At 43.6% G+C, this 144,179-nt stretch overlaps 3 protein-coding genes across 6 annotated transcripts in view; 2 read left to right on the top strand and 1 right to left on the bottom strand.

Annotated features, from left to right (window-relative positions):
- LOC112257852 (transmembrane protein 211) overlaps positions 1-56,480 on the top strand; it is a 223,637-nt gene extending 167,157 nt beyond the window's left edge. Inside the window, exon 3 of the mRNA XM_024431735.2 lies at positions 53,546-56,480. Within this exon, the coding sequence (XP_024287503.1) occupies positions 53,546-53,772 (227 nt within the window). The 3' untranslated portion in view covers positions 53,773-56,480. The remainder of the gene's footprint in view (positions 1-53,545) is intronic.
- A 100-nt stretch (positions 56,481-56,580) lies between these two features.
- LOC112257851 (spermatogenesis-associated protein 22-like) lies at positions 56,581-61,073 on the bottom strand. 3 transcript variants are annotated; one of them, XM_024431732.2, is made up of 8 exons: positions 60,763-61,073; positions 60,386-60,451; positions 59,273-59,416; positions 58,869-59,055; positions 58,324-58,699; positions 57,807-57,915; positions 57,591-57,688; positions 56,581-57,229 (listed from the first exon to the last, which is right to left on the bottom strand). In XM_024431732.2, the coding sequence occupies exons 2-8, from the start codon at positions 60,423-60,425 to the stop codon at positions 57,038-57,040; spliced, it is 1,146 nt and encodes a 381-aa protein (XP_024287500.1). In that variant the 5' UTR covers positions 60,426-60,451; positions 60,763-61,073; the 3' UTR covers positions 56,581-57,037. The 3 variants fall into 3 exon arrangements, with proteins under 3 accessions (XP_024287500.1, XP_024287501.1, XP_024287502.1); XM_024431733.2 differs by having other exon boundaries at positions 56,581-57,226; XM_024431734.2 differs by lacking the exon at positions 60,386-60,451.
- A 17,629-nt stretch (positions 61,074-78,702) lies between these two features.
- On the top strand, positions 78,703-143,552 carry LOC112257850 (clathrin heavy chain 1). Of its 2 annotated transcripts, XM_042326827.1 has the most exons (31): positions 78,703-79,007; positions 94,647-94,854; positions 95,347-95,349; positions 98,672-98,940; positions 99,108-99,269; positions 99,518-99,631; positions 101,500-101,673; positions 114,202-114,399; positions 114,738-114,938; positions 115,331-115,483; positions 115,594-115,716; positions 116,744-116,881; positions 117,008-117,172; positions 117,399-117,579; positions 119,143-119,306; positions 122,168-122,293; positions 122,495-122,637; positions 122,843-123,077; positions 123,271-123,393; positions 123,644-123,789; positions 124,071-124,254; positions 124,768-124,960; positions 125,184-125,341; positions 127,854-128,126; positions 128,325-128,642; positions 128,851-128,982; positions 129,143-129,253; positions 129,799-129,969; positions 130,316-130,537; positions 140,304-140,379; positions 142,194-143,552. In XM_042326827.1, exons 1-31 carry the CDS (start codon positions 78,966-78,968, stop codon positions 142,328-142,330), a joined length of 5,043 nt encoding a protein of 1,680 aa, XP_042182761.1. In that variant the 5' UTR covers positions 78,703-78,965; the 3' UTR covers positions 142,331-143,552. The 2 variants fall into 2 exon arrangements, with proteins under 2 accessions (XP_042182761.1, XP_042182762.1); XM_042326828.1 differs by lacking the exon at positions 95,347-95,349.
- The last annotated feature ends 627 nt before the right edge of the window (positions 143,553-144,179 follow it).

Below are 144,179 nucleotides of genomic sequence, written 5' to 3'. Positions count from 1 at the left end.
TGTTTCCTCCAGCATCTTCACAAGGTCCTTTGCTGTTGTTCTGGGATTGATTTGCACTTTTCTCACCCAAGTACGTTAATCTCTAGGAGACAGAACGTGTTTCCTTCCTGAGCAGTATAACGGCTGCGTGGTCCCATGGTGTTTATACTTGCGTACTATTATTTGTTCAGATGAACGTGGTACCTTCAGGCGTTTGGAAATTGCTCCCAAGGATGAATCAGACTTGTGGAGGTCTCCAATTTTTTTCTGAGGTCTTGGCTGATTCCTTTTGATTTTCCCATGATGTCAAGCAACGAGGCACTGAGTTTGAAGGTATGCCTTGAAATACATCCACAAGTACACCTCCAATTGACTCAAATGATGTCAATTTGCCTATCAATTTGCCTATCAGATGCTTCTAAAGCCACAACATCATTTTCTGGAATTTTCCAAGCTGTTAATAGGCACAGTCAACTTAGTGTATGTAAACTTCTGACCTACTGGAATTGTGATACAGTGAAATAATCTGTCTGTAAACGAATGTTGGGAAAATGACTTGTGTCATACACAAAGTAGATGTCCTAACCGACTTGCCAAAACTATAGTTTGTTAACAAGAAATTTGTGGAGTGGTTGAAAAAGGAGTTTTAATGACTCCAACCTAAGTGTATGTAAACTTCTGAATTCAACTATATGTCTGAAATTTGTTTTAGAATGGACCATTGTTTTGTTTTAGAATGGACCATTATCATGCATCGTATTAGTGGCGTAGGGGAAAAAATACATGTTATCTATGCACTTACAGTGGGGCAAAAAAGTATTTAGTCAGCCACCAATTGTGCAAGTTCTCCCACTTAAAAAGATGAGAGGCCTGTAATTTTCATCATAGGTGCACTTCAACTATGACAGACAAAATGAGAAAAAAAACAGAAAATCACATTGTAGGATTTTTAATGAATTTATTTGCAAATGATGGTGAAAAATAAGTATTTGGTCACCTACAAACAAGCAAGATTTCTGGCTCTCACAGACCTGTAACTTCTTCTTTAACCTTTTGCGACAAGCAAACCTGTATCCGGGAGCGTAATCATAGCCTCAAACGCATTAGCATAACGCAACGGACATAAATACCCCTAGAAACTTTTCCTATTCATGAAAATCGCAAATTGAATTAAATAAATATATTCAAACACAAGCTTAGCCTTTTGTTAACAACACTGTCATCTCAGATTTTTAAAATATGCGTTACAGCCAACGCTAGACAAGCATTTGTGTAAGTTTATCATGGCATAATGCTATGCTAGGCTCTGCTGGCAGCAGGCAACATTTTCACAAAAATAAGAAAAGCAACCAAATTAAATAATTTACCTTTGAAGAACTTCAGATGCTTTCACTCAGGAGACTCCCAGTTAGATAGCAAATGTTCCTTTTTTCCAAAAATATTATTTTTGTAGGCAAAAAAGCTCCCGTTTCTTCACCATGCTTGGCTGAGAAATCGACCGAAAAATGCTACAACTATAACGCCAAACTTTTTTCAAAATTAGCTACATAATATCGACAGAAACACGGCAAACGTTGTTTAGGATCCATCCTCAAGGTGTTTTTAACAAATATATTCAATAATATATCCGTCGAGGCAGTTGGTTTCTCATAAGAAGCGATTGGAAAAATGGCTACCTCAGTATTTTACGCAATGTTTTCTGCAGGAGACACCATGTGACCACATGCCATATATGGTCCCTTACAGCCATTCTTCAAGGGAAATGCCTAAAAAGACATCACAATGCTGTAGACACCTTGGGGAAAACGTGGAAAACGTAAGCTCATTCGTAGCTCATTCACAGCCATATAAGGAGTCATTGGCATGAGGCGGTTTCAAAAAATGCAGCACTTCCTGATTGGATTTTTATCTGGGTTTCGCCTGTAACATCAGTTCTGTGGCACTCACAGACAATATCTTTGCAGTTTTGGAAACGTCAGAGTGTCTTCTTTCCAAAGCTGTCAATTATATGCATAGTCAAGCATCTTTTCGTGACAAAATATCTTGTTTAAAACGGGAACGTTTTTAATCCAAAAATTAAAATAGCGCCCCCTAAATCCAACTGGTTAAGAGGCTCCTCTGTCCTCCACTCGTTACCTGTATTAATGGCATCTGTTTGAACTTGTTATCAGTATAAAAGACACCTGTCCACAACCTCAAACAGCCACACTCCAAACTCCACTATGGCCAAGACCAAAGAGCTGTCAAAGGACACCAGAAACACAATTGTAGACCTGCACCAGGCTGGGAAGACTGAATCTGCAATAGGTAAGCAGCTTAGTTTGAATAAATCAACTGGGGGAGCAATTATTAGGAAATGGAAGACATACAAGACCACTGATAATCTCCCTCGATCTTTGTTTTTCTGCAAAGGGACCAGGACGACTGATCCGTGTAAAGGAAAGAATGAATGGGGCCATGTATCGTGAGATTTTGAGTGAAAACCTCCTTCCATCAGCAAGGGCATTGAATATGAAACGTGGCTGGGTCTTTCAGCATGACAATGATCCCAAACACACCGCCCGGGCAACGAAGGAGTGGCTTCATAAGAAGCATTTCAAGGTCCTGGAGTGGGCTAGCCAGTCTCCAGATCTCAACCCCATAGAAAATCTTTGGATGGAGTTGAAAGTCCGTGTTGCCCAGCAACAGCCCCAAAACATCACTGCTCTAGGAGAGATCTGCATGGAGGAATGGGCCAAAATACCAGCAACCGTGTGTGAAAACCTTGTGAAGACTTACAGAAAACGTTTGACCTCTGTCATTGCCAACAAAGGGTATACAACAAAGTATTGAGATAAACTTTTGTTATTGACCAAATACTTATTTTCAACCATAATTTGCAAATAAATTCATTACAAATCCTACAATGTGATTTTCTGGATTTTTTTTTCTCATTTTGTCCGTCATAGTTGAAGTGTACCTATGATGAAAATTACAGGCCTCTCTCATCTTTTTAAGTGGGAGAACTTGCACAATTGGTGGCTGACTAAATACTTTTTTGCCCCACTGTAAATAGCGAATGGAGGAAGCTTTTTCCCCGTGGTTAATTTTCATGTCAGCCAGTTAGGCTATACTCCTGTTGTAAAGCGAAGCAATGTGCTTAATATGAGGAAAGTTGATAAATAAATATAGTAGGCCTAGCTTATAGAAAGCTGATGGGATCATCCTCTTTTTTTTAATTGAGCCCATCAAAACTGCATAGCCTATAGAGATGTTGCGCAACATGAGTTGATGGGCCCTCATGAAGTGTTAGATTTGATTTTTGAAAACATTTGCATTGAGAGTGATTAGAGAGACAATGGAGTGCTGAGTACCAGGCAGTTAACAAGTTTGGTAGACTACTAATGACCAGCAGCAGCATCAGAGTATGGAGACTAAACAATCACGTGGAATTTGATTGCAGTCATGACTCGTGGTAATACAGCCACTGTAACACCTCACCCTTTCTCTCTCTCTCTCTCTCTCTCATCTCCATCTCTCTCTCTCTCTCTCTCTCTCTCTCTCTCTCTCTCTAATGATTCAAAGTGACGAGGGGTATTGAAAAATACCTGAATATTGTAAATGCTGTCAAAGTCTCTGTGTCTCAGGGTGATGGTGAGGTATATCACAGGATTAAGGGCCGATCACCTTAGCCTTCACTCCTCATATCTCTGCCTTGTTTCTGTCTCCCATGACCTTGAATGTCATAATATACGTGTGGCTTTTCTCCCTCACAGTTTTTATGTCTTTCCTAACCTTTTAAAAATGTCTGGGCCCATTCCTAAGTCTATAATCTCCATCCATCTTTGTCAGGCCGGCCAACGCACCCAGAAATAAATAATCGTATTTCAGTGGCATTAAACAGCCAATAGCACCTAACATCGGAAGAACCTGGAGTAACCAGGTTAGGAGTGGAGTTGCACATTTATCTGTCAGGCCAGACACCAGATACAGTATGTACTTCCTGGTCTGACTGTGCTCGTCCTGGCTCTGTACAGACACGGAATGGCAGAGTGGGGGTAGAAGTAGGATCTGTTTCATTCAACATTGTGACACACTGGACATTTGCACTAATGTGGTTCTTTACGCCGATATTAAGCCTAAATGAGGAAGGATATGGGGATGTATAACCCCCTAAGACCTTAGATGTGTAGAAGTGTACCTTGTCCCTCAGCTAGCATCATGAATTTTGAGTGAGCTACCTTCCTCTCCTCCCAGATGCAAATATCTATATAAATTTCCCTCACATAGTCTAAGAGTGGTGTTATGAGATTGTGTTGTTTCCCTCAGAGTGTCTGAGTAGAGTGTTACCAGCAGGCTTTTTCCTCTGGGCATATTCTTTTCAGATGTCTATGTTGTTTGTCCTGAAGAAGAGAAACATGTATCAGCTCCCATCGACGTCTCATCCGTCTAACTGTCCCCGTGTCTCTGGCTTAAAGACTGATAAATAAGGCTGAGTATTGTCTCTTGCTGACTATTGTTGTCAGACCTGGCTATTGTGAATGGGAACGGATAAAGCAGCCTATTATATGTTTTCCCCTTTTGTTGTTTTTGTGCTGACTTGTTTGGACAATTTGAGAGATAGAGATGATGGGTGTGTGTACGTGCATGCATGGTTGAGTGCGTGTGTGTAGATCGTGATCGCTAATCATTTGCTACGGGGAAATGAGCCTCCTCATCAATCAAGTGGCCGTTCGTTAAAGGTTACGTCGTCTCCACGGTTACGTCCATCAGACGGAGGGGAATATATTCTGTGAAAGCATTATCCTTCATCATCAGCCAGAGGCGAGCTGACACCATTTTTTGTGGTGGTGGGGGGGCTGATTTGGACTTCCTGTCCTCAGGGATTAAATATATCAAGGAATCGTTTAGATGTCAACCGAAACCAGAGAGAAAGCAAGGCCTGTTCTCAATTCTAAACACCCCCAGAGACTGAAGGCTATACGTGCTGCTGTACGCTGTGTTTAGTGATGATAGCTTACATTAGCTATGTGTTACATTTCCTGTCCTATTGTCATTCATCCACGAGTGAAGTGGACGTATGCATTATTTCATGGTGTTACCATGGTGGCTGTGTCTGTAGAATAATGTTGCTAGAATACATGTTAGGTATTTACATACATAACTGTACTAGCAACTTCTTCAGATGCACAATCGAGAGTATTCTATCGGGCTGTATCACCGCCTGGTAACTGAACTCCGCAGGGATTTCCAGAGGGTTGATATCACCGCCTGGCAACTGGACTCCGCAGGGATTTCCAGAGGGTGGTGCGGTCAGCTCAACGCATCACCGCACACTGCCTACCCTCCAGTACCCTGCCCTGAACCTTAGATACAGTCACTAGCCGTTTACCACCCGGTACTCTACCCTGCACCTTAGAGACTGCTGCCCTATGTACAGTTAGTTACGCTGTTTATACACACTGCATATTTATTGTAACGATGTGCGCTGAGAGTCGGGAAGCAAGTTCAGGGAGTGAGTGTTTTAATAAATAAATGTAACGTATTACAAAACAAGAAACCACAAACAACGCACAGACATGACACCAGAACAGAAACAATAACGCCTGGGGAAGGAACCAAAGGGAGTGACATATATAGGGAAGGTAATCAGGGAGGTGATGGAGTCCAGGCGAGTCTGATGACGCGAAGCTGCGTGTAACGATGGTGACAGGTGTGCGCCATAACGAGCAGCCTGGTGACCTAGAGGCCGCAGAGGGAGCACACGTGACATTTATTTATATAATGGATTTTGCCATAGCTCACCAAGATATGCAGTATTGACTGCTGTACATATCATTCTTAGTACAGTGCCTTCAGAAAGTATTCATACCCCTTGACTTATTCCACATTTAGTTATGTTACAGCCTGAATTGAACATTGATTGAATATAATTTGTTCTGTAAACAATACCCCACAATTACAAAGTGAAAACATGTTGAATTTTTTTTACACATTTATTGAAAATGACACCCCTGAGTCAATACTTTGTAGAAGCACCTTTGACAGCGATTACAGCTGTGCGTCTTTCTGGATAAGTCTCTAAGAGGTTTCCACACCTGGATTGTAGAATATTTGCCCATTATTATTTTTTTAATTCTTCAAGCTCTGTCAAATTGGTTGTTGATCATTACCAGACCATTTTTAGGTCTTGACATAGATTTTCAAGTAGTGTGGCAGACCAGGGGGTTGGGTCAAAACATTTACACAGATCAGACACGGACAGAGTAGGATTAGTTCAGTTTCAAAGGTGTTTATTAAACTAATAATTCAAAAGAAAAGAACAGGTCTCCCCCATGAGACCGTCTCCGGGATCATGTCTTCTGGGCTCCAGGTCTGGGCTCCAGGTCTTGCGAGATCCTGTGGGGATCAAAAACTGAACTCCCTCCTGTTACGTCTGGAACCATCCCCAACGATACGGGAGTCCTTTCTTACTCACCAACCCCAATCAGCCCCAATTAGTCCTGGCCGAGAGCCCGTCGAGACCTGGCACGTCCAGCAGAGGGAGCCATCGCCTTGTGATGTATACTCCATCTGTCAGCAGGCCTCGACGAGTCTCCCCCTGGTGGCTGACCTGCTGTACGCCACCCCCCCTTAGCTCTGTCGGGGAGGGGACTGTCATCAGTGCGCCGTATGTCTCCCTTCTCGATAGGGCATCCGCGTTTCCATGCTTCGCCCTGACTTGTGCACAACAGAAAAGAAAGCGTTGAAGGGACAAGAACCACCTGGTGACCCGATAGTTTGTGTCCCTTCCCCTGGCCATCCAGACCAGGGGAGCATGGTCAGTGACTAGGGTGAAGGGGGTACCTAACAGGTAATACTTGAGTGTCTAGCGCCCACTTCACCGCTAGACACTCTTTCTCAACAGTAGAGTACCTCTTCTCTCTGGGTATCAGCTTTTGGCTGATGTACATGATGGGGTGCTCCTCCCCATCTGGGACAGAACGGCCCCTAGTCCCGTGTCACATGCATCCGTCTGGACCAACATTGGAACCTGGAAATCGGGCGTTACGAGAATCGGATGGGAGCACAGTGCTTCCTTCAGGCGCCTGAACGCTGCTTCTGTCTCGTCTGTCCATTTTGGGAGGCGGGCCCTGGTTAGATCGGGAAGCTCTAGCCGCAACATTGGGGATAAACCAGCTATAGTATCCTGCCAGTCCCAGGAAGGACTTGACCTGTGTCTTGGTGCGTGGAATGGGCCAGTCACGTACCGCGTGAACTTTCCTCTCCTGGGGCTTGACGTTCCCCCGTCTGATAAAATACCCCAGGTATTCCACCTCCTCGAACACTAGTTTGCATTTCTTGGGGTTCACGGTCAACCCGGCTTGTCTGAGCATGTCCAGCACCGTCTGAAGACGCGTCAGGTGCTCTTCCCAACCTTGGCTGTGGGTGATGATATCAGTTGCTGGAATGTGGGCGGGGCTCCGTGTAGACCGAACGGGAGCACCCGGGTACTGATAGGATCCGTCTGGTGTCGAAAACACCGTCTTCACCCAGGAGGAAGCTGCCAATGGTACCTGCCAGTATCCTTTGGTCAGGTCAAGCGTGCTGAGGTACCGGGCCTTTCCCAATCGGTCTGAGTTCATCCACCCTCGGCATGGGGTAGGCGTCGAACAAGTTTATGTCGTTCACACCCCGGAAATCATTACAGAAGCGTAGGCTACCATCCGGTTTGTGCACCAACATGATGGGGCTGCACCATGCACTGTGGGACTCTTCAACGACCCCATCCTCAAGCATAGCCTCCACTTCCTGTTTCCCAGCCTACCATTTCCCCGGGCCGGGTACAGATGTGGTGTTCAATGAGGGTCGTGCGGCCCGGCTTCGTGGAGAACACCGCCGTGTTCTGATCGACGAGCTCCCTGAGCTCTTTCTTCTGGGCTGGCTCGAGGTCCTCATTGCCTTGGACCACCACTGGTATCGTTGGCATCCTGGGTCCTGACCATAACATGGCCAAGGCTGTCCTCTCGTGCCACTTCTTCAACAGGTTCACGTGGTAAATCTGTTGGCGGTTTCCGTCTCTCCAGTTGCTGTACGCGGTAATTTACAGGTTCCAGCTTCTCGATCACCTCGTATGGCTCATGCCATGTTGCCAGAAACTTACTTTCGGCTGTGGGGATTAAGACCAACACCCTGTCTCCCACCTGGAATTCTCGGTGCTGGGCTCCCCAATTATAGACGTTGTGCCTTCTCCATATGTTCCCTCATGACTGACCATATGGCTGTCATCCGCTCCCTCATCGTCTCCACGTGCTCTACCACGCTGCGTAAGGGGGTCGGTTGGGCTTCCCACACCTCCTTGGCGAGGTCCAGTAAGCCGCGTGGCCTCCTCCCGGTAGAGGCGTTCGAAAAGGAAAAACCCAGTGGAGGACTGGGGTACTTCTCGGATTGAGAACATTAGGTGGGGTAGTAGCTGGTCCCAATTCTTCCCGTCCTGCTCGATGACCTTCTGCAGCATTTGTTTGAGCGTTTTACTGAACCACCCGACGAGCCCATCTGTCTGCGGGTGAAAGACGGAGGTCTGGATCTGCTTGATCTGCAGGAGAACACACAAATCTTTCATTTGGCGGGACAGAATCTCATTACCTTGGTCTGGCAGGATCTCGTTCGGGATGCCCACCCGGCTAAAGAGGTGGAACAGCTCCCAGGCGATTCCCTTGGATACCCCTGCCCGTAGGGGAATGGCCTCCGGATACCGGGTGGCATGGTCTACTATTACCAGGATGTACTGGTGTCCTCATGCTGTTTTTACCAGGGGTCCCACAATGTCTATGGCGATGTGTTCAAAGGGCACACCGATGATCGGTAGGGGGACCAGTAGGTTTCGGAAGTGGGCCTTTGGGGCAGTCATTTGACACTCCGGGCAGCTGCGACTGTAGTCTTCCACGGCCCTCCTCATCACGGGCCGGTGGAACCGGGCGCCGATCCATTCCCGGGTCTTCTCCATTCCCAAGTGCGACCCCAACAGGTGGGTTTGGGCTAGCTGAAGAACGGTTCCGATGTACCGTCGGGGCAGCAACAATACCTTTCATTCCCCCTGTTGGCGCGACACCTGATACAAAGGTTATTCTTGATTCGAAAATGGGGGTATCGCCAGTTGCTCACCACCGGAGGTAGCTGTCAAGGTAGCTGTCAATCCACTGCTATCACTTGGGCTGCGGCAGCTTTCAAGTTAGGATCCTCCCACTGGGCCATCCCGAATTGTCCCCTCAGTTGGCCCCCAGTGGGTGTCTCGACTGGCCCCTCGAAATCGAGGAGGCGGAGGCTGGGCTCTTTCTCCTGTGGTTCCCCAGGAGGAGGGTTGGGTTCCGGCACCCCCTCCGACTCCAGACCCGTAGATACAGGTTGGTCAACCTTTTGCTTCCGGGCCGCACAGGCGATGGGTCATGCTCGCTCTCGTCTTCGGCCGGCTCATACTTTCTTCCTTAGCTCGTGCCCCCACAGGGCCGCGAACAGCGGACAATCTCGTCCCCCTAGGAGAGGTACCGGCAACTCTGGTACTGCACCCACCATCATCTGGCAGCTCCCTTGTGGCATCATGATGTTGGCCCATATGGTTGGATACCGCTTTCTGTCCCCGTGAACACAGGAAATGGATACCACGTTTGGTCTCCTGGTTCAGCAGGCTCGTGGTTATAAGGGTAACCATACTTCCAGAGTCTAATAGTGCTTCCGTGTCATGTCCGTCAACCTTCACTTGGACCATGGGTGCAGTTGATTCATGGTGAACCCACAAGGAGGTGACGTAGTTCACTGTGTGACCCACCTCGCCTCCGGGGCTTGCTGATGGCATCGACTCCTCTTGAGCCAGGCAATTCCAGGCAATGTGCCCCCGGGCGCCACACTCAAAACACCTTTGGTCTCAATCTACCTGGGGTCGTTGGTGGCAGGTCGGCCCTACCCCAGCCGTCTCTCCAGGGGTTTGCTGTCCTTTGGCCCTGCCGACTGTCGGTTCGGGGTACACAGCAGTGGGGCTGTCCTTCCGACTCCTCGGACGGATCGCCGACTCGACCTGGCTCCCACTCAGCAGGGCCTGAGTGTTCTGATGCGTCTCTACTGCTTCCAGGAGGCCCTCCAAGGTCTGGGGCACGCATAGACTCGCTGCCCTCTTCATGTCGTGGGGTAGTGCCTGTAGGAAGTGATCCAGGACCCCTTTGTCTAGGATGGAGAGGGTGGATACGTAGGTTAGGAGCCTTCCCCTGGTGACGCGGAGTAGGTCGCTCATCTGGGCTCGGGGGGATGCGCCGGCTACAAACCTCCGGTTGTGGAAGAGTTGAGCCCGATTGGCCAGGCTGTACCCGTAGCAGCTGAGTATCTCGCGTTTGAGTCCCTCGTAGTTAGCCGCCTGTTTATCGTTCAGGTCCCAATACGCCTTTTGGGCATTCCAAGAGAGGAACGGGGCTAGCAGACTGGCCCACTTTTGCATTGGCCATTCTTCCTGTAGTGCTGTCCGTTCAAACGTACAGAGGTAGATTTCGATGTCGTCATCTTCGGTTAGCTTGATTAAAAATTGGTTTGGATGTGATTCAGTAGACGCTCCTCGTAGCTTCCTGATTTACTCAATGAGGCGGCCATTTTGTAGCCGCTGTTCCTCCAGTATTCGTTCCTGAACCGCTTGTTGGGCCCGGATGAACTGAGCTATCAACTCGTCCATGCTGATGCTGCGTAAACGTCAACCCTGATTTGACCATTTTATCAGAATCCCTGCATTCTCCACCAATAGTGGCAGACCAGGGGGTTAGGTCAAAACTTTTACACAGATCAGACATGGACAGAGTAGGATTAGTTCAGTTTCAAAGGTGTTTATTCTAATAATTCAAAAGAAAAGAATAGGTCTCCCCCATGAGACCCTCTCCGGGATCACGTCTTCTGGGCTCCGGGTCTTGCTGCATCCTGTGGGGATCAAAAACTGAACTCCCTCCTGTTACGTCTGGAACCGTCCCCAACGTTACGGGAGTCCTTTCTTCCACGTCTCTCCTGTGTGCTGCCCTTCTGGCAGCTTTATGGGACTCATACAGCTGGTGAGCAATCAGCCCTTGATTACTCACCAACCCCAATCAGCCCCAATTACTCCTGGCCGGAGAGCCCGTCCAGCAGAGGGAGCCATCGCCTTGTGATGTATACTCCGTCTGTCACCATGCTCAATGTGTCTCCCCCTGGTGGCTGACCTGTTGTACGCCACAGAAGATTTAAGTTAAAACTGCAACTCGGCCACTCAGTAACATTCACTGTCTTCTTGGTAAGCAACGTCAGTATATTTTTAGCCTTTTGTTTTAGGTTATTGTCCTGCTGAAAGGTGAATGAATCTCCCAATGTCTGGTGGAAAGTAAAGTGGTACTCAGTAATGTGTTGTATTAGATTTGCACTTGCCCCACACAACCCTTTGTATTAAGGACTAAAAGTTAATTGCTTTGCCACATTTTTTGCAGTATTACTTTGGTGCCTTGTTGCAGACAGGATGCATGTTTTGGAATAATTGTAATCTGTACAGGCTTCCTTCTTTTCACTCTGTCTATTAGTAGTATTGTGGAGTAACTACAATGTTGTTGATCCATCATATTTTTTCTCCTATCACAGCCATTAAACTCTGTAACTGTTTTAAAGTCACCATTGGCCTCATGGGAAAGCCCTGAGCGGTTTCCTTCCTCTTCAACAGCATGCAGGACGCCTGTATGTTTGTAGTGACTGGGGTGTATTTATACACCATCCAAAAGTGTAATTAATAACTTCACCATGCTCAAAGGGATATTCATAGTCTGCTTTCTTTGTGTTTGATATTCACTGCTCAACTGAGGGACCTTACATATAATTGTATGTGTGGGGTACAGAGATGAAGTAGTCATTCAATAATCATGTTAAACATTATTAGAGTGAGTCCATGCAACTTACTATGTGACTTGCACATAAGCACATTTTTACCCCTGAACTTATTTAGGCTTTCCATAATAAAGGGGTTGAATACTTATTGACTCAAGACATACATTTTTTATTCATTTGTAAAAAAAAAACAACAACAAAAAACAATTCCACTTTGTTATTGTGTGTAGCCCGTTGACGAAACATCCTCAATTCAATCTATTTTAAATTCAGACTGTAAAACAACAAAATGACGAACAGTCTCAAGGGGTGTGATTACCTTCTGAAGGCACTGTTTATCTTGTGTACATTCATCTGGTGTGATATACGTATAGATTTAATCTGGATTACTGTTACAGTGCTATTTGGGTTGTTAATTGGATTCCTCAACATTTCTTTCTTTTTTTTCCCTTTTTAAAATTATTTGTGTACTTGTTTGACATTTTACTGCACTGTCAGGAGTCAGTAACATATGCATTTCACTGCACCCACTATAACATTTGCAAAACTGTGTAGACAACCAATAAACTTTGATTTGATTTGGTTTGAATACCAGTTCCTCTTCATGAGATTGATTTTCCATCTTGTTCAATAGGTGAGCCTGAGCGATGCAAACCTTGAATGCATAGTGTGTTCCATAATTCCACATGTCATAACAGTCATAATAAATGGACATCGCCCACAAGCCAGTAGGATACATTTAATTTTATGAGTATGCATTCATAAAAGTCCATATTTAGTATGCCATACTAATAATCTCAGATGCCACATGTCAAGGCTTGACGGGGCTTGGAGACTCTTCCTGTGATAACCCAAAAGCTCTCCTCTCTTCACTTCTCCTCTCCTCTGAATATGGCACTGTTCCTATCACTGATTTCTCCAATTACCTGCTGCACCCCTCTACCTCTCTTATTGGTCCTGTATGGAGGGAGACGGAGAAGAGAGGAGAGAGGAGGAGAAATAGAAATCCATATACATGATTTATACGAGTGTGACTGCGTCATGTGTGCGGTCGGTGGGCTGGAGTTATCTTTTATTTATGAGGGCTTCAACAGCGAAGCGGGCAGATGTTAAGCTATGTGGGGATCTCATCTTGCCAGATCGCTCTCTACTGGCTATAAAGCCAGAGAGAAGGGGGAGGAGAGAATAGGAAAGTAGAGGAGAGGAGAGGAGAGGAGAGGAGAGGAGAGGAGAGGAGAGGAGAGGAGAGGAGAGGAGAGGAGAGGAGAGGAGAGGAGAGGAGAGGAGAGGAGAGGAGAGGAGAGGAGAGGAGAGGAGAGGAGAGGAGAGGAGAGGAGAGGAAGAAATAGGAGAGGGTCTGTGAGAATCTCTATCTGTAATACAAGGGTAGAGACATATTTTTACTTATTTCTTTAATTCACCATTATTTAACCAGGTAGGCCAGTTGAGAGCAAGTTCTCATTTACAACTGCGACCTGGCCACATAAAGCAAAGCAGTGAGACAAAAACAACAACACAGCATTACACATGGAATCAACAAACGTACAGTCAATAACACAATAAAAAAATCTATGTACAGTGTGTGCAAATTAAGTAAGATTAGGGAGGTAAAGCAATAAATAGGCCGTAGAGGCGAAATAATTACAATTTAGCATTAACACTGGAGTGATAAATGTGCAGATGATGATGTGCAAGTAGAAATACTGGGGTGCAAAATAGCAACATAAATAATAACAATATGGGGATGAGGTAGTTGGGTGTGCTATTTACAGATGGGCTGTACAGGTACAGTGATCAGTAAGCTATTCTGACAGATGATGCTAACAGTTAAAGAGGGAGATTTAAGTCTCCAGCTTCAGTGATTTTTGCAATTAGTTCCAGTCATTGACAGCAGAGAACTGGAAAGAAAGGCGGCCAAAGGAGGTGTTGGCTTTGGGAATGACCAGTGAAATATACCTGCTGGAGCGCATGCTACGGGTGGGTGTTGCATTTGGTGACCAGTGAGCGGAGATAAGGTGGGGATTTACCTAGCAAAGACTTACAGATGGCCTGGAGCCAGTGAGCCGAATATGTAGCGAGGGCCAGCCAACGAGAGCATACAGGTCGCAGTGGTGGGTAGTATATGGGGCTTTGGTGACAAAACGGATGGCACTGTGATAGACTAAATCATACATCAAAGTTTATTTGTCACGTGTGCCGAATACACCTTACAATGAAATGCTTACTTACAGGCTCTAACCAATAGTGCAAAAAAAGTGTTAGGTGAACAATCGGTAAGTAAAGAAATATAACAACAGTAAAAAGACAGGCTAGGCCTCCCGGGTGGTGCAGTGGTCTAAGGCACTGCATCACAGTGCTAGCTGTGCCACCAGAGACTCTGGGTTCGCGCCTAGGCTCTGTCGCAGCCGGCCGTGACCGGGAGGTCCGTGGGGCGACGCACAATTGGCCTAGCGTCGTCCGGGTTAGGGAGGGTTTGGCCGGTAGGGATATCCTTGTCTCATCGCGCACCAGCGACTCCTGTGGCGGGCCGGGCGCAGTGCACGCTAACCAATGTCACCAGGTGCACGGTGTTTCCTCCGACACATTGGTGTGGCTGGCTTCCGGGTTGGATGCGCGCTGTGTTAAAAAGCAGTGCAGCTTGGTTGTGTTTCGGAGGATGCATGGCTATTGAGTCTGCCGATAAGAATGCGGTGATTGACAGAGTCGAAAGCCTTGGCCAGGTGATGAAGACGGCTGCACAGTATTGTGTTTTATCGATGGCGGTTATGATACCGTTTAGGACCTTGAGCGTGGCTGAGGTGCACCCATGACCAGTTCAGAAACCAGATTGCATAGCGGAGAAGGTACGGTGGGATTCAAAATTGTCAGTGATCTGTTTGTTTTCTTGACTTTCGAAGATTTTTGAAAGGCAGGGCAGGATAGATATAGGTCTATAACAGTTTGGGTCTAGAGTGTCTCCCCCTTTGAAGAGAGGGATGATCGCTGCAGCTTTCCATTCTTTGGGGATCTCAGATGATACGAAAAAGAGGCTAGTAATAGGGGTTGCAACAATTTCCGCTGATAATTTTAGAAAGAGAGGTTCCAGATTGTACAGCCCAGCTGATTTGTAGGGATCCGGATTTTGCAGCTCTTTCAGAACATCAGCTGTCTGGATTTGGGTGAAGGAGAAGCAGGGGGGGCTTGGGCAAGTTTCTGCGGGGGGTGCAGAGCTGTTGGCCCGGGGTAGGTGTAGCCAGGTGGAAAGCATGGTCAGCCGTAGAGAAATGCTTATTGAAAGGTTGTATCCCTGGAGGCACCAGTTAAGCCAGGTGAGGTGTGGTGGGTGGGATAAAAGCGGCATGTTGGGTGGGGCTGGTGGCTCTACAGTGAAATAAAACAATAATAACTAACCGAAACAGCAGTAGACAAGGCATATTGACATTCGGGAGAGGCATGTGTAGCTGAGTGATCATAGGGTCCAATGAACAGCAATAGGTGAGTCAGGGAGCCGTTCGGTAGTCGCTACTATGCTAGGCGAGCTGGTGACACGGTGATTCAGAAAGCTAGCGGGCCGGGGCTAGCAGATGGGCCTTCGGCGACGTCGCAACGGAAAAGCCTGTTGAAACCACCTCGGACGATTACGTCGGCAGACCACTCATGATGGATCAGCGGGGCTCCGTGTCGGCAGCAAAGGGTCCAGGCCAATTGGCAAAAGAAGTATTGTAGCCCAATAATTAGCTGGTAGACCTATTTGGCTAGCCAGGAGATGGGCCTAACTCGAGGCTAGCTCAAGACTATCTGGTGCTTGCTTCGGGACAGAGGCGTTAGCCAGCAGTAGCCACTCGGTTGCAGCTAGCTAGCTTCCAATGATCCAGTGTAATGGTCCAGAGCTTGCGGCAGGAATCCGGTGATGTGGTAGGGAGAAAGTGGTCCGATATGCTCTGAGTTGATATCGCGCTGTGCAGACTGGCAGGTACTGACCAAGCTGAAGCTGGCTGGTGTCTAAGTTAACTGTGAAGACCGTTAGCAGTGGCTAACTGACTACTAGCTAGTAGCTGGTTAGTTGGCTAGCTTCTGATGGGGGTTCCGGTTCTAAAGTATAAAAATAGCAGATCCGTACCACATTGGGTGAGGCGGGTTGCAGGAAAGTATATTCAGTCCGTAGATGGAAAGTGAGATTAAAATATATATGAGGAAAACGAGGAAAATGACTATTTACGCGGGACAAGACAAACACAAAGTCCGACTGCTATGCCATCTTGAAACAACTATGCTTGAGCTCTGTCTGCTTAGAGTAAAGACTGTTGAGAGAGTGTGGCCGTGGGTTGGGGGGGTTGTTGGCGGAAAGGCTTCTGTTCTATGACGTTTTTATGGTTCATTAAATCGTGAAGAAGAAAATATTCAGTAATTTTCTCAACTCGGCTGTCTTGTTCATCTTGGGAGTGAAAATGCTCTTTGTTTCCTCTTCTGTCAACATCTCATCTAGAGGCGCTAAAGACACATTATGATGGTAATGAACCCCTCTATGTCAACCTCTGGTGATCAGAACCATGCATGACCATGACTTCAAATTTACATGAAATAAATATGAAACACATATTTTATAAAGATGTCATGCTAATGTGATAATATTGCAAATATGAGTATTTACAGAGACCAGGTCACAGGAACCAGGTCAAAGTGCCTCAGTGTGGCTGGTCTGTCTGTCAGCGCCCACATTCCAATACTTCTCTTACACTGGCTTCATCAGAACATGGCAATCTTGTTGATAAATCTCTCTTAGCCCCAGGCTTTAGGGTGGTGTGTATGTGTGTGTGTGTGTGTGTGTGTGTGTGTGTGTGTGTGTGTGTGAGGGAGAGGGCGAGAGTGTTATGGATTGATGTATGTACTGTAACAGGAGGTAAAGGTTATGCCATGACCAGGTCACAGGAACCCCCAGGCATCAAACAGAACCAACATATAGTACATGTTAGTTTAAATGGCAGCTACAGCGCTCTAGGCTTATTTTCATCTTAACAGCCCAATGACATTGGCTGGCATAGCAGCAGAACCACATTTAAAGCCTCATATATCCAGAACTCTCAATGGCCTCTCTCTCTTTCTCTCTCTCTGGCTCTATCTATCCATCCATCTCTCTCTCGCTCCCTGCTTATGGGGTACAGATCCCTTTTAATCCTTGTTGTAAACGCTGGGGATGTATTTTTCATAATCAGCCAGGAGCTGCAACGCTGGCTGATATAACCAATATTACCGTGGTGATTCTCAAAGTCATGACACTCAGCGTTTATTATTTTTACATGGCGAGCTCATTATCTAAATTGAAGCAATTAGTGATATGAGGGCTGTATACTTGACATTTGGCTTCTGAAGCAGACACTTAAAGTAAAGAAGGGTATTAATCTTTCTACTGGCAGGACCTACAGTACATGGAGAGGAATCTCTATCATGATCTACTTTTTAGCCAAATAAAATAAGGAAATAAAAGAAGGAAATGTGATTAGAGTGGTTGGGTTCATAAGGGTGTTTGTAAACTTAGTGCTTACTAAGAGCTCAAATGTGATGAAGGGAGGGAAGATCTTTTTCTATGCAAATAAAAGGCATTCTGACCAGTTTTGTCTCTAATAAGGAAACATCCACGTTGTTGTCAGATAGGCCTTGTGATGAAATACTCAGTTACCTAGTTGTGATGGTGTCCCATCTCGCTGAGATAAGAGTGTCTCTGTGTGTCAGTGAATCTGTGTGTTAGGCTGCGTTGCTACAGTCAGGCAGAAAGACAGGCAATCAGGAAGTCAGCAACACTGCCTAGTATATAGGTCCTGAATGGCAGGAAGCCTGGCCCCAGCGATGTACTATGTCGTACACACTACCCCCTGTAGCACCATATGGTCGGATGCCGTGTAGTTGCCATACCAGGTGGTGATGCAACCGGCCAGGATGCTCTCGATGGTGCAGCTGGAGAACTTTTTGAGAATCTGGGGACCCATGCCAAATCTTTTCAGTCTCCTGGATAAGAATCTGCTAACTTACTAAAATGTAAATGTATCAATTGGGAAGAAGAGATTAAAATAATAACCTGGGTGGACATATCTAGAAACACGTCCTAGATGAGCTATTCTGGAGGGAATACTCTTGGAAAATCCAGTTCAGTTTTCATTAAACCTATAATACAATCATAATACAAGTACAACCGTGACATCATACCAAGTTGCTGGCGTATGTGTGGGCAGAACAGGGCTAACCATACCCACATACTGTCCTATATTCCTGCCCAGTCCTCAATCATTTCTGGACCAAAGTATTGGATGATACATTTGAACGCTGACTTTCTCTAAATCCAGAACATATACTGCTGGGGATAACCCCTCATACACTGGTCCTCCAATCTGATAAGTATCTCTTCTGAATTCTGAGAATAGCAGCACTTAAACAGATTACTAGAAACTGGCTTAAACCAATGGGACCCCAAATAAGCAATTGGAAAGAAACTATTAATGAAATCTATTGTATTGAAATGATAACTCATAGAATAATTTGGTTTCTTATTCTATTTGAGATACGAAAAAGAAGAAAAAAACTGACAATATATTCTGAAATATTTATAGGTCCTAACAGGAGATAGAATTTACATGTTTTAAATGGACAGGTGGATGCGTTTGCGTGCGTGTGTGTGAATGGTTGTGTGTATGTGAGCGTAGGAGTGCAAGTGTGTGTATGCATCTCTCTGTGTGTGTGTGTGTGTGTGTGTGTCTCTGTGTCTCTCTCTCTGTGTGTGTGTGTGTGTGTGTGTGTGTGTGTGTGTGTGTGTGTGCGCGCTTGCGGGTGTGTGCATGTGCTTGCGTGCGTGTGTGCATGTTTGTGCATGTGTGTGTTTTGCACGCAAAGACGGTGAAGATGCGATGCAGATAGGGGAGTCAGGATGCCAACACCATGTATGAGATTTAACTAACATGTACATAAAATAATAACACTTCAGATACATGTCCAAGCCAACACCAAACAAAGGACACCCTGTTTTTGCTTTTTTTATATATTGTTTTATTAGTAGTATTTTGTATTATTATTATTTATTAGGGTCAACAATGACCTGTATCATAGTACAAATTCCAGTATTGTCTTATGGAATGCCGATTGTTGGCCTGTTTAGGTTAATTATATATTTTTTTCAGGTTTGGGGGGGGGGTTAAATGTATTCACTGAGAATACCAAACATTAGGAACACCTTCCTAATATTGAACAACATCAATTCCTCGGGGCATGGACTCTACAAGGTGGCGAAAGCGTTCCACAGGGATGTTGTTCCATGTTGATTCCAATGCTTCAATGCTCACAGTTGTGTCAAGTTGGGTGGTGGACCATTCTTGATACAGCAGTGTTGCAGTTCTTGACACAAATCGGTGCGCCGGGCACCTACTACCCTGTTCAAAGGCACTTCAATCTTTTGTCTTGCTCATTCACCCTCTGAGTGGCACACAAACACAATCCATGTCTCAATTGTCTCTAGGCTTAAAAATCCTTCTTTAACCTGTCTCCTCCCCTTCATCTACACTGACTGAAGTGGATTTAACAGGTGACATCAATAAGGGATCATAGCTTTCATCTGGATTCAGTCTATATCATGGAAAGAGCAGGTGTCCTTAATGTTTTGTTTTCTCAGTGTATATATTTTGTTGTGATTCAGTTGTGATCTTAAACCACTAAATAGAACATGTTTAAACAATAATAATTGATGTAAAGAGGGGGATTGATACACAGATCAACAGAGAAGGACCGTGACAGATGGACGTGGGTGAACTATAGATCAGCAACAAGATGTAACTAAGCCTTGGCCTGTTCCCTTGTGGTTTCTGCCCCTGCCATACAGCTCTGATCACACACAGCAGCAAATCACCCTGCTTGTCCTGTACTCACCATACCATTCCCATTATTATAATATCCCTGGCTTACTATCCCATCCAGGAGCCCAATAGGATCTCCATTTCAGATGGCTAATAATGCAAAGTACCATATCCAAAGGAGAGCAGAGGGAGTGGGAAGGAAAGACTTTAGGTAAAGCCTGTTTAGCGGGGGTGTGTTGTGTGTGTGTGTGTGTGTGTGTGTGTGTGTGTGTGTGTGTGTGTGTGTGTGTGTGTGTGTGTGTGTGTGTGTGTGTGTGTGTGTGTGTGTGTGTGTGTGTGTGTGTGTGTGTGTGTGTGTGTGTGTGTGTGTGTGTGTGTAAGGAGCTTGGACAGATGTAAGATAGGAATAATTCATTGGGAGGTAATGGGATTTCAGCTGGGCTTGTGTTTTATGTGTGTGTGTGTGTGTGTGTGTTGCTGCTGCCTGTTTACCACACCCACCCATCACTTTTGAATTATTAAAGAGCCTTGAATTCCCTATTAATGTAATGCTGCTTTAAAATGGAACAGGCAAACAAAGACTTGGGTTCCCAGACAGATAGATGAAAGAAAGGAGGAGCAGAAAGGAGAGAGGAAAGGGAAGAGGATTGTTTCCCTAGTCACATGGAGCCTTAATTTAATCTCCCACTGTTTGCTCTGAGATTAGACAAGGTCATTTGCATTTGCAGTCTGATTATTTTACATGCTGTTACTAGGCCTACAGAGGGAAGGCAGAAGGAGACGCAGACAAGAGCTATCAAGCTTTAAATGAGAAAAGGTGTTTGTGTATGTGTGTGTGTGTGTCTGTGTCATTGTGTGCGGGCATGTGTGTTTGATAAGTGTCTGTATGAATTTCTGTGTGTCCATGAAATCCCTGTGTAAGCCTGTTGAGTGTACTGTATGTGTGTATACACAGCATATCGGTATGTCTGCATACGTTTCCATCAGAAGTGTATGAGTGTGACAGTGAGCATGCGTGTTCAGAGCAGGGCCATTAAAGGAAAGCTAAGGTGATTCTGGCACACTGTCAATGCTCCTGCCAGTACTCTCAGTACGATTAGCATGCTCCTGCCAGTACTCTCAGTATGATTAGCAAGCTCCTGCCAGTACTCTCAGTATGATTAGCATGCTTTTCCAGTACTCTCAGTATGATTAGCATGCTCCTGCCAGTACTCTGTGTGATTAGCAAGCTCCTGCCAGTACTCTGTGTGATTAGCATGCTCCTGCCAGTACTCTCAGTATGATTATCATGCTTTTCCAGTACTCTGTGTGATTAGCAAGCTCCTGCCAGTACTCTGTGTGATAAGCATGCTCCTACCAGTACTCTGTGTGATTAGCATGCTCCTGCCAGTACTCTCAGTATGATTAGCATGCTCCTGCCAGTACTCTGTGTGATTAGCATGCTCCTGCCAGTACTCTGTGTGATTAGCATGCTCCTGCCAGTACTCTGTGTGATTACCATGCTCCTGCCAGTACTCTGTGTGATTAGCATGATCCTGCCAGTACTCTGTGTGATTAGCATGCTCCTGCCAGTACTCTCAGTGTGATTAGCATGCTCCTGACAGTACTCTCTGTGTGATTAGCATGCTCCTGCCAGTACTCTCTGCGTGATTAGCATGCTCCTGCCAGTACTCTGTGTGATTAGCATGCTCCTGACAGTACTCTGTGTGATTAGCATGCTCCTGACTGTACTCTGTGTGATTAGCATGCTCCTGACAGTACTCTCAGTGTGATTAGCATGCTCCTGACAGTACTCTGTGTGATTAGCATGCTCCTGACAGTACTCTGTGTGATTAGCATGCTCCTGACAGTACTCTGTGTGATTAGCATGCTCCTGACAGTACTCTGTGTGATTTAGCATGCTCCTGACAGTACTCTGTGTGATTAGCATGCTCCTGACAGTACTCTCAGTGTGATTAGCATGCTCCTGCCAGTACTCTCAGTGTGATTAGCATGCTCCTGACAGTACTCTCAGTGTGATTAGCTGGGTGGGTGGAATCGATGGGCCTTGGCTTGCGGGCCAGGCACAGGCACACACACGTAAACACACACCGATCTGCGGGCCAGGTACTTAATAAATCCTTACGGACTGTGGTGAAACGGGACACATACACACATGCAGGAAGACACACACACACACACACACACACACACACACACACACACACACTGAGATGGGACGAGAGCAGGAGAGGGAAGTGTAGAGCGGGCGGAAGAGCTACCTGCCTGACAATGCGTCTCTTCCATAGGGAACATGGCTCCCCACCATTTAAGGCCCCATCGATCAAGGGAGAGTGTGGCATTTTTACTTAAGCAGTGCCGGGCTAATGGACCTGGCTCTTTCCCAGCTATCTAGTGGGCTGGGAGTGGGACTGGAACCCAGGGAAAGGCTCGCTAACAGAGGGAGGGGGGTCTTCATTAGTCCAGGGGTATAGGATGGCACTGCCGACAGGATACAACACCTGGAGCACTACCATTCGGCTCTGGGTTGGAGTGGTGGTTTGGCCCGGGTCGGTGCCAAGGCAGATGGCACAGTGGGTGGTGGGATGGGTGGTGTTGCGAGAAGGCGGTGGTGGCAACGCGCTGGTGAACACTGGCTGTTGCTGGCTCTGCCCTCCCTGTGAGGGTCACGGACAACAAAGTGGCCTGCTCATTTGACACTGTGAGAGTGAGTGAGTGAGTGAGTGAGTGAGTGAGTGAGTGAGTGAGTGAGTGAGTGAGTGAGTGAGTGAGTGGTGGTGAGTGAGTGAGTGAGTGAGTGAGTGAGTGAGTGAGTGAGTGAGTGAGTGAGTGAGTGAGTGAGTGAGTGAGTGAGTGAGTGAGTGAGTGAGTGAGAGATAGGGTTGCAGTGATGGTTTACTGTCTGTTGAAGGCTGGTGATATCAGTCCATTAACAGGATGGTGATGTTCTGTAAGCGGTCAGTCAATGCAGTCGCTGCAGCATGCAGTGTTTTTTGGTGGTGTGCAGATTTACACACCACCAGAGAACACCTATCTCTTTACAGTTAGTTCAGCCATCAGTACTGAAACACATTTGTCTTCTTTTATCCTGCTAACACACACTCAATACAGGACAAATACAGACATCAGCTCAAGCCAAACATCAATGCACACTGAACACACACTCGATATAAGCCAAACACAGACATCAATACACACTAAATCCAGTTGAACTGTGTGTGGGTGTGAGTGATGATGTGACATAGGCTAATGGGTTTGTTGTGTTGTCTTTACTAATCAGCCCGACATGTTCACACATACTCAGTCTCAGCGCTTCAGCGCTCATCATCAACACCCAAAGATCAAGACCAAAATGAGCTGCCGCCTAATATGCAATCATGACATGACAGAGAAAATCACCAATGACACGTTAGCCAATGAAAACAAAACACATTCCCTTTTAGATATGTGCAAGCAATAAATATTCTATTATCTGTAGATCTCTTTAAGAGCGTTGTAATAAAATAAAAAGTATCTGGTTATAAAATGGCCTATGTGGCATCAATATGAGTCAGAAACAGTTATTCTAGTGTCAAATTGACTACAAAGTGTAAATAGGATCATTTTGGTAATAAAGTCAGTCTTGCCTAAAACTGAGATTTTCGGGATTATTCTGAAAAGATGGTTAGTCACGGAATGAAGGGTATGTAACAGTTGTCCTTGGGTTGGGTTTATTTCAGTCCTGCCCACATGCCTACAGCTGGCAGCACCCAATCATCAGTTTGAATCGCAGCTGCACACGAGCCGATTGTAATGCCCAGCACACTGGCCATGATACACTTGGTTTAACTTTGATTATCCCTATGTAGCTAGTTAGGGCCCATCAGTAAATTACACAATGTACATGGGACAATACTTCAAAATGTCAATAGCTCCAAATTTCAATTATAAAAACCTCAAACCAACTATAAATGATACAAATGCATATACACATGTTGAAAGCATTTACAAATATTGAAAACTAAAAGGTGCGCAACATGAAAATATTGTCCCATTTACATTGTGTAATATATTGCCGGTCCTAACCAGCCCCACAACTTTTCCACGGTCTAACTAACTTTGCCACGGTCTCACAATGGCTGACAAAATAAGTTGGCTAGTTAGCCTAGGCTACTTCCAGACAGAAGACCTGCTTAGACTGTTTCAAGTTATCTAGAAGGGTGAGGGACTTTATCTGTGTGCTGTTTTGGCAGACTGAATGTACAAACACTTCCCACAAGCGAACACACAAAAGACAGCCACATCAAAGCATGCCTCCAAGACCCAACGCACTGGCACAAACTGGTTGAATCAACGTTGTTTCAACGAACTTTGTCAACGTATTGTGACGTGGAATCTATATGGAAAAAACATTGGATTTAAAAAAAAGTCCTTAATGTAAAATGTTGTTCTGAGGATGAAATTTCATTTTTTTACGTCATCATGGTAACCAATTTTCAACATAGACAAACCTTCAAATATCAACATTTTGCTTGGATAATTAGATCTGTGCTACGGACTTAGTCTTTAATTTCAGTTTGTCTACAAATGAATACTTTATATGTTGGATTCACATCTCCATCTCAACCAAAAATCTAAATGAAAGAATAGGATGAATCCAGTGGCTCAGATTAAACTATTCAAGCATTAGATACTGTACATCTCCTTTAATGTTGATATTTGGTTGTGTTGTCAACCAAATACAAGTCAATATTACTTTTCTAATAACCTAAATAACTTTAGGCTATTTAGTGTATCTTACAAACTAATGTAACAGTATTTATTCAACCTTAAAATGAGTAACACATCCATGGCCACATTTTGAGGTTACTGTTACTAAATGTAGTCTAATGTAATAATAGAAAGCCTGCATATTCAAGATCGCACGCAAAAGTCCCAGGTCTGTGGAGATCTTCACCATTGCTATAAATATCTGTACATAATCTCAAACAGTTCATCACCTATGTATTTTCAATGTAATCACAACTACAATCCAGGTATTTGGTCATGCTATTAGATTAAGCACCGTGATAACGAATCAAGTTGTATAAATAGAAAATATCTGGATGTGGGTTAACAGAACCACGAGCCACTGCGACACCTCATGATGAGTTCCGTTTTTGTTGTTGCCCCCACCCCCATCAAAGTTGCCCATCCCTGTTTTAGTTGGTTGAAAGCATAGTGAAAACACATTGGGAATTCAACAAACTTCTGGCTGTCTTTTTGAGTGGGTGAATAGAGGTTGAAATCTCATTGAACAATGTCTCAACCAAATATTACCCACATTGAAATGACGTGGTGTGACCAGTGGGAAATCTCGTTCTCAATTGCATTTCCTAATAAGGAAGATGGAAACCGTGGCTAAATGAGTTAGTTCGGCCTCCTTTAAAGACAAATCCCCTCTGTAGAAATGCATATCTGTTGGCTAGCAGAGCAGAGAGAAGGTAGTGACGGCCCATAGCCCATGCTAAGGCTAATTAGCTCACTCATGCCTAGAGCTGTATGACTTTTATCATTGCATGCGACTCAGTATTCTCTGAGTGTCTGCATGAAGGTGAAGAGAATAAACACTTATTCTGCACAAGGTGAAAGTCCCTACTCCTCTCTCCTATAACATGGGTTTGTTAGATGAAACCAGAACCATATAGTACACACTGACATTTGGTGGAGCCATAAGCCACTGAGGCATTTGAGAGACATAGCTGTCATGTGAATACAGCCAGGGCCACCAAGAGTCTTCCCCCAATATGATGGAAACTCCACAAATGCCTCTGTCAGCTTTACTCATCATCCTGGATCTTGTTGTGGGTCATTTAAATACTGTCTGTCAAAATGCCCCGAATTACTGCCCCACATGATGGGGATGGAGGGATGAAGGGGAGAAAATGAACTGGGGGGAGTCAGGAGGAATTCAAACGACGATGGCCCACTGTAGCTTAGTGATAATCTGCTGATAGATTGGCCCCTAGTTAACATATCTCGGGTGTTCGGTGCTGCATTGAGCTATGTTGAATGTTAACCAGCCATTGTTTTGATAAACGCTGCATTATCATGGTAAATCCGCACCGGCCTTCCTGGGCTTTGTTTGTGTGTGCTGGTGATAGCTAGCAGAGCAAGGGAAGAAGATGGGCTGGGTAGTGTGGAGGGTGGGGGAGAGAGGAGGGTGGGGGGGAGAGGAGGGTGGGGGAGTGTGGAGGGTGGGGGAGTGTGGAGGGTGGGAGAGAGAGGAGGGTGGGGGAGTGTGGAGGGTGGGGGAGAGAGAGGAGGGTGGGTGGGGGAGTGAGGAGGGTGGGGGAGTGTGGAGGGTGGGGGAGAGAGGGAGGGTGGGGGAGTGTGGAGGGTGGGGGAGAGAGGAGGGTGGGGGAGTGTGGAGGGTGGGGGAGTGTGGAGGGTGGGGGGAGAGAGGAGGGTGGGGGAGAGAGGAGGGTGGGGGGGAGTGTGGAGGGTGGGGGAGAGAGGAGGGTGGGGGAGAGGGGAGGTCAGGAAAGGTACAGGGATGATTTGCAGTGGAGGAATACATTTGGTGGCAGAGGTGCTGAGGGCTTGATAATGGACATCTGCCATATACATCTTAGTCTTTATTTGCTGTGTACACCGCCACACCTCACCCAGGGTGTCTTCACCACTCCAGAATGCATATAGCAGCTTTTTATGTCCCTGTTTAAGTCTAGGCTTAGATAAAGCTCCTCTCAGACAGGGCTGCCAGTGACCCTAGCACTCCATCTCCTCACTGCTGATGTGTTCATCGCTCTCACCAGTGCTCCTTTAAAGATCGAATCCGCATTAGGGGAAAGAGCGCCACTGTTCGCCCCATCGCCTGTACATATTCTGCGGTCCATCACATGTGCAATGATGTCATAGGGAAGAAACAGTGTTCATTGTTTGCAGTAACTTCTTTGTTGTTGTAATATCCCAAATGGGCGTGGCATTTTCACCAATTAAGGATTCCAGCTCTAAGTGCCAGAAGCTGAGACCATTAATGTGAGGTGTGCAGGTGTGTGTATTGAAGAACATCTGTGCGCTCTGCATGTAAGTGATTATGATTTGATGTCTATGTAGTTATGTTAGTAGTATATGTTTGTCATTGACAGGCATTGTGTGTGTGTGTGTGTGCGCGTGTGTGTGCGTGTGTGTGTGTGTGTGTGTGTCTACTGCAGAAACCTGCAACAGCTCTCAGGGAGATAACAGCTCAATGTAGTCCTGCCTGCCTCTCCCTCCTTCTCCCTCTCTGCTGATAGCTCTTAATAGTGAGTCCCCTGGTAGCTAGCCTCTCTACGCCACACCACTAGCCAGGGCCAGCGAGCGCACAGCTGTCTAAACAAGCAGGGGAAACTAACGATGCATATTGGAGAATTTATGCCAGACCACGGGTCAGATAGATCCAGCCTGGAACATTGACCGCTGGGTAAACGCTTCTTTAGGCTCGCTTCGAGTCTGCTTTTGTCTGTTTGTTCCTTACCGTTACCCTCCTTGTTACCCCCCTAATTCCCCCATCCACCAATCTCACCTCTCTGACCTCATCTCCTTGGCATGGTGTGGGTGTTTTTTTCGCCTTGTGACAAATAGTTCATTTTAGGATGATCCTCAAGGAGAGAGACAATGATAAATGATCAAATCTTGCTGTCTCCCTCCCACACACATGGGAGGGGGACACAAGACACACGCACACACAGACACACCATGAATACTGATGATATAAGATGATTATATGGCAGTCATCTCATCACCAAAACAACATACACTGGAAAAAATGTATTCCACTGTTTTAGAATGTTGTGTTTATGAAAAGAGAGTATGCTTTCAGGCCCTCCCAGGTCATTCCCTGTGCTGTTGTTCCTGAGTGATCCGTCTCCGCTGCCATAAAACTGTGGTTGCAGTGATCAAGGCAGAATCAATGAGAAGGGAATTAAATCAGGACTCAACCCAGCCGAACCACTGTGCTCTCAGGCTGTCAGTGTGTCTGTGATGGATGAAGAGATGGAGGAACACATTAACACACATCACTGTGTTTCATTAAAGACTCAATTTCCCACTGTGAATGGACAGAGGTCAGAGTTCAACGCCAGCCCCCCTGGGTGTTGGTCAGTGGGGGTGGGAGGGGGCATAACTATGTGGGAGCCAGAGAGGTTGTTACTAAGGAGGGGTCAGAGGTTAGAGGTCATCACGCCACACACAGACCAGAGTCTGTGAGAACCACTTGATCAGAGCTGACCTCATGTCAGCAGCTAACAGGTCACAGATCATAGCTTTCATCCATGGCAATGTAACCAAGGAATGAGGCTGTGCTGATTATTTGATTATTTAATAGACCTCAATGGCCTACTTTCTTTCATTGCTCTCTCTTGGTCAGGTCGTTGTTATAAAAGACAATGTGTTCTCATTCTCAATAATACATTTACATCAATGACTTTCCTGGTTAAATAAAGGCAATATATTTCCTTGTTCCCTCTCCTCCCCTTCATTACCACTGATCTGAAAGATGATGGCAGGTGAAAGTCTTATGGTTGAAACCTTTCCATTCACCTATCAGAGATCATGAAGGAAGGGAGACAAGGAGAGGAGACTGTTTCATAGTATTGAAACATAGCGCAGGTCTTTGTTTCAGGGGGGCTCATTAGAGGAATAGGGAATTGTCATGAAAGAGCAGGATATCCTCAAGCCTTGTTAAAAAAATCATTTTATACTCCCCACATCACACCCTCTCTCTCTCTCTTTCATCACACACCTTCTCTCCTTCCACCAAATAGGAAGATTACATTTTCTGGGTTCAACCTCTAACGAAAGGGGAATGATGAGGGGTGGGGAGGAATGGAGGGGGTCTCTTTAATGTTCTGTCTTTGCTGCGAAGGACTAGGTGTCTGTCGCCATGGCAGGTTTCTCATCGACCTGTTTGTCCAATGAGAGGAAGGGGAGAGGGTGGGGGGGTGGAGTCCCTTGAGACGCCATTAGCGTGGGAAGCCCTTAAGAGCTGTCATTAGACCTGTGTCTGTGTGTGTGGGCTTGTGTGTGTGTGTGTGTCACCATGCTCATCAGCACACAGGCCCCCATATGCAGAGGTGAAGGAAGGAGGGAGAGAAGGAGGAGGGGGAGAGTCTCATCAAAGCCATACATTTTCATTTACAGCTGTGGTTAACCAGGAAAGAAGTGGAGAGAGGGAGAGGATGTCTGCAGGCATGATCGCTCTCGGTCTTCAGTAGAGAGTTGAAGCGATTACACCTGTCTGTATTATAATGCGATTGGACTGGGATCAGAGATGTAATGGTCATGAAAACAAAATCCAGGGTGTGTCCAATTTGAGAGACCAGCGAACAGTGGAGCAGGAAGGAGAGACGAGAGGGTGCTAGTACAGCCACTGTATCAGTCTACACATCCTCCTTTATAAATGTACTGTATCTTTAAGAACCTCTTAATCAGAGAATAAAATCTCCCTTTGTTTTCTGTCTCTATGTGAACTGTGTATAAAGACTTCTGAACAATGGCCTTGTTGCAGTCCTTTATCTTACTAAGTCCTTCTGTGTGGAAAATTATACAAGGATGGCCATAAACATGTATGTGCACACACACACGCATACATTCATACATACACGCACACACCAAAGGAGCTGCTTTGTTTGTTTACTCTGTTGGAAATCCAGAACAAAGGGGGATGCTCCTCTCTTGTCAACAGGATGCATAAAGGCAGGCAGAGTGGAGAGTAGGCACTCTGGCACAGACATCAAGGTCTTCAAGCATGTATGTAAAGAGGCTGTTAGAATCCCAGGGGGATTTTAAACTCCTCATCCGGAATGTGACAGAGAAGAAACATAAAATCTTAAAAATTCCCACTTCTGTGGTTTCTATAGCTGTGTGTGTGTATGTATGTATGTGTGTGTGTGTGTGTGTGTGTGTGTGTGTGTGTGTGTGTGTGTGTGTGTGTGTGTGTGTGTGTGTGCGTGCGTGCGCGCGCGTGCGGACTTGTGTGTGTCACCATGCTCATCAGCACACAGGCCACCATATGCAGTGGTGATAAAAGGTGGGAGAGGAGGAGGCGGTAGGGAGAGGCTCATCAAAGACATACATTTTCTTGTGTTCACTAACAGCTGTTAACCAGAGGAGAAGAGGAGAGGAGAGGAGAGTGGGAGACGATTGGAGGATGTCTGCAGGCATGATCTCTCTCTCTTTAGTAAATAGTTGCACCTGTCTGTATTATAATGCACTTTTCGAGGCTGGCAACACACTGAACTATGCATGAGAGTACCAGCTGTTCCGGACAACTGTGTGATCACGCTGTCCGTACGCTGTCCGTAGCCGATGTCAGTAAGTCCTTTAAGTCCAGGTTAACATTCACAAGGACGCAGGGCCAGACAGGTCGCCCTCAGGTGGTGTAGGTTGGCAACAACACATCCGCCACGCTAACCCTCAACACGGGGGCCCCTCAGGTGTGCGTACGTGGTCTGCTCCTGTACTCCTTGTTCACCCAGACTGCGTGGCCATGCACAACTCCAACAAAATCATAAAGTTTGCTGACGACACAATGGTGGTAGGCCTGATCACTGATGACAATCAGACAGCCTACAGGAAGGAGGTTAGAGATGCCGTGTCTGTGACTATCATTAAATGTGTAGACTTATTTTATCAAATCAATTCTCAATGTGTAATAATTATTACGTAATTAAACTTATCATGTAAACTTTAATTCACTAGGTATTCAGGGCACCACGGGAAAATGTTTATAGAGTCTCTATTTCCCAAATCGACTCTTCAGATATTTTCATATCTTATCAAAACAGTCGCTTATTAATTAATTATTATTAGCTCATCAGTTCTCTTTACTGAACATCGCAAACCCTTGGATATCTACACGAACCCTAGCCTAAATGATGAATCAGCAATATACAAATTGGCTTAAGTATTTATTTACTAACTAACGAAATAATCACAGAAATACATAACAAACAAACAGGAGATATTTGGGGTACTACATGATACAAAAAAGTCCCTAGCTGTAAGGAAGTCTGTGTGTAGCTGGTGTATAGGAGTCAGGCGCAGGACAGCAGATATGAATAAATAAATGGATTTTACTCAACATAAATAAATGCAATACAAAAACAGAGCCCACATTAACTTCTTGGCGCACCCATCCCGTTAGAGGGATCATTTTTGTCAATATCCGCTGAATTGCAGAGGGCCAAATTCAAATTAAATTACTAAAAATATTTAATTTTCATGAAATCACAAGTGCAATATAGCAAAACACAGCTAAGTTTGTTGTTAATCCACCTGGCGTGTCAGATTTCAAAAAAGCTTTACAGCTAAAGCAAACCAAGCGTTTATGTAAGGACATCTCTCTCAGCAGACAAAACATTACAAACAGCTTGCAGCAAAGTAGATTGGTCACGAAAGTCAGAAAAGCAATAAAATGAATCGCTTATCTTTGATGATCTTCGGATGTTTGCACTCACGAGACCCCCAGTTACACAATAAATGTTCCTTTTGTTCCATATCATCAAATCAAATGTATTTATATAGCCCTTCGTACATCAGGGGGGCGCCAACCCAGACAGGAAGATCACATCAGTGACTTTTTATATCCAAAATACCTCCATTGGGTTGGGGCGTTTTGTTCAGAAATCCACAGGCTCGAAACATGTCAAATGTTTTTTATAATCAATCCTCAGGTTGTTTTTACAATAAATAATCGATAATATTTCAACCGGACCATAGCTTTTTCAATAGGAGAGAGAGAAAATGTCTGCTCCAAGCTGTTGCACATGCAAAACTCTGCTGGCCCTCAGCCATCCACTGACGCGATGTGATCATTCTCGCTCATTTTTCAGAATAAAAAGCTTGAAACTATGTCTAAAGACTGTTCACACCATGTGGAAGCCATAGGGAAAGGAATCTGGTTGATATCCCTTTAAATGGAGGGAAGGCATGCAATGGAACATGGAGCTTTCAAAATAAGAGGCACTTCCTAGTTGGATTTTCCTCAGGTTTTCGCCTGCAATATCAGTTCTGTTATACTCACAGACAGTATTTTGACAGTTTTGTAAACTTTAGAGTGTTTTATATCGTAATCTGACATATTCTAGCTTCTGGGCCTGAGAAATAGGCAGTTTAATTTGGGTACGTTTTTCATCCAAACATCAAAATACTGCCCCCTACACTCAACGGACCTTCCTACATACAAACAATCACTCACAAAAAAACATGAGGGAACAGAGGGTTAAATAATGAACAAGTAATTGGGGGATTGAAACCAGGTGTGCAAAACAAAGTAACAACAAATAGAAAATGAAAAGTGGATCGGCGATGGCTAGAAGGCCTGTGACGTCGACCGCCGAACACCGCCCAAACAAGGAGAGGGACCGGCGGAAGTTGTGACAGTACACTCCCCCCCTGAGCAGCGCACCGACCTCAGGGACGACCCGGAGGACGAGGTGCATGGCGATCCAGGTGGAGATGGTGGAAGTCCCGCAGCAACAAAGGGTCCAGGACGTCCTCCACCGGCACCCAGCATCTCTCCTCCGGACCGTACCCCTACCACTCCACGTGGTACTGAAGGCCCCTCCCCCATGCCTCGAGTCCTGGGTGGCTCGAACAGCATACGCCGGGGCCCCCTCGATGTCCAGAGGGGCCGGAGGAACCTCCCGCACCTCAGATTCCTGGAGTGGACCAGCCACCACTGGCCTGAGAAGAGACCTCATGGAACGAGGGATTAATACGGTAATCTGGGGGAAGCTGTAATCTGTAGCATACCTCGTTCAGTCTCCTCAGGACTTTGAATGGCCTCACATACCATGGCTCCTCCACTGGTAACTGAGGACCGGGTTTACCTGCTGACTCCATATTGTGGTGCGTGTTTCTGTCAAGAGTCAGTGTGCAGCAGGTAGGACAAAGTCAGGTGCAGGACACAGAACTATGTAACAACGTACTTTACCCGGAAAATCACAAACAAATTCACACAACAGAATGACAACTTAACTAAGAACAAACACGCACAAAACCATGTGGGAACCAGAGGGTTAAATAGGGAATAAATTGTAACGTAATAGAAAACCAGGTGTGGCTAGGAAGCCGGTGACGTCGACCGCAGAACGCCGCCCGAACAAGGAGAGGCACCAACTACGGCGGAAGTCGTGACATCCTGTCCTTCATGAGATCACCAAATGAAACACACTCGTCATGACTGTCCGTTAAGTGTCCACGGACCACTCCCACATTCTCAAAAATATAAATATTGTTTAATTATTCAAACTTTTGATGCCCGAGTGTCTCTCTGTGTTCCACAGTTTACATTCCAATCTCGAACACCACCAAGCATAAGTGCAGCGTATTTTATGACCGATCATAAAACAGCCGACCACCCGCTCTCCCCCTCTACGAGAGAGAGCAAGCTGTACAGCAGACCCACTGTACCCTGATCCTTCAGATCGTCACAGGAGAGGTATGACTGAGACCTGGCAGTGTGGAATACAACCTCTTCCTCAACATCAGCAAGACAACGGAGCTGATCATGGACTACAGGAAACGGAGGACGGAGCACACTCCCATCCACATCGACAGGGCTGTTGTGGAGCAGGTTGAGAGCTTCAAGTTCATTGGTGGCTCATCACAAAGGAACTATCATGGTTCACACATATCAACACAGTCGTGAAGAGAACACGACAACGCCTCTTCCCCCTCAGGAGGCTGAATAGATTCTTCATGGGCCCTCAGATCCTCAAAAAGTTCAACAGCTGCACTATTGAGAGCACCTCGACTGGCTGCATCACTGCTTGGTATGGCAACTGCTTGGCATCTGATCACAAGACGCTACAGAGGGTAGTGCGTATGGCCCAGTACATCACTGGGTCCGAGCTCCCTGCTATCCAGGGCCTATATACCAGACGGTGTCAAACACTCCAGCCACCCAAGTCATAAACTGTTCTCTCTGCTACTACACGGCAAGCGGTACCGATGCATCAAGTCTGGAACCAACAGGACCCTGAACAGCTTCTACTAACCTGAATGGCCGCTCAGCAAGGCAGAAGCCACTGCTCCAAAACCGCCATAAAAAAGCCAGACTATGGTTTGCAACTGCACATGGGGACAAAGATCATACTTTTTGGAGAAATGTCCTCTGGTCTGATGAAACAAAAATAGAACTGTTTGGCCATAATGATGATCATTGTTATGTTTGGAGGAAAAAGGGAGAGGCTTGCAAGCCGAAGAACACCATCTCAACCGTGAAGCACAGGGGTGGCAGCATCATGTTGTGGGGATGCTTTGCTGCAGGAGGGACTGGTTCACTTCACAAAATAGATGGCATCATGAGGTAGGAAAATTATGTGGATATATTGAAGCAACATCTCAAGACATCAGTCAGGAAGTTAAAGCTTGGTCGCAAATGGGTCTTCCAAATGGACAATGACCCCAAGCATACTTCCAAAGTTGTGGCAAGATGGCTTAAGGGACAACAAACTCAATGTATTGGAGTGGCCATCACAAAGCCCTGACCTCAATCCCATAGAACATTTGTGGGCAGAACTGAAAAGCATGTGCGTGCAAGGAGGCCTACAAACCTGACTCAGTTACACCAGCTCTGTCAGGGGGAATGGGCCAGAATTCACCCAACTTATTGTGGAAAGCTTGTGGAAGGCTCCTCGAAACGTTTGACCCAAGTTAAACAATTTAAAGGCAGTCCTACCAAATACTAATTGAGTGTATGTAAACTTCTGACCCACTGGGAATGTGATGAAAGAAATAAAAGCTGAAATAAATCGTTCTCAACTCTTATTCTGGCATTTCACATTCTTAAAATAAAGTGGTGATCCTAACTGACCTAAGACAGGGACTTTATGGTAGGATTAAATGTCAGGAATTGTGAAAAACTGAGTTTAAATGCATTTGGCTAAGGTGTATGTAAACTTCTGACTTCAACTGTATGTCACTCCCTTTGGTTTCTTCCCCAGGCATCATTGTTTCTGTTTCAGTTTCATGTCTGTGTGCTGTTAGTGTTTATTGTTTTGTATTATGTTCTGATTATTTTATGAAAACACTCACTCCCTGAACTTGCTTCCCGACTCTCAGCGCACATCGTTACAGATTGATGCCTCACCTAGCATCAGGGAGTGTTTTTTTTTGTTTCGGTGGGAATGACATCGGCTCCGGGAGCCGCTACAGGCTCTCATGTCTCAGACAGATCGGCAGGCTCCCCTGCCTCCGCCGGTTTGTCAGGCTCTCATGCCTCAGCCGGATCGCCAGGCTCCCCTGCTACAGCCGGATCGTCAGGCTTCCCTGCCTCAGCCGGCGACAGGTTCCCGCGCATCAGCAGGGGTGACGGTCCGCTCCTGATCCCCGGGATCGTCCCTTTGGTTGGCGTCCTGCGGCTGGAGCCGAACACGCTGAGGAGGGTGTACCGTCACATATGCTCTCTCCGGCACTCTAGGTCGCCATGCTCCCGCGTTTCAGCCGGACTAACAGGTTTCCTGAGCCTCAGCAGAGGTGACTGGTCCACTCCTGTGGCTGGAGCCACGTGTCGGGGAGGGGGTACTGTCACGTGTGCTCCCTCTCCGGCCTGTAGGTCACCAGGCTGCTTGTTACGGCGCACACCTGTCACCATCGTTACGCCCACCTTCCGTCATCAGACTCACCTGGACTCCATCACTTCCCTGATTACCTTCCCTATATATGTCACTCCCTTTTGTTCCTTCCCCAGGCATCATTGTTTCTGTTTCAGTTTCATGTCTGTGTGCTGTTAGTGGTTCTTGTTTTGTATTATGTTCCGTTTATTTATTAAAACACTCACTCCCTCAACTTGTTTCCCAACTCTCAATGCACATCGTTACACTGGGACCATAGATGTAGTGGTTAAAAGAGCACAATCCAGGGTGTATCCAATTTAGGAAACCAATTGTAAGGGTATACACTGGTAGAAATGAGAAGCAGGTACAGTGAACATTTTATGTGTGTGAACATTTAATATCAACGGACATGGAACAGGACAGCATCTGGACATGAACACATAACGACATTAATGCAGACACAGGGAACAAACTGGGGATCAGGCAGTTATAGACGGGGCAATCAACAAATGGAAGGAGTCCAGGTAAGTCCAATGAGCGCTGCTGTGTGTAATGATGGTGACAGGTGTGTGTAAGGAAGGGCAGCCTGGTGCCCTTGAGCTCCAGAGAGGGAGAGCTGGAGCAGGCATGACACCAATGAACAGTGGAGCAGGAAGGAGAGAGGAGAGGGTGCTAGTACAGCCACTGTATCAGTCTAAACATCCTCCTTTTATAAATGTACTGTGTCTTTAAGAACCTCTTAATCAGAGAATAAAGTTTCCCTTTGTTTTCTGTCTCTATGTGAACTGTGTGTAAAGACTTCTGAACAATGGCCTTGTTGCAGTCCTTTATCTTACTAAGCCCTTCTGTGTGGAAAATGATACAAGGATGGCCATAAACATGTATGTACATGCACAAGTATACGCACACACACACACACATCAGAGCTGCTTGTTTGTTTACTCTGTTGGAAACCCAGAACAAAAGAGGATGCTCCTCTCTTGTCAGCAGGATGCATGAAGGCAGGCAGAGTGGAGAGTAGGCACTCTGGCACAGACATCAATGTTTTCAAGCACGCACGCACACACATACACACACACACACACTTTTATGTAAAGAGGCTGTTAGAATCCCAGGGGGTTTTAAACTCCTCATCTGGAACGTGACAGAGAAGAAACATAAAATCTCCAAAATTCCCACTTCTGTGGTTTCCATAGCAGTGTGTGTTGGGGTGTGTGTACATGTCTAGTCTGTGTCTGCATGTGCAACTGCCATTATCCGTGTCACACAGGGACAGGGTGAAGCGGCTAAAGTTCATTCCACCCCTGTCTAGGTGACAGATTGAAGGTATTTATTCCCTATAGCCTTTCTATCCTGCCCTGTAGCTCTATGAGACCCAACAGGCTTCCACCAGACACAGACATACAGTACCTCCAGTGTCTGCAGTTAGTGAGTTGAGGGAGATGTTATTTATGTTTGGTCCAGTCTAGCCCCTACTGTTCCATCTTCAGCCCCCCACACACACACATACACACACACACACACCTCTCCCCCCTCAGTAACCCCAGGCCCCCTCCAGACGTGGTGGTGAGGTGTAGGCTGAAGGTAATGGTTTTCATTTCACTTTAATGCCAGTCACCGTGGGTCCCTGCTTCATTACAGCAGCACGGCGGGGCCCCCTGTCTCCTGGAGGAATTCATTACGCTGCCCCCGGCTAGGTCTACACCATGCCTGCTACATAGTTTCACACACATGCAATAAGTTAACACACACATGCAGGCACACACACACTTCTTGGGGCAGACTGATTAATGGGAGCTCACACCTAGTTACTGTGCTCAGGTGCCTCTCCTGATCTTCCTCTTTTGTCTCGTCTGCTGCTGAGAGTAGCCAATAGAAACAGTCGCTTTGTTCTTCACAACATGATACTGGATGGACTATATTACTGGGATTCCTGATGATATAACTGATTCTCAATCCCACCTTTTCTATTGAGCTTTTATTGAGCCAGTGAATAAGACCGAAAATCTATTTGAAAATATCCTTTTTGATTTCAAGGATGTATACTGTATATCATGTCGATGGTGCCAACAGTGAATAGCACTGAAAGTATTCAAAGACAAAGAGGACCCAGATAGTCTACATATAATAATACATTTATTATGATGGCATCCCCCTGGGCAAAAACTAGTTGAATCAACAATGTTTCCACGTCATTTCAACAAAAAATATATATGTGATTGACTTTGCAAAATTGTCATCAACATATGAAAATTTAGTCTTTTTTTCACACATTTAACCTAAATCCAATGACATGGTGACATTTTTTGTTAATTTCACATTGAATTAACGTTAGTCGACAACTCAACCAAATAGAAATCAAAAATAGATGCTGATCTGATGTCTGTGCCCAGGGGGATGTTCAACAGAACAAATTCCACAAGAAAAATACTCAGTGTTTTGGTATAGCCTTCGTCAGGGAGTACAATGAGTCTATTTGAAAACAGTCTCCTTTTTTTAATATCAAGGACGTTCTGTTTACACCAGGAGGTCTATAGTGCAGACCAACACATCCGATGAAACAAAAGCAGACATCTGCATTAGCCCTGTGCCATAACAAATATGCTGCTCACAATATGAACATGTTTCATGTTGAGTGCCTGGCACAGTGAGTTTACCTCACATTGAGATTACCTGTGAAGGCTAGTATGGCTGCCAGGGTATGGCTGAGTACACATGCATGTTTCATGTTGAGTTTACCTACAAAGATCAGTGTGGTGTAGGTTATAGCTGAGTACCACAGTCAGCCGGTGGCATCTTAATCGGGGAGGACAGGTCCATAGTAATGGCTGGAATGGTATCCAACATTTCATTCACTCCATTCCAGCCATTATTATGAGCCGTCCTCCCCTCAGCAGCCTCCAGTGCTGAGTACACATGCATGTTTCCTGAGAGAGAGTTTACCTCACATGCAGCTTAGCTTGAGGAGGGAAGCGATGTGATGTCCTGTTCACATCTGACATATTATTCACACTCCATCCCCCTTGGGGCCACAGGAGGCTTACTAAACCCAGGAGACAACTAGCATGATGGTTCAGTCTCAGGACCCAACCCAGTCCCAAAGACACACTGTCACTGTCACAGTGCACACAGTCTACCTAATGCAGCCAACCAAACACAACACACAGACAAAGGCTCAGGTTTGAACACAAACCAGGACTAACATTGTCACATATGCTCAACTGGGTGAAGTCCAGCATACACTGTAGACCTCTGAGACCAGGATGGTGAATTCCAGAATGTATAGTAGATCTCCAGGGAACAGACTGAGTTAGGGAGGAGAGAAAATGTTCAAATGTACTTATTTATTCCGTCTTATGTACCCTGTATTTTCTCATTGATTTGTGTCCTATGCAAATTCAATCTAGCTAGCAGGCTACATGGGACAGGTGGATTGATTCATTTCAGGTTTGGGTGAACGTTGCTATCAGTAACGTTGAGCTCAACTTTTTTGTATTTAATTTTTTACCTTTATTTTATCAGGGAGTCATACTGAGACCAAGGTCTATTTTACAGATGAGCCCTAAATGACATAAAACACACACATCAATATAAATACTAAAGGCAAGCAGAAAGAAAAACACGGTTGTAAAAAACACACCTTCATCAGTAATGAGGTCCTCAATCATCTTTCTGAATTGGCCCAGAGGCACCAAAACATCATTTAAGAACTTAAGAACATTTTGAAGATTGTTCCACAAGGAAGATGCCAGAAAAGCTGATTTACATAACTCAGTAGAGACCAAAGGTATTTCCAGAGTTATCCATCCCAGAGACCGGGTGTGATAACTCCTATTACTAAAGTTTAGTAATGATGTTAGGTACAGTGGGACTTTTTGTAAAAGGGCTTTATAAATTAAAACATAGCAATGTATTAACCAACGTGACATCAAAGAGGGCCAACCAACTTTCTGGTAGAGAATGCAGTGATGAGGACTGAAATTGTCATCAGTAATGAAGTGCAGTGCACTATGATAAATTGCATATAACAGCTTTAATGAAGTGGCAGCTGCGTTCATGTAAATGATGTCGCTATCGTCTAGGACCGATAGGAACGTCAACTGAATAATCTGCTTTCTGCCTGTGTTTTGTGTGCCACACAAGGCATAAGCATGTCAAGGACAACCAATTTGTCTGACATGTAAATTACTTTGCGACATTAAAACATGGATAGAGATATGGAAATAAAAGTATTTAAGATGATAGATTAGCCGCGGCACAGAGATTCACTGGACACATCTAAGACAGATTTCCATAGACTGCTTCTTTGGAAGTAAGCCTACAGTACTGGCATGTGCATGTTGTGCACTGAACGACTGTAATTCTTTGTCCTTTCTTTGTGTCTTCTATCTATAGGCTATAGTTTAGGTTTTGTTTTCACCTTTCATAGGATGTATGGTTGTTGTCGTGCATGTTTAAAGAGCTGCTTTAGGGGCCGAATGAACAAATAGTTCCTCTGTCCTCTTCTCAGTTCATATAGATATAGTTATATAACCCTATATGAATATTCATATAGACAAGTGAGAGAGTCTACAAGCCCTCTACACCATATCATTCTTATTGTCCTGGAGGCTGACTGGAAGAGATGGTAATGCTATGGTAATCTTTTATCTTTCGTTCTTACTTTCTTCCTTCCTTTCTTCATTTCTCTTTTTCTGTCTTTCTTTCTTTCCCCCTCTTTTCTCCCTCCTTCTTTCTTATTTGTTCATGCGGTACAAGAGGCACTTGTACAAGTCTGATGTGAGTGCGATGGTTGTCTTGACCACACACAGCTGAACTAATAACGGTGATAGCAGAGGGCTATTAGAACATGGTTCTCTGCTCTCTGATTGACCACTGCTGTTGTGCCCCAGATTGCCATGCCCACACTGTAGGTGGGTAGCGATTGTACAGGGCAATTTTTGTAGCCCTTCTAATCTCTTCCCTCTCAAAGTATTTCCATTTGTGCTCTTTCTATCTTTCTCTCTCTTTTCCTCTCTTCCTTTCCCTCTTTCATTCCTCATGTGCTCCCTCTTCCACTTACTCTTCATCCCAAGGTCAACAGGTTTTTCCCCATTTCAGAGAGAGAGCAACAATCCATAGAATCACCTGTGTGATCACCCTTTTTACAAACCCTTTTCATACAGTCTTAGACAGCCATTCTGACCACATTTCCGTTGTCTGAGTAGCCTTTTTGTGCTGACTAAAAACGGCAGGTTACTGGCTGGACGAAAGTTATAAAAATAAATGTTTTGTCTTTTTAATATTTTTAGTGAATAAAAACAACCATCATTCTGCGCTGTCTTATTGAATCTGAATTCTGGCACCCATCCTCTCATCTTCTCTCTCTCTATCTCTCCCCCTCACTCACTCTCTCTCTCTCTCTCTCTCTCTCTCTCCCATCCTCTCATCTTCTCTCTCTCTCTCTCTCTCTCCCCCATCTCTCTCTCTATCTCTCTCTCCCCCTCACTCTCACTCTCTCTCTCTCTCCCTCTCTATCTCTCTCTCTCCCCCTCACTCTCTCTCTCTCCCTATCTCTCTATCTCTCTCTCTCCCCCTCACTCTCTCTCTCTCTCTCCCCCTCACTCTCTCTCCCATCTCTCTCTCCCTCTCTCTCTCTCTCCCTCACTCTCTCTCCCATCTCTCTCTTTTCTCTTTCTCTCTCTCTCTGTCCTTCCTTCTCTCTCTCTCTCCCTCACTCTCTCTCCCATCTCTCTCTCTCTCTCTCTCTCTCTCTCTCTGTCGTTCCTTCTCTCTCTCCCATCTCTCTCTCTCTCTCTCTCTCTGTCATTCCTTCTCTCTCTCTCTCTCTCTCTCTCTCTCTCTCTCTCTCTGTCGTTCCTTCTCTCTCTCTCTCTCTCCCATCTCTCTCTCTCTCTCTCCCATCTCTCTCTCTCTCCCCTCTGTCCCATCTCTCTCTCTCTCTCTCTCCCATCTCTCTCTCATCTCTCTCTCTCTGTCATTCCTTCTCCCATCTCTCTCTCTCTCTCTCTGTCGTTCCTTCTCTCTCTCTCTCCCATCTCTCTCTCTCTGTCATTCCTTCTCTCTCTCTCTCTCTCCCCCTTTCTCTCTCTCTGTTGTTCCTTCTCTCTCTCTCTCTCTCCCATCTCTCTCTCTCTCTCTCTGTCGTTCCTTCTCTCTCTCTCTCCCATCTGTCTCTCTCTCTCTCTCCCATCTCTCTCTCTCTCCCATCTCTCTCTCTCTCTCTCTCTCTCTCTGTCCCATCTCTCTCTCTCTCTCTCCCATCTCTCTCTCTCTCTCTCCCATCTCTCTCTCTCTGTCATTCCTTCTCTCTCTCTCCCATCTCTCTCTCTCTGTCATTCCTTCTCTCGCTCTCTCTCTCTCCCACCTCTCTCTCTCTCTCTGTCATTCCTTGTCTCTCTCTCTCTCTCATCTCTCTCTCTCTGTCGTTCCTTCTCTCTCTCTCTCTCTCTCTCTCTCTCCCATCTCTCTCTCTCTGTGTCGTTCCTTCTCTCCCATTTCTCTCTCTCTCTCTCTCTTCGTCCTTCCTTCTCTCTTCTATTCAGTAGGTTGCATTGTTTTAATCATGTCTGTGGACCCTATTCTTCCTGTAGCTTTGGTTTGTCTGTGTTTATGGTCAGCCACGACCCGCCCTCTTCTTTTCCACTGAAACAAGGTTATTATAGTAAACTACATCTGAAACAAAAACTAATAATGAAAAAACTATTTAGTAAACTGAAATAACATAATTAACAAACCCGTTTGAAAAACTAAAACTATACTGAAACTATTATCTTTGACTCCAAAACTACACTACCGGTCAAAAGTTTTAGAACACCTTCACGTGTGCTCCCTCTCCGGCCTCTAGGTCAGCAAGCTACTTGTTATGGTGCACACCTGTCACCATCGGTACGCGCATAATGACACTCACCTGGACTCCATCATCTCCTTGATTACCTGCCCTATATATGTCACTCCCTTTGGTTCCTTCCCCAGGCGTCATTGTTTCTGTTTCAGTTTAATGTCTGTGTGCTGTTAGTGTTTCTTGTTTTGTATTATGTTTTGTTCATTCATTAAATGTATTCACTCCCTGAACTTGCTTCCCAGCTCACACGTTACCCACCTACTCATTCAAGGTTTTTTCTTTATTTTACTATTTTCTACATTGAAGAATAATAGTGAAGACATCATAATTATGAAATAACACATATGGAATCATGTAGTTACCAAAAAAGTGTTAAACAAATCAAAATCTATTTGATATTTTTCAAATAGCCACCCTTTGCCTTAATGACAGCTTTGCACACTCTTGGCATTCTCTCAACCATCTTCATGAGGTAGTCACCTGGAATGCATTTCCATTAACAGGTATGCCTTGTTAAGTTAATTTGTGGAATTTCCTTCCTTCTTAATGCGTTTGAGCCAATCAGGTGTCTTGTGACAAGGTAGGGGGGTATACAGAAGATAAACCTATTTGGTAAACGACCAAGTCCATGTTATGGCAAGAACAGCTCAAATAAGCAAAGAGAAACAACAGTCCATCATGACTTTAAAACACGAAGGTTAGTCAACATGGAACATTTCAAGAACTTAGGAGTTTCTTCCCACACCGATGTCGCTTTCTCTCCTTGATTTATTTCCCGTCATTTTGGTTGGACTCTGTTGTTTTTTGTCTGTACTGGTATTGACATCTGATTTGGTCCCTCATTGCACATTGACTACGTTTACACCTGCATCATTTCACCAAATGAGTGCCTTTTGCATCCCTTCAATATTTTATGTAGAAATGGTGCCCTATAATATAGACCACATGGAAAATTCTAAACATTTATATGAATAAAGTCTTGCTAAAGTGGCAGAATTTGACGTCCCTCTGTCAACCCTTGCTTTCACTGTAAAACCCTAGTTATTTTTGAAGATGATTATTTGTTCATGTGATTCATGATTCATTTATTTCTGTCCCTCATTGTAATGTCAACTCTGTTACGTGAACTAAACTCTCGTTTTATGGTGAAACTTCATTTTTTTCAAGGAAACATTGAATATCTAATAGTGAAATCATAGAGGAAAATCAGGTGAGTTTATTCTACTTGTTTTGGCCATGTTTTTTATGTTGTATTTCACCTTCATTTAACCAGGTAGGCCAGTTGAGAACAAGTTCTCATTTACAACTGCAACCTGGCCAAGATAAAGCAAAGCAGTGCGACACAAACAACAACAACAACAGAGTTACACATGGAATAAACAAACATACAGTCAATAACACAATAGGAAAAAAAGTCTATATATAGTGTGTGCAAATGAGGTAAGATAAGGGAGGTAAGGCAATAAATAGGCCATCATGGCAAAATAATTACAATTTAGTAATGTTCTGGTGTTTTGTGGTGGAAAACTGTGCGGGTTGAGCGTAACAACAAGTCAATCCTGTTACCCATAGATAGACAATCTAGAAATGTTTGAACAATTACATTTTTTAGTGAATCTTGCATTCAATAGCCACTCCCTGTTGCACACAACAAGCTTCCATTACTTTATTTGGCACTTACTACCTCTTGAGATATGAAAAAGTGTTTTTTATGAAGTTGAACATGTGCTCTTTATGATATAATGTTAAAATGAGGTGAAATCAAACATTTTTATTTTTACGAAGTTACACTTCTGAAAAGGAGCCAAATTGGAATGACCCTCCTTTTTGTCTGGGATCAGAGATTTCCTGCTATTGTTTTTCCTCTACAGAGCCTTGGCCTAAAAACATATTTCTCTCTCTTCCCTTCCCACATTGGAGTCATGACTACTACTTTCACAGCATTGGGAATAATTTACAGGGCGTGTTTTCTATGTGTGTGTGTACATGTGCGTGTGTTCTTGGTTGCGTGAACACCTCCAGCCAAACGTTTCTAGGACATGAGGTTATTCAAGAAGAAGCAAATGCATTCGCACAATTTCCCAGAGGCACACTGTGCTTAATTATCAACAAAGCTTGTGCAGACTGCTGCTACAGCACAGCTCATCACATTAAGATATGGTCCCTCCATGCTGTTTTATACCCATGACCTTCCACTCCTAGCTACAGTCCCATCTGACTACCTGAAATTCACCATAGTTTACCACAACCTATAAGCTAACTTCATTGTTAGCTGCAAGCAATAGAGTTTCATCTTCATACCAGAATATTTATCTCCCTGAGCACATTGAGGTGTGTTTACAGAGGAATAAGAACTCGGGTGATTCTCGCTTGGATCCTTGGGCATATATAAAACACATTTTCCTTTAGACTCACTGTCAATCACTGCAACTGAGATGATATACACATCTCTCCCTTGTCTCTGTCTGTGGCCCTCCAGTAGCACCTAGACATATTCATGGAAGGTACTGTAGATTGGCATATGAGATGTGAACCCTCCTGTCATCTCCACAGTCCCTGTTTAATTCCCTGCATGGTCAGACATGCCTTTAGCTTTAATGTGATGGTGGGCCGTCAGGACCTCTCTCCTCCATCTCCTTCAGACCAGGGGGAGAGGAGAGGTCGTCCATACCTATCACCTGCCTGCCTGGCTGCCTGGAGAAGGAGACGGAAATGGGAATAGGTTCCGCATGCGGGCGATGAAAAGCAATTTCCAAGAGACACCGTATCCCCACTGCCAACCTTTCTGCTTTCATTATAGGGCTTTATGGTAGGAAATTATAGGAAAATGACTTGACTGAAACACACACACACACTGATTTAACAAAAAATCTTAAACTGCAAACGGCTCATAAAGTTTTAAAAATAGATATACACATCTACCCACCGTCAACATCCACTTTGTGCCACAGAACGAACACCAGTCCCACTTCTATTAGAAATAAGAACAGAGACATGCAAACGCGAAGGCAGGATCACCACACCTGTGGTGTTGTGTATCTGCAGCATCTGTTAATCAAAGCAAAGGGAAAGGTAGACAACAGGAAAAATGATCACTAGAACGAAAGAGGTTTGATGTATGGCTATGAGGCTGCAGCTGTAATTAAAGAATATTTCTTGGTATTTCCAGGGCCTACAGCATGTTTCATGTCACTGTGCTTCATAACTGACAAACAACGCTGGCAACACAAATAAATGAGTGGTGTGCTGGCAAATAAAGATTTATTATACATTTGTATATTCTTTAAAAACAAAAATTACACCCCCTCCCAAATATTTGCAAGGGAACAATGCAAGGATACACTTCTCCGACAGAGGAGTAAAAATAACAGTGTGTTTGCCATTGTGAAGAGGAACATTCTTTGTTCAGTTACTGTGACCTTAGCTCTCAGGTATGTAGTTAGGTGAGGTAAGGTTAGGTAAGACATATTGTTCTGTATGTGCGTGACTGTACTGCCCCTAGTCGTTTCAGTGCACAGTACCACACAGATAGAATCCCAATTGGGACAGCAGCCAAACGGAAAGTTCCTTTGGAGAATGAGAGCAGACTCCTGTGGATAGAGACACACAGGATTGCATCCTGTTCCTGGTAGCTGAGTCTCTGTGGATGATATCTGAGCCTGTGTGGTGGCTGGGTTGTTCTAGTCAGGCCTCCTGCTGTGGGCTAGTCTTTGTTAGGACTGGGAGTGTCACAGATATGCTTGTGGGTCATACTGTAGGAGATAAGTGACCCTCGGGACAACATTAGCCCTCATATTCATCTACCATGTTTGCTGCAAGACTGGAATGCAGATATAGGGGTGTAGGGGGACGAGGAGAAGAGGAGTCACTCACAATCCATTTAATCTCCTCTCTCGCCGTCGAAACCATTATCATAGTTATTCTGTCGTCTTGTAACTTGGTACCCCATGTATATAGCCAAGCTATCATTGCTCATTGTGTGTTTATCATTGTGTGTTTTTATTGTATTTATTTATTTATTATAAGGTTTTTTGTTGTATTTTGTGTTGTTGGGAAGGGCCCGTAAGTAAGAATTTCACTATTAGTTTACACCTGTTGTTTACGAAGCATGTGATTTGACTTGTCAAGTGTCAAAGCTCTTCCCTTTGACCTTAGCTTATCCTCAGATTCACACCAGTGTTTCTAACCCAGGGGGAAAACATGATTGTTGAGGTTTGTGTGTTCAGCCATTTCTGACAGTAATCATGGCGGGGCTGTAGCTGTAGTCATTGACAGAGCCAGAGGGAGCAGACAGAACGGACAAATAACAGCAGCCAGCAAGCCAGTCAGGCAGGCCTGGCTAACCAGAGCAGAGGATTAGACAGACCAGGCCAGGGAGGGAGCCATCACATCAATCTCTAATTCAATCACACGGGCAACTTTCCTCAGTGCTAACTGAGTTATGGCAGTCAGCGTTGGGAGGTAATAAAGTTTGATCCAAAGCAGAAGTCTTGGCGATATAATGAATGGCCCTCCAGGTCCCCAGCACCAGCAGCAGGATGGCTTGTAATTAAGTACTCTGATGGTACGTGGAGGAAATACAGGATGACCACCACAGAAATAGAATTACTAGCATGGGTACACTTAACGTGTGTAGGTATACTCAACATGATGCCTGTTCTAGTCATCCATTTCTAGGATGACCACATCATCTTCTGAGACTGGGCCACATTCCACCTCACTACTCACTGATGGAGATCACTGTCATATAACCCTCAGCCCCACAGGGCATTGGACGACTAGACAACTAAAAGGTCATGTATCACAGGCTAATGTTCTCATTCGATGATTCACCAACAGGTGACAACTCTATTTGAATATGCCAAAAGTCTATGTGCTAATACGTTAGTACTCTATACAGAGTGTAAAGTTCATCACATTTTGTTTTAATGGGTGTTGTTTGAGCATGCCATGTTGTTGGATGCTCCACACACACTAACCTACAGTATCAGAGTGCATGCACACAACATCCAACGCTATGGCTGACCCTGTAAATCAACACATATCGCTGCAGCTATCCGGTGTATGTGAAAACAAAACATATTTTGTATTTTATTTTATTGTTTTATGACGTCTGTGGTATCATATACTCTCACTAAAACCTCTCAGTCCCCGTATATAGCCCTCCCTGAGCCTGACCCAGAGAGAGTGAATGGGGACCTCAGTCCACCCTGTGTGATTGGATACCGAGTTACCATGGTGTTACTGTGGTTCCCAGCCGAGAGTTAATGCATTGTCACGCATGGACGCTAACTCATCACACACCTTACTCTGGGGACAGGCCAAGGGCCAACAAGTTCTCTTCAAATACCTTTATAGAAACTTTATATTTTTCTCATTCTCACGGCTGTGTAATTCAGTATCATTTTCTGGCGTGTCTCACTAGTTCATTGACAAACGTGAGCAGTCAAGCGACCAGAGAGAGCAATAAAGTCAAGGCTGAGCTCTCCTCACTTCTCCTCTCCTTCCAACATTTCTTCTCTCCTGTCATATTCTCACTGAACAGTCCAGGGAAAAGAGAGAGGAGAATCAAGGCTGCTCTACTGAGCTTTGCCTGTCTCTCTTCACGTCACATCTCCTCTCTTCTCTTGTCTTTTCCCTTTCTTCTCTTCTGTCTTCTCTTGTCTTTTCTTGTCTTCTCTTGTCTTCTCTTGTCTTCTCTTCTGTCTTGTCTTCTTCTCTTTGCATCTCTTCTCTTCATTTCTCTTTTCTTTGCCTCTTCTCTTCTCTGCTTTCCACCCCCCTACTCTCCATTACTCTCCCTAAATCTGATTGAATACTAAACATACTCCTACAAAAGTAGGATGTTTATTTTAGAGGATTGACTCTGCTAAAGGTTCAGTGATAATCATAGAGCCTAGGCCTCCTGACTTCACGGCTGTCTGTGAAAATTATTGGAGGACAATTATACAAAGTGTTGCTGCATTTGTCAAAAACATGATCTTTTTCAACCATCGCCGGTTGAGGCTGAGTGCCCTTCAAACCATCGGGAGAACATCTCTCTGAATCTCTCTCAGTTGTTCGCCACAAACAATTATCCCAATTGTGTAACATTCTAGGGTTGTTTTTCCAGGATTTCAAACTTCGAGGATAACCGTGTCAGTGGTGTAACCACAGAGGACGTATGAGCTTGAGCATAAAGTCAAACCCATATGTGGAGGAACTCAAAGAATATTCTTAAACAGCATATGTTGCTAAACAGAGAGGCAGGCCTCTATTTTGGCTGGTGATTTACTATCATTAGTATCACATCGGCATTGCTGTTGTTGTATTCAGCCAGACAGGCTGCAGGGTAATTTATAAGTGCGGTTAGACTCTCAGTGCGGTCCTTGCTACAGCACACATGCATGCATGCCCGCACACACAAACACACATACACAGATAAACACAGAGAGCTGATAGAGTGGCAGTGATTCGTGCCTGACTTACCCCAAGGTGTAAAACTATAGCTTTGCTTTCCATTGTGATCCATGTTTGCCGTCTCTGTGTTTGTCCGTCTGTGTGTCTGCGTGTCTGTATGGATGTGGGGTGTCTGTAAATAAGACACATTAGCCCCTGGGTGACCTACAGTATCCTTTTCCCATTGTTTCCTGTCTTTCTCTTCCCCGTTAATTGTTCTCATGCCCTCCCTTCCAGTCCCACCTGATTCCAATCTCCAAGAATGTACATGGCTTGTGTGCACATGAGCGTGAATGGCGCAGGAAGCACAGTAAATGGTGTCTAATAGGAACAGGAAGAAGGAAGGAGATGTGTGTTGAAGTGCTGTGCTGAACTTTTCACTGCCATGCAGCTATTGTGGAGACGGCTCTTTAAACTCCCGTAATTACGTTTTAACAGCTCTTCTTCGTGGCTAACTGCCTTTATTACTGCTGTACCTGCCGCCCAACTGGCCAAGTGTAGCGTCAAAAGTCCTCCTGCCCACTCTTGATGGATACTCATTGTATCTGGGACCAGTTCCGAGGCGCCCATTACCGTTGTTGTTTTAGGATTTAGATAATCCTTGGTGCTTTGCAATTCTATGTGCAGTTTACAGTATGTAAGTCAGCTCAATGGTTGTTTGTGGCCCGTTTTAATGCTACATGATTTACTTTTATGTTATCGTAGCTTGGGTTTTACAGCACTTGCCAAGTTGCCATTGTGGATATTTTGTATTCAGGTGAACTCCACAAACACTCTCAAGTCAAGTCCCAACTCCAGAATAACTGAGTTTGCCCTTTATAATCACATGTCCATTATGTCTCTCTAAACATGTCAATAAAACATGGGACATTCAATATGGCATATGAGATGAGAGCGGGATGCTTTCCCCACTCCCCTGGCCCTGTTGGATGGGAGAATAATGAATGCTGTGAGGTTACCATATGCAGTTTCACTGCATCGCACCATCGTGTAATTTGTTACTGCTCCCTCAGCTTCTATATTCATGAGATTGCATTTACCCATCTGTGTCCATAGTGGGCTGCTACTGCTAATCTCTCAAATTAAGTGTTCACCTTTTACTCAAGGTTGAACCCGAGTCAAATCACTAAATGGTATGTACTGTATATGCATGCATACAGTACATGTAATCCTGAACATCATCAAAACCATCATATACTGTATGTACAGTTAACATCGGACGTTTACATACACCTTAGCCAAATACATTTATACTCAGTTTTTCACAAATCCTGACATTTAATCCTAGTAAAAATTCCCTGTTTTAGGCCAGTTAGGATAACCACTTTATTTTAAGAATGTGAAATGTCAGAATAATAGTAGAGAGAATTATATATTTCAGCTTTTATTTCTTTCATCACATTCCCAGTGGGTCAGAAGTTTACATACACACAATTAGTATTTGGTAGCATTGCCTTTAAATTGTTAACTTCGGTCAAACGTTTTGGCTAGCCTTCCACAAGCTTCCCAAGTTTCACATGCTTCCCAGCTTAGGGGAATTTTGGCCCATTCCTCCCAACAGAGCTGGTGTAACTGAGTCAGGTTTGTAGGCCTCCTTGCTCGCACATGCTTTTTCAGTTCAGCCCACACATTTTCAATAGGATTGAGGTCAGGGCTTTGTGATGGCCACTCCAATACCTTGACTTTGTTGTCCTTAACCCATTTTGCCACAACTTTGGAAGTATGCTTGGGGTCATTGTCCATTTGGAAAACCCATTTGCAACCAAGCTTTAACTTCCTGACTGATGTCTTGAGATGTTGCTTCAATATATCCACATAGTTTTCCTGGCTCGTGATGCCATCTACTTTGTGAAGTGCACCAGTCCCTCCTGCAGCAAAGCACCCCCACAGCATGATTCTGCTTCACGGTTGAGATGGTGTTCTTCGGCTTGCAAGCCTCCCCCTTTTTCCTCCAAACATAACGATGGTCATTATGGCCAAACAGTTCTATTTTTGTTTCATCAGACCAGAGGACATTTCTCCAGAAAGTACGATCTTTGTCCCCATGTGCAGTAGCAAACCTTAGTCTGGCTTTTTTATGGCGTTTTTGGAGCAGTGGCTTCTTCCTTGCTGAGCGGCCATTGAGGTTATGTCGATATAGGACTCGTTTTACTGTGGATATAGATACTTTTGTACCTGTTTCCTCCAGCATCTTCACATGGTCCTTTGCTGTTGTTCTGGGTTAGATTTGCACTTTTCGCACCAAAGTACATTCATCTCTATCATCACGTCTCCTTCCTGAGTGGTATGACGACTGCGTGGACCCAAGGTATTTATTCTTGCGTACTATTGTACAGATGAATATGACACCTTCAGGCATTTGGGAATTGCTCCCAAGGATGAACCAGACTTCTCAATTGTTTTTATGAGGTCTTGGCTGATTTCTTTTGATTTTCCCATGATGTCAAGCAAAGAGGCACTGAGTTACCAGAAGCTTCTAAAGCCATGACATCATTTTCTGGAATTTTCCAAGCTGTTTAAAGGCACAGTCAACTTAGTGTATGTAAACTTCTGACCCAATGGAATTGTGATACAGTGAATTATAAGTGAAATAATCTGTCTGTAAACAATTGTTGGAGAAATTACTTGTGTCATGCACATAGTAGATGTCCTAACCCACTTGCCAAAACTATAGTTTAACAAGAAATTTGTGGAGTGTTTGAAAAACTAGTTTTAATGACTCCAACCTAAACTTCCGACTTCAGCTGTATACCACAGGGGGCTGTTGAGGGGAGGACAGTTCATAATTATAGATGGAACGGAGCATATGGAATGACATCAAATGCATGGAAACGACATGTTTGATGTATTTGATACCATTCCACTTATTCCGCTCCAGCCATTACCACGAGCCCGTCCTCCCCAATTAAGGTGCCACCAACCTCCTGTAATGTGTACTGTACATTTATTATATCACAGACTGACTGTGTATACATGTTTTTAATCATCAATAGGCAACAGAAATCAAAGATAAATGCTTCAGTTTGATCTTCCCAGTAATCCTATAATACATAACACAGTAGCTATAGATCTTCCCAGTCGTCCTACATACAGCAACACAGTAATCTACTCTAGTCTTCAGACTTTATCCAGGTAAAGTGAGTCCAGGGTTGTCAGACTTGTACGTTCTTGATAAGTCTGTTCCCATTAACAGAGCTATGCAGCCTAGAGCGATCATATCGACCTGAGGCACAGTCCTTATCTGATGCAGACAACAATTGCCCCCTCTCCGTATACCTACCCTCAAGGCTTTCGTGCCACTTGTTTCAAAGCTATGTTATGTGGTTTGATTTAATTCCTGCATCGACTATTTGGGGGCCTGGCATGTTTCTTCATTATTTATCCATTTGGGTTTTGGCTGTGTGTGACTGCTGTCATCTCTCTGTTGTGGAGAGGAACGGCGACGGGAAGTGCCTTGAAAAGGAAACCCTGCCTGTGTCTTTGTGCACCTTCCACAAAACCAATGATAGTTTGATAGAGAAGGCCATTAAAGTATCATTAGCCAGGCTGCTTTGAAGAGCCAGGCCCCTGCAGATAAACACAGGGCCATTCTGAGCAGGACAGAGACAGAGCTCTGGGTGGATTGGGGGTTCAGCATCCTCAGTTCTGGGTTGGGGCTCCAGCAGCCACATCCTCAGCATCACTCTAATGGGGTGATTCTGGTACACAGTGCCCTAACTTCCAACACATACAACCTCTCCCCGTTCCCTCTGCTTCTTGTACTTCTTTTTTTGTCACCTATTTCCTTTTTCTCACCCCCTTCTTTCTCTGACTTAGTTTTTCTCCCTATCTCTATCAGCTCCTCTCTCCTCTGTGCCCTTAGCATGACTCTCACCAGTCTCTCCCAGAGGGTTTTCAAACACACATCAAAAAGTTACATCTTATCACTCTCTCTGCATGGAACATGTCATAATATAGAGCTCCCTTCAACCCTTTCCCAAAAATCTTTAACATTGTAGCATAAAACAAATTTGATACTTGACATCCCCATTGCCTTATCTTATAACTTCACTATTACACTATTACACTCTGCTGCTACATTGTCCTTGAAACTCAGAAACTCTGGAATCAATACATGAACAAAAGATGATATGTGTTTAATGTGTTTTATAGACAGACAGATAGACAGCTGTGAATGATAGCTCGTTATCGATAGTACCCTATTATTTCATTGTATCGTAAAAAACAAACAATGACAGTCCAGTTTAATGGAAATATAACCTTAGTATTTCCTCAACATGAGTAAGAGTAGGAATGATGATACTCAGCAATGGATAGCTGCTTCTTGGCAGCGCTGGCTGGCAGACCTAACTCAATTTTGAAAAACTGAGCCACTCTCTCAGCCAGTCGCTACATGGGGCACTAAGGATGTGATACTGTCTGGGAAAGCTGATTGCTGCATATTAAAGTGCCAGGCTCTTTTCTTGTGGTCGTCAGTTTGGCATGAGAAGTGCTAATGGTTTTTGGGAGACATGATTCACTTTGCATTAGCCAGGCCTGTCAATCCAGAGCCATCAGAGCTCCTTTTAAAATTTTTTTTTTTTACATAAAAAGCCTATTTCCTCTCCTCAATCAGTCCTTCCTCCATCACTCCCTGGCTGAGTTGAGACTCAATCTCAATAGTGATTTATTTTTCTATAGGTGCTATTCAGGGTGCAACTGGAGATAGGGCAGACAGTGAAGCTCCTAAATTACATGTTTGACCGTATCTGTGGGCTGTCGGCTCATAATGCAAAACCTCTAGTGCCACCAAGTGGCCAGGGGTCAACATTACCAGGAACACTTGTCAAGCTGAACGCAAAGAGCCGGGATGGAAACTTTTACAGCTGGATCTTTGATTTAGTTCAGTTGGAAGGATGATTGAAATGTAAGGATAACTGAGAGAAGCACATGAGAAGGAGGGATGTAAGATATATTTGTGGGAAGCTGAACAATAGGGGATCTTGTTGTCCAAAGTGCTGTCTAAAGATATTGTATTTGAATGTAACCCTGGTTGTAACCAAAGCCTCTTCCATTTCTCATCTCTCCTCCAGTGTTTATCATGGGATCTGGGCTGCTGGTCTATCCCTTTGGGCTCAACTCCACCTTGGTGAGATCCTTCTGCGGGGACTCAGACATCTATTATGCCGGGGACTGCCAGATTGGCTGGGGATACATGCTGGCCATCGTCAGCGTCATGCTCACACTCTTCCTGCCTTTCTTCGCCAAATACGCCCCAAAGGAGCACCTGTCCCCGACACCCTTGCCCACTCTCTTATAGGGCAACAACTGACCCCACCCTCATCCAGTCAGTCTACTACAATACTCCCTACGTCCGTGTATGATGTCATGGAGATGGAGAAACCCCTGCGTCCACTTCTTCTGTAGGGTGCCATTTTAAAAAGCCCTGCCCACTGATATACAACTAGGCTATACACAACTGTGAATAACATTTATGTACCGTCTTCCTTCAAGCAAAATATATTTCTTTGATCTAATAATTTACCTTATTGTTATGTTCTTTATTTTACTATCAATTTGTGACTTTGCATTTTCTGTTTTTTTTTTCTGGAAAAAATACATGTTTGAAAGAAACACAAGGATTGATAACAACAACCTCTGTTCAGATGGACAGAAGTATACATAAATATTCATCTGTTATACATAGAAAGTTGGTTAAACATTACAGTAACCAGACAGAGGGTGATGGTCAGGACTATAACCATAATGACTCCAGGGTGACATTAATAGTGGGCAATACTGAATAAGTGTAACATTCCAGAATCATCAGAGCTGTTTACAAGAGAAAAGGTGGGACAATAAGGAGAATCTTCAATCGTCAAGGGTGGCATGAGATTAACAGACATTATGAAACATTTCTACAGTTATCAAAGGACATGGACACGCTTCAATCTTCAATGGGTTCATGTGGATATGGCGAACAGTCAAGACAATAGGAGACCCATTTAACATCAAGACAAAGCAAGGATCAGAAAGTTATGACATTGACTCAGACCCATAGATCTCAACACAGTGAGCGCATTCAAAGACTCCATCTAGAGGAGTTTGAGGAAAGGGAATTGTATATAGGTTTGGATCTAGATGCAGTTTGGATCCAGTATTGAACAACACTCTGGCTGTAAGGATGTCATAAGATGGACGTGTAGCACAGTGAAACATTAGCCTGGGGACTCACCATCTGACTTAGCCTACACCTTCAACGTGGTTCTAAAAGGTCAGAGACCATTCACATTTTCAACAAGTCTCAAGCAGTGAACCATTGGACAGTAACAATTCTAGAGAAATTGTTGGACATGTTTTTCAATGGAGGAGATGTACCAAACAATACAGAAGTGTCTGACCTGCCTTCAAGACAAATTAATATAGATAAAGAGGTGTGCATAATAACACAATACTTGTCTGATAGTCAACTTTTAAGGCATGTGAAAAGCATTTGTTACAAATTTGATGTTGGGATGACATGGCATCCTTCTACCAACCTTTCCAGAGTTCCTAGTGTTAATATGGTTGTCTTGTTAGCCCAAGTCATTATTATTGAAGTTTTTACACAACACAATACTAGCGATACACTATAATTCAGGACTACATTAAATCAGGCGAAAGGCAAGAAGATAAGATAGCATTGTCTTGAAATTCTAGACTAGAGTGCAGATAAAGTTGGGGTTAGTTAATAAATAGTAAAACAGCTGATCTAGATTAAAATATATCTGCTCTGACCATACCAACGTGTGCCTTTATAACAAAACCAAGACAAGTTACTTCAATACTACACTCTTAGAAAAATGGGTTCCAAAACAGTTCTTTGGCTGTCCCCATAGGAGAACCCTTTTTGGTTCCAGGTAGAACGCTTTTGGGTTCTACATTGCATTGAACCCAAAAGCGTTCTACCTGGAACCAAAAAGGGGTCTTCAAAGGGTTCTCCTATGGGGACAGCCGAAGAACCCTTTTAGGTTCTAGATAGCATATTTTTTTCTAAGAGTTTATTAATATCAGGTTACTATCTACTTCAACTGTGGATATTGTAGTGTAGAAATGTTCACGTTATTATTTTCCCTGTGTGCTGTACCTTTCTTGTATATGTTTCAAGATGCTTCTTCTGTACATTATAATCTTCTTGAATTTGGAAGAATGTTCTATAGAAGAAAAAAACTGATCTCTTCTTAAAGCTTGAAGGTAATGAGAGAGAGAGCTGTACTTGTGTTGAACTATGCCCCTGACAATTTATTCACAAGAGGAAAATCACTTTAATCACTAAATTAAAAGGTTGTGACATGCAGCTAATGCATTAATTCCTGGCATGCCCATACACCAAGTAGAGTGGCACAACTTGAGAGCAGTACAAATTGAACTTAGCCCGCAGTTATCAGTGTTAAGTTAACACATTATCCAGGTAATATGTAGTGTGGCTAAAAATAATTAACTTCTGAGATAAGCCAATGGATTAGTGTGTTTTTGCCATTACATTTCTCCTAATTGAATCATTTTATTCTTATCATGTTTCATGGACAAATTGTATAATTTCCCTGACTACGCAGCCAATTCCACAAATCGGTGTGCTTTTACATACGTACTGCATTCCAAGGTGTGTGTGTGCATGCGAGCTTAATACTGAGATGAATGTCATTGAAAATTGCCAAAATTACTTAAAAAGAGGAAAAGTCCTGATAAAAAAATTATGTAATTGTGTTGCCATGTTTTGAAAAGAAGACCAAGAAAGAAATGCTGGTATTTGTATTGGACCTCATACTGTGCTTGATACTGGGAATGACTGGGGTTCACTTACTGCACAGGATTTGTACCCCGATATAATGTTGAAACATTGTGTGTCAAGTCTCAGCACTGGTGAAACTGTTTTTGTAGAGTAGAACTAGTTTTTCCATTGTAATATGTTGGTTGTAAATAAACTAATAACTGTATGTTATTGTAGCTCACTTTTCATTCTTAACTGCTCCCCCCCCTTCAAATATATAATTTGACTTATTACATCAACAATGTTTGTTTTATCTGAAACTTCCCTCTTAACAATGTTTGCTGTTCTGTGAATTTTCTTTGTAATTAAAAGTTTAAATGAGGAAGAGAAGGGGGTTTTATTGTGTCCAAAAACAGAATTGCACATATTAAATTTTTTTTATGTGTTAAGTATTATATACACATGAAAAATATGAAATATCCTACCTGTAATCTGATGATATACAGATGCACGTACATATTTAACATTGGGAAATTCATAAACACACAATCTTAATATGTTGCTTGTCACAAACAGATGGCGCCCTTTACAGGCAAGCAGGTGAAACTGTATACACTTGAACTGCCCAGTTCAGAATATTCTTTCAAAAATAAAATAGGGGTATCACATACTACTCATCCCTGGAGAATCTTCAGACATGTCAAGGACCTATATACTGTTTCTAATAGTGGAGAGCACTTGCCATGTAGTGATACTCAAGAACCCATTGGCAAAGACAATTGTTTTGCCTTTGAACAGTTGCTGGAAGCTCCCTTATGTGTTTCTGTGCTGCTGATCAGACTTCACTGAGTGATTTCACCAGGTCCCTCATCTCAGCATCCGAGGCTTTGATAGACTCATGTGCGTTCCTCTGCTCTGAGGGCAGAGCGGCCCTGACAGACACACAGGTGAGGGTGTCCCTGGTGTGGTCGTAGTTCCCCACACAGCGGTGCACCTGGCCTCGGATCAGCCTGGGCAACTCCAGCTCCTCGTGGGGATGGAGCAGAGACGCATTAGACATAAAGGGTATACATCCAGCACAACATGGTAAAGGTAACATAATGGGTATCCACCCTGGAGATACACTACGATTTGAGAAGCCATATCCTCCAGCATTGTTGAAAAACTAACTACTGCTTTATAATGCTGGTGATCAGTAGCAGCTGGTAAGTATCCTGTTGAAATAAGTCACCAAAGTTCTTGATACTGAAAAAAAGTGTGGATTTTTTAGGCCTTAAAAAATGTGCTGAACATGATGTAATTGATTGTTGTCCTCTGATTAACTCTAGACAGCCCTGTAACTGCATGTCTCAATTTCCTATTGAAGAGGAAGTGTTTTTCTGACTCACATTTTCATAGAAGACACACTGCACCACCTCTTTTCCATCTCTCATGAGGAAGTTCTTAGCTCCATGAGACCCGGCGGTGACTGCAGAGTCAAGAGTGGCTGTGGGACGAACATAGAATATAAATTAATAGAATAAAATAACATTACAAAAATTGTGTATAGAGTACCAGTAATAGTAAATACAATGTTAGAAAAGTGACACTTCTTGAGAACTTACCGAAAATCTCAAATAGGTATGGGGCTCTGCCCTTGAAATGGCTCCAGTGTCTAATGCCATCAATGACAGCAGTCAGGATCCTCAGAGAGTTCTCAGTTGCTGGTTTGACCTGGAACACAGATGGCGCCGTCACAATATAAGAGACATTAATACTTTAAAATCACTGATCTAGCATTGAACAACATACATTTTACAAGATAGTATGAAAAGATATTAACAATATTTTTAACTTGATTAAGCATACCTACAATTGGGTTAAATATGAAAATGATATAATTGTTATTTTATGGTAAGTGATCTACAGAAACCTCTTTTTCTACAGCAGGGGTATTCAGCTGTTACCCTACGTGGTAAGGCCTGCTGGTTTTCTGCTCTACCAGATAATTAATTGCACCCACCTGGTGGCCCAGCTCTAAATCAGTTCCTGATTAGAGAGGAACTGGCTTCGAGGTCCAAAGTTGGGTTTGAGGGTCCTACAGTGTTAAACTATAAACTACAATTAGCACAGATTACTTACATGTTGTACCTGAGACTGCAAGGTATTTTGAGTTTGATATGTGTCTCTACTATCTTCCATCAGTTGTTTCTGTGGCCCAGTGTTGGTGGTGGTTATAAACTTCCAGGATGTGTTCTGCTTCGGTGTTCCAGGACCATGACTTGGTCTGCTTGGAGGGGGAGTGGGTTTAGACTGCTGGGAGTAAAGAGGAGGCTCTGGTGGGTTGTCCTGTCTCTGTCTGTAACCTGACTGCTGCTGACCCATCTGAGAGTAGCTGCTTGGGGATACCGGCTTGTTCTGTGTGTTCCCACTGCTGCAAGGGGCATTGTAGTTGCTCTGTCTGGGGTTTGTAGGGGCTCTTGAGTCCTGCCTCACTGGTGGCTGTCCCATCTGCAGACTGGACAGATGCGAAACACTGATATGACAGGTTTGTGTGTTGGAAAATCAACCGTCAAAAAAAGAATCTCTAGTACTATACAGCATATAGACAGTGTTCATCTGCAGGTTAACTTTTTATCTGCACTATAATGACTGCCTCTACAGAGAGACCTATCAATTTTCCCTACCCTGTATTCCCAGTGTTGTATGGGTGTGAAGGTGCAAAGCTTCTCCCCACAGGTACCGGAACAGGTTGACTATTAGGACACTGAAACTGTGGTTGAGACTGCTGGTTGCCTTGTCTGCTGCACTGATTGTGCTGAACAGCAGGTGCAGGACACCTTGGGGCTTGATCTTGGTAATAGCCTGTGTTACCTGAGCAGAGGTAAAAAATGTTGTTACAGCATTGAGATTTTGGCAGCAAAAATGATTTTTCTTTGTGTGTAGTGCCATCTAGTGATCGAGATAGTAGAATCTCACGCTTTTAAAATCCAAGAAAAATTAATAATAAAAGCAAAGTTTATGAATCACAGAACACATCTGATTATTGCTACTACTGAAGTCCATGAGCAGTAGCCTATACTCCTCTTACCTGATGTGTTGATGATGATGGATGAAGCAGAGCTGTGTGTAGGCATGTATTCATTGCCGGAACAGAATTTCTTCTCTGAGGGATTGGATGTCAAAGGCAGCCTACTCCTTTTCTTCTGGTTAAACAGAGGCACAGAGAGGCAGCCTGGAAAGCAAACGATCATGAGACATTTTTCTCATGACAGTTTTGACAATGTTTTGTACAATGTTTTGACAATGCAGCCATCAGTTTATGACATGAATGCAGTCACCACATTCTAATGAATAAAATGTCAACTTGGCCTATTTGCATTGAGCCCTCGATCTTTAAAAAAAAATATATATACTGCTGCTACTCACTGTTGGCACATTGACTCAGTAGTAGTGTTGTTCGGAAAATCTCCCCCCTGCCAGAATTCTCGCCCCCCTCCCCCGCTAATTACTTTTATTTTGTGGCTAGTCAAATACTTTCTGTGGCATACATCAGTGTCAAATACTTTCTGTGGCATACATCAGTGTCAAATACTTTCTGTGGCATACATCAGTGTCAAATACTTTGTGGCATACATCAGTGTCAAATACTTTATGTGGCATACATCAGTGTCAAATACTTTATGTGGCATACATCAGTGTCAAATACTTTCTGTGGCATACATCAGTGTCAAATACTTTCTGTGGCATACATCAGTGTCAAATACTTTATGTGGCATACATCAGTGTCAAATACTTTATGTGGCATACATCAGTGTCAAATACTTTCTGTTGAACTAACTTCGCACTGAAGGGGGGGTTCGCCCAGGGCGTCATACAAGCTAGAACCGCCACATACACTTGAAACAAAGCCAAACCGAAAACTGCAGGCAAAAATGCTTTCTGCTACTAAGTGAAATATAGGCTAAACTGACAACGGAGTGAAGAGCAGAAGTCTTGACTTGCAAGCAAGTCGCAGCAATGAAGAACGCGGGGGGATTCTGTCTGGCTGGCGGGCGGGTTTCGAGACACCCCCGGTATATAACCTTTTCTTAAAACTGCATTGTTGACTTAAGGCTTGTACGTAAGCATTTCACGGTAACGTCTACACTTGTTGTATTCTGCGCAGGTGACATAACGTTACAATTTGATTTGAATTTCAAACCTGCAGTAGGTCTGGCCTGCTGGTTTTCATATCTTTTCATCTTATTCCAGTGTCTTCACTCAGAGTCTAATACATTAATAAAAAATAAAAACATTTTTACTAGTTAGCCTGACACCGCTATCTACAAAGCATCAAAAACAACGTGTTGCTAGCTAGCTGTCGTTATCACTGTGCCCAAATACAGTAGTTACCTAGCTACAGTATAACGTTAGCAAAAAAGTGAAATAGCTATCTGTTTTAGTATCTAGCTAGCTAAATAACAACCAATTCATCAAACAATGTTTAGTTTTCATCAATGCTAGCGAAGTTACATTTAATTAAATCATGTATTCCCAGTGTTTATCTGTGGTTGCTGTTCCAAGTAACTAGCTAAATACCTATTGTAGTGAGCTTGTCAGCCTCTTCCAACCGTCCTAGAATAAAGCAGGGGCCTCCTTTCGCCAGTCAGATTCAATGGGCACGCGCTACTGCCCGCGATTTCCCACTTCTTGGCTAGCTAGAACACTTAGCTGTTATCGAACACTTAGCTGTTCTAGTTAGCTATTAGCTAAGAGAGGGAGGCTGCACTTTATATAAATACAACGTTGTTGTTTTTTTAAACAAATGCACGTTTTTCCAAGTGGACTGAGTAAGTGATTTGGCCTACATACTAATGGCCTCTACACTCTTCTCACATGTTCAGGTACTGGTAACTGGGCTTTAACTGGGCTCTTGTAATGAGTTAGGCATCATCACATATGGGAGAGTGCGTAAATTGAGAGAATTTACATTCAGCGTCACTCTTTATTTTTATTTATTTATTTATTTCACCTTTATTTAACCAGGTAGACTAGTTGAGAACAAGTTCTCATTTGCAACTGCGACCTGGCCAAGATAAAGCAAAGCAGTGTGACACAGACAACAACACAGAGTTACACATGGAGTAAACAATAAACAAGCCAATAACACAATAAACAAGTCAATGACACAGTAGAAAAAAGAAAGTCTATATACAGTGTGCAAAAGACATGAGGAGGAGAAAATAATTACAATTTAGCAGATTAACACTGGAGTGATAAATTAGCAGATGATGATGTGCAAAAGAGCAGAAAAGTAAATACAATAAAAACAGTATGGGGATGGGGTAGGTAGATTGGGTGGGCTATTTACAGATGGACTATGTACAGCTGCAGCGATCGGTTAGCTGCTCAGATAGTTGATGTTTAAAGTTGGCGAGGGAAATAAAAGTCTCCATCTTTTACAGCCCGACTCTGTCAAGGGAAATATAGTATTCTTTCTAACAACGATATCTACATATATTTCAGGATGTTGTATATATCTCGAAAGAATCCGAATGCAAGTAAACGTTCGTTTAAAAAATAAATAAAAATACCCAGACAAGCTATTGGGTAAATTGAGCAACAGGACAGGGTAATTTACACCGCCTACACATTTCTGTACTGAATGAAATATTACCACTATATTTAAAACAAGGTCTATATTTCTTTCCCAAACAATTGTTTTTTTCCCCATTAGTCATTTTAATTATCTTTTAACACAGGTTTAAACACCTAACAAACACTTATTTAAAACGATTTATATTCATACACCTTGTGTACTTTACCCCCTTTTACTCCCCAATCTTTGATCGTGTCTAATCTCTGCCACTCCCCAACTGGCTCGGGAGAGGCAAAGGTGGAGTCATAGGCCAGGCCCTGTTACCTCAGATCCCAGTGACATAATGGCTTGCATTACGCCTGGGAAGAAAACACCTCAATTTGCTCAACTTGCCTTTGGCTCAACTGTTAGCTCAATTTACCCCATGGCTATTGGCTCAAATTACCCCAAGACAAACATTTTGACTATATTAACCCACACAGCTAGACCTGCAAGGACTGACGCTGGAGATGGGAAGTAGATACAGGGAGTCAACATTTATTCAGGAACAGACAGGTAACAAAACAGGAACAGTGTCAGCACGGCTAAACAACGACAAATGACAATTAATGCAGCAGCAGGGAACAGAGACGGGGAGGTAATAAACAGGTGATTGAGTCCAGGTGAGTCTGATAATACGCTGATGCGTGTGACAGGGAAAGGCAGGTGTGCGTAATGATGGATATTACATTTTTGCATCTGAGCTCCTAGAGTGTGCGTCTCTCCTTTATTTTCAAGTGCGTAAAGATGGTGACAGGAGTGCGTAAAGCTGGGGAGCTTGGCGCCTTCGATCGCCAGGGAGAGGGAACGGGAGCAGGCGTGACAGTACCCCCCTCTAGGGGCACCACCCGGCGTCCCACCTGGGCGAGCCTGACGGGTCGGCTGAGGCAGGGGTGCTGGACAAGCCAGGCATGCGTAAACTCCCGATGAACCCGCTGAGGCGTGGAAGCCCGCTGACGAGCCTGCTGGGCGTAAAATCCTGATGATTTGGTTGAAGCCTGCCGTGGGATGGGGCGCCTTCCAAGCCAACCGGGGCAAGAATCTCTCGAGCCAGCTGGGGCGTGACAGCCCGACGAGCTGGCGTAGGTACCCCCAGTTCCATCAGTGGCGGCCCCTGGATCAGACGTCACCACCAATCGGAACACCAGCACTCCACGATGCTTAGTATGATGGCTTCAGCATTCAGTAAGGACCGACGCTGGAAATGAGAAGCATTTATTCAGGAACAGACAGGTAACAAAATAGGAGCAGCATCAGCACGCGGGTAAACAACGACAAACAATAATTAAAGCAGCAGATAGGAACAGAGATGGGGAACTGACAAATATAGGGGAGGTAATAAACAGATTGAGTCCAGGTGAGTCCAATAATACGCTCATGCACGTGACGGGGAAAGATAGGTGTGCGTAATGATGGTGGCAGGTGTGTGTAAAGCTGGGAAGCCTGGTGGCCTTCCAGTGCCAGAGAGGAGGAGCGGGAGCAGGCGTGACACCTCAATATCTGTCATTATTGAAAGAGATTGTGATATCTCACATCTAAAAATAGGGCTACTTAATGTTAGATCCCTCACTTCCAAGGCATTTATAGTCAAAGAACGAATCACTGATCATAATCTTGATATGATTGGCCTGACTGAAACAGGGCTTAAACTTGATGAAATTAATGTGTTAAATGAGGCCTCTCGTCCTGGTTACACTAGTGACCATATCCCCTGTGCCTCACGCAAAGGAGGAGGTGTTGCTAACATTTACAACAGCAAATTTCAATTTTACCACCCCAAAATGACTGCATTTTCGTCTTTTGAGCTTCTGGTCATGAAATCTATGCAGCCTACTCAATCACTTTTTATAGCTACTGTGTCACAAGAAACTAGCCCCCTGGTATACAGAAAATACCCGAGCCCTGAAGCAAGCTTCCAGAAAATTGGAACATAAATGGAGCTCCACCAAACTGGAAGTCTTCCTACTAGCTTGGAAAGAAAGTACAGTGCAATATCAAAGAGCTCTCACTGCTGCTCGATCATCCTATTTTTTTCAATCTAATTGAGGAGAATAAGAACAAGCCAAAATGTATATTTGATAGTGTCGCAAAGCTAACCACAAAGCAGCATTCCCAAGAGAGGATGCCTTTCACTTCAGCAGTGAAGAATTCATGAACGAAAAGGTCATGATCATTAGAAAGCAAACTACGGACTCTTTGAAGACAAATAATGTACATGAAACGCTTCAGTCTGATTTTAACTCTGTCAATCAATCATAACTACAATCATAACTCTGAGACTGCACTTGTGAAGGTGGTAAATTACCTTTTAATGGTGTCAGACCAAGGCCCTGCATCGGTCCTCGTGCTCCAAGACCCTAGTGCTGCTTTTGACACCATCAATCACCACATTCTTTTGGAGAGATTGGAAACCTTGCCTGGTTTAGATCTTATCTGTCCAAAATATATCAGTTCGTCTCTGTGGATGGTTTGTCCTCTTACAAGTTTTGGTGTTCCTCAAGGTTCTGTTTTAGGACCACTATTGTTTTCACTATATATTTAACCTCTTGGTGATGTCATTTGGGAACACAATGTTAACTTTAATTGCTATGTGGACAATACACAGCTGTACATTTCGTTGAAACATGGTGAAGCCCCAAAATTGCTTACCCTGGAAGCCTGTGTTTCAGACATAAAGAAGTAGATGGCGCCACATTCTTTTTATTTTTAAACTTGGACAAAACAGATGCTATTTCTAGGTCCCAAAAAACAAAGATATCTTCTGTTGGATCTGACAATCTTGATGGTTGTGCAGTCGTTTAAAAAAAACCTGTGAAGGACCTCTGCATTACTCTGGAATCTGATCTCTCTTTTGACGAATATATCAATAATATTTCAAGGCTTTTTTCCATCTTTGTAACATAGCAAAAATGTGAAACTTTCTGTTACAAAATGATGCAGAAAAACGAATCCATGCTTTTGTCACTTCTAGATTAGACTACTGCAATGCTCTACTCTCCGGCTACCCGGATAAAGCACTAAATACACTTTAGTTAGTGCTAAACACGGCTGCTAGAATCTTCACTTGAACCCTAAAATGTGATCATAATATTACTCCAGTGCTAGGCACTCTACACTGGCTTCCTGTTAAGGCTAGGGCTGATTTCAAGGTTTTACTGATAACCTACAAAGCGTTTACATGGGCTTGCTCCTACCGCTCTCTCAGATTTTTCCCTGCCATACATACCTACACATATTCTACGGTCACAAGACGCAGGCCTCCTTATTGTCTCCTTATTGTCTAAGCAAACAGCTGGAGGAAGGGCTTTCTCCTAGAGAGCTCCATTTTTATGGAATGGTCTGCCTATCCATGTGAGAGACACAGACTCGGTCCCAACCTTTCAGTCTTTACTGAAGACTCATCTCTTCAGTAAGTCCTATGATTGAGTGTAGTCTGGCTCAGGGGTGTGAAGGTGAACTTAAAGGCACTGGAGCGACAAACTGCCCTTGCTGTCTTTGCCTGGCCAGTTCCCCTCTCTCCACTCTGCCTCTGACTCTATTACGGGTGCTGAGTCACTGTCTTACTAGTGCTCTTCCATGCCGTCCCTTGGAGGGGTGCGTCACTTGAGTGGATTGAGTCACTGGCGTGATCTTCCTGTCCAGTTTGTCGCCCCCTCGGACTCATGGATTGAGTCACTGGCGTGATCTTCCTGTCCAGTTTGTCGCCCCCTCGGACTCATGCGGTGGAGGAGATCTTCATGGGCTACACCCAGCCTTGTCTCAAGGTAGGGGGTTGGTGGTCTGTTGATATCCCTCTAGTGGTGTGTGGGCTGTGCTTTGGCAAAGTGGGTGGGGTTATATCCTGCCTGGTTGGCCCTGTCTGGGGGTATTGTTGGACAGGGCCACAGTGTCTCCCGACCCACTCCCAATATCTATGCTGCAATAGTCTAAGTGCCGGGGGGGCTAGGGTCCATCTGTTATATCTGGTGTTATTCTCCTTTCTTATCCGGTGTCCTGTGTGAATTTAAGTATGCTCCCTCTAATTCTCTTTCTCTCCCTCCCCTCCCAGAGGACCTGAGCCCTAGGGCCATGCCTCAGCACTACCTGGCCTGATGACTCCTTGCTGTCCCCAGTCCAACTGGCCGTGCTGCTGCTCCAGTTTCAACACTTCTGCCTGCGGCTATGGAATGTTCACCGGATGTGCTACCTTGTCCCAGACCTGCTGTTTTCAACTCTCTCTCTCTACAGCACCTGCTCTTTCAACCTCTGGATACCCGGCTATGAAAAGCCAAGTGACATTTACTCCTGATGTACTGACCTGTTGCACCCTCCACAACCACTGTGATTATTATTTGACCTTGCTGGTCATCTATGAGGTCAGTACAAGTGCTTCAAAGCTGGGACCAAGAGTCTGAAAAATAGCTTATATTTTTCAGTCCTTAAAGTCATCCATCATCTCTGCTCCGGTAGTATCAGTCAGCCAGCCAGACCATATAATGGTATCTATGTGCTCCCCATACTGTACTGTCTTCCTATTTAGCTATATGCCTAAGTATACTGCAGAGCTGTTTGATTGAATCATTTTACTAATTCTTCAAAGTAGATAAGGTATACTTTCACAAACTGTCTCGATCCCTCTCGTTGCGGTCTGTGTGCATCTAACCCAATGACTTTATGATCTAGCCTAGCAGGTGTAAAAGTGTATCCTTCCAGAGATCTGTATATAATGTCACGGCCATCAGACTGTTAAACAGCTGCCACTAACACAGAGAGGCTGCTGCCTACATACAGACTTGAAATCATTGGCCACTTTAATAATGCCACTTTAGTAATGTTTACATATCTTGCATTACTCATCCCATATGTATATACTGTATTTTATACCATCTATTGCATCTTGCCTATGCCACTCGGTCATCGCTCACCTCACTCCAAGATGGCGTAGCAGTTTAGACGTCTTTGTCTTGTTGTTTCCCGTGTGTATTTTTATTTTTTTATTTCACCTTTATTTAACCAGGTAGGCTAGTTGAGAACAAGTTCTCATTTACAACTGCGACCTGGCCAAGATAAAGCATAGCAGTGTGAGCAGACAACACAGAGTTACACATGGAGTAAACAATTAACAAGTCAATAACACAGTAGAAAACAAAGGGGGAGTCTATATACAATGTGTGCAAAAGGCATGAGGAGGTAGACGAATAGTTACAATTTTGCAGATTAACACTGGAGTGATAAATGATCAGATGGTCATGTACAGGTAGAGATATTGGTGTGCAAAAGAGCAGAAAAGTAAATAAATAAAAACAGTATGGGGATGAGGTAGGTGAAAATGGGTGGGCTATTTACCAATAGACTATGTACAGCTGCAGCGATCGGTTAGCTGCTCAGATAGCTGATGTTTGAAGTTGGTGAGGGAGATAATAAAAGTCTCCAACTTCAGCGATTTTTGCAATTCGTTCCAGTCACAGGCAGCAGAGTACTGGAACGAAAGGCGGCCAAATGAGGTGTTGGCTTTAGGGATGATCAGTGAGATACACCTGCTGGAGCGCGTGCTACGGATGGGTGTTGCCATCGTGACCAGTGAACTGAGATAAGGCGGAGCTTTACCTAGCATGGACTTGTAGATGACCTGGAGCCAGTGGGTCTGGCGACGAATATGTAGCAAGGGCCAGCCGACTAGAGCATACAAGTCGCAGTGGTGGGTAGTATAAGGTGCTTTAGTGACAAAACGGATGGCACTGTGATATACTGCATCCAGTTTGCTGAGTAGAGTGTTGGAAGCCATTTTGTAGATGACATCGCCGAAGTCGAGGATTGGTAGGATAGTCAGTTTTACTAGGGTAAGCTTGGCGGCGTGAGTGAAGGAGGCTTTGTTGCGGAATAGAAAGCCGACTCTTGATTTGATTTTTGATTGGAGATGTTTGATATGAGTCTGGAAGGAGAGTTTGCAGTCTAGCCAGACACCTAGGTACTTATAGATGTCCACATATTCAAGGTCGGAACCATCCAGGGTGGTGATGCTAGTCGGGCATGCGGGTGCAGGCAGCGATCGGTTGAAAAGCATGCATTTGGTTTTACTAGCGTTTAAGAGCAGTTGGAGGCCACGGAAGGAGTGTTGTATGGCATTGAAGCTTGTTTGGAGGTTAGATAGCACAGTGTCCAATGACGGGCCGAAAGTATATAGAATGGTGTCGTCTGCGTAGAGGTGGATCAGGGAATCGCCCGCAGCAAGAGCAACATCATTGATATACACAGAGAAAAGAGTCGGCCCGAGAATTGAACCCTGTGGCACCCCCATAGAGACTGCCAGAGGACCGGACAGCATGCCCTCCGATTTGACACACTGAACTCTGTCTGCAAAGTAATTGGTGAACCAGGCAAGGCAGTCATCCGAAAACCGAGGCTACTGAGTCTGCCGATGAGAATATGGTGATTGACAGAGTCGAAAGCCTTGGCAAGGTCGATGAAGACGGCTGCACAGTACTGTCTTTTATCGATGGCGGTTATGATATCGTTTAGTACCTTGAGTGTGGCTGAGGTGCACCTGTGACCGGCTCGGAAGCCAGATTGCACAGCGGAGAAGGTACGGTGGGATTCGAGATGGTCAGTGACCTGTTTGTTGACTTGGCTTTCGAAGACCTTAGATAGGCAGGGCAGGATGGATATAGGTCTGTAACAGTTTGGGTCCAGGGTGTCTCCCCCTTTGAAGAGGGGGATGACTGCGGCAGCTTTCCAATCCTTGGGGATCTCAGATGATATGAAAGAGAGGTTGAACAGGCTGGTAATAGGGGTTGCGACAATGGCGGCGGATAGTTTCAGAAATAGGGGGTCCAGATTGTCAAGCCCAGCTGATTTGTACGGGTCCAGGTTTTGCAGCTCTTTCAGAACATCTGCTATCTGGATTTGGGTAAAGGAGAACTTGGAGAGGCTTGGGCGAGGAGCTGCCGGGGGAGGAGCTGTTGGCCGAGGTTGGAGTAGCCAGGCGGAAGGCATGGCCAGCCGTTGAGAAATGCTTTTGAAGTTTTCGATAATCATGGATTTATCGGTGGTGACCGTGTTACCTAGCCTCAGTGCAGTGGGCAGCTGGGAGGAGGTGCTCTTGTTCTCCATGGACTTCACAGTGTCCCAGAACATTTTGGAGTTGGAGCTACAGGATGCAAACTTCTGCCTGAAGAAGCTGGCCTTAGCTTTCCTGACTGACTGCGTGTATTGGTTCCGGACTTCCCTGAACAGTTGCATATCACGGGGACTATTCGATGCTATTGCAGTCCGCCACAGGATGTTTTTGTGCTGGTCGAGGGCAGTCAGGTCTGGGGTGAACCAAGGACTGTATCTGTTCTTAGTTCTGCATTTTTTGAACGGAGCATGCTTATCTAAAATGGTGAGGAAGTTACTTTTAAAGAATGACCAGGCATCCTCAACTGACGGGATGAGGTCGATGTCCTTCCAGGATACCCGGGCCAGGTCGATTAGAAAGGCCTGCTCACAGAAGTGTTTTAGGGAGCGTTTGACCGTGATGAGGGGTGGTCGTTTGACTGCGGCTCCGTAGCGGATACAGGCAATGAGGCAGTGATCGCTGAGATCCTGGTTGAAGACAGAGGAGGTGTATTTGGAGGGCCAGTTGGTCAGGATGACGTCTATGAGGGTGCCCTTGTTTACAGAGTTAGGGTTGTACCTGGTGGGTTCCTTGATGATTTGTGTGAGATTGAGGGCATCTAGCTTAGATTGTAGGACTGGCGGGGTGTTAAGCATATCCCAGTTTAGGTCACCTAACAGAACAAACTCTGAGGCTAGATGGGGGGCGATCAATTCACAAATGGTGTCCAGGGCACAGCTGGGAGCTGAGGGGGTCGGTAGCAGGCGGCAACAGTGAGAGACTTATTTCTGGAGAGAGTAATTTTCAAAATTAGTAGTTTGAACTGTTTGGGTATGGACCTGGAAAGTATGACATTACTATATATATATATATATATATTTTTTTTTGTATATATTTTTAACCTCAATTTCAACATACTCTCCCGCAACCCGCTTTAGAACCAGAACCACCAACAGAAGCTAGCCAGCTAATTAGCTAGTAGTCAGTTAGCTACTGCTAGCGGTCATCAGCTAACCTTAGCCCGGTCAACTCCTGCCAGTCTTCACAGCGCGATTCAATCCAGAGCATACCTGACTGCTTTTTCTCCACATCTCCGGATTCCTACCGAAAGCTCTGAACATTTTGACCTGGATCATCACAGCTAGCAAGCTGCTATCCGAGTGGCTACCCCTGGCTAACGTCTCTGTCCCAAAGCAAGCACCAGTTAACCTGGAACTAGCCTCGTGCTAAGCCCATCTCCCGGCTAGCTGAAGAGGTCCATCAGCCACTCCTTGGGCTACAATACCTATTTTGCCAATTGGCCTGGACCCCTTTTACTGCTGACACGTAGCCCCGCCGATCCATCACGACTGGTCTACCGACGTAATCCGCCTGAGGGGGTTTCAACAGGCTCCTCCATCGCGACGTCCCCTGAAGGCCCATTCGCTAGCCTGCTAGCCGCCTAGAGCATATCGGACTGTTTGCTGAAAAGGTCAATCAGCCAATTTCTTGGGCAACAATACCTATTTTGCCAATTGGCCTGGACCCTGTTACTGCGTACACGGAGCCCTGCTGATCCATCACGACTGGTCTGCCGAGGTAACCGTCCGAGGGGGCTACAACACTCTTCCGTCGTGACGTCCCCCTAAGGCCCTTCTAACATAACAAATTATCAATGAATTTACCAGGTACAACCCCAAATCCGTAAACACGGACACCCTCATAGATATCATCCTGACCAACCTGCCCTCTAAATACACCTCTGCTGTCTTCAACCAGGATCTCAGCGATCACTGCCTCATTGCATGCATCCATAATGGATCTGCGGTCAAACGACCACTCCTCATCAAATCAAATCAAATTTATTTATATAGCCCTTCGTACATCAGCTGATATCTCAAAGTGCTGTACAGAAACCCAGCCTAAAACCCCAAACAGCAAGCAATGCAGGTGTAGAAGCACGGTGGCTAGGAAAAACTCCCTAGAAAGGCCAAAACCTAGGAAGAAACCTAGAGAGGAACCAGGCTATGTGGGGTGGCCAGTCCTCTTCTGGCTGTGCCGGGTGGAGATTATAACAGAACATGGCCAAGATGTTCAAATGTTCATAAATGACCAGCATGGTCGAATAATAATAAGGCAGAACAGTTGAAACTGGAGCAGCAGCACAGTCAGGTGGAAGTTGAAACTGGAGCAGCAGTATGGCCAGGTGGACTGGGGACAGCAAGGAGTCATCATGTCATCCCTGTCAAACGCTCCCTAAAGCACTTCAGCAAGCAGGCCTTTCTAATCGACCTGGCCCGGGTATCCTGGAAGGATATTGACCTCATAACGTCAGTAGAGGATGCCTGGTTATTCTTTAAAAGTGCTTTGATCACTATCTTAAATAAGCATGCCCCGTTCAAAAAATGTTGAACCAGGAACAGATCTAGTCCTTGGTTCACTCCAGACCTGACTGCCCGTGACCAGCGCAAAAACATCCTGTGGCGTACTGCATTAGCATCGAATAGCCCCCGCAACATGCAGCTTTTCAGGTTAGTTAGGAACCAATACACACAGACAGTTAGGAAAGCAAAGGCTACATTTTTCAAACAGAAATTTGCATCCTGTAGCACAAACTCCAAAATGTTCTGGACACAAAAGTCCATGGACCAGCTGCCCCCTGCACTGAGGCTAGGAAACATTGTCACCACCGATAAATCCACAATAATTGAGAATTTCAATAAGCATTTTTCTACGGCTGGCCATGCTTTCCACCTGGCTACCCCTACCCCAGTCAACAGCCCTGCACCCCCCACAGCAACTTGCCCAAGCCTCCCCCATTTCTCCTTCACCCAAATTCAGATAGCTGATGTTCTGAAAGAGTTGCAAAATCTGGACCCCTAGAAATCAGCTGGGCTAGACAATCTGGACCCTCTCTTTCTAAAATTATCTGTACTGTACTGTTATAATCTCCACCCGGCACAGCCAGGAGGGGACTGGCCACCCCTCAGAGCCTGGTTCCTCTCTAGGTTTCTTCCTACAGTAGGTTCCTGCCTTTCTAGGGAGTTTTTCCCAGCCACCATGCTTCTACATCTGCATTGCTTGCTGTTTGGGGTTTTAGGCTGGGTTTCTGTGTAGCACTTTGTGACATCTGCTGATGTAAAAAGGGCTTTATAAATACATTTGATTGATTATGAAACCTCTAACACAAATTAATTTGACTTGGTGAAAAACATTTTTTTTGGACCTAACTTGCTTATCACTTTTTCCATGTGGTTTCTGCCTTCACGGACTCCATGAAATGATGACCTCTTCCCAAATATATACATTACCCTACCACAATAGATGCAATCTGAATCAGTTACAGTATATGAATAGTAGGCTACACACAATGCATTTCCAATGTCATGAATAGAATAGAGAATCACTGATTGTCAAGGTTTTTTGTGTTTTTGAAGCACTGATGTTTGAAGTGGGGGTTAGAGTGAGCAGACTGATATCCACCTACTGCAGCATCCCACAGTTTCAGGGCCAGTGGTCAGGGCCAGTGGTTGAATGTCTCAACAATTCTGTGTCCTGTCCCCTGCTCTTTTATTCTTTAATGGGAGGGATCAAAGAGCATATACATTGACATGTCTCCACAGTCAATTAGTAACTTCCCCTCAGCTCCAAACCAAAGGGTGTATGTTACTACTGTGCTACCAATGGAACTCCAGACACTTTATAAACTGGCATAAAGAAAATTAGAGATAGAGATTGTGACAAAGTAGATGTGTTTTTGGTGTATTCTTTAATGTAATTTAGAGCAGATTCTTTTTTTTAACCTGTTTCCAATCATAATCATTTAGCTGCCAGGGTGGCGGTTGATAATCAGACAAGGGGAATGATTGTTTTGCTGAGGCTATATCTCTTTCATATCAATTCTTAGTAAAGTGCACTGCAAACTTGATTAAAAGCGATGAGTCTTTTGGCTCACACATATTCAATTTCATATTGAGTATATTCTCATTTGTTCAGATAGAAAAGCAGTGGGATCTGCACAAGTGGAGCACATGACAAATTAAGATACACTGAGAGTCTCACATAGTTCCATTCATTATCACATTCACAATTTGGGCTATTATTTTCAAAGGAGGGGTTTTGAATGTATTATATCAAGGTGGGGGAAACAGTGTAAGAAGGGCAGCGTGCCAGGTCATGACCACTGGCAGGCCTACACATGCTTTATTTACAATCATTGATTGCCAGACAGAGAGGGGGAGAGTGAAAATGTCAGTGAATGTGTGTGTGCATGCGCATGTTTGCATTCCATAGCGTCACAGAACCTCTTAAGTATGTTTGGGACTTCTCACTGTGCGAGCTCCGGCTCCCTGCTCTGGCTCCTAGATAGTCCATTATTTAAATCACTGGGGGAATACTTCAGCCCATTAGTCAAGAGCCAATAGTTACTCTTACATAATGTCTGTCCAAGACTAGAGAGACAGTTTTCTGTTTACATTTTTTCCTTAGCACATATTCTTTATAATCTAAGGAAGGCATAGATGTTTAGAGAATCAATGGCAAAAATCTAAGTGGTGGATCTGAGCCTGTTTACTTTATCCATGTTGAAGATGGATCTGTTACTCTGCACTTGAAGAGGAAAATAGGAAATGACAAGGGTCAGGGCTGTTAACAGCGTTTCGCTTCATTAGCTCTAGGCCTGAGGGTAATCGCTGACTCCTCAGCGTGCCTGTGACATACCGGCAGCAAGTCCGAAAGCCACCCTTTTATGACACACATGGCCTGTCTGTATGAGCAACTGTGTCTTGTGTTTCCAGGGTCCCTACCTTCATGGCAATGGAGATTTGCATAGTCTTCTCAGGGAGAGGAGCCTTCTTCCTTGCACTGCACTCTTTAATCTCCCCTAGTAGTAATTGGTCTCCCAGCAGAAGAGAACTGATCAATTTCTACTCCTTGGTGCAAAACCAATGGCTCACCACTGGCACCTCTTCATAGGTGTACCCAATTGTTTCAGTAGCTACTATCTTGTCTCATCGCTACAACTCCCGTACGGGCTCGAGAGAGACGAAGGTCGAAAGCCATGTGTCCTCCGAAACACAACCAAGCCGCACTGCTTCTTAACACAGCGCGCATCCAACCCGGAAGCCAGCCGCACCAATGTGTCGGAGGAAACACCGCGCACCTGGTGACCTTGGTTAGCGTGCACTGCGCCCGGCCCACCACAGGAGTCGCTGGTGCGCGATGAGACAAGGATATCCTTACCGGCCAAACCCTCCCTAAACCGGATGACGCTAGGCCAATTGTGCATCGCCCCACAGATCTCCCGGTCGCGGCTGGCTATGACAGAGCCTAGGCGCGACCCCAGAGTCTCTGGTGGCACACCTAGCACTAAGATGCAGTGCCCTAGACCACTGCGCCACCCGGGAGGCCAAGGAGACAGATTTAACAAAGAGTATGGACTTTTTAAAAATGTTATTAATAAAATGGACAAAGTAGCTTTAGGCCAACCATTAATGTGCAAAGGTGGAAGTTATTCCTCAAACAGGTCTTTCTCCAGTTTATGGAGTGGGGAATTCCATTCCAGGTTTCCCTCCAGCTCGGTCTACTCCAGAGCCACCTCCTCTGGGTAAGGCCTGAAGCGCAAAGAAATGTTGAGCAGTACAATGCCTCAATTGTATTTGAATAAATATTTACAATTAAGGCCGAGTGTCTGCGGGTTTTCGCTCCTTGATTGACACAATAAGATCACTAATTAGTAGGAACTCCCCTCACCTGGTTGTCTATGTTTGGTTGGTTCATGGACCAGAGACCAGTTGCTGCTGGAAGTGGTGTTAGAGGACCAGTAGGATGCACTCTTTCCTCTCATCTAAAGTGTTTCTAAAATCCACATTGGGAAAAATAAATGGTGAAAAAATGATTGGAACCATTTCCATGTTTGACCGCTATGTTTTATGGGTATTATGACTACTGTGGTACTTTATTTGAAGCCTTGCAGAGGCAGCCGAGCTGCTAGGGGCGTTGACGAAGGCCCTCAGTCAAACAGAGAACTGGTTTCCACAGCCACAAACTCTCTCGGACAAGGTGACTTTTATCAATATATTTGCCTGTATTTACCCCCCACAAATGAAAAGCTAATTAGGCTATCATAAAGAACTACAAATGCCATGACCTGGATGAGAATGCTGAATCGAGGAAGACGTAAGAATCTCTGGATTAACTATCTAATGTTAGCTACATTTTTAAAAATGTACCTGTAAGAAAAGATAGCAGCTCGAGATGACGTGCAGGAGCGTGCAGGGATTTGTAGTCTTGCATGACGTCTACTTTGATGCTAATTAGCATTTTTGAATCTGAGAGTAAATAGACCTGAATACATTGATAAAAAAAGTAACCTTGTCCGCTAGAGACTTACTGTCATGCCCTAGCCATAGAGGTTTTTATTCTCTATTTCGGGTAGGCCAGGGTGTGACTAGGGTGGGCATTCTAGTTTCTTTATTTCTATGTTGGAGTGGTTCCCAATCAGAGGCAGCGGTCTATCATTGTCTCTGATTGGGAATCATATATAAGTTGTCCTTTTTCATTTGGGTTTTGTGGGTAGTTGTTTTCTGTTCAGTTTTCCCTCTTATTTTGTTTGTGTTTTGAGTATTACATTTATCATGAACACTTACCACGCTGCGTTTTGGTCCACTCCATACGATCGTTGCACTTACATGGTTATCAAAACTTCACACCAGGGTCATCCTACACGAAACAGACCTTATTTTATGTGTTTCTATTTACCCTGTAGAATAATGATTGGAACCATTTCCCTGTTTTGACCACTAGGTTTAATGACACCACTGTGGGGCTCCAAACAGATCAATATGCAGTGAACCAATTGGAATACACCTTGAACAATTGTTCCTGCATTATCACGAGGGTGGGGTGAAAATCAGATCGCAAGTTGTTACGTTCTCCTGATGTTGCACTCCTGTGATTGTTGGCAATGCACCTATGAATCCACCACAGGAGGTTGGTGTCACCTTAATTGGGGAAAATGAACTCAATGGCTGGAGTGGAATGGTTTCAAACACAAATATATGGAAACAATACATTTGCTGGCGCAATCCACAACAACTGTTTACTTATGAATGTAATTTAATCAGAGCATGATATGGGTGTGTGGATGGTTTGTTCCTGTACCATAAAGGCCAATGAGGTTTAAGCTGTGGGAAGCAACCACTATGCCTGCATGAACTGGACTGAGATTTAACAGTGCAAATGAAAAGACACCGTTGATGTCAGCTTTTATTCTTCTACCAAAGGAACAGGTGGATACTTCCAATACATGACCACCAATAACCCTAGTTCTTGAATCTTTTCTCCAAATGCAGGGTTTTCAGCAGTTACAGTCACCCATGGTTGGCCTCCATGTGAAGTACAATTCAGACACTGTTTTAAAGTTCAGAAGCGTCAAATCATTGCTTTCAAACCTGTTTGAAACATATGCTGATGTCACACTGGTTGACTTGAACATACAAGACAAACCTGGCACAGAGAGATAGGAAACACAGGTATAAATACACCAGGGAAAATAAGCGACACCTGGAGGGGGTGGAGACAATCACAAGGACAGGTGAAACAGATCAGGGCGTGACAGTACAAGCGTCAGGGATCTTAATAAAACTCCCCCGGGCCAGAAGATACCATCAATAGGGTGTAAAACAGTTAGTGTGTATAATTGAAACCCTGCCATTTCTCTGTGTAACTATAAATACAGTAAGACATTCATGAAATAATAACAACATTGCAACAGCACTATACAATGAAGCACATTTAGTTGTAAAGTTGTTTCCACTCATAATAATTGCACTGTTATAGCTATTATAGTTAGAGAGCACTTGTAAAAGTCTTGTGTATGTGAAGATGATGAGGGCCATATAGGCTACAGTGTAGTAAACAAGAATCACAATGAGTGTGTGTTCCCAGAGATATCTTCAAGTAACTACATTTATACAATGATGCTTTTTCAATTAGCCTTAGGATTTTGGATCACGCTACTCTGCATGTTAAGTAGCGTGATCAATTAACATACTGAATTATCAGACAGAACTTCCTGTCATTTCCACAACTTCACTTTGATCAATTTCTTACATAATGTAAGGGGACCAGTATATAAATGCAGTATCACAACGTGCTCAGAGAGAGAGAGAAAACAATGTTGTGTATTCATAGAAAGAAAGCTGAAACTAAAGTTGAATTAGCATTTTCATAGACAGTATTTAGGCACCCAATATTGTAAGAGTCAATAAAACCAGTGGAGGAAGAGATAGTTTGCAGCTGTACTGATACTGGATTATGCATATGCAGCCATGAGTCATTCAATTAAATGTTTCATGGTTTTCAATTTCATGATTTGCAATATATTATTGTTGTGTAACTTGCAGCTCAAGTCCAAAAACAGTAATGGGTTTGCATTGGGTTTGAGTTCTATCGGAAATAACTGTAATTCACAGGGCGTGTGGGCTCCTGAGTGGCACAGTGGTCTAAGGCACTCAGTGCTTGAAGCGTCACTACAGACACCCTTGTTGAATTCATCTGGAGACTAGCCAATTGTAAACAACTCTTCTTACTCTAAAGTGCAAACACTAATAGCCTACTGGTGGATCCAGATAAGATCATTGTCAATGCCTCTTGTCTTTATTCGATCTGATTTAGGAACCAATGCGTTTACAAAATATCAAATGGTCAGAAATACCCACCCATTCTTGATCAAGATAACTTCTTTAACAAGAGGACAAAATAAGGAGAAATGTTTTTGTATTAGCTTATTCTTGACCACTCCTTGTCCACTACTTGAGCAAGTAAGTGCTGGCTCAGACGCCTGCTGCATCTTCATGATGAAATGGCATTACTGCCAGAAGGTCAGCTTCACTGTCAAGTCCCAAGGAAGGCTTTGCCAACCCTCATTATTTTATTGTGCAATTATAGCCTATTACACTCAGTTACCATGCAGATTGTGGCCACATAAAGTAGAAAATGACTACTTGGATGTCTGACACAGCCTTAGCGCTCTGGTATGATAAAGATGTTGATAGACATCTGGATCCAGGATCCAAGAGAAATTGGATTGTTGTTGAGTTGGATGATCTATTGTGCAAATACTCTGAGTCGAGATCAACTATTTTAAACAGGTCGTTATTACTTATTTCAACTGAAACGATACACTCACCTCAAGATTTAGCTGAGTAAGCAGCTGACGTGTCATTGTGTCAGCTGATTTACTACTACCAGTGCTTTGGAAATGGACAGGATGGAGCTGTGTTGACTTCAAAAATGTATATTTGACCAAAAGGTCTTGATGAAATGTGGGATGATTCAGTTCTCAGCAAGTGGATATGTGGAAAGCCCTGTTTGACTTTTGAATGCAAATGAATTAAAGTTGTTCATATTTGCTGCACATTAATTGTTTATTTTCTATAATTAGTGGCTTCACCTGTTATCACCTGTGAATTCAAGAGGCATACAAAACTCCATTATCATGATTTTATTGTTGGAGCTTTTATTGTAAATCGAATAACAGCTTTCACCGGTGCGGAACAGGAGTAGCCTACGCACTACGCAAGTAGGAACTGACGTGCATTCACGAGGACGAATGATGTGGCAAAAATCAAAGGGCGAATCGCAAAGAAATAGTACCAATGTATCCTTATCTCCCAAATGGTATGCTCCCTTTACACACTAGTCAATTTTCTTGGATTGTATAAAAATGAATAGGTTTCAATGGTGAATATCCTACATCAGTTTAATCATGATTAGAAATGACACTTTTTGAAACATGAATATCAATATTCGTCCGCCCCACTGAAGTACACAGCCATTTCCGGATTGTTTCTCTCCTCTTGAGCAGCTGCCACCGCCATTGCAGGTTCAGGGTGTTCAGTGCAGCTGCAGCCGTCCGTCATCAGGGGAAGAGCGCAAGTTAACAGCAAAAGGACGAATAAAATCACCATTACATTTTCATACAAGACTTCGAGTCTACCCAATTGGACTTTAAACTAGCTGTTCCCTGGTTGTCCGGCTAGGATCTGAGAAGAAGCCGTAGTTTGTTAGCATTACTTGGAGAATCGGGAGGAGAGCAGAGGAACCGTCATGGCTCAGATTCTGCCTATCCGCTTTCAGGAGCACCTGCAGGTATGTTGTCTGTTGAATGAATGGTAATATTTCGAAAAATATATAATGTATTACTTGCCTCATATTCATTGTTCTTTAGGACATCAAATTAACCGATAAGTAAGCAAGCGTCACTGATCTCTGAATGAAAAATAGCTCCGTCTCAACATAATGTGAGTTAGCTTAGCTAGCTTATGACATATCGTCGACCGGCTCCGTGGGAAGTTGACACATAATAGCAATGGATTATATTATTTGGTTAGATATCGTTTCTACCTAGTTATCTTACCCGGTGGTATGGATGGCGAGGTCGTTGGTAGGCAAATAAGCTGTTATTGTTGAAGCTAAAAACTAAAATTAAATCTAGTTAGCTAGCTAACCCGTAACAAACTCTCTAGTTAACTACACACGTATGTGTCGTAGTGGCAGCTAGTTAGCTACATTGCTAAGGAAATAATGCAATACCAATTCAGCAATACACCATCAATCGCAAACTAAGATGCCGGGTGGTTTGGTGTTGTCCACATATAACGTTATAGCTAACGATCGCTAGCAAGCTAGGTAGCTAAATTGCTGACTATTCAACCCGGGTCAAAGATTAGTTAGCTAAGCTAGGTGGCTGGTTAGTTAGCCAACGTTCTAACCCGTCACACATCTGACTTATCAAGCGATTTGATTTTGAATTTCCAACCCTTCATTTACACTTGTTCTTGCTCCAGTTTTGAAAAGGCTGATCTAGCTCAGCCAGCTGAGCGAGGTCTCTAGCTAACACCAAGTCTGACAGTCAGTACTCAATAGGCACCGTTTGTCTTTCCGAACTTAACAGGAACAATCTCCTTTCATTCATGTTGATTGCTAATACATTTTAGTGCTTTGCTGGTGGTAGTGAATGGGCATTACCTCCTAGGTACACACATCTTGATATTATGAGAGCATGTCATCAGCAGGTGCATGACACACCTTCACAGGAAAGCAGACTAGGCTTTCTTATGTTTTTGTTTGTATGAATGCATACTGACCAAAGATTTCTCATATCACAGATAACAACACGTTTTATAATTACTTTTTTCTTTTTGATATGAGACTCTTAAGCAGGTTCGCTGTAGCTTATGTTTAGTGGACGATCACCTCAAGCACTAAAATGCTCCACAAATGACACCTGACATAGATCACTGTATTTAATATTTTAAATATTTATTCATTTATTTAAATGGAACCTTTTATTGTACTAGGCAAGTCTGTGAAGAACAAATTATTATTTACTATGACGTTGGGCCAAATGTGCACCACCCTATGGGACTCTCAATCAAAGCCGGATGTGATACAGCTTAGATTTGTGTGCGAATCAGGGACTGTAGTGATGCCTCTTGCACTGAGATGCAGTGCCTTAGACCGCTGCACCACTCCGGGATCCTTGTGATGTCTGAGACCAATAAAACCAAGGAGAACTGTGTTTGTGGTTTTCAAATGACCATACCTTAGCCTGACAGGTTGTTACATGTCATGGTGACTATTGAACTCTGTCGGTCAGGTTGAGGAAGTGGAAAACTTTCATGCTCCTTGGAGAGCATGGATTGTGTCAAGACTTGGCTTGCAAGATCTGTTACCTAGCTAGTGAATAAATCAGTCTTTGGTGTTTTTGTGGAGCCTCAGATTCAGAACAAGACATGCGATCCGCCTACATCTTGGCTTGGGAAAAATCATTTGGTATGCTTTGTTTATTTGCTGCTACATAATGCATCGTTTGTTTGTTTTTACAGCATGTCTCGCACACAAAACCCGTTATTAGAAGCACAGCTGGATAGATTGTCACAGTCAGACTGACTTTACTACAATACTTCCATAGACACAAGCGCTGCTCGTGACTGAGACTACATCACTTGTGTTGTTCAATTGTGTAGATTATTTTCTACATCTGAAGAGGTACTGTTTTTGCTATTAAATTGATTCTACTTTATCTTCTCTATTCTCATGGATATTGTATTGTCTGAGTGGAATTGTTACTGTTATTCTCAGTATTTAAATCTGTGGTGAAAAATTATTATTCTCAGGGGGATTATGGCTAACCACATGGTGAAGGGAGGAAAAAAGTATTTCCCTCTCTGTCCCCCTCTGTGACTTTGAGCTAACGTTATTGGAGGGCTGTCCTCTAGATTTTGTTGTTGTTGTGCAGAGTGCAGACAGGGATGGTGACTTCAACACAAATGAACCCTACAGGAAGTGCCCCAATCATGATACCTATTATCCACTCCAGCCTTTACTGCTGCGCAGCACAGTGCACTCACAGCAATATCACTACTGTACCTGTTCTGTTGGCTACTGAAGCTACATTTGATTGGCCAACTTTAAATAATATAGCCGTGGAGTTATTCATACATCATGTCTGAGGTTGACAAGCCTGTGTAAAAGCCTTTTGTCTGTGGAATTAGAATGTACAGTTTATAGAGGGGAAAAGTCTGATGCCCTTGACAGGTCCGTAATTGCAGGAGTGGGTGTTACAGTAGATGGAGGAAGGTGGTACTGTTAGAATCTGTACTGGCTATTCTGTGCATTGAGCTCAGCTGGCGTTTCATTTATATCTGCAGACGCTGGAAGGCAGGGGTATCGTGCAAAAGATCCACCACCTCTCATGCATTCTGACTGAGAAATATTACTTCTCAGAATGATAGATTTTTGACTGAAATGTGTGTGTAGAATTCACATGGACCTGTGGTGCATTCTATTGTTTTAAGGCCATCTCAGGTTATTCTCAACATGAAAGCGTGTTCACTGCAAAGCCAGATAAGGATATTGTATTCACACAATTAATTGCATTAATTTGTTTGTGGCCTTACAACAGCTGCCCACAGCACACACGTTTAGGGTGATAAGAAGTTATTACTGAAGTATATATTCTCTGATTTCTGTGGCATTGGCACGTAAAGGTCATTGTGTGTGACTGATGTATACCATACGGGAGTCCAGCCACCATCTCTTATGCATGACCTGCATATGCTTTCATGCATGTTTCACGGCTGGTATGGAGCTGGGCATGAGCGGCGGATCATGCAGAATGTGCCACGTCCTTCAACTGGGCTGTAATTGGTAATGAAGAGCCAAGGGTTCCCTTTAGTGTCATTTACATTATAAAAGGCGTAGCAGAGGCCTACAGTGATCATCTGTTGGCCTCCCTGTCAGGCTTATGTCCACACACAGCCCCTCTTGAGTGTCAGGTATATGGGGTGGTTGGTATGAGGCTTCACACACAGGAGAGCTAGCTAGCTCCCAGGAAACAGTCAAAGCCTTACTGAGCCCATTGGTGAAGTGTGGTAACATGATCTGAGGAAGTCATTGACTAATCTAACGTCAGCCCCCCATATCTGCCGCCGTGACGTCACGGTGCTCCAGTGGGCAGGTGATGGATGGTTTCTCTAAAACAGCATAGTCACAGAGACCCAGCCAGCCAAGCTCTATCAGATCCATGACTTCTACAGATGGTCAGATATTGGCAAATTACCAGAATCTCGCAGTATTCTTCAAAGCACACGTGGCTTCACCCGTACTGACCCCACAGGCTGAGGGAAACCCATGGTTTAACTTCAATGCAGTGCTGCTGGCTGGGACACTGCTGTTTATCTCCCACTGGGCCAAGACATTAAAGATGGAGTCCGCAGTAGGGGGAAATGGAGCCGCTGGCCGATCCACCACCATTGTTATTGTTTTTGTTGCGGAACTGAGGAGCATCGCGCAGCATAGTCCAAAAAAATTGTGGTACATATTGTGCCACTCTGTCGCATGCGCAATTATGTTAGCAAAAAAAAGTGTTGGTTTACAGTAATTTCTTTGTTGTAATATCACAAACGGACATGGCTGTTTCACCACTAAGGATTCCAGCTTTAAAGCCTCCCACCCACTTTATTTGCTCTCCCCCTGCTGGTGTCCTGTCCTATCCTCACTCATCCGGGGCCACTTGCATAGCTTGCAATTTTATATATCAACCATTTACACAGCTGGGTGTTTAGTGAGCCCTGGCTGTGATAGATTGGGACTTTTCTCTCTCTAAGTAACAAGACCACTTGCTTGTTTTTCCAGGCATTATTTTACACACTCACATTCATAAATCCAGACACTAAGAATGTAAAACGCTGCCAATTGTGCTAAATTGTGAGTTGAGAAATATATCGAACATGACTGGAAAGCTGGGATCCAGCTCTTTTAAGTAATTGCAGACTGTTGTAGTTTAGGAATGTTAGGCAGTGACTGGGCTTATTAGAACACATTTAGTTCCATGCAGCAATTGGCTGTATGAGGCGTTGCACGCTCTCGCCACCTGACATTTGATGTTATATAGATAACAATAGCATTATTTAAAAAATTAAAAAATTGTGATTTGTGTAAATGTTTGTCTTGACAAGCAAGCAGCAACATGTAGTCCTAGGCCTACGTAAACTTTTATTTGCTGATAATGACATCGCTATGTAGGATGTCTGATATAAAAAAAAAGACTGAAAAGGTAGACTTTTATTCTGTGATTGTGGAATGCGTGTGCCAAAGTTCATCTCAGAATTGACAGGTTTCCCGTCTCCGCTGGGACGGGTCTGTCACTAGTATCCAGGACATACTGAGACGGGGCTCACTCGAGACAGAGAGTGAAGGCTTTGTCATTCTTGGCTTCGCTTGGAAATCAAATGCTGGTTAATTAATAACAAGTTTGAATGGTCATCATGAAGATTGTGATGGATTAAATACAAATAGAAAGGATTTTTAAAATATATGTTTTGGAGTTTGAAAATGTACTGGCCCAAGCAGGCTATATGAAAGCTTGATTAACTGGCCGGGTGAGCTCGGCAGATGTTGCCGGGGTAGCCCTGAATGTCGAGCACTGACAACCAACCATCAAACAGCAGCAGGGAGGCGGTGTAACCATTAGACACACATTCACATGCCCTAATAACTTGTGCCCCATGCAACTGCAAGAACGGGCCATTTTCAACACCACAGACAGCGACCCAAATGCCAGTGATTAGGCTTACTTGTGTACAGCGTTTCACACACACTGCCTAGGCAGCGCTACTGATTTGAGATGTATACTTACACAATACACACAAATGTAATAATAGTAGAGGGTGCTACTGTAAATAAACACTTACTTGTAAACAATTTCCGTCTGTCCTTCTGGGTAAAGACATCAGTGACTGAACCGTAGAATGTCTCCCTGTTGACCCTCAGTTTTAAGTGTCTTGGTCTCGATGCAATGGAGATGATGTCAAGGGATGAGTCATCCTTGATCGGTCCGTTTTCGACTATGTCTTCATCCGTTTCAGCACAGAAAATGACCTCTCAACAGATGCTGTTGTGGCTGGTACAGTGCGGACCAGCTGCAGTAACTTTGTTGCCTCGGGGATAGTCTTGTCAGGTCATGCTGGAACAAAAAGCCGAGGAGCTGTCCAGGTGATTTGTCTCGTACCATTTTGTGAACTGTACAATCTGACAAGATGAGCCTTAAGTCCTAACGAAGTCTAAGTACTGGTGTCGAGCTTCTGTGACTTTTTCTTTTTTTTTTTTTTTGCAGTCTACCAAGTCGACCAGATTTAAGTTCACCAAAGAGGTCAAACCTGTTTGTCCTCTGAACATTGACTTTGTCCGGTATGTTTTCGATTTGCCCCCTCTCTACTCAACTGATTGTCTGTTTACAACAAGTTTCGCAGTTCTGCTCGGATCGCTCATAGAAATTATCAAAGTATTATCGCTGCTCTTCCAGTGCTTTCATTGTTATACTGCTACGGGAGAAACCCATATCCATCACTTTGTTCTGTAGAACACGGTAGAGTGCGCCAGTTTCATTAAATTCCACCATAGACCTTGAGCACAAAGCAAACACAGTGGTGGTCTGTAAATGGGTTGCTAGCTTGTTTTTTTTCTGCAAAGGCATTTAGTAGTCCCACTTAGTTTCCCCTGGGCCTGTTTGATGAGCTGGCACTCATCGTTGCCACGAAATGCCAACTCTCATTTACCTTTGCATTGTGCATGCTTATGTTCCATCTCTGTTTTTCATTCATTGCAAGATCTATCCGTGAGCTGTAGGGCTGGCCTCGACTAAAAACAATCTTGGTCGATGAGACTCGTCCTGTTCTTTCGACCAATCTATTGGTTGAAATGTTTAAACATATTTTTCCATATAGACAGACAACTTATTTGTTTGAATAAAAACAACTACTTATGCACATAGCTTGTCTGATGCTTTAAGCACACTGGTTGACTAATAATTAAAACATACACATGACTTAAAGAGCCCGATGACAGAGTGCCTGTGTGACAGGCGCACACTGTCTCGCTCTCCTCCCTACTGCAGAAAGTGTGTATTGCGCTGTCCGTGCTGAAACAGCAACATTTCAGCCATTTAGTTTCCTTATTTTTTTCTGACTGAAAAGTTCTGTTACTGAAATCCCTATTCCCTCAACCCTTGCTCTCTTTACGTAAAACATGTAAGCATCACATGTATGTGACCCATAGGGCCTGACCTATAGCCCATCATAATAACATCAATAAATCGGTTATAACAAACTCCGAATGTGACAGCAAAATGGATGCAGAAGACATGAAAAAGAAACTCGAAACGGGCTAATGTTTACTGGTTCCTCAGGAGGGAAAGGGCAAGTCAGATCTGTGGAATATTAGGTGTGTGTGTGTGTTGCGATTTGATGTTCCAAACATATTGCTCAACACATGTCTGTTGCAGAGGGATGAGAGCCATGATAATCAAGTTTTGATCAGTCATGGAAATAAGTGCTTAAAACAAATTGTCTCCCTATTTAAAAAGATGGAGAACAAGCTATGAAGGAAAAATACTGGAGTTTTGGTGCTGGTACAGCCAAGTAGCGAAAAAAGTTATTTTGCGAGATTGTCAACGATCTGATACACTATCGTCAAATATCCTGATTTGTAACTATAGATTTGTTTTCCACCATCACTACGAAGTAGCCTAGTTTTATCATACTAGGGCTGTCTAGCAGAGCATAAACATAATTATCTCTGCTAATGCAGCATGAACAAGTTACAACCATGTAACCAGTTCAGCTGAAAATGAATGTTCAGCCTCAGTCCTCAAGGTCACTTCAATTTCTCCTCCTACCTAGCTACATTGTACATGACTGTGCTCCTCTCGTTACTGCCTTTAAGTCTTTATGCATTTTAGCATGGCAATAACCCTTGCCAAATGGCATTTAAATGAGACATGACATTTGACCCCACCAGTAAAAAACAAAAACAAACTTTGAATAGAATTTTTTTGCCCTGCTCTCTTTAAGACATCAACTTTAAAAGGTTTTTGTGGTCATCTTTAAACTCTCACCTGGTTACCGGCTGATATCTTGTGACATGCTTGTGAGCATATGGATTTGCTGAACACTTGACATTCCTCAGTGCAGGCCACCGGACTGTACAATAACGCAGCAAAGCATTTCACAAAAAGGAAAATAACTACCCGGAAACCAACCCTCAGTCAGCAGAACTGGCTTGACCAGTGGCTGGATTCCACTCTGTTCCTCTTACTTTTTCTCCCTTATATCCATCAGGCCAGGGCACCCCTTTTCCTCACCCCATGGTTGGTGCTGGTCAAATGTCCTGTGGTCACATGGTCGCGGTGGAGACAGGTCCAGCCTGTTGTTTCAGTCCGTGGGACAATGGGCTCCTGCTTCCTGTTGTGGCGTTCTAGAGCGGGTTCGGGCTGCAGCCTCTGCAAGCCTCAGCACATCCTACCCTTGACCTTCCTTTAACTCCCGCAGAACGCGGGGAGCTTTTGTGCTGAGCAAAGTGCCCGTGTTCCCTCGAAGGAAAAGAGGAAACGCTAACCTCGGGTTAAATTAGCAGATTAATTCATGGGGCAGGGGCTTCCTCTTATGAGAGAGCTTAAGAAAGCTGTTGGTCAACTTCAAAACATACAGAATGCTGTACATTACACCGGTTTTAAGGTCTCTGCACTGGCTGCCTGTGAGTTCAAGATTCTTCTTTCTGTTTTTAAATCAATCCACGATTGTGCAGCCCAATACATGTCAGACATGCTTTTAAGTGATGTACCCAGTAGGTCCCTGAGGTCCTCTGGCCTTTTATCTATCCCAAAGCCTAGGACCAAGAGGCATGGAGAGGCAGCATTTAGTTATTATGCCCCCAGCATCTAGAATAGCCAGAGTACATGAGGGGAGCTGAAACTGTGAACATTTAAGATCTTTAAACACATTTTTATCTTTGCTTTTCCTTAGGTTGCTTTTTAGTTGTCCTTCTGTTTAAAAAAAATCTTATGTATGTTGTGTAGCAAATATTTCAGCTTTTATTTTATTATTTTCCTGCAAAGCCAATTACGTTGCATTCCCTGTCTGAAATGTGCAGTATAAATAAAGTTTGATTTGATGATTAACATGGGGTCGGGGAAAGTGTCTGATTTGCGGTTTAGCCTAGTGGTCGTAACATAAGCTTTGATTAAGCCAGGGAGAGAGTGCAGTTACATGTGACTTGGATGCGCATTCGTCGCCGCTAGGCTCCAGCTTTGTGAAAGGGATTTATTTCCAGTTTAAGGTCACTGATTCTTGGTGAGTGAAGAGCGGACCGCAGCTGCAGTCGTGGCCACAGTGTCGCGCTACTGCAGCTTCTAGAGAGCTGAAGCGGAAGTTGCCAATGATAACACCAACAATTTCAACTGAGCTTGCAGATTTCTTGTAAACCGATTACTGATTTTCTAAAATATTTTTATTTTTTACAAACTGTCACTAAATTAAAACCCCTTATGAGATTTACTTTCTCTATGGAGTCTGTGCTGCTAATGTTAAGCTCTGTTCCACACAGTGCACTGCTGTAGTGGATATCCATTTGATCCAGCCACGCCAAGGCATCTGGAACCAGGAGCTGCTAGGCTCAGCCCTTATTAATAAATGATTGAGATGTGTCAGTCTACATTTGTTGTCGGCTTCCCAGTCTTACATAACAGAAGTATGCAGAGCATGCTCCACTGTAGTGCCATATAAGATCTATAGTTCGGGGCTTTCATGTCATTGTGACAGTGGAGTGGGAGAGACGGGTTTGTGGTGGTAATGGATGAGGAGAGGTTTGATGATGGGTGAGGAGTGACTTACTCTTGCCTTGTGGCAGTCTGTCTGCTTCTTCCCACAGAGTCAATAACCTGGCTGGGAGCATCACTCAGAATCATGCTCCCTCTTTTTCATCCCTCTCCCTTTGTTTCCCCCAATCTCTCTGTCTCTTCTCTGTTTCCCCTCGCGCTCTCTCATTATGCTGCCGTGGCAAAGTGAACTTGGACAAGGACACCCACCGGATAAATAAGCATGTCACGCTGTGGCGTCAGCCGTGACCCTAACTCTTTCTCTCTCGCTCTCTCTCTCTCATATCGTCCATCTTTCAAGTCTCTTTCCTGCTCTTTACTCACTTCTGTTACATCCTCCATTTACTCCTTTCTTTTATCGCTCTTCTGTGTCAAATCTCGTGGCATGTGCTTCCCTGCTGTGTTGGCGTACATGTCCATATTTAATGCAGTGATTCGCTGGAAATTTGCCAAAACCCGCCAATCCTGCTTGTGCCAAGGGGTAGGTAACCCAACAGCAGGTCTGTGTGACGAGAGGACACAGGCTCATGATTAAATGAGTGATTTTCCAGCCACCAGGTTGGTGTGTACCATGGTGTCGGTTTGTTCTGGTTTTACCCAAATGCCTCCTCAGTGATGTCATGCATGGCTATGTGGGGTGGGCTATGTTGGTGCCTGCCCAGCTTGCACTCATGTTTGCCTGGTCATGGACAATCTGTGTAGACAGACAAGCATTTTGCTCAAATCAAATGTTATGTCACATGCGCTGAATACAACTGGTGTTGACTTTACCGTGAGATGCTTCCAATGATGCAGAGTTAACTGTATTATACAATAGTAACACGAGGCATAAAATACACACACACACACCTTTTTAAGTGGGAGAACTTGCACAATTGGTGGCTGACTAAATACTTTTTTGCCCCACTGTATATTCCCTTTGATTTCTCAGCCATGGGAGTTTAGTATATTTTTGTAGGATGATTTGCGTGGGTCTTTTTGAAGATCATTGGTGTAATTCTCCAGGGTTTTGTCCTACAAGGCATCAGTGTCCATCAATAATAATAATTAGGTGGGTGCTCATTTATCCTATTTCACAAATGTACATGATTGTATAATATGCATGTATGAATTGGAAATGTATGTTTTGTATATCCCAACCACCCTTTAGACACTCTCTGTAATGGGGTCACTGCCAGAGCCTGACATTATCGAAGGCGACCTGGAGCAATTAGGGTTAGTTGCCTTGCTCAAGGGCACATTGACAGATTTTTTTTTCATCTTGTCAGCACGGGGATTAAAAATATTGCAATTTGACTTACAATATATACAGAACAAAAATAGAAGGATAGAAGGAAGTCAGTCAATTTAAATTTCATTAGGACTTAATCTAGGACCTAATCTATGGATTTCACATGACTGGGCAGGGGAGCAGCCATGGGTGGGCCTTGGAAAGCATAGGCCCACCCACTTGGGAGCAAGGCCCAGCCAATCATAATTTGTTTTTCCACTACAAAAGGGCTTTATTACAGACAGAAATACTCCTCAGATTCATCAGCTATCCGGAAGGCTTGTCTCAGACGATCCCTCAGACTGTACCGCAGATGAAGAAGCCGGATGTTGAGGTCCTGGGCTGGTGTGGTTACATGTGGTTGTGAGGCCTGTGGACTGCTTTTTGTGCATATGGAACATTTCTGGGATCCTCTATTTCATCTCACTTTACATGTTGTGTTTATTTTTGTTCAGTATAGAGCAAAACATTTGGGTGAACTGTTGGAATCATAAAATGGAATGATTTCTATTTAAAAGTGAAGTAGGAAGCGGCATCGTTCTTGTTTGGAATCGGTTGACTGCATTTGACCTAACAGCATGCCAACTTATAGTGAATTTAACAGTGGGGAGGAGGAACTGCGCCGCTTGAGAGACAGGGGGTGTGGCTCGGTGTGTGTGGGAGGCAGCTGCAAGAGGAGGAAAAAATGTTACACCTGGCTCAGTGACGTTTTAAAATATTGCATGTGATATAGATCTCTTGCAATTTTTGATTTAGCAAATGTGAATTTGATTAATCCTATATCCGAGCCACTAAAACGGGTGCGTTTCAAACACATCATAGTCCTGTCATCACACTGGTTTTATAAATGGAATCTCTTAAAGAATGTCCTTGAATCTGTTGAAGAATTGTGGTAGTATGTGTTCTGGGCTTGGGTAAAGTGACGGTTATCTCTAGGGAGATGGTAGCCTTCGTTGTAGTGTGTGTGCGCGCGTTTGGCTGGCTGATGTTACCCACAGTGAACAGACAGGCGGTTCTAAATGTGATCATGTCGTTACTGAGGGATGAATCGTGTTTGGCTCGGGGCTGCAGGTCTCCATTGTCTACTGTTCAATTCACTTAGTGATCGTTACTGCTTTCGCACTTCCTACGCCGTGTTCCCTACCACCGACAAATAGCACCGAGGTCAAGGGTTCCCTCCAGCCAATGAGAGATGGTTAGACCCAAGATGCAGTGATGTCATCAGGGCGATAGTAAATAGAACTCTAAACTGGAATGTACAGGAACTGATGTGCAACTTTCTATAATAGAATTTCTACCATACATTTAGATGGGTATCTATCTCCTTTTGTCCATTCTGTTATAATGATAAAGGAGAGTTCCCTCTTCACCCTGACCATTCTCTTTAAAATGTCATTCCCATAACAGGCTCTTAAATTACTTTTACCAAAGGTTATGGCTATACTGACAAGATGCATGTCTCTCCGCCCTAACAATGGGAGTCGTTGTCCTCAGTGGCAAGGCTGGCTATCTAGCGCCCGCTTATCCTTTTTCTTTCGATTGGTGGCTACATCTCATTGTAATCCTTTTTTGTGAATATTCGATGAGTTTTGTTGACGTTAACCGCCTGTATTCATTAGAGCGATGAGGCTAGTAGCATAGCATGCCATGAATATGCAGAGCCATCTCAAAGCCGACTCCAATATAGATTTTTATTGAAGTTGCCAGGATCTCACGTCCTACTTATCAGTACACTCGTAACAACATAAGCACTACAAAACTTCTGTTAGATCAAATAAACCACACGTAGCAAATAAGCCATACATGTTTTTGAGGTTGACCAAATTCGACACTCATTAACCTCCATTTTAAAACTCCTTGCTTGGTTTTGTGAAACAATGAAAAAACGCCACATGCTGGAGGGAGATTTTCAGCCAAGTTGTGCCTCTGTCTTCCCCTCTGCTTTTACACAACTTTTGAGTCTACTTCCATGACTTTTGTCTTGTGTGTAGGGTAGATGGGTAATTGAAAAGGAAGAACTGAGGCTACACATGAGTGAAAGAATTCGGTGCCTGCCTGGTGTGGTTGTGGAGTGTGACTTACCATTGATGAAGGTTCAGGTCCTGGATTTGTTATACCACATTTCCAGGAAGGGTTCATGTTAGCTTATTAGCAGTGGTCTAGGCCAGGGGTGGGGTATTGACCCATGTGCTTTCTTTTCTTTGCTATACCCTCGGGCCTCATTCAGTCAAAACCGGTATCTGTATTACCTGGATATTTCAACAACAAATGAACATTTTACCTGTGCACAGTGTGCAGCAAGAGAGCATGTTTGAACTGTTTCAGATTGTCAGACCGAGGCCACATGGTTTTGTTCAGTAGGCAACATTAATCCGATCAAGATGTTTTAAATCCAAAAATAGAATGTATTTTTACCATTAACCCTTAAACCCTTAAACCTGGCTACTGGTTTTGATTTGAGTAGGCTCGGTCTCCATGCTTGTGCTTTGTGTACACTCCAGGGCATTAGCTAGGGGAAATCCAGTGGTAAAATACCTGGAATTACTGGTCTCCCATTTGCTTTGTGGGGAGGCATAAAATTATTTGCTTACAATTTAGGAATAAAGATGTATTTTAAGAAAAGAATGAAGCTGTCATCTGATATTATGTGAAAAAAGAAATGTCTTTGAATAGTTGTTGTGAGCCATGGGGGGTTGTGCCATACAGCTGTGTACAGAACAGTTCTGAATCAGAGATGTGTACTGCTTGGCGTAACAATTACATAACGCCTCCCCCTGACCCTCTCTGTCAGATTCTATTCTTGTCAGTTACCATAGCCGCTGCAGGCGCTGTGGCACCTCCAGCCCTGTGTGTTTCTGTGTGTCTTGATGGAGAGCTCCCTGTTTTTCTCCTTCACTTTAAATTCGACTCCCCTCAATGTTTTATTTCTTTAACCTTTTAGTTAACTGGGCAAGTCAGTTAAGAACATTCTTATTTACAACACCGGCAAAACCCTCCCCTAACTCTGACGACGCTGGGCCAATTGGACGGGACCCTGGATCACAGCCGGTTGTGAAACAGCCCAGGATCGAACCCGGGTTTGTAGTGAAGCCTCTAGCACTGTGATGCAGTGACTTAGACCGCTGCACCACTCAGGATCTCAAAGCAAAGTTGGTTTTGGCTGCATTTCAAGTCTGAGCAGCTAGATGGATGGATAGAGGCTGAGGGAGAATCCTCCATCTAATAGCCCTGGAGGGAGAAGGAGCGCCGTGGCCCTCAGAATCAATGAGCCTTAACCTAGACATATACCTGCAGGTTGTAGACTACTACTACCCTGTCAGAATCACAAACTGACACATGCCTTGCAGCCCAGTTCAATGTACACTCCCACATTACTACACAAGTAGTATGAGGTGAGAACGTAAAACAAGGTGAGAAAGACATGCTCAACTTGTCCTCAGAAATAAAGGGTCACCAAATGTGACGGTGAATAGTGATAGATCAATGCTAGATGGGCCCATGGGCACAGTATGCCACTTCACCCGCTGCTACCCTGCAGATGGCCGGTTGTTGCTGTGTCAGGGTTTCTATGAGTCAGTGTGACTATGTTGTGTAGGTGTTATGCCTGGCAGACACAGGGTGACAGAGTGGTGCCTGCGAGGCAGCTTGTGTAATGTTGTTGATCTGGCCTCACGCAGGTCTTTGTTATTGGAACACGAGTTGACTCCTTGTTTTCCTTCTCATGCAGGCTGATAGCCTCTGTATGCCATGTTGTCAGCAGTGAGTTCAACAACAGATCAGAGCAGGACTTGCTACTCAACTCAAGCTATACCTGGCCTTGAGAGCACCTATGTTCCTCTGCAGGAGCTATCTGGACCAGCTTTTCAAAGAGCCTCAAGAATGGGGTGTGTTGGCATCACAATGCCTCGTCATCATCAGACATACATGTTTGGCTGGCACACCTAAAATGTACAGCACATGATTACACGTTGGAGTTCTAATTGGTGTTGTCAGACCATTATTATGAGCTGAGCCAAATGTAGTATGAGATTGTGAACCGGACTTTGGAGTCCACATTGAATAAGGGCCCAGACGTTTTGCAACAGAGTTACTTAGTGGTGAAATGCTGCCAAATGAAACGTTGGCCAAGGATCACTCCCCCTTCCCTACTCCAGTCCTAGAGACCATGCAGCTCTGCTCTGTTCTGATCGTCTCTGTTGTGATCGTCTCTGTTGGGGTGCTGCGCGCTGTCAGGCTCAATGTCATCACCAGTCACAACAGCACCACCACCACACCCCTTTTAAGTACCTTGTGCTGCTGACCTGATGTTAAATCCCTGGCATAACACTTGTTTAGCCACCAAGGCCATTCATTCATCCCATGTGCTGCTACTGCAGATAACCACATGACCTGTAGATACTGTTGTCAAGCTTATTACCATCAAGTGAACTAAGTAAGTTGCAACATGTGGAAGAGTGAAGACCCTTTGATTGTCTTCCAAGTATTTCTGAATAGTCTTCTGTCTGAGTGCCCCTTCCCCATGTTCTTTTCCCACTTCATAGCCAGTCAGCCAGCACCAATTGACAGTGGAGTCAGATGAAAATGTTGATGTTTGTAGAAAAGCAGTGTGCCTGTGTGTGAGAGAGGCTGTCTTGCTATTGATTGGCTCATTATTATAACAGTACGTTCAGAAAGTATTGACACCTTGAATTCTTCTACATTGCGTTACTTTACAGCCCTAGATTAATACATTTTAGTATATCTATGCACAATACCCTATAATGACCAATCCTGTCTTGTAGCTCTACGGACAATTCCTTCAACCTCATGGCTTAGTTTTTCAATTGATATGTACTGTCAACTGTTGGACCTTTTTATTTGTGTGTGTCTTTTTCAAATCATGTCCAGTCAATTGAATTTACCACAAGTTGTAGAAACATGTCAAGGATGATCAATGGAAAAAGGGAAACACCTGAGCTCAATTTTGACACTCAGAGCAAAGGGTCTGAATACTTATTCAAACAAGTTATTTCTGTTTTTTATTTTTAATACATTTGCCATAACTTCTAAACCTTTTTTCGATTTGTAATTATAGTGTTTTGTGTGTAGAAGAATGAGGATTTTTAAAATGATTTAATCAATTTTAAAATAAGGCTGTAACATAACAAAATGTGGAAAATTGAATGGGTCTGAATGCACAGTGTACACATGCACACACTCAAGGTATCCCTGTCATTCCAGCTGGCAGTTTTTTTTGTTCTTCCTACTACTCAGGTAATTGATAGCTGAAAAGCTCCTAATGTTGTCTCCCCCTCCCCCCTAGCTCCAAAACTTGGGGATCAACCCAGCCAACATCGGGTTCAGCACCCTGACGATGGAGTCTGATAAGTTCATCTGTATCCGAGAGAAGGTCGGCGAGCAAGCGCAGGTGGTGATCATAGACATGGCCGACCCCAACACGCCCATCCGCAGGCCTATCTCTGCAGACAGCGCCATCATGAACCCCGCCTCCAAAGTCATCGCACTTAAAGGTAAGTCGGTCGAAACTGACAGTCTGAATTTCATTAAGCCTTCATTTAACCAGGATACAATCCCTGGGAAACAATAGGATTTGTCAAGTTATCTGATGTACAACAGACCTACCATTTTGTACACTTGTGTTGATGTTTTTATTGATGCAGTACAGACACATTTAACCCTTAATGGGCCTGCCTTCATGATTCAGTTTTGACATGTTTGTTATGTAGCCAGCAGATTTCTGTCAACAACCAATGTCCATTCAGTGTTGAAGTAAACATCTGTTTGTCCACATTCATACAGTTATTTCTATTCAGTTTTGTAAAGTATATTTGATTGTCCCAGACATTAGTCTTACTGACCTATGACCCAACAGTAGTGTAAGTCTTGTTCAGCAGCCATAATTGCTTTGTCTGTTTTGTTATGTTATGTTATGTTTTGTTTTTGTTTCTCTGTTTGTTCTTTTTTTTACTTTTTTTTTTTTTACTGCTTTCTTGTGTATGCAGACGGTGAGTTAAAATTTCAGTACAACAGAGTTGTGGAAGTTTTAAATCCTGTTTTTAAATCTGCATTCAAACATCCTTAAGACTTAGTTCAAGTCAACACTGCTCACTAGAAACACTTGCACACACTCATTCACTCTAGTCTCTCCTTTCATATTAGACATATCATCACCATGTTATCATCCAGCTTGGGACTGACTCTCACTGTTCCAGTCCCCTTTTACTCTATTCCAAACCCTGTCTATGCACACAGATGGACATAATTGTGAAAATACAGTGGCAGGACACATTTTTTCATACATGCTATATTTGGTGAACCTATGTTTAAGCTATTATATAACTATTAGGCCAATCTAAACAGGATTTATCTTTCACAACCTTCTAGCTTGAATGTTGGCATTACATCAATATTGTTTCTTAGATGTACCAATGACTTAGTATCTGTTTGGGGTGGAAATATTGTGGGTTGACACAAATTTGTTGCTTGCCATTTCGATTCCCTCCCCAGTTCCTGTGTTTGAATCTGTTGTCCAAACCCTTGGGATTCAATGGGGTTCACTACCTTTGTCATAAGAGCTGTGTAAGAGTTTAGGTTATGTATTATCCTGAAACGAGACCACATAAGTTGTGGGTAAAGCAGTAAGTAGATGTGAGCTAGGTTACTCATGATGTAATCTGATTATTTTATTGAGAGATTTAGAATTCCCTCATAACTAGCTAACGATCACTGTAGATCTGTGCTCCTCCCTCTGTTAGAGGCAGTGAACGGGGCCTGGGTGATAGTGATTTAAATCAATGTTTTGTATTTTGATGGTAGCTCTGCTCAGATTTAGGTGATGTTGCATGTCCAGTGAGTCTTCCTCTGGTATTCTATCCTATCAGATGATGGTGTAGATATAGCAAGTGTACATTTCAGGCCAGAAGGAGTATGGAGATGATGAATAGGGCCCCTCGACAAGTTAGAATGGCCCAGAGGGCCGAAAAATCAGATTAGCCACCAATTGATTGGTCGTTAACGTAAAATAGCCTTTGATTGGTTTAAACCAGTAGATTTAATAAGAGTCATGCTCCTCCCTGTGGGTCCAACACTTCCCTTCTCCACCCCCATCCCTACTGCCAATCCTAATGTAATTTACACTGGCCCAAACCACTTAAACAAACCTAGATTGGAAATATTTCCCTTCAGACAGACCTTCAGACAGACCGACACAGACCCCATCTATGTGACCGTAGTGCTCGGGGTGTGTCCTCCTAGCTTCCCGTCTCTCCTTCTTTCTATCGTGACCCTGCGTTTTCCCTGACTGCCTGGTTTCAGCAACCAGTAATATATCTGAAAGGCAAATTTTCTAGCTAGTGAGTGAATGAATGATTATTTCTGAAATAGCACAGTACCGAAGGGCCAGTCATCAACTTGGAGTTAAACATTTTTTTTATACCTTTGAGGGTAGGATGGCTGTGTCAATACACAATGTTTGGAGGAGGGACTCATTATTAGTCTGTGGCTACAGCCAATAGGCCTATATACGGATTTCAGGAGTAGCTATAGTCAACAATTACCTTTAGTATTACTGTTACATGAAATCTTGTTTTAACCTGCAATTTAGTTTTGGAGCCCGCTCTTCATTCACAAACATATGACCAAAGGACACAAGTTGAGTGGCAAATGTGAGAAAAGGGACTTCCAGCGCCTAAGATGGTAAAAAGACTCATATGCTATAAAATGCCATTAAATGATCATCTCATTTGAAGCAGAAAGCAGTTGTGAGATTATACTGGATTAGCAGGCATGACTTTTTTCATTATTTGGCATCTCATTCGCAATAATTTGTTGTACTGTAGGACGGAATTACAGGTTGTATTACTATGTAGTGGGAAACGCAGGGCCGTGGTCTTCTAGCATAGTAGCATAGCTATCTCTATCTAACTTCTCTTCTTCCTCTTCCCTAATCTGCCCTCCCTCTACCACCGTGCTAAATCTATCATGTGATGGTTTAGTGACCCTGGGGGATGGGAGAAGCAGAATATGCACCATGCAGATTCTCACGTGCACCTCCAATTGCTTAATCTGGTCTAATCAAAACTCACTTTGTTAATTTGGTTCATACTTTTAAATGGGGCTGCCGATGCTGTAATTGGTGCACTGCAAACTATAGTCTGTGATGTTTATGATTATGAAGCCATGGCTTTGGTATCAAAAACTGATAACACAGCAAATAATTATTTTGCAACTTTTGGAAATGAATTGCTATTTTGCTTTCGATAAAATGAACAGGGAATACAATAATTAATGCTTCTTAATAAAGCTTTAACTGACTTCACCCAAAACTAATCAAACAAAACACAGGTGAGTAACCTTTTCTAACCTACCCATCATTGATACACTGAGTACACCAAACATTAGGGACACCTTCCTAATATTGAGTTGACCCCCACTCCCCCGCACCGTTTTCCCTTAGAACGGCCTCAGTTCGTCAGGGCATGAACTCTACAAGGTGTTGAAAGCATTCCACAGGGATGCTGGCCCATGTTGACTCTAAGGCTTCCCACAGTTGTCAAGTTGGCTGGATGTCCTTGATGCACACAGGAAACCCAGCAGCGTTGCAGTTCTTGACACAAATGATTGCGCCTGGCACCTACTATACCCCGTTCCAAGGAACTTAAATATTTTGTCCTGCCCATTCATCCTCTGGATGGCACACATCCACAATCCATCTCTATTGTCTCTCTAGGCTTAAAAAGTGACATCAATAAGGGATCATAGCTTTAATCTGGATTCAGCTGGTCAGTCTGTCATGGAAAGAGCAGGTGTTCTTAATGTTTTCTATACTCAGTGTATATAAACAAAGTAAAATAACATCTAATAATGTACAATGGTACAGGCTTAATCAATATTGAAAACCTCTTTTTCATTGACTTTTTTATAAGGGCGTCCTTTTACAGTAAGTCCCCAACCACTCTGTCAACATACCCTTCCTTTCCCTCTAATACTGTCTAAGTATTAGTCCTCTTCCTGTTTTATCTTATAATTGACCTGGATGCTGATATGTAACATTTTAGTGGTCTGTGTTTCATTTCTTTGCTTAATCTCTCTGACTGGTGTGTCATGATGTCCTTCTTGCCTGATGCTCTCTTTGGGCCATAACTACCATTTCGAGCTTGACTCTCATTACTCAAGTGAAATTTGGCATTTACTTTACCTTTCCCTCAGTCTGACCTGTGTGTGTTTGTGGCACTCTGACCTGTGTGTGTGTTTGCTGACTTCTCAGAGTAGCCATAACGGGTTGTTCTCCCATTCGATGCCTCTCTCTGCTCCCTCTGCCCCCCTCAGCTGCCAAAACCCTTCAGATCTTTAACATTGAGATGAAGAGCAAGATGAAGGCCCACACCATGACCGACGACGTCACCTTCTGGAAGTGGATCTCCCTCAACACAGTGGCACTTGTGACTGACAATGCCGTCTACCATTGGAGCATGGAGGGGGACTCCCAGCCAATCAAAGTCTTTGACCGGCACTCCAGCCTGGCGGGCTGTCAAATCATCAACTACCGCACTGATGCCAAGCAGAAGTGGCTGCTGCTCATCGGCATCTCCGCACAGGTTACTGTCTTAGACACGCACACAAACACACACTAACTCAATGACAGTGAATATATCTAATCACACACATACATGCATAGCTGTGCACTATCAAACTCTACTAATTGCTGTAGCAGAGAATGCCATTACCCTGTAATGAACATAAAGAGCACGTGTTTTCTCTGCAGCAAAACCGTGTGGTGGGCGCCATGCAGTTGTACTCTGTGGACAGAAAGGTGTCACAGCCCATCGAGGGCCACGCCGCCGGCTTCGCCCAGTTCAAAATGGAGGGCAACACAGAGGAGTCCACACTGTTCTGCTTTGCTGTGAGAGGACAGGCCGGAGGAAAGGTAGGCCAAAGGACCTGGGTACTGAGGTTAGGGGGTGATATTGGGGTTGGTTGTTGGAGATATTACATTTTTTCTTGACAATACTCAGCTGGCAAAGCTGGTTGAAATGACATCATTATAACCAGATTACAACAGGTTAAATTCTAGCTGTGTTGATGTCATTGCAGCCAGTTTTTCCCGCTGGCTAAGCACGTCATTGTAGATGACTGTAAATTACATTGTTCTCTAATGGTTCCTCTCTATTGTAGTTGCACATCATTGAGGTGGGCACCCCACCCACAGGGAACCAGCCTTTTCCAAAGAAAGCAGTGGATGTGTTCTTCCCTCCAGAGGCTCAGAATGACTTCCCTGTGGCCATGCAGGTACATAATAGCAATGTACTATACTTATCACTCTAAGACCAGCTGTACTGCACTGGCGTGGTTATGGATCTGTAATAATTGCATGCTGGGAAGGCTAACGTGAAAAGAAAAGTAGTATTGTTCGTGTCGGCAAAGTAATGTGAGAAGGGTATTAGTGTTAGCCAAGGGAAGCCTAGTAGGTAGCTGTGGACTTTACTTAACACTGATAGCCACTGTTGACCAAGGACACCCTGACATTGTAGCACAGCACATAGTGTCTTCAGAGAACGTATTCACACCCCTGGACTTAGTCCACATTTTGTTGTTACTGCCTGAATTCAAAATGGATTGCATTTATTTGTTTCACACCCATCTACACACAATACTGCATAATGACAAAGTGATTTAAAATTTTTGTTGTTGTTGAAAATGTTAGTTAATTTATTGCTGTACAGAAATTGAATTCGCGTAAGTATTCAATACATGTTAGAATCACTTTTGGCAGGGATTACAGCTGTGAGTCTTAATGGGTAAGTCTCAAAGAGCTTTCCACACCTAGATTGTACATTATTTAACCATTTATTTTCAAAATTCTTCCAGCTCTGTCAAATTGTTTGTTTGATCATTGCTAGAGAACCAATTTCAGGACTTGCCATAGATTTTCAAGCAGATTTAAGTCAAAACTAAAAGCAAAATATGGCATGAGTTTTAGGTTATTATCCAATCGAATTCATCTCCCAGTGTGTTGGGAATCTGTCTGAACCAGGTTTTCCTCTAGGATTTTGCCTGTGCCTAGCTCCATTCCATTTTTTTATTGTGAAAAACTCACCAGTCCTTAACGAATACAAGCATACCTGTAATATGATGCAGCCACCACTATGCTTGAAAATATGGAGAGTGGTACTCAGTAATGTGTTGTATTGGATTTGCCCCAAACATAACACTTTGTATTCAGGACAAAAAGTGTATTGCTTTGCCACGGTTTTAGCTGGATTACTTTAGTGCGTTGTTGCAAACAGAATGCCTGTTTTGGAATATTTGTATTCTGTACAGGCTTCCTTTTTTCCCCCCACTCTGTCAATTAGGTTAGTATTGTGGAGTAACTCCAATGTTGTTGATCCAGCCTCAGTTTTCTCATCACAGCCATTAAACTCTGTTTGAAAGTCACCTTTGGCCTCATGGTGATATCTCTGAGTTCCTCTCCGGCAAATGAGTTAGGAAGGACGCCTGTAACTTTGTAATGACTGGGTATATTGATAGACCAAAGTGTGATGAATAAATAAACTATGTTGAAAGGGATATTATAAAAAAAATGTTTTTTTACGCATTGGTACCCTTTGCGAGGCATTGGAAAACCTTTCTGGTCTTTGTGGTTGGATCTGTGTTTGAAATTTACTGCTAATGTGTCGGGAACAGAGATGAGGTAGTCATTCAAAAATCATGTTCAACATTATTATTGCATACAGAGCCAATGCAACTTATTATGTGACTTGTTAAGCACGTTTTTCCTCCTGAACTTATTTAGGCTTGCTATAACAAGGGGGTTGAATACAAGACATTTCAGCTTTTCATTGTTAATTAATTTGTAAAATGTCAAATATAATTCCACATTATGGGGTATTGTTTTTAGGCCAGTGACAAACAAAGCTGAATTTAATCCGTTTTATAAATTCAGGCTTTAACACAACAAATTAAGAAAAGTCGAGGGGTGTGAATATTTTCTGAAGGCACTGTAGTAGGGGAGAGCGCTGAAGATTAGCACAGGAATGTATTAGCACCGGAAGAGTAGAGCTCTACAATCGTAGAGAATACTCTGCTTTTACATATGTTACACGTTTTGCGCCTCTATGCATTTATTTTTATTTTTAAATCTGACTTTTTCCTCTCAGATAAGCTCCAAGCAGGATGTGGTGTTCCTCATCACCAAATATGGCTACATCCACCTGTACGACCTGGAGACTGGCACCTGCATCTACATGAACAGGATCAGCGGGGAGACCATCTTTGTCACGGCCCCACACGAAGCCACCGCTGGGATCATCGGGGTCAACAGGAAAGGACAGGTACAGATACCACCCCTCTACCTCTCCCACCCTCTACCTCTCCCACCCTCTTTACCATCTTCCTCTAACACCACGTTCTTGGAAAGACAGAAATTACAGATATGACTTGGTTTTATTTTTATTTTTTTCTTGACACACAGCATTTTCCAGTGTAAAGAGAACTATCATAACCACAAATGTGTTGATTATTTTACACCCCCTCTTTTGTACGTAACAATTTGTAGTGCACACTACATTATAATCCATTCAGCTAGATGAATCTAGTTGTCTTCCTAGCATCGTAACTATTGATGTGCTCCAATGTAAACCAGCCTCGTGTCCCTCATTACTATACCACCGCTGGTTCAATACTGCTCTGCTTTCCATACATTATACAGCACCTCTTGGGACACCAGAGGAGGAGAAGGCTGAGTCTAGAATACATACAGCAGCACCCTATATAATACCCACCACCACATCTAAGACCCAATAAGGCAATCATTAATAATCCCACCCTCTTTCATATCCAACCAAGTTTTCAATGGTAAGCAGCACAGAGAGGTGGATAGATGATAAGAAGAACTGGAGTTGAGCGAACGGCCTGTCGTCTCTGTTGTCAGAGGACTCCATCTAAGCAAGGAGGTGTCCGTTCGTTATAAATAATCAAAGGTGTAGAGTTTCACAGGTGATCCAGAGAGAGATCCAACACACACACACCCCTCTACTGTGAAGGCATTAGAGCAGGATAACAGCATCCACCTAACTGATGAATAATGTTCCAGCCAGGCCACAGACCACATGCATTATTGAGTGGAGGAGGGGAAACTGATCTGAGACTCACTCCGTCAGACCTGCATTGCTGGAGCTTCGAGCACACAGAGCTAGACACTGGCTGGGGCTCCTATAGAGCAGTGAGCAGAGACACTTGCTGGGGCTCCTATAGAGCAGAGACACTGGCTGGGGCTCCTATAGAGCAGTGAGCAGAGACACTGGCGGTAGTTTGTATGATAATGGCATAGAGACACTCAGGCTGGGGATCCAGTACAGTTTTTCCCCTGTATGCATTTAAATAAACGCCACTGCAAATATATATATATATATATATATATTATTTATTTTTTGTTGTAATGTAGATGTATGGCCCGCTAACTCTGCCGCTGCTGAAAAAGATTATAGGAGAAACTCTGTAGTAGACAGGTATAATAGTAGGCCACTGTCTGTCTGGTTGGCTGGGGGACAGCCTCCACTTGACTAGGTCCAAGGTAAATGAATGGCAGTGGAAATATTTAGGCCTCATCCTATCCTCCTGTCAGTGGAACGTTTGATGGGTATATTCATTTTCTTCCCTTTGGTGGCTGAAGATGGAGCCTAGCTTGCTGGAGTTGGAATGCGAGGGCACAGTCGTCATGTGTGGTTTGATTGCTCATGAGTTGGAATTATTTGAAATAGCTTAAAAGCATAATGCCTTGGTAGTAGGGATGCCTGCTGGCGTAGCAGGTCCTACAGTGGTTGTCTTCTCCATCACTGAGTCCCACACAGAGAGCTGTGGGGTTGGGCTTGCCTATGCTCTTCCCTCTTGTGTGTGTCAGGGGGAAGAACCAGGGTCCAAGTTGCTGCGTCTGCAACCAGGCACAGGAACACAGTTACAGGCACTGACTGGCCATTAGATGGAGGAATCCCTGCAAAAATAGCTACAGCACAGAGCTGGCCTGCAGTAATTAGGGGGAGAAAAGAGGTGGAGAGAGGGGGAGAGAAAAAGAGGGTAATGTGATTAACTGTCAGAACCAGTTGATAATGTCACTGCTCTCTGTAGCCACTAAGGTTTGACTCACTGCTCGTCTCTGCCTCTAGCCACTACTGACATCTATACATACCCCTCCACACACACACTAGGGTGTAATATTTTCCCGGTATTTTACAAATGTTCCATCCCGAGAATAAATCGCTTTTCCGGGTAACCTGGTATTTCCCGCCAACACCGGAAGTGTTGTTCAAAAGCATTATCTGGCATATAAATAGGCCTTTGTTTGGATTTGATTAGAGCTTGGATCCAAAATTCAAGCCTGAGCCAGATAAGCCAGACATTAAATACATTTAATGAGCCCAAGCCCAAAGCATTGTGTGGTTATCCAATAAATATGATGTAGGCTACTGTACATTACTCATGACAGAAAAACACAAAAGCCCATGGATGTAGCTAGCTATATGCTCTCTTGGGTAAATAAATGAAACTAGCTCCAGTAGACTAGTCTTTTTGAGTGTGAACTGTGTTACTGTATTGTTATATTGATTGGAATTACGCACATCAAATCAAAGTTTATTTGTCACATGCGCCGAATACAACTGTAGACCTTACAGTGAAATGCTTACTTACAGGCTTTAACCAATAGTGCAAAAAATGTATTGGGTGAACAATGGGTAGGTGAAGAAATAAAACAACAGTAAGAAGACAGGCTATAAAAGTAGCTAGGCTACATAGACACCGGTTAGTCAGGCTGGCTGATTTGAGGTAGTATGTTCATGTAGATATGGTTAGTGACTGTGCATATATGATAAACAGAGTAGCAGCACCGTAAGAAGAGGGGTTGGGGGGGGCACAATGCAAATAGTCTGGGTATCCATTTGATTACCTTTTCAGGAGTCTTATGGCTTGGGGGTAAACTTTTGAGAAGCCATTTTGTCCTAGACTTGGCACTCCGGTAACGCTTGCCATGCAGTAGTAGAGAGAACAGTCTATGACTGGGGTGGCTGGGGTCTTTGACAATTTTCAGGGCCTTCCTCTGTAGAGGTCCTGGATGGCAGGCAGCTTTGCCCCAGTGATGTACTGGGCCGTACGCACTACCCTCTGTAGTGTCTTGCGGTCAGAGGCCGAGCAATTGCCGTACCAGGCAGTGATGCAACCGGTCAGGATGCTCTCGATGTTGCACGTATTGAACCATTTGAGGATCTCAGGACCCATGCCAAATCTTTTTAGTTTCCTGAGGGGGAATAGGCTTTGTCGTGCCCTCTTCACGACTGTCTTGGTGCGTTTGGACCATTCTAGTTTGTTGTTGATGTGGACACCAAGGAACCTGACGCTCTCAACCCGCTCCACTACAGCCCCGTCGATGAGAATGGGGGCGTTCTCGGTCCTCCTTTTCCTGTCGTCGACAATAATCTCCTTAATCTTGGTTATGTTGAGGGACAGGTTGTTATTCTGGCACCACCTGGCCAGGTCTCTGACCTCCTCCCTATAGGCTGTCTCGTCATTGTCAGTGATCAGGCCTACCGCTGTTGTGTCGTCTGCAAACTTAATGATAGTGTTGGAGTCGTGCCTGGCCATGCAGTCGTTGGTGAACAGGGAGTACAGGAGTGTGCTGAGCACGCACCCCGGGGGAGCTCCAGTGTTGAGGATCAGTGTGGCAGATGTGTTGATCCCTACCATCACCACCTGGGGGCGGCCCATCGAAGTCCAGGATCCAGTTGCAGAGGGAGGTGTTTAGTCCCAGGATCCTTAGCTTAGTTATGAGCTTTGATGGTACTATGGTATTGAACACTGAGCTGTAGTCAATGAATAGCATTCTCACTTAGGTGTTCTGCTTTTGTCCAGGTGGGAAAGGGCAGTGTGGAGTGCAATAGAGATTGCATCATCTGTGGATCTGTTTGGGCGGTATGCAAATTGGAGTGGGTCTAGGGTTTCTGGGATAATGGTGTTGATGTGAGCCATTACCAGCCTTTCAAAGCACTTCATGGCTACGGATGTGAGTGCTACAGGTCTGTAGTCATTTAGACAGGTTGCCTTTGTGTTCTTGGGCAAAGGGGCTATGGTGGTCTGCTTGAAGCATGTTGCTATTACAGACTCAATCAGGGACATGTTGAAAATGTCAGTGAAGAAACCTGCCAATTGGTCAGCACATGTGCAGATGTTTCCTGTAATCCATGGTTTCTGGTTGTGGTATACACGTGCAGTCACTGTGGGGACACGTCCTGGTAATCAGTCTGGCCCCGCAGCCTTGTGTATGTTGACCTGTTTAAAGGTCTTGCTCTCCGTAGCTGACGTGAGTGTGATCACACAGTCTTCCGGAACAGCTGATGCTCTCATGCATGCCTCAGTGTTGCTTGCCTCGAAGCGAGCATAGAAGTGATTTAGCTCGTCTGGTAGGCTCGTGTCACTGGGCAGCTTGCAGCTGTGCTTCCCTTTGTAGTCTGTAATAGTTTGCAAGCCTTGCTACATAAGATGAGCATTGGAGCCGGTGTAGTATGATTCAATCTTAGTCCTGTATTGATGCTTTGCCTGTTTGATGGCTTGTCGCAGGGCATAGCAGGATTTCTTGTAAGCTTCCGGGTTAGTGTCCCGCACCTTAAAAGCACCAGCTCTACCCTTTAGCTCAATGCAGATGTTTCCTGTAATCCATGGCTTCTGGTATGCACGTGCAGTCACTGGGGACTGCACGTGTAAGTGTCCTCGATGCACTTATTGATAAAGCCTGTGACTGAACTGATGTGGTGTACTCCTCAATGTCATTGGAAGAATCCCAGAACATGTTCCAGTCTGTGATAGCACAACAGTCCTGTAGTTTAGTATCTGCTTCATCTGACCCCCTATTTTTAGACTGAGTCACTGGTGCTTCCTGCTTTAATTTTTGCTTGTAAGCAGGAATCAGGAGGATAGATTTGTGGTCGAATTTACCAAATGGAGGGCGAGGGAGAGCTTTGCGTGAGTCTCTGTGTGTGGAGTACAGGTGATCTAGATTTTTTTTTTTTTCCTCTGGTTGCACATTTAACATGTTTCTGGAAATTTGGTAGATCTGAGTTAAGTTTCCCTGCATTATTGTTTCCGGCCACTAGAAGCGCCGCCTCTGGGTGAGTGGTTTCCTGTTTGCTTATTTCCTTATACAGCTGACTGAGTGTGGTCTTAGTGCCGGCAGCTTTCTGTGGTGGGAAATAAACAGCCATGAAAAGTATAGTTGAAAACTCTCTAGGCAAGAAGTGTGGCCTGCAATTTATCACAATACACTCTACTTCAGGTGAGCAAAATCTAGAGACTTCCTTCGATTTCGTGAACCAGCTGTTGTTTACAAATATGCACAGACCCCCCCCCCGTCTTACCGGAGTGCGCTGTTCTATCTTGCCGGTGCAGCGTATAACCCGCTAGCTAAATATCCATGTCATCATTCAGCCACGATTCCGTGAAGCATAGGATATTAGTTTGATGTCCCGTTGGTAGGATATTTGTGATCGTACCTCGTCTAGTTTATTGTCCAATGATTGCACGTTGGCGAGTAGTATGGACGGTAACGGCCACTCGCCTTTTCCGGGTCCTGACCATGCATCCGGCTCTGTCCTCTACCTGCGTCGTTTCCTCTTGCAAATGACGGGGATGTTGGCCCTGTCGGGTGTTTAGAGAATGTGCGTCTTGCTTGTTGAAGAAAACAATCTTTGTCTAATCCGAGGTGAGTGATCCTGATGTCCAGAACCTCTTTTTTTTTTTGCCGTAAGATACGGTTGCAGAAACATTATGTACAAAATAAGTTACAAATAACACGCAAAAACCCCACATAATAGCACAATTGGTTGGGCGCCCGTAGAACTGCTGCCATTTCTTCCGGCGCCATGCTAAAGCAGAGAGAGAACATGCGATTCTAGTGCAAAGCACTAGGCTAGTGAATTAGATTTTGATTTCATAATATAATGGGGCCTATTTGTATAATTGGTTGGATGACGACATATGTTTCATAATATTTCCCCTAATGTTATAGTCTACCTTCTTTCTATTGTAGCTTCATTCCTTCCTCGCTTTCAACAGTTAAATGAAATGTTTCATTGTCCATATCTTCATCGTTCTAATGACATGGTTGAATAATATAGGACAAGAATTAGATACAGAAGGCCTTCACTTCTCTTAATGAAGATTGAATGGTTATGGGTCTGAATAAATAACTGCTTTAGCCTACTGCCATTGCGTGTTCGCTCTTTCAAACTATCCGTGAGTTCTATTGGCTGCTGTATTTAACTTTCAGCAATTCTGCTTTTAATAATTTATTGGTATAAGAAATGCTAAAAAAAAACAATACCCAGCAAGCTATTCTAGTCTAGCTTTTCCTACATGGGACTTGAAGAGCTACGGAGCGTTTTTTTTTTTTTTAAGGGGAGAGGCCAGCGGAGCACAGGTGCGTGCCATGCTTACGTATTGCATAAGTGACAAGGCTGTAAAATGGAAGCTTATTATGCATAACCTATTATTAATGAGCTAAATGTAAGGCTACATTTACTACATTTTACTACATAATACTACATTTAATTTATTACCTGAAAGAGGTAGGCTAGGACATATCTCATTCTTGAACAGGATCTATTTTAGATGCAATTTGAATTGAGTTGATGGTGAGAAGAGTAGTGAATTAGAGGCACATTTGGTCTTTATTACTGTAGCATAGACTATGCTGCAGCAAATGCATGCCTACCTGTCACAAGAAAAAAAAGTTACCATTTATGAGTTGATAGGTCTACATGCGTTGAACTGCGCTCCATAGTGAGATGGGCTGTCTGTCCCCACCCAGAGTGTTGATTAATTATGCAGAGGCCATAGAGAAGCCTGATTTAGACATCGACTATCATTTAACGTTCCATTTCATTAATAATATATTATAATTGACTGATTTCTCAGTTATATACCCTGGGAAAAGGTGTGTGATTTGGGGTGGTAAATCTCTATAACCGGGTTCCCGCCATTCAACAGACAAATACACACACACACACACACACACACACACACACACACACACACACACACACAGGTGGAGAGAGGGCACATCTCCACAAAGAAGCTCTAATTTCACTCTTTCCCTCCATCCCCCCCGCCTTTATTAGCCCAATGATATTATTTGGGGAATTGTCTTTCTGACCGCTCCTCTCTGAGTGAAGGGGAGAAGGAGGTGCAGTCATGCCTGTTAACAGCTGTGGGCAGTGACCTGCTGCGCTTGTTATCGTTGGGCTCCTCTCCAGTCCCCCACATAGAACCTACCACCAGAGATGCATGTTACTGTCACACTAATGAATGCATTTACCATCATTACCATGTACCAGCCCCAACCCACTGCCTGGCTCAGTGCTCCCAGAACAGTTAGTTTAACCTAATATGCCTTGTTGCCCTCGGTGCATTTCAATTCTGTTTTCGTCACAGCCATCTATCTCAAAGCTCCTAGAAGTAAAAGCGTGTGTGGTTGAATTTGCATGTGTAATACAGTATGTGGTTTAATGAGCTGAGTCTATGGTGCACTCTATGCAGTTTGCTTTTGACTGGCCCTGAATCTGCTGCCTGCTGGTGAGAGTATAGGCCACTACATATGGAGCAGAGGCCATTTCATTGGCAAGATTAGCATACTCGGGCATGACATTCCAGCAACAAATGCTGACACTACACATCCAAATATATCTGACCAAATTATGTAATTTTGAATTCCGTAAAGTAAGTGTGGAAGAGGTGAAAAAATAGTTTATCAACAATGACAAGCCACGGGGTCTGACACTTGGATGGGAAATTACTGAGGATAATAGCGAACGATATTGCTACTCCTATTTGCCACATCTTTAATTTAAGCATAATAGAAAGTGTGTGCCCTCAGGCCTGGAGGGAAGCTAAAGTCATTCCACTACCCAATAATATTTAAGCACCCTTTACTGGTTCAAATAACTGACCGATCAGCCTGTTACCAACCCTTAGTAAACTTCTGAGAAAATTGTTTGTCCAGATACAGTGCTATTTTACAGTGAACAAATTGACAACATACTTTCAGTACGTACATAGGGAAGGACATTCGACAAGCACAGCACTTACACAAAATACTGATTGGCTGAGAGAAATTGATGATAAAAAGATTGAGGGGGCTGTTTTGTTAGACTTCAGTGTGGCTATTAACATTATCAAGCAGTCTTGCTGGAAAAACATATGCGTTATGACTTTAAACCCCCTGCTATATTGTGGATAAAGCGTTACCTGTCAAACAGAACAGAGGGTGTTCTTTAATGGAAACCTCTCCAACATAATCCAGGTAGAAACAGGAATTCCCCAAGGCAGCTGTCTAAGCACCTTTTTTCAGTCTTTACTAATGACATGCCACTGGCTTTGAGTAAGGCCAGTGTGTATGTATGCGGATGACTCAACACTATACATGTCATCCACTACAGCGACTGAAATGACAGCAACACTTAACAAAGAGCTGCAGATAGTTTCAGAATGGGTGGCAAGGAATAAGTTTGTCCTAAATATTTCAAACTAAAAACATTTGGAACAAATCATTCACTCAACCTTAACTAAATATTGTAATGAATGTGGTAATTGAGCAAATAGAGGAGACTAAACTGCTTGGATTAACTCTGGATTATAAACTGTCATGGTCAAAACAGATTGACACAACAGTAGCTAGGATGGGAAGGAGTTTGTCTATAATGCTGTTAATGCAGAACAGCACTTTATCAACAAGGCAGGTCCTACCGGCCCTAATTTTGTTGCACCTGGACTACTGTTCAGTCGTGGTCAGGTGCCACAGAGAGGGACAGCGCGGCTGGCCCTTGGATTTACTCAGAGGGATAACATGTATAATATGCATGTCAGTGACTTCATCACTACTTGTTTTTGTAAGAAGTGTTGTCAAGCTAAATGCTGTCTGTTTGAACTACTGGCACACAGCTCGGACACTCATTCATATCCCACAAGACATGCCACTTGAGGTCTCTTCAGTCTCCCAGTCCAGAACAGACTATGGGAGGCGCACAGTACTACATAGAGCCTTGACTAAATGGAACTCTATTCCACATCAAGTAACTCATGCCAGCAGTAACATTTTGATTTAAAAAAAACAAAAAATAAACGATACAAATGCACCTTATGAAACAGCAGGGACTGTGAAGCAACACAAACGTACACACTATACATACATGGATTTTGTTATTGATATGTGGTAGTAGAGGCAATTTTAAATAGATAATTTCTTTGCTAAATTATATTACACAGCTTTTAGTTTTTTATATATTCCATAATAACCAAATGTAGCCCATTACCAGCTGAGTGGACATAGAGATAACCAAGTGGTGGAAAAATACCCAATTGTCATACTTCTGTAAAAGTAAAGATCGCTTAATAGAAAATCACTCCAAGTGAGTCATCCAGTAAAATTCTAAAAGTATTTGGTTTTAAATATAGTTAAGTATTAAAAGTATGTGTAATTGCTAAAAATAAATGTAAGTATCAAATTCCATATTGAGCAAAATAAAAATGATAGCCAGGTGCACAGTCACATTATTTACATACAAGCATTTGTGTTTAGTGAATCCTCCAGATCAGAGGCAGTAGAGATGACCAGGGAAGTTTTCTTGATAAGTGTGTGAATTAGACCATTTTCCTTTCCTGCTAAGCATTCAACTTTACTTTTAGTTGTCAGCGAAAATGGTAAAGGACATTTATTTTATTTAGGGATGTGGTGAAGTAAAAGTTGTCAAATCCAAATACCCCAAAAAACTACTTAAAACCTCTTAAGGCAAGGTGAGACGTCTGCGTCTCACATAGCCTACAGGAAATGGAAATGCGCAATGCCAAATGCTAATAGTACTCGCTAAAACTCAAACTTTCATTAAAACACACATGCAGGGTACTCTATTAAAGCTACACTCGTTGTGAATCTAGCCAACGTCAGATTTTTAAAATGCTTTTCGGCGAAAGCATGAGAAGCTATTATCTGATAGCATGCACCCCCCCGCAATACCGGAAAAAGACGTAAACAAAGGAATTAGCGTAGCTGGCGCTACACAAAACGCAGGAATAAAATATAAAACATTCATTACCTTTGACGAGCTTCTTTGTTGGCACTCCTATATGTCCCATAAACATCACAATTGGGTATTTTTTTTTCGATTAAATCCGTCCATGTATACCCAAAATGTCCATTTATGAAGCAAGTCTGATCCAGGAAAAAGCAGCTTTACAAAACGCTACGTCATTTTTTTAAATTAAAAAAGTTGCCGATTAAACTTTGACAAAACACTTCAAACTACTTTTGTAAGCCAACTTTAGGTATTAGTACACGTTAATAATAGATCAAATTGATCACGGGGCGATCTGTATTCAATAGCAGCAGTTCTTGAAATGATGCTCCGTTTTCTCTCTCAAAAGTTCAAGATGTGTACTTGATGACAGGAAGTGCCTATTTCTCATCTGACCAAGGATTAACTTCAAAGCAAATGACAGTACTGGCGACATCGTGTGGAAGCTGTAGGCATTGTAACCTGCTCGCTATCTATTTTCCCTTGCCATTGACAATACAGGCAACTGGTGGAAGGATATCCTTTTTTTTTTGTGAACAGTTTTCCTTGGGCTTTTGCTTGCTCCTCACGCTCTGTTATAGTCAGACATGATTTAACTAGTTTTATAAACTTCAGAGTTTTCTATCCACACATACTAATCATATGCATGTACTATATTCCTGGCATGAGTAGCACGACGTTGAAATTTTGCGCGATTTTTAACAAAATGTTGGAAAAAAAGTCCAGAGCTTTAAGAGGTTATTAAGTAATACTTTAAAGTATTTTTACTTGAGTACTTTACACCACTGATAATTAAACAGGCCCTCATTGACCCCAAGTCCGGCCCCCACTTTCCCCGTTTGACCTCTCTGACTTTCCTCTCCCACCTGATTGATTGCTCGTCCTCCAGAGTTTAAAAAGTAAATAATCTGGCTAGCTGGTACTTAACTGGGTTGGTGGAGGAAAAGTACTTGGAGCGAACAAACCAATGGTTAGCTAGTGCCGTCTCTCCAGCAGAAAGCGAACACCTCTCACTCTTCATCCTTTCCACACATGGCTGTGTCCTTTTGTTTACTTGTGACGCTGTGGATGGGATTGCCTTACACACTGTTACAGATCTCTGGCTCTGGCCTACCATCTACCGTCTTGTCTGTTAGGAACCTGACCTGGAGCATATGCTGGCGTCTCTACATGTCCTTCAATGGGAACCATGTACAAGAACAGACGCCATTGTAACTGGATAGTAGATACACCCCCCTGTCAGCAAGTAGGTCAATAAACACTATTGAGATGAAGAGAAAAGGATCAATAGAGCAATGTTTTGTTATTGATTTAGTTTAAACTGAAATATCATTTTCTGTCAGCCCCATGTACATGTAGCCCCTTACACGCATACCGGTAGGCAGGTTGAAAATGGCCGATTTGGGCACTGATAAGCGCCTAAATTGTAACACGGGCTGTACAATAACACGCTATACATGATGTCAGAGCTCAGGGTCTCTCCACTTCACATCTCTGTATGGGTTTTGACTGACAGCCGTTCTGAACTTGAGTCCCTCGCTTAACATTTTTTGTTGTCTTAGTGAGGGAAATGCATTAAGTTAAGAGGACCTATGTATTTTGAAAGATGATACATTGAGGATTATAATAAATACCACTGTTGTCATACAAGCAAGCCAAACACCTGTGAGTCCAAATCTGCACTTCACATTTCCATATCATAAAACTCATGTCATATACAGTGTCAACGTTTATGATCAGTGTTTGACTTAGTTACAAGATGACTTGTAGTTATACCCTGGGTTGTCCTGAACAGAATGAGCCTATGTTTGTTGTATTGTGAAGAAAATTTGTATTGATGACTTGATTCTATACGCTTCCATTAAATCTGGACAATCTGCCTTGTGAAAGCCTAACACTGTAAGATGGTATTTTATAATTTAGCTAGTCATGGTGGTACTAGAACAAGCTTTCAAATGATGCCCAACTGATCCAGATTACGATTTATAATGGATCGTTGGATTGCGTAACAACAACAACAACAACAGTAATTGTGTAAAGGGGGCATGCAGGGCTGTTCCAAACAACTACAGGTGTGCTTGCTCTTGTTCCTCAATGGCACAGCTAGGAGAGCTCAGAAAAACACATTATTACTTTGTGCACACTTTGTAGAGGTGTGTGGACACTTGGAGACACCAGTTAGTCATCTCACTCTAACCCATATTTGTTTGTCTTATGTTGCACTTACCCCACATTTTCCTAGAATATTAGTATAGTATTTTCAGGTTTCGTTATCAAAAATGCGTAGAAGTACATTAAATGTAAAATGCACAAATCAAGTGTAATGTTTGGATTCAGTCTTGTCTGGTGAACTTTTGTCATCCCCTTTTATAAATTTCCCATAATCTCAAATCTCACTGTTCCCTTTTATTTATTGCTACCATGTGTATGCTTTCCATATTTCAATTTAGCCCTATCCATACAGGCCAATTGCCACTAGTGGGAAGGTTTTAAAAAATATATATTTTTATTTTATTGAAAATCCAAAACACACAATATACTTGCAGTGAAGCCTTTTTGCTGCCCCATGACGCCCCCCCCCAACAAAATATAAATAAGCCTTTTGGGTTTTCTTGGGACATGGCCAATTCAACAAGGTTATCGTTTCTTGTCATCGAACCCAGTCTTAAACAACGACCCAGTGGGGCCAAGAACCAACTATTGGGTCCTATGTTTATGTTCAAACTCATCTCTCACCGATGTCCTCTCCAGGTCCTGTCGGTGTGTGTGGAGGAGGAGAATATCATCCCCTACATTACCAATGTCCTCCAGAACCCAGACCTGGCCTTGCGCATGGCTGTCCGTAACAATCTAGCTGGGGCCGAGGAGCTGTTCGCACGCAAGTTCAACAACCTGTTTGCTGGGGGAAACTACTCTGAGGCTGCCAAGGTGGCTGCCAACGCACCAAAGGTAACTTGTATAGAAACCGTACAGGGTCTTGCTACAGGGGATGTCTGATCACATCACTGTGATTTGATGGAAGGTAACTTACTGATGTCCATATCCTGTTACATCAATACACTATCAAAGTGATTTAGAAGTTCACTTGATCACGAGAGACTTTGGATATGCAAATGCAAACGATGAATAGTTTGTCTCCAGCATGTATGTGTTGCTATGTACAATATGCTGCTAGCAAAACCCTCTCACAGCCATGCATCCGCAGTATCGCTCTGTGTATATAAACTGCAGCAGACCCGCTCCACCCATGTCTTGTTGTTCCGTCTCCTCTCTGCTCTCTCCTCCAGGGTATCCTGCGTACTCCAGACACCATCCGTAAGTTCCAGAGTGTGCCAGCCCAGCCGGGCCAGACCTCTCCCCTGCTGCAGTACTTTGGCATCCTGCTGGACCAGGGCCAGCTCAACAAGTTTGAGTCCCTGGAGCTGTGCAGGCCCGTCCTACAGCAGGGGCGCAAGCAGCTGCTGGAGAAGTGGCTCAAAGAGGACAAGGTGTGTCTGTGTCTGAGAAAGGGGGGAGAGATGGTTTTCTGACTTCCTGTAGGAAGAGGCCTTTCCTGAACTGTGTGTGTTAGTCCATGTTCATATCTCACCAGTCATCTGGGTTGTTTGTCCTTTCTTTGACGTGAGGCAATCAGTTTGCTATGCTGAGCATTTGAAGAGGTTAAAATATATATTTTTTCCCTCTCCAGAGAGTGCTGGGGAATATGGGTGGCTCCTTAGTCGGTCTCAATGTTCCCCCCCATAGTTTTCTGCTTCACACTAATTGTCAATGTTTTAATGTGTTAAAAATCATTCACAACATTTATATTCCAAACATGATAAAGTATGTTCTCTCGCCTGTAGGGTACTTGTGGTGAAACTAACAGTTTGTTTCTTCTCAGCTGGAATGTTCTGAGGAGCTGGGGGACCTGGTGAAGTCAGTGGACCCCACCCTGGCTCTCTCCGTCTACCTGAGGGCCAACGTACCCAACAAGGTCATCCAGTGCTTTGCTGAGACCGGACAGTTCCCCAAGATAGTCCTGTACGCCAAGAAGGTACATTCATGTGACAATGAAAGAGGGTTTAAAAATAAAGAAATACGTATGTTGAGTAGGATGGTGCATTGGTAAATGTAACTACTGTCTTGCTCTTCCTGTGTCGGTAGGTGGGCTACACTCCAGACTGGATCTTCCTGCTGAGGAACGTGATGAGGATCAGTCCAGAACAGGGCCTGCAGTTCTCACAGATGCTGGTCCAGGACGAAGAGCCTCTGGCTGACATCACACAGGTTGGTGGTGGGGGTGGGGAAGAGATATAGGGGGAAGATGACAGGGAGGAAGACTGAAGGGAGAGATGAGGGAAGGCTAACCTGCTGATAACACCGCTCGCGTTACGTGTGAGAGCGTTACAATGATTGTGTACATTTGTTTTGCATCTACACTGCTTGTGCACGTCGACGAGTGTCTGCGTAGCCAGGCGCTAAAATAGAACTTGGTTCCATTTGTGTCACTTGATGCGCTGCAAGTCCTTCCTTTCCTGTCTCATTGGTTTTTAGGAGTATTTACCCACGTGGGTAATTGAAAGATGAATTGAGGTCCACACTCCAGTCCAGTTGGTAGTGGTAATGCACCTTAAAGTTGGTTGCCAGCCGCCATATAAAGTCAGAAGGAGGAGAGATTAATAGAAACAAACTCGGTTTACCCTTTTTTCTGTATATTAATTGTCGGAGTAGAGGACATTGTGCATTTCAGGTAAAATAACAACTCAATGTTTATATTCCAGGACAAATGAACTAGCAACAGCAAGCTAGCTAGCTAAATTGCCATAAATGCTTTTCGACCTGTCCCTAAATTAATATAGTTGGTTCAGAGTTCGTTTTGATATTTAAACCTGTGTGTTCTGATCGCGTCTGGTGTGGGTGGACAATCAAAATGCGTGCTATGGCGCACACATGCTCCTGATCTAGTCAACATGTTAGGAAAGAGGGAGAGGTCGAGAAGTGATTTGAGAGACGGAGAGAGGAACAGAACCTAGAGTAGAGCATGCCATCTCTCTCATCCACGTCATTCACTCTCCACTATTATATTCCTCCTGTCTGGGCATGGCAGGACTGTCTACTCTGGGTCAAATACATTGGTCAAAATTAGGATGCACTTGATTTAGTTTGACTGGTACAATGGAACCAATTAAATACTCCCAAAAGTGCAATCTCAAAGCTAAATCAAGAGTTTCAAATACTCATAATTGTAAGTAGTGTATTTCTGTGTCTTCTGTTGACAGTTATGTTGTTACTCTCGTGTCCCCTGTCTGTTCAGATCGTGGATGTGTTCATGGAGTATAACCTGATCCAGCAGTGTACCTCATTCCTGTTGGACGCCCTGAAGAATAACAGGCCATCTGAGGGGCCGCTGCAGACACGCCTACTGGAGATGAACCTCATGCACGCCCCACAGGTACACACCCTACCCCCTTACATTTAGATGAGGATATGATAGTCAAATATCCGGTGGCCCTCAAAACGAACAGACCATTATTGACATTCACACTTCCCAAACTGTTCCATGCATATCCTTCTCTAGGTTGCCGATGCTATCCTGGGCAACCAGATGTTCACCAACTACGACCGTGCCCACATAGCCCAACTGTGTGAGAAGGCTGGCCTGCTGCAGAGGGCTCTGGAGCACTACACCGACCTATACGACATCAAGCGGGCCGTGGTGCACACACACTTGCTCAACCCAGAGGTATGACAGCTAGCATGTGTCAGCTAGTGTAAAAAAAATAACTGTCACATTTAGTTTCAATTAACACAGCTAGATGAATGTGACTGTCGTGTACTTCCTCATGACACTATTTAACTTTGACCCTACTCTCTTCTCTCATGCCCCCCTTGCATCTCCTCCCTTTGTCTTCTCCCCCCTCCCTTTCTCTATTTCTCTGTCTGTCTCTTCGCTCTCTCCCTCCCCTTAGTGGCTGGTGAATTTCTTTGGCTCCCTCTCAGTGGAGGACTCTCTAGAGTGCCTGAGGGCCATGTTGTCTGCCAACATCCGTCAGAACCTGCAGATTTGTGTCCAGGTGGCCTCCAAGTACCACGAGCAGCTCTCCACCAACTCCCTCACCGAGCTCTTCGAGTCCTTCAAGAGCTTTGAGGGTGAGACATACAGCCACGCACACTATTTTACACTTCCCTTCCTTGGACAGGGTTCGAGACTGTGACCATAACACTTGCATTTGCGACCCTTTGACTTAGCAGTGCGACACCATTTTTTTTTATTGGTCTCTAGGGTGCCAGCGCAAATATGTAGCTGGTCACATTAGTTTTTGGTTCACAATTTGCTTTTATTTTATTGTCTCGGTATTGAAAAGGTCTTTGTTGAATCTTGGCAATGCACATTTCAGTCATCATGCGCTGTTTGAATGAACGTTTTTGAAGGTTTCCCAAAAAACCTTCCTAATTAAATGTTGACTGCAAAGTAGGCCTACCTGACACAATGATATCATGATGATTTGTAACAATCGCTGGGCATTTGTTTTGCATACACTGCCATCACATGTAGCCTACACTGTACATTTGACAGTACAAAAACACAGCTAGCCAAACACAGCAGTCTCTAGGTGTGCAATTGAATTAAAGGGGAACTACACCCTTCACATTTTTTAAATAATTTTTATTCCAAGACCTCAGAGTTGGGGTCTCCTGATGTGGTTTAAGCATTGTAGATTTAGAACGTCAAAACAATTGTTTATATAAATAGAGTGATTTTGAGTGAGAACCTGAACTCTGAAACAGGGAAAAACTAACCCCGGAAAAATGTAATTTACCAAAAGATGAAACTGATTTTAAAGGGCCCAACAACTGTAGACTGGCAAATGTACCTGAATGTCAAGCCCTGCAAGGGAATGCTCATTTAAAAGGTGGTTTGTCATTATTAGCCTGGTTCTGTATGGAATACAGGCACATTATGAGAGACAGGTCAGATCAAAAATTGGTGCGACCAAGTCGTGCTGTGCCATCAACTGGGAAAAGTTGGTAGCACCAGTGACGGCAGTGGAACAAGTTAGTCTAGAACCCTGTTGGATCACTCTTCCAGCTGTATGCCCAAGTAGGCCGGAGGCAGCAGGATTGTTGATTGACTCAATAGAATGGCCTGGAGGGGTGGACACTGGGACTGGGCTGAAACTTCTTAAACTCAGGGTGGACTAGAGACGAGGTGGCCAGTCATAATGGAGCTACAGCTTAATAAACTAAGTGAGAGCCACTGTTTTCAATTGTCCAAAACAAACATGGTGGAAAGTGTTAGGGACGATGCCATTTGTCAAAATCACAAAGGGAAGAGAGAGTCCATTTAAACTATCTTTATCAGCTAATTCTGACTGTTTGGTATTATATCCTGAAATGTGATGTACATTAATCAAACAAGGGGCGATGAGATGGTGACAGTAGTCGTCTGCTCCGGTCTCTTGGGGGGCAGTTGCAGCCCTCTCGTAATCGCTGTTCTATTTTCCCAGCAAAATGTATACTATTGAACACGCTTATTGTGTAGTTCATATTTCTTATGTTTTCCTTCTAGTATTACATTGTTATTGATTATTGCATGCTTGGTTTTTGAGTTTGCAAGAAGTGCATGTGACATTAAAAGATGTCCTGACGTGACTGACATGGTCTCTGGTACTGTATTTCCTCCTGACTGACATTGTCTCCATGGTGTCCCAGGTCTGTTCTACTTCCTGGGTTCCATCGTTAACTTCAGCCAGGATGCAGAGGTCCACTTTAAGTACATCCAGGCTGCCTGCAAGACGGGACAGATCAAAGAGGTGGAGAGGATCTGCAGAGAGAGCAACTGCTATGACCCAGAACGAGTCAAGAACTTCCTCAAGGTAGAATATGGAGTCTGGGGGTAGAAGGTATCTAGAGGGAGGTGAAATGTAACTGACTGAAGCTGTACTGTACGCTCCCTTTTTGCTTTTCTCTCCTTTGTCTTTCTTTAGTTTAACTTTATTCTTTCATTCTCGTCTGTTCTCGTGTGTTCAGTCGGTTGATCCCCTGGACCGCTCTGTCGCTGAAATTCAATGATGACATGGTTTTAAATTTAGAAATTATATTGAAATGAAATTTACAAAACTTCTGTCAATCCTATTTATATGTATATCGGCCTGCTAACACTAGCATTAGTGAAACGCTTTCAATTTTCTTTCATTGGTAAGAAGTGATGCCGGTTATCTCTTGTGCTTTTCTGTTGTCTATGGAATGCGAGGATATGTACCAGATACATCTATCCCTAAGTGCAGGACTCCCTTACTATTTTATCTTCACTCCAATCTGGACTTCTGGAGATACAGGATTAAACCTGGGATATGTATTATGATTATGACACAACCAGCTGCTGTACTAGGTCTGGGCAATATGGCCTCAAATCTCTTTAATAAAAAACATTTTTTTTTAACATATATGGGAGTCACGATATATACACTACATGACCAAAAGTATGTGGACAGCTGCTTGTTGAACATCTCATTCCAAATCATGGGCATTAATATGGAGTTGGTCCCCCCTTTGCTGCTATAACAGCCTCCACTCTTCTGGGAAGGCTTTCCACTAGATGTTGGAACGTTGCTGCGGGGACTTGCTTCCATTCAGCCACCTTACTATAAGAGCATTAGTGAGGTCGGGCACTGATGTTGGGCAATTAGGCCTGGCTCACAGTCGGCGTTCCTATTCATCCCAAAGGTGTTCGATGGAGTGAGGTTAGGGCTCTACAGACCATTTGTTCTTCCACACGATCTCAATAAACCATTACTGTATGGACCTCGCTTTGTGCATGGGAGCATTGTCATGCTGAAACAGGAAAGGGCCTTCCCCAAAATGTTGCTACAAAGTTGGAAGCACAGAATTGATTGTCTAGAATGTCAATGTATGAGTTAAGATTTCCCTTCACTGGAACTAAGGGGCCTAACCATAAACAATTGTTCCTCCTCCACCAAACTTTACAGTTGCCGCTGTATGCGGGCAGGTAGCTTTCTCCCGGCATCCACCAAACCCAGAATAATCTGGCGGATTTCCAGATGGTGAAGCGTGATTCATCACTCCAGAGATGAACGGCAGTGAGCTTTACACCACTCCAGCCGATGCTTGCCATTGTGCATGGTGATCTTAGGCTTGTGTACAGTTGCTTGGCCATGGAAACCCATTTAATGAAGCTCCCGGCAAACAGTTCTTGTGCTGACGTTGCTTCCAGAGGCAGTAAGGAGGTCGGGAGTGAGTTTCGCAATCGAGGACAGACTATTTTTACGCGCTTCAGCGGTCCTGTTCTGTGAGCTTGTGTGGCCTACCACTTTACTGCAGAGCCATTGCTGCTCCTACACGTTTCCACTGCACAATAGCAGCACTTACAGTTGACCGGGGCAGAAATTTGACGAATGGACTTGTTGGAAAAATGCCATCCTATGAAGGTGCCACGTTGAAAGACACTGAGCTCTTCAGTAAGGCCCATTCTACTAACAATGTCTATGGAAATTGCATGGCTGTGTGCTAAATTTTATACATCTGTCAGCAACGGGTGTGGTTGAAGTAGCCAAATCCACTAATTTGAAGGGGTGCCCACATACTTTAGGCCATGTAATTTATCTGGATTTTTTTAAATGTAAATTCTCTAAAGAAACTTTGTTGCACAATTTAAAAGTCAATAAACTGCATGCAAAATTATACCTAGGCTAAATATAAGCCTTCCACAACCAGAAGACCCACTAATAATACAATTATTTTAACCTGATTTTTTTTTTTTTTTTTTTTTTTTTTTTTTTTTTCAATAATCTGGTATTCAAGTCTGTCGATTTAAATATATATATTTTAAGTAGCCAGCTTATCTTTATATTTAAAGTGTAGCCAACTTAGTTATTTGCTTGCTAACAAGTTAGAAAGAACAGTTGCACGGTTATGAATACACCCTCCTGTCCTTCTCCAACTGTTTGAACAACAAAGCTTGTTCACTTTGTTTTAGATATTGAAATCAAGTGGCCAACCTGGATAAGAAGATGCTTAGGATATTTCTTAGAATGAGAACGAGTTGCCAATTCCTTATATAAATGCATCTTTTTATGCTTATTGCACATTTTCTAAAACAGTTGTTTGTTCTGGAGTGGAATATTGGGTGTGTTGCAGTACCTCAGTAGTACCTGCAGATGGAGTCCTAGGTCTGTACATGTGTGATTGAGCCTTAACATAGTGTTTTCTTTCTGTTTCTCTCCTTTTTTGCCCTTTTTCTTTTCATCTGTCCACTCAGTCGTAGTAAACAAAATGTTTGAGGTACTTAACCATCTTCTAACCTCAAAGTGTGATGCCTCCCATTTGGCCGAGTTACGTTTTTGATGTCTAATTTCCAAATCACTCGAGCAGGATCGTTTTAGCTGGAAATAACTTCCCAATTTCATTTTGAAGTGATTCTAATATGTATTTTATCATTAGTACATTAGTGGTTGTAAGACTCCAACAAGATTAGTCAAACGTATAGCTCTGATTTTAACATTGAACCACTTGCTACATTCTTTGCTACTTTCTTAACATCTATACATACAGGAACTAAAAACAAAAAAACACAAAGCTTCAATACTAGCCATTACGATTGAGAATTCACAGGCTATATGTAGTGGTTAAAGTGTCAGGTTTGGCTGTGATCAGGTGTACAGTCTCATAGAGATGTCAAACTAACCTTGACCCACCCCCCTGCTCTGTGATTGGACAGGAGGCCAAGCTCACCGACCAGCTCCCGCTCATCATCGTGTGTGACCGCTTTGACTTTGTCCACGACCTGGTCCTCTACCTGTACCGCAACAACCTGCAGAAATACATTGAGATCTACGTGCAGAAAGTAAGTCAAACTCACACACTAGCAAGCATCTACAAGACAATACTTTGTCTACATTTCCAAAATGTATCAACTTTCAAACTTGATTCTCAGTTTCTAACTACAGAAACTATATTTATTAGCGCGCTTGAAAAAAACACACCCACACTCAAAATGCAGTGTTCAGGAATGTGTGCGCAGGATATTGACATGTATGTGTGTTAGGTGAACCCCAGCCGTCTGCCGGTGGTGATTGGAGGGCTTCTGGACGTGGACTGTTCTGAGGACGTCATTAAGAGTCTGATCCTGGTGGTCAGAGGACAGTTCTCCACTGACGAACTGGTGGCCGAGGTGGAAAAGAGGAACAGGTACAACAACCCCTTATCAGATTCCAAAAAAAGAACTAGTACTTAGAGGGGTGAAATGTAGTTATGTCAGCCCCAAGCTCCCAACCTCTTCAAACACCAGAATATCAGAACCAAAGTGTCTTTATAACTTAGTCTTTACTATACTAGCTGTGTTATCAGTAGTAGTCAGCAGGCTCATCTTTCTCTCTCCCCTCATTTTCCTCAGGCTGAAGCTTCTCCTGCCCTGGCTGGAGGCCCGTATCCATGAGGGCTGTGAGGAGCCCGCTACCCACAATGCCCTGGCCAAGATCTACATCGACAGTAACAACAACCCTGAGCGCTTCCTGCGTGAGAACCCCTACTACGATAGCCGCGTGGTGGGCAAGTACTGTGAGAAGAGGGACCCCCACCTGGCCTGCGTGGCCTACGAGAGAGGACAGTGTGACCAGGAACTCATCAATGTCAGTAGCCTGTTCTTCAACTCCTCTTATAGGAAATAGTTTCATATATAATTAATTTTTTTACAGAAAGGCATTGCGTGATAAATTATCTACAATTTTAAAAAGCAATATTGGGAATACCCTACATATTAGGTTATTTCAGAATGTGAGGTGAGAGTCTGGTGGAGTAACTGTTCTCTCTGTTTCCTCTCAGGTGTGCAATGAGAACTCCCTGTTCAAGAGTCTGTCTCGCTACCTGGTACGTCGCAGGGACCCGGACCTGTGGGCCAGCGTGCTGCTGGAGACCAACCCCTTCAGAAGACCACTCATCGACCAGGTAGGACCTCATCTTTCTGTTACCCCTGTGCCAGCTCTGAACCAGGGTTGGGGGTTGATTTCCTGTTCAATTTATGAATTGTAAATTGACCTATGAGGATTTTTCAGTTAATTCATTGAATTTCAGTTCTTCTTCAATTGACTCAATTGATAGTGGAATTGGGTTGAACCCTACTGTAAACAATAAAGGAGTTTGAGGTTCATGCATCTACTCATGACCCTATCTAAATCTCTTTTTCCCTCACTGTCAGGTGGTGCAGACCGCCCTATCTGAGACCCAGGACCCAGAGGAGGTGTCAGTCACAGTCAAGGCCTTCATGACTGCAGACTTGCCCAATGAACTCATTGAGCTACTGGAGAAGATCGTACTGGATAACTCCGTCTTCAGTGAACACAGGTAACAGAGCTCTTAGTGCTCTGATACCTGTGCTCACTGTAGGCTGGGCTGTCCATTGTGTGTCTTCTCTCTCGGTCTTCGCTCCATCTTCGTCATAGTTTTCCAAATCAATCAAATCAAACTTTATTTAAAGTTTAATATCGCAACACACTTTACTGTGCATGTAAAGTAAACTTTACACATACAATTGCTGAACCTCACTACGGTGAATTATGGGATGGTGCATGATTATATGGTGTTTTTGTGTGTCGATGCTAAGGATAGTTTGTGTGTTGATCCAGAAACCTGCAAAACCTGCTGATCCTGACGGCCATAAAGGCGGACCGTACCCGTGTGATGGAGTACATCAACCGCCTGGATAATTATGACGCCCCAGACATCGCCAACATCGCCATCAGCAACGAGCTCTTCGAGGAGGCATTCGCTATCTTCAAGAAGTTTGACGTCAACACATCCGCTGTGCAGGTGAGAGATGAACCCTAACCCCCACAAACTCCATGGAGTAGTCATATCACACCTTTCTATCTCTCTTATGGCTGTCTCAATGTCAGTAGTCTTGTGTCGCTTGAGCTTCCATTCCCCCTCTCCTTACGTTCAGTATCACTGATCTGAAAGTATTGGACAGGTGAAAGATAGGGGATATCGGACAGGTGAAAGGTAGGGAGGGGATGGGGAGGTTGGGCTTTTTAACTTTTCCTGTTTATACTGAATGTATTATTACTTAAACTCTATGTATTTCAGTTTTTTTTCTTGTTTTTTGTGGCAGCCTATGGGTACATGTTTTCTAAACTTAAAAATGTAAATAGATTATGTTCTTTTAAACTTCCCCCACCAACAAAAAAATACACTTAAAAATTAAGATGGTAAAAATAAATCTAATAAAGGAAAGGTGTTGAGAAGAGGAAGCTAGTCAACATGATTGACACACACCGTCTGACTCCCTGTGATGTTGACTCCCCTGTTGTCTCTCCTCCCCAGGTTCTGATTGAGCACATTGGGAACCTGGACCGGGCCTATGAGTTCGCTGAGCGTTGCAACGAGCCGGCCGTGTGGAGCCAGCTGGCTAAGGCTCAGCTGCAGAAGGGCCTGGTCAAGGAGGCCATTGACTCCTACATCAAGGCTGACGACCCCTCTGCCTACATGGAGGTGGTACAGGCCGCTGACCAGAGTGGTAAGGATGGTGGGGCAGACCATAGCTGGGGGCAGGGTGGGATAATGAGCATTTGAATGGGTAAAATCACCCAAAGTCAGTGAATGGTCTGCAAAATTCCCAGCTGTTTTTGGTGACTTTCTGTAATCATCATTGGCTCACTGACTGACCTCAGGATCCAAGGTACTGTAACCTCCCAGCCTCTCTTTGCTGACTAATGGTTGTTCTTGTGTGTGTGTGTTAGGTAACTGGGAGGACCTCGTGAAGTTCCTTCAGATGGCCCGTAAGAAGGCCCGGGAGTCCTATGTGGAGACAGAGCTTATCTTTGCCCTGGCCAAGACCAACCGCCTGGCTGAGCTGGAGGAGTTCATCAACGGACCCAACAACGCCCACATCCAACAGGTACTGTCGACAAATCAATACAACATGTACCGTACCTAATTAACTGGCCACTGAGTATGTATTTACTAGATGACTGATAGCGGGCGCTGTTCTGAAGTCACTGTTCATTATGACACTCTCACTTTACAGCATTTCAGTAATGTTTCAAGGACAAAAAAAAGTAGTTTTAGTGGGCATTGCGACCATAAGAAGTAAAATATTCCTTTTGTTTTTAATTTTCCATTTTTGAAAAATGATTGGCTTCAGTTCATTTCATACAACACTGTGGTATGAAAAAAAGACATATTAATCGACGTAAACATGTAGCTCAACTCTCTACACTACAAAGCAACACAATGTCGATTGTATAATGTAAAGCTGGAGAAGATAATCCATTATCCCATAATGTTTTCAATGTTGCTGATCAATCAGGTGTAAAGTTACTCCCGCATGAAGCCAATACATAGACATTGCAATAGAGTCACGATCACTAAATGACTCTTAGTACAAAAGCCTAAGACTAGATTCACTCACACTAAAAAACATGGGTTCCCCGGTGGCCTTTTTTTGTACACAATATGTCATGTAGGTACTAGGCTGGCTGCTAGCTTTAACTACATTCATTGTCAATGCACAATATTTGTTCAACAGTTGAAAGGACTATTAGAAAATCCATAAGAACAGCAGTTCAATTGTACATACACACAATATACAGACATTTGCTTACATGCGTTGCTATGGTTACACAGTACCACAAGCTGTCAGGAGTGGTCTGTCTCAGATAGAAAAAGTTCATTTTGGTGCTTCCATATCAAATGTTTTCCAACATGCCTTGAGTTGTTGCTGGCTGCATCCATATGCCGCACATTGACATTGTTGACAAGTTGGCTATTTTAATGTGGGGATATAATTTTTCCCCTGAATAGCTTCCATTAATCAAAGCCCTGAAAGGAGGAGTAGGATTATGGTGGCCGGTGGCTTCAAAAACTCTTATTGGCAAAGACCTAGCGTCAGCGATCCAGGTTTTTAATACGGCGTCAGCGATCCAGGTTTTTAATACGGCGTCAGCGATCCAGGTTTTTAATACGGCGTCAGCGATCCAGGTTTTTAATACGGCGTCAGCGATCCAGGTTTTTAATACGGCGTTGCATAACAGGTACTGTTACTATAGGTCTGACTGCATACAACAGGTACTGTTACTATAGGTCTGACTGCATACAACAGGTACTGTTACTATAGGTCTAACTGCATACAACAGGTACTGTTACTATAGGTCTGACTGCATACAACAGGTAGTGTTTCTATAGATCTAACTGCATACAACAGGTACTGTTACTATAGGTCTAACTGCATACAACAGGTACTGTTACTATAGGTCTGACTGCATACAACAGGTACTGTTTCTATAGGTCTGACTGCATACAACAGGTACTGTTACTATAGGTCTAACTGCATACAACAGGTACTGTTACTATAGGTCTGACTGCATACAACAGGTACTGTTACTATAGGTCTGACTGCATACAACAGGTACTGTTACTATAGGTCTGACTGCATACAACAGGTACTGTTACTATAGGTCTGACTGCATACAACAGGTACTGTTTCTATAGGTCTGACTGCATACAACAGGTACTGTTTCTATAGGTCTGACTGCATACAACAGGTACTGTTTCTATAGGTCTGACTGCATACAACAGGTACTGTTACTATAGGTCTGACTGCATACAACAGGTAGTGTTTCTATAGGTCTGACTGCATACAACAGGTACTGTTTCTATAGGTCTGACTGCATACAACCGGTACTGTTTCTATAGGTCTGACTGCATACAACAGGTACTGTTTCTGTAGGCCTGACTGCATACAACAGGTACTGTTTCTGTAGGCCTGACTGCATACAACAGGTACTGTTTCTGTAGGCCTGACTGCATACAACAGGTACTGTTTCTGTAGGCCTGACTGCATACAACAGGTACTGTTTCTGTAGGCCTGACTGCATACAACAGGTACTGTTTCTGTAGGCCTGACTGCATACAACAGGTACTGTTTCTGTAGGCCTGACTGCATACAACAGGTACTGTTTCTGTAGGCCTGACTGCATACAACAGGTACTGTTTCTGTAGGCCTGACTGCATACAACAGGTACTGTTTCTGTAGGCCTGACTGCATACAACAGGTACTGTTTCTGTAGGCCTGACTGCATACAACAGGTACTGTTTCTGTAGGCCTGACTGCATACAACAGGTACTGTTTCTGTAGGCCTGACTGCATACAACAGGTACTGTTTCTGTAGGCCTGACTGCATACAACAGGTACTGTTTCTGTAGGCCTGACTGCATACAACAGGTACTGTTTCTGTAGGCCTGACTGCATACAACAGGTACTGTTTCTATAGGTCTGACTGCATACAACAGGTTGTTGTATTCAATGGGAAATATAAACGGTGATGTGATTTTTCGCTCCTAGTTTGTTTTCCCGAACAGCTCCTTATGTAAGATGTTGATTGACAGTCATATGATTCTCCTCACCTAAGGTCGGCGACCGCTGTTATGACGAGAAAATGTACGATGCGGCCAAGTTACTGTACAACAACGTGTCCAACTTCGGCCGCCTGGCGTCCACCCTGGTTCACCTCGGGGAGTACCAGGCGGCGGTAGACGGGGCGCGCAAGGCCAACAGCACTAGGACCTGGAAGGAGGTGTGCTTCGCTTGCGTGGATGGGAAGGAATTCCGGCTGGCCCAGATGTGTGGCCTCCACATCGTGGTGCATGCTGATGAACTGGAGGAACTCATCAACTACTACCAGGTAAGACTGATGCACGCACACACACGACCCACTCTGTCTCGATGCACCTTATCCTCCTTGTTGTAGTCAACTTGAAAAATCTTAATTTCGTCCACCTCTCTCCACACACTCGATAATCACATTTGGTGCTTTAGAACTCTTAATGCTTTTCCTTCTACAAACACACAGCCACCTTTAACCAATTTCCCCCATGTTCAGGACCGTGCTTACTTTGAGGAGCTGATCACCATGCTGGAGGCAGCCCTGGGGCTGGAGCGGGCTCACATGGGCATGTTCACTGAGCTGGCCATCCTCTACTCCAAATTCAAACCCCAGAAGATGAGGGAGCACCTGGAGCTCTTCTGGTCCAGAGTCAACATTCCAAAGGTTCTGCGGGCGGCAGAGCAGGCCCACCTGTGGGCGGAGCTGGTGTTCCTGTACGATAAGTACGAGGAGTTTGACAATGCCATCATCACTATGATGAACCACCCCACAGACGCCTGGAAGGAGGGCCAGTTCAAAGACATTATCACCAAGGTACCAGTCATTGCTGCGTAGGAACTATGACAAAGCTTGACTTAATGTGATATTGTTCAGTGTTTCTTTTTAAAGTACATTGAAACCTCTCAATACACTTACAATTATTAAACAATTTAAAATGTTAAAATTGTACATATGCATGCATATTGGCTTCTCTTCACAATACTTTCATACATGACAATCTCTCTTTCCTCTGACTGTGTAGGTGGCCAATGTGGAGCTGTATTACAAAGCAACTCAGTTCTATTTGGAGTTCAAGCCGTTGTTACTGAATGACCTGCTCATTGTGCTGTCCCCCAGACTGGACCACTCCCGTGCTGTCAACTTCTTCAGCAAGGTGAGACGAGCTCTCTGTCCCCCCCTATCTGCCAACACATGAAACTGAAGCATTGATACCTTTTATAGTAGTTACTCTAAGACTGAAACAATATGTATAGTACAGTGCACTCTGCTTAAAGTGAATGCAGTTCTAGTAATCAATGGTGTGTGTGGTCCAGGTGAAACAGCTGCCCCTGGTCAAGCCCTACCTGCGCTCAGTACAGAACCACAACAACAAGTCTGTCAATGAAGCACTTAGCAACCTCTTCATCACAGAGGAGGACTATCAGGTTTGTGGTCAATTTTTTTGTTGGTTACATTGTCAAGCAAGGATGACGGACACATTTTCCATTGAATTATTTTTTTTATGTAGGACTAGGCTTAAAGAGATACTTAAGGATTTTGTCAATGAGGCCTTTTCTATTTCCCCAGTCAGATTAACTCGTGGATACCCTTTTGTCTCTGCGTGCAGGTTGAAGTTTCTAAGTAGTGTTAGCACAACGACTTTAAGTCTAGGATAACTGCTAGCATGCTAGTAGATGCCATAGACTCCCAGTCATTGCGTTGAGGTAGTTTCACAAGCTAATATTAACTTCCTTCATAATGGATGCAGGCACATACAAATGGTATCCATGAGATGATCTGACTCTGAGGAAGTTGATAAAAGGATACTTATTATTGCCAAAGTAAGTATCCCTTTAATCTGGGTCTGGCGAACTGTCTCTATATACAGTAACATTTCTATTACCTTTACGTGAAACCAGTGTTTATTGCTTCACTGAACAACAAAGTAACTCCTTCCTCATCCTTTCTTCCCTCCGTGGTGTGGTCTCAGGCTCTGAGGACGTCTATAGATGCCTATGACAACTTCGACAACATCTCGCTGGCCCAGCGCCTGGAGAAACACGAGCTGATGGAGTTCAGGAGAATCGCTGCGTACCTCTTCAAGGGTAACAACCGCTGGAAACAGAGTGTGGAGCTCTGCAAGAAGGACAGACTCTACAAGGTAATCATTCATTCCCTTCTCCTTACCAGGGCTTGTTTCTCCTTAGACTGCCATTCACTGGGGAAAGTGCCATTGTCATTTAATGTAATTTGTTAGGAGAGAGGTGGATAATGGGAATTACTTTCTGGTAAGGTTAGTGGTTAAGATTGTTGGTGTACTTTGTTGCAAATCAGAAATTCTCAATGGGATATTAGTTATGCCTAGGTGGAATAAGTCCTATACTTTCTAAGCATTACTAGATTGCGCCACACCTGCCACTTTGTCTTGGTATCTACCTTCCCCTCTAAAGTATCAAGTCACTTTCCTGATCTTGAACCTCCTCCTCATAGTTCCCATTTTCCTCCAGGATGCCATGCAGTACGCGTCAGAGTCTAAGGACACGGAGCTGGCTGAGGAGCTGCTGGGCTGGTTCCTGATGGAGGACAAGAAGGAGTGCTTTGCCGCCTGCCTTTTCACCTGCTACGACCTGCTGAGGCCAGACGTGGTGCTGGAGACTGCCTGGAAGCACAACATCATGGACTTCTCCATGCCCTACTTCATCCAGGTCATGAGAGAGTACCTCTCCAAGGTTGGTGGCTGTTTGGACTTGGCTAGGTGGAGTGTTGAGTGGGAAAAGTGGTTTTATTCTATGTGTTCATTAAGGCATGCAACGGAAAATGACAGTTTTATTCCATTTGGTGGCTAATGAACACGACCCAGGTCTGCTTTGAGGTAGTTGGGTGAACTGTCCCCTAATCATTGATCTAGGGTCCGTTTGGAATGTCTTACCCCAAAAGGTTAGTGGCAATCAGCAGTTGAAACAACAAATGAAGTCCCCGCCCCTGTTTTGCTAAAAGCTGAGGGACGAGACTGGAGAAATGTAACCACTCTAAAATTCATAGACAGAGCAATGGACTGACAACAAAATCATAGTTTTAACCATGTTTTGAGGTTTATATGTTTACTTTGTTTACAATCATTGGAGTAAACAAGCTGATATTGTGTTCTGATGGGGTATGACAGTTGAACTAAGCTCATGAAGCATTTAAGTTATATTCTTCACAAATCAATTGGTACACATTGTTAATTTTTAAGTCCAAAAAAGGATGCAGCAACTGCTGATTTTGCCCCTTTAAGGTTAGGATTTTAGTGAAAATAATCTGATTCTAAATACCATCGTCCACTTTGACCCAAAGCCATCCAAACACACTGTGCAGTGATCTTCTGTTACACAGTCAACTGCTTTTAGCAGTGGGCCATGTTTGAAAAGCCACTTAGTCAGTAGCACAATACCTTATTTTTATATGGCAAGTTCAGTTTCTACCAGAGATTCTTCAATGATTCCATTAGAACTCAGTCCAGCAGTCTAGACTTCGCCGCACGTGTGTTGTAATAGAAATATAATTACTGAAATCAGTAGAATATTCTATTTAGAATAAATTATATGTGTGGCATGCCAGTAGACTCTAGAGGAAGACAGTTATTTATTTTGTTTTTCTATCAACTTGTCTTTTTAGTGTCTCTTCTGTTTGTCTGAGTTTGATCAAGCTAAACAAACCTCTGCTCCGATGCCTTATACTCATGCCATTAGTTTGAATTCCCCTCTTTTGTTAACCATTTTAGCTTTTTTGTTTACCCTTTCCATATCAAAGACAGTAATTGATTTATTTTAATGCGCTGACAAATTAAACTGCATCATCTGAAATTAAAATGTAATTTTAGTACAGTGCAAGTGTCTTGTTGATGCATTGTTTCAAGGTGGTGTCCCCTCTGCTTTGAAACGATCTCTAGTTCCTCTCTAGAGTCCAGTTTGTTTTCTTGTAATTGATATTAAGTGCCAAGTAAGTGGAGCTTGTCATTGGATGCTGCATGTGGGACTGCTGTGACTTGAGCATGTCTGTCTGCACACCTCAACTACAGCCATATCTATCTCTCCATCTACAGTACCAGTCAAATGTTCAGACATATACCCACTCATTCAAGGTTTTTTCTTTATTTTTACTATTTTCTACATTGACCTCAACTATGAAATAACACATGGAATTATGTAGTAACCAAAAAAGTGTTATATTTTGATTTTCTTCAAAGTAGCCACCCTTTGCCTTGATGACAGCTTTGCATTCTCTCAACCAGCTTCACCTAGAATGCTTTTCTTACAGTCTTGAAGGAGATCCCACATGCTGAGCACTTGTTGGCTGCTTTTCCTTCACTCTGCGGTCCAACTCATCCCAAACTATTGCAATTGGGTTGAGGTCGGGTGATTGTGGAGGCCAGGTCATCTGATGCAGCGCTCGATCACTCTCCTTCTTGGTCAAATAGCCCTTACACAGCCTAGAGGTGTGTTGGGTCATTGTCCTGTTGAAAAACAAATGATAGTCCCACTAAGAGGGAACCAGATGGGATTGCATATTGCTGCGGAATGCTGTGGTAGCAATGCTGGGGAAGTTTGCCTTGAATTCTAAATAAATCACTGACAGTGCCACCAGCAAAGCACCATCACACCTCCTTTCTGCTTCATGGGGGGAACCCACACATGTGGAGATCATCCGTTCACCTACTCTGCATCTCAAAGACACAGCGGTTGGAACCACAAATCTCAAATTTGGACACATCAGACCAAAGGACAGATTTCCACAGGTCTAATGGCCATTGCTTGTGTTTCTTGGCCCAAGCAAGTCTTCTTCTTATTGGTGTCCTTTTAGTAGTGTTTTCTTTACAGCAATTCGACCATGAAGGTCTGATTGACTCAGTCTCCTTTGAGCAGATGATGTTGTCTGTTACTTGAATTCTGAAGCATTTATTCGGGTTGCAATTTGAGGCTGGTAACTCTAATGAACTCATCCTCTGCAGCTGCGGTAACTGGGTCTTCCTTTCATGTGGCGGTCCTCATGAGAGCCTGTTTCATCATAGCCCTTGATGGTTTTTGCGACTGCACTTGAAGAAACTTTAAAAGTTCTTAATTGTCTGCATTGACTGACCATGTCTTAAAGTAATGATGGACTGTCATTTCTCTTATTTGAGCTGTTCTTGCCATAATATGGACTTTAGAAGGAAATAAATTCCACAGCTGTTAATTGAAATGAATTCCAGGTGACTACCTCATGAAGCTGGTTGAGAGAATGCCAAGAATGTGCAAAGCTGTCAAAGGTAATGGGGTGGCTACTTTGAAGAATCTATTTTGATTTAACACTTTGGTTACTACATGATTCCATATGTGTTACTTCATAGTTTGTCTTCCCTATTCTACAATGCAGAAAATATATTTTTTTAAATAAGAAAAACCCTTGAATGAGTAGGCGTGTCTAAATGTTTAAATAGTATTGTATATATGGATTTATAAAGCCGGGCACATTTAAGTTAGGCTATGGATTATAAACCTGATTGATTAAGTAGATTTCCTCTTTAATTTTCTTAGACAATTAGCCTAATGCAAGGGTTGTTTCCTCGTCATTGCTGCTGCCTCCACCGCATTGTTCTCAATCCCAATATGCTGGTTAACTTCGCTATTGTGCACATACAGTAGCAACACGGGGAAAGATTGTTTCAGAGCTGCAGACAGTGACCGTATCCAATGCTGGAGAAAGCGCATTTGTTATATATTATATAACCATATACAATTTCAGTATGACATGTCTTAGAGTGATGGACTGTGCCATCCCCGTGGACTCCAATGGATTAGACTACTGAGACAGGCGCGAATCAGACCGGTGTGTTGTGCGTATTAACAAATGTAAAAAATAATTTGACTGCTCGACTAAAGATATCTCGGTCGACCAACAGCCTATTGACCAAACAATTGACCAGTCGACTAAATGGGGTCAGTCCTAAGCTACATATTACAGTGCCTTCGGAAAGTATTCAGACCCCTTGACTTTTCCTAATTTTGTTACGTTAGCCTTATACCCTGACCATACAGCGAGCTTTGCAAAATAAATGTAGGTATCTGTTATTCAATTATTGCACCCACACTGCTCGTGCACGTCTGCATTGCCAAGGGCTAATTTAAAGTCAATCCTATTTCTGACGCAGATCGCGCTGCAAGTCCTGCCTCTCCCATCTCCTCATTGGTTTATAGAAGCAGGTACCCACGTGCCATCTCCTCATTGGTTATACCCACGTGGGTGATTGAAAGACGAACTGTGTTGCCGTTTTTTCGTTGTAATACTATGAAAGTTTAGATTCCAATCACCATATAAGTTCAAAGATGAAAAACCTGGAAGGAGGAGAGATGACTAGAAACGATTCGGTTGACCGTTTTATGTGTGGATTAATTGTCGGAGTAGAGGACCTTGAGCATTTCAGATAATATAACTCAATGTTTATATCCCAGGACAAATTATCTAGCAAGTGTAAGCTAACTAGCTAAATTGCCATAAATATTTAATGCTTTTCGACCTGTCCCCAAATGAATGTCATTGGTTCAAAGTTTGTTTTGATATTTTAACCTGCGTGTCATGATCGCGTTTGGTGTAGGGGAACAAAATAAATTTATGCACGATGGTGCACAGCCGGTTTGGGTTCTGTGTTATTCTAAAATGGATTAAATAAAACAATTCTCAGCAATCTTCACACAAATAGCCCATAATGACAAAGTGAAAACAGGTTTAGTCATTTTTGCAGATATATTATTTACATAAGTACTCAGACCCTTTGGTATGAGACTTGAAATTGAGCTCGGGTGCATCCTGTTTCCATTGATTATCCTTGATGTTTCTACAATGTTATTGGAGTCAATCTGTGGTAAATTCAATTGATTGGACATGATTTGGAAAGGCACACACCTGTCTGTGAGGTCCCACAGTATGTCAGAGCAAAAACAAAGCCATGAGGTCGAAGTAATTGTCGATAGAGCTCCGAGACAGGATTGTGTTGAGGCACAGATCTGGGGAAGAGTATCAAAAAATGTCTGCAGCATTGAAGGTCCCCAACAACACAGTGGCCTCCATCATTCTTAAATGGAAGAAGTTTGGAACCACCAAGACTCTTCCTAGAGCTTGCCTCCCGGCCAAACTGAGCAATGGGGGGGAGAAGGGCCTTGGTCAGGGAGGTGACCAAGAGCCCGATGGTCACTCTGACAGAGCTCTAGAGTTCCTCTGTGGAGATGGGAGAACCTTCTATAAGGACAACCATGGTTTCAACCATGGCCTGATGAAACCAAGATTGAACTGGCCTGAATACCAAGCGTCACATCTGTAGGAAACCTGGCACCATCCCCACATTGAAGCATGGTGGCAGCATCATGCTGTGGAGATGTTTTTCAGCGGCAGGGACTGGGAGTCTTGTCAGGATTGAGGGACAGATGAATAGAGCAAATCAGAGATCCTTGACGAAAACCTGCTCCAGAGCGCTCAGGACCTCAGACTGAGGTGAAGGTTCACCTTCCAACAGGACAATGACCCTAAGCACACAGCCAGGAGTCTGTAAATAAGCAAAAATGTATACACCTGTTTTTGCTTTGTCATTTTGGGGTATTGTGTGTAGATTGATCAGGGGGAAAAAATAATACATTTTAGATTAAGCTGTAATGTAACAAAATGTGGAAAAGTTCAAGGTCTGAATTCTTTCTGAAGGCACTGTACATGTATTATATGGCTCTGAATGGAACAGTAGTCCAGCAGCTCTCTAGGCCAGCCAATGGAGGATGCTAGTTCTAGCATGTCTGTCTATCAATAGAACAGGGCTAATGCAGTCTGGACTGCTCTGCTCTCAATATTTTAGTACTGCTGTACACTAGCCTACTAAATTGAAAACATTTTGCCAATTTTCATATTTGGCCAGCACAGTAGAAACTGTTTTGATTCATGTAAATGTGAAAAAGATAAGTATTGTAGTTATCTTAAACAATATTTATTAGGATGGAAAAGGATAGTTTAACAATTAAACTAGAAATATTCAGAAATGGTTCGACTTCCTTTGACAGGAGTGTTACTGTATTTTCTACAGTGTGTATATTTGGTTGCCTGTCTCTGTATGCTGTCTCAGCCTGCTCTCTCTGCACTACGGGAAACAGATTTTTATTTTCTAAGCTGCGCTTCTTGAATTCCCTTCCAGGTTAATGCAATTAAGGAAAAGGTGAAAGTCTATTCCTATATTCCATCTCTTTATTTCATTTTTGTTCATTTATCTTGAAGGACTGCAACCTCAGGAATCTGCATGAGTTTTATTTTAAGTCTGTCATCTGTTACACTATCATTTATCCAAACACCCACACACCGAGTAGTGTCCTCTCAAACGGACTCTCACCGACTGGGCAGCCAAGCACTGTAGTAGATCTATAGTTACTCAACAATGACAACCCTTAGTCTGAGGAAGACTACCAACGACGCCAGTCTGCCATTGGTTTCCAGTCCTGACCTTTCAACCCACTAAAGCACCCTTGATGCCGCAATAGTGTCTGAGAGAAAAGTTAATTTTGTAGAGTAAGTTGGAACGCCTTTTAATGAACTCTGTCTTGAGTCTCCATACTGCCGGCACATAGTTAAGACCTTTTTTCAAAAAGGACTGCAAACGAGTTGTAAGACTGCATTTAACCATAGTACTAAAACTGTGAGCCAATCAATTAAATATTGTTTGAAGAGAATGCAGTTTTTTCAAAATGTTTCAGAAATTACACATTTTGTAGTGATGACATTTAAGTAATAAGGCCTGAGGTAAATGGCCAATATACCATGGCTAAGGGCTCTTATGCACGACGCATCACGGACTGCCTGGATACAGCCCTTAGCTGTGGTATATTGGTCTTATACCACAAACCCTTGTGGTGCCTTATTGTGATTATAACCTGGTTATCAATGTAATTAAACCAGTAAATAGTACTACTTTGTCATACCCATGGTTTATGGTCTGATACCACGGCTTTCAGTCAACCAGGGCTCGAACCACCGGGTTTACAATTAAAACTGTCATGTTTGTATTGACAGTGAATTAGAAGCTGAGCAACAACAAAAAAATCAGTCGAAGTACATTTTTCACGGGCAGTAACTGGAAAGTGCATTCCTTCACGGACATTTACACTGTATCTAGGAGAGTATGTACTGTATGTTTAGTTTCTTCAGAAAGTATTCACACCCCTTGACCTTTTCCACAAATTGGGATTAAAATGGATTTAAGTCTTAACTATCTACACAATTTATTTTGAAAGATTAATGAAAAATAAAACTAATCTTGATTTAGATTAGTATTCAACCCCCTGAGTCAATACATGTTAGAATCACCCTTGGCAAAAATTACAGCTGTGAGTCTTCTTTGGTAAATCTTTCTTAAAGCTCTGGTTGATGATCATTGTCATACAGCCATTTTATGTCAAAACTGTAACCAAGCCACTTGGGAACATTCAATGTCGTCTTGGTAAGCAACTCCAGTGTATATTTGGTCTTGTGTTTTAGGTTATTAACCTTTGAAAGGTGACTTCATCTCCCATTGTCTGTTGGAAAGTAGACTGAACCAGCTTTTCCTCTAGGATTTTGCCTGTGCTTAGTTCTGTTTTCCTTTTATCCTTTTTATCCTTGCCAATGACTAGAATACCCATAACATGATGCAGCCACCTCCATGCTTTAAAATATGAAGAGTGGTACTCAGTGATGTGTGCTGTTGGATTTGCCCCAAACATAATGCTTTGTATTCAGGACAAAAAGTACATTTATTAGCATACAGGATGCATGTTTTGGAATATTTGTATTCCTTTTCACTCCATCATTTAGGTTAGTAGTGTTGAGTAACTGTAGTTGATCCATCCTGTTTTCTCCTATCACAGACATTAAACTGGAACTGTTTTAAAGTCACCATTGGCCTCATGGTGAAATCCCTGAGCGGTTTCCTACCTCTCCAGCAATTGAGTTAGGAAGGGCACCTGTATCTTTGTAGTGAGTGGGTGTACTGATACACCATCCAAAGTGTAATTAATAACTTCACCATGCTCAAAGGGATATTCAATGTCTGATTTATTTTGACCCATCTACCAATAGGTGCCCTTCTTTGCGAGGCATTGGAAAACTTCCCTAGTCTTTGTGGTTGAAATTCACTACTCGACTGAGGGACCTGAACAGATACTTGTGTGTGGGGTAATCATTAAAAAAATATTAAAAAATCTTATCCACTATTGTGAGTCCATGCAACTTTTGTGAATTGTTATGCACATTTGTACTACTGAATGTGTTTAGACTTGCAATAACAAAGGGGTTATATACTTATTGATTTTATTTGTATTGTGTGTAGATCAGTGGCACAATGTGGAAAAGGTCAAGGGGTGTGAACACTTTCTGAAGGCAATGTATGTTTGTGTGAGAAATGGGTAAAGGTACCTGCACTTTTGGAAATGTTCTCTGGTTTTAAAATATGCATGTGATAAGAGGCCATGCCATTGAGTAGCTAGGAGACATTGCTGTTGGCTGACGGGAATAAGGGTCCTTGAGTGGCTGGACTACAAATCATCCCAAGCTTTCACTCCCTCTGCGCTGTAGTACTTATGCCGCTTTCATGCACACTGTTAACCAGCTCTAACAACTACTGTAGCATGTTGCTCTTCTCCTTTCAATGAAGCATTGGCTTGTTGGGATTTTGTGGGAAGAGATTTACTGATGGTAGTTACTTACTTTCCTAACAGGAAGTATGGAGGGAATTAAACCCACTTTAAACACAGTGAAGAAAAAGGGGGTGTATTTTAATTTGCACAAAATGCATCTTGCCAACACAAGTTTTCTTCCTAACAACGTTTGGAAAGCTGTTATTTTTACTGCTATGCTTAAAACGTCACTCCCAGGATTGGAGTTAGTGGGCTGATATTGACAAGCTATAAACTAAGTATGTTAGATTTATGAGGAAGGTTGAATGGTTCTTAGATAAATCAGTGAAAATACCATTGGGTAGTTGGCATTCCTGCTTTTGTAGGCCTGATTCATACTTGATATGGGTTTGGTTTTCTACATACATAGCAATGTATATCTGAAAACTTCAAGTACAGATTGGTGGCTGAATGGAGGGACCAAAGTCAATGGAGTCTTTCTCCAGTCACGCATATCTTAATGCTCATTTTTCTTCACTAGTTTTAAATGTATGTCGAAGAGGCAGCTCACAGCAGCCTTGTATGTGTTAAATAAAAATCACTTTAAATGTACACACTTTACACACCGGGAACTGTCCTGTCCATCAATCACTTAACATTTAATTGAACTACTAAATGAAAGAAGACTTTCCAGCAAATCAAATTTATTTATATAGCCCTTCGTACATCAGCTGATATCTCAAAGTGCTGTACAGAAACCCAGCCTAAAACCCCAAACAGCAAGCAATGCAGGTGTAGAAGCACGGTGGCTAGGAAAAACTCCCTAGAAAGGCCAAAACCTAGGAAGAAACCTAGAGAGGAACCAGGCTATGTGGGGTGGCCAGTCCTCTTCTGGCTGTGCCGGGTGGAGATTATAACAGAACATGGCCAAGATGTTCAAATCTTCATAAATGATCAGCATGTTAGAATAATAAGGCAGAACAGTTGAAACTGGAGCAGCAGCACGGCCAGGTGGACAGCAAGGAGTCATGTCAGGTAATCCTGGGGCATGGTCCTAGGGCTCAGGTCCTCCGAGAGAGAGAAGGAGAGAATTAGAGAACGCACACTTAGATTCACACAGGACACCGAATAGGACAGGAGAAGTACTCCAGATATAACAAACTGACCCTAGCCCCCCGACACACAAACTACTGCAGCATAAATACTGGAGGCTGAGACAGGAGGGGTCAGGAGACACTGTGGACCCATCCGAGGACACCCCCGGACCGGGCCAAACAGGAAGGATATAACCCCACCCACTTTGCCAAAGCACAGCCCCCACACCACGAGAGGGATATCTTCAACCACCAACTTACCATCCTGAGACAGGGCCGAGTATAGCCCACAAAGATCTCCGCCATGGCACAACCCAAGGGGGGGCGCCAACCCAGACAGGATGACCACATCAGTGAATCAACCCACTCAGGTGACGCACCCCTTCCAGGGACGGCATGAGAGAGCCCCAGTAAGCCAGTGACTCAGCCCCTGTAATAGGGTTAGAGGCAGAGAATCCCAGTGGAAAGAGGGGAACCGGCCAGGCAGAGACAGCAAGGGCGGTTCGTTGCTCCAGAGCCTTTCCGTTCACCTTCCCACTCCTGGGCCAGACTACACTCAATCATATGACCCACTGAAGAGATGAGTCTTCAGTAAAGACTTAAAGGTTGAGACCGAGTTTGCATCTCTGACATGGGTAGGCAGACCGTTCCATAAAAATGGAGCTCTATAGGAGAAAGCCCTGCCTCCAGCACATCTAGTCTTCTAAGGCCTGCCTGCTTGTAGCTGTGTTTCATTGTGTTCTTTTTGACCTTTATTCCAGGTGGACAAGCTGGAGACCTCCGAGTCCCTACGGAAAGAGGAGGAGCAGGCGACAGAGACCCAACCCATAGTCTATGGTAAGTACCTCGCGCATCATTTACTACCAGTGTTGGGGGTACCGTGTTACAAAAGTATCAACTCAAATTTGATTGGTCACATACACATGGTAATGCGAGGGTAGCGAAATGCTTGTGCTTCTAGTTCCGACAGTGCAGTAATATCTAACAAATTCACAACGACTACCGTAAAAGGATGACTAAGAATATGTACATATAAATATGGATGAGCGATGGCCGTGTGGCATAGGCAAGATGCAGTATATACATATGAGATGAGTTATGTAGGCATTATTAAAGTGCCGTTATTTAAAGCTGGTCTGCACATGCACTGAGGACGCGGCTAGGGATACCGACCTCATTCTGCCATCAATCCTCTGGTTATGGAAGGTTTTAATAGTCAGTGGATACAACATCACCAATGCACTTGCTAATAAACTCGCTCAGTCAGCGTCAATGTTATTGTCTGAGGCTACCCGGAACATATCCCAGTCCATGTGATCGAAGCATGGAATCCGATTGGTCGGACCAGCATTGGCTTGACCTGAGCACGGTTGTTTCCTGTTTTAGTTTCTGTCTATATGCTGGGAGCAACACAATGGAGTTATGGTCAGATTTGCATCACGGAAGTTAGAGGAGCAATGGTCCAGAATACGACCAGCCAGTGTCGTGCATTCGATATGCTGATAGAATTGACTAAACCCAGCTACAATAAATGCAGCCTCAGGATATGGTGTCCAGTGAAGTTCTTTCAGGGCCGTCGAGTTATCTGCTTGGAAGGGGATATACATGGCTGTGACTAATTGAAGAGAATTCTCTTGGTAGATAATGCGGTCGGCATTTGATTGTAAGGAATTCTAAGTCAGGTGATTACGTAATCAATTAAAGTAACACGTAACCTTTACAGAATCTTCTCTCTACTGGGCGTGTTTCCATGATTCAATCTCAACTTATTTAGTTCTCGAGTGGAGAAAGGTTGTTTGGCAGCAGCAGCCCATAGAAATGTATAGAGGGTGCACCTGTAATCTTTGCCATTGATCGGTTCTGTGAAAGCAAAGCCCCATAGAGGGCTTTTCCGTGTAGTGGTAAGTGTGTCCTCTACATCTCTATGGGGCCGTGTAAGTGCAGTCTATAACCAGAAAAGAGTCAATCTGTACAGTCGTATTTTAAAGTAACATTAACTGATCAACACACTTGAACGGAGACCATGTACAGCTGTTCACACTGACTCCTCATTACCTAGCCTTTTGTACAGCAAGTAGTAAAGTTTTGACTCAAAGACAAAAAGTAAATGGTAATGAGAAATGTATAAAATGTCATGTACATTTTTTGGGGGGTGTTTATTGGTGACATGCATATGTGTATAGGGCTGTCTCGGAATCACAATTTTGAGATTCGTGTCAAAACGCTGGTATTTCTCCTCCTAACAGGTCCTGATCGTTTAAAATGCTGAGCCAACATGTTTTCAGCATTATTTTTCTGTCCATAACTGATCAAAACTCACTTCCTTGTCCCTCTGCAGCAGAAAGGCGATAGTCAAGTGAACAACACATTTAAGCTTCCTTGTGGTCCAGTGGTTAGTATGTCTGACTTAGACATATGCCAGAGTCAAAATTGGTTTGAATCTGGCCCACTGCCCTTTGACTCGATCTCTCCAGTCTCTAAAAAAACTGAAAAAAGATTAAAGGAGAATTGCCCCACTCCTTCCTTGGCACTCTGGAATGTTGACAGAGTTGCACTGTGTCTTGTACGCCATGCTAAAACTATTTTGTGAATGAGTAAACAAATCAAATCTGAATAGATTCTAATCTAATACATGTGTAACTCTCCTCCAGGCACACCCCAGCTGATGCTGACTGCTGGCCCCAGTGTGCCCGTACCCCCCCAGCAGGCCTACGGCTATGGTTACCAGGCCCCTGCGGGCTATCCCCAGGCCCCTCAGGCACAGCCAGGCTTCGGCTACAGCATGTGAAGGCCCTTCTGGTCCGGAGCAACCCTGGAGCCCATCCTTCATCCCCCCACTCAGCTCAGTCCTTCACCAGCCATTACTATCTTCTACTCACAACATACAGGGGATTCCAACAAGCAGTTATTACTCTGTTTTAATTATCGTTTTCCTTTTTGTCATGAAGGACTCAATTTAATTTCCATTGTCAAAGAAAAGGATTGGATGACAAGGATTTTTTTCCCCCACATTCCATTATATTTACTAATGTAATTTGTCCATTTTTATGTACAATGAGGGGGCTTGTGGGAAGAGCGAGTCCTTAATAAAGGTTGTTGTGAAGCATCTGATTTGCACTCTGTAGTGAGAAGAAACTCATGTAGATGTGTGAGCATCTTGTTCTGTCAGTCTGTAAAATGCATTTAATTATTGTATATTCAGAAACTAAAGTTACAATGTTCTATATTTGAACACGACTGCCGCTTCCATGAACCACAAACCAACTAGAAACACTACGTACAATACCAGTAATGACCTACACAGGGTTGAAGGGGTTGTGTAGCTCTCGAGAGAAGAAAATTGATTTTAAAATGCATACAGACATGATTTCCATCCTTCCCATTCCAAGCATCTGCACGTTCTCCAGTCAGACCGTGCGGTGTAGAGATGAACTCTGCTGCGTGTCACAAACCTTTCCTCGTGCTGTAAAGAGTGCTCTTGTGTGGGACCATTCCATTTAGGAGGGATTTATTACTAGCATTAAAGAAGCCCTGTTCTTCAGTTCAGTTAGACCTATGTGTTTTACTAACTAACCACACCTTGCACCCTGCTCCAGGTCACTGTTCTGGAGTGTACAGAAGAGAGAATATAAAACATAATAGCCTCTGTCCTGCCAGGTTTGTTTTCTTTCTTTGCCTATGTCCAAAATGGCACCCTACTCCCTATATACTGAACTACTTTTGACCAGGGCCCATAGGGGTTTTGCACTATGTAGGGAATAGGGTGCCATTTGGGACACGACTTATCAGTTTGCCCTCTGATCTAATTAATCACAGGACTGTGGTAATTTGGTGTTTTTATCGAAGGCTTGCGTGTATACAAAGACATTAATCTACCCTATACTCTCTAAAAACAAATGACTTTAGATTTAACAGTGCAATTAAATACATTGTGCAGAATCTCTGGATCATGATGAATGAAATGGCAGTTTTCTTTTCCACATAAAATAAAGGCTTGTTTGTCAAGAAAAGTCGGGTCAAGTCTCGTTCCCTTCTGAACTTTTTTGTCAGACTAACACACATCGACCGTTCGCAGTAGATCATGTGCTGGGTGTCAATGATTGGTGACGACTCAATATTTAGAATATATGCGGCCATCCGCTGTGCACGGTCAACATTTGATGGTCTCTTACATCTTATGAACCTTCTCATCAAGGCATCCTGTAAGGAAAATTCATATCACTCCATATGTACAATACAGTACGTTTTAACTACAAGCCAGTGTTCAGATTGGTTTGGGGTAGTTCAAGCTCAGCCAAAGTTAACTGTATGCCTATTGGGTCAGTATCAGTTACTGCTAGAATGCCAGTCTATTGACAGATGTTCAAAAGTAACCTATTCTATTAGGGGATAAGAGTACCGCAGTATGAGTCATAACCTAGCGGTCAATCAGGAACATGGTTCCAATTGTTTTTCCACAGGGGATTTTAGAAACACTTATGGGCTAAGTTTCATGTAGACTTAGCCTGGGGTGACAAGTGTAAATCTCTAGGACAAGGTAACTTATCAATATCCCCCAAAATGAAACTGATCTGGACGAGACCGCCGAATCGAGGCATTAACTATAATGAATCAATGTCTTAGTTCAGAATTGTACA

The sequence above is a fragment of the Oncorhynchus tshawytscha genome, linkage group LG09 (assembly GCF_018296145.1).
Source record: "Oncorhynchus tshawytscha isolate Ot180627B linkage group LG09, Otsh_v2.0, whole genome shotgun sequence".
NCBI lineage: Eukaryota > Metazoa > Chordata > Actinopteri > Salmoniformes > Salmonidae > Oncorhynchus > Oncorhynchus tshawytscha.
Note: the sequence above shows the minus strand (reverse complement) of the source record. Positions and strands in the feature narration are given on the sequence as shown.

What these genes read in the sequence shown, in the direction of transcription:
- LOC112257850 (XM_042326827.1), top strand. Translation starts at nt 78,966, where the DNA reads ATGGCTCAGATTCTGCCTATCCGCTTTCAGGAGCACCTGCAG. An exon ending in AACTCATCAACTACTACCAG is followed by an intron (nt 128,127 to 128,324) that starts GTAAGACTGATG and finishes CCCCATGTTCAG; the next exon opens with GACCGTGCTTACTTTGAGGA. An exon ending in TCACAGAGGAGGACTATCAG is followed by an intron (nt 129,254 to 129,798) that starts GTTTGTGGTCAA and finishes GTGTGGTCTCAG; the next exon opens with GCTCTGAGGACGTCTATAGA.
- LOC112257851 (XM_024431732.2), bottom strand. Translation starts at nt 60,425, where the DNA reads ATGAAAAGATATGAAAACCAGCAGGCCAGACCTACTGCAG. An exon ending in TGCAGTCTCAGGTACAACAT is followed by an intron (nt 57,916 to 58,323) that starts GTAAGTAATCTG and finishes TCTGTGTTCCAG; the next exon opens with GTCAAACCAGCAACTGAGAA. An exon ending in ATACCTATTTGAGATTTTCG is followed by an intron (nt 57,689 to 57,806) that starts GTAAGTTCTCAA and finishes TTCGTCCCACAG; the next exon opens with CCACTCTTGACTCTGCAGTC.